Raw genomic sequence first — 144179 nt, 5'->3', positions numbered from 1 at the left:
ATCTTCAGGTTAATTGAAAATTTCATGATGGGAAAACAATGAAGTTTTAGACACTGTCATTTTATTTTCTACAACTTCCTTTATAAGTAGAGTTTAAGGCTTGAAATGAATGAAACATGTTTTCATAACTAATCTAGGTATGTGGAATAATTCTAGGTACTTAAATCATAGAAACTATAAATATACATAGATATTTTAAATATAACTACAGAAATTGTAGCTGATGAAAACTTTCTGACTATCATTATTGAAGACCTAAGTCATCCATCATGGAAACTGGATCCCTGCAGTGCAAGCCATGCTTCATAACCAGCTCTTCCTGCTGCCTGAGCTGCAGAGTGAGCAGGCTTTGTTGGCCAGGCCAGCCCCAGCCTGAGCTCTGAAAGCAAGGAGGGAGTTTTTCCTGCTAACACAGCCAGAAAACAGGGGGCACCTATGGGCAGCCCCTCCCCGGGCGGCCAGCCTGGTTTGCTTTGGCTGCGGTAGGAGAGCTGGGAGGGGAGTTTACCGTCTGTAACTTGTAGTGTGAGGGACCTGGCTGGGGCTCTGGAGTCTGGACTGGAAAACTGCTGCCTGCAGTATGACCCAGACTGGCACAGGCTTGAGGCAGCAGCAGGCAGTGCTGGTTCCCCACTGCCATCCCAGGGCATGCAGCCTGGGGCTTTGGCAGCTTCTGGTGCAGCAGATCCTTGGAGGGGCTGCCCACTGGCAGCATGCATTCTGGTGGCAGGCAGGGAAAACTCCTCAGCTGCAGCCACTTTTAGAGCTTAGGCTGGGGCCCATGGCACCAAGAAAGCCCCAGGGCTCTGCCACTCAGGCTGCAGGAGCTGGGGTGGGAGGGGTTAGGGGGTGGGTCTACAAGCCAGTTATAACATATTGTCAGGAACTTCTTGGCTTATAAAAATACAGTTCAATGAAATGTATGAACTTTAGAAAGACTTAAGTGAATGTCAATCTGTGTGCTAGAAGTTGAAAATCATAAGATTAAATTCTAGTTTTAAAGCACTCATACACTAAAGAAATAGACAAACATAATTTAAATGCATCTTTTAAGTGCCATTGTAGAGAGGCATGCTTAAAGAACTAGGAGAAGCAACAAGTGGACACCAGAATAGAACAGGGAGATGCTAGGAACCTAGTAACTAAGAGAAGTGATAGTCTATGAACTGTACCATAAAACCTGGATAAGAATTTTCCAAGATGGATGTTCCAGGCAGCAGGGTAAATATAGCACAGAAGAATGAAAGCTTGTCCCAAGCTTGTTTCCCCCAACACTCCATCTCTTGAACTAGACCTAAACACCCACACACCATTTTCCCATGTGGCTCAGAAATGCAAGTTTAAAGATAAACAGAGCTTCTTGACCTCATCTCTCCTCCCACACCAATCACTAATTCATCCCTGCCTTGCTTAGCCCTGGATTTTCATTTCACATACTGACTTTAATTATCTACATCTTCCCATAGGATATTTGTGAGCTGCTAGAAAATTAGTATGTTCTTAGACTCTGGATATCTACAAAAGTTTGGACTTCAGTGGTTCATTTTATACATAGATAATTACAACCAATATTTTAGAATTTTTTTCTTTCCTCTATCTTCTAAGTAAATAAAGGCATACAGTTATTGGTTTAGGTATGTGTGTACATATATGCTGAGGAGGGAAGAATTTGCTACTTGAAAATACAACTGACCAAGTTGGGCCAAACATCTTAAAATTAAGACCTTTTGTTCCACTCAGCACCTTTATATCTTTTCTAGCCAAACTATGAATTCCTTGGGAGGAGAAATCTGCATTACATAGCCTCTAATGTCTTACAGCTCCTAGTTCACTGTCATATACAAATGAGTCCTTAGCATATAAATATTAATATATATGATACTAATTTCTATTTGGTTTCTTTTATTACAGACTACAATACTGTTAAAAATATCCAAAGTGACAACAAATTCATTTCTTCATTTCATGTGAACTGAAATATCAATCCTAATTTATTTGTACACATTATATTCAAAATTTTCAACTCTAAATGAATAAAAATCACATAACAAACAACCGAGGCATATAAAAATAATCAAAAACTATTCTCTGAATCCCTTCCCAAGTATATAAATAACAATTACCAACCCTCCTGGGAAATATGCCAGTCAGAATGAGTAGCAGGTAGAGGAAAGCTACTTATTCCTGTAGCACATCACAAAAGGGAGAAAATTAGAGACCCAGATGAATGGAGAGACACAGAGAATGAACAAAAGAAGCTCTTTCTTAAGAGAGAAACAGTTTCTTTGGTGAATCCTCTCACCCCCCATATCTCTGGCCTGTACCCCAATTCTTGTATGTATAAATAAATAAATCTTTAAAAAGAGAGAGAGAGAAACAGAGATGAGAACTAGTATATCAAGAAAACAAAAGATACAAAATAGAAAGCATCTTACCTGTTTATTATAACAGTATGATCTCCAAAGATGCAGTTTTTTACTTAAATCTACTTATTTATATATATTTTATATCATTGTTCATTTTTGTGCAATGTATGCTTTCTCCTCGCAGGTGTAGTCCCTGTAAAATTCCCACTGGTTATGAGAATGGCACATATTAAAAAAACTAGCAACAACAAATGTTGGCGAGGGTGTGGAGAAAAAGGAACTCTTCTGCACTGTTGGTGGGAGTGCAAACTGGTCCAACCACTGTGGAAAGCTGTGTGGAGATTTCTGGACCTACTAAACATAGAGCTTCCATATGACCCAGCAATTCCACTCCTAGGTATTTACCCAAAGGACACAGAAACATCAATTCCAAAGAACACCTGCACCCCTATGTTTATAGCAGCACTGTTTACAATAGCTAAGCTTTGGAAACAACCCAAATGCCCAAAAATAGATGACTGGATCAAGAAGATGTGGTACATATATACCATGGAATATTACTCAGCATTCAAAAAAGATAAACACATGCAATTTGCTGCAACATGGATGGCGCTGGAAGGGATCATGCTCAGCGAAATAAGCCAAAAAGAAAAAGAAAAATACCGGATGGTCTCACTCATAGCAGGAATCTAGAAAACTTAAATAAGGGACCAGGAAAATGAATAACTATAAGAAAGTGAAAATCAAAATCAACAAAAAACTATGAACCAGAGACACTTTTAGGGGGGCGGGGGCGGGAGGGGAGGGATTGGGGTCAGAATGGGGGGCTGCAATTGTATGGGGAATATAACAATAAAATTTATAAAAAAAAAAAAAAATTAAAAAAAAAAAAAATTCCCACTGGTTCACCGGTGCATCATCACCATAGTCCCTTGTGCTCTTCCCTTCCCTGTTTTGATCCCTCTCCCTCCCGCTCCCATGCAGAATGTCTCTGATTTATAGCTGCCTTTTAATTTGTTTATTTTTTGTTCTGATCCCTTATTTAGTTCCCTTATATTTCTCCTATAAGTGATACCATCTGATATTTTTCTTTTTCCTTCTGACTTATCTCACTGAGCATAATCCCTTCTAGCTCCATACAAGTTGCTGCAAATGCCATGAGTTTATCTCTTTTGATTGCTGCATAACATTCCATTGTGCGTATGTACCATACCTTCTTGATCCAGTCATCTATTTTTGGGCATTTGGGCTGTTTCCATACAAAGATATAGAAATGGGGATCTTGAGGTGAGTTGTAACCATGAGTTATAGGAACAAGACATAAGATCCACTCAGTGAAATGCTACAGTATCAAATCCATGCCACAAATAATAGTCTTTCTGTTTAATGTAAACTGCACAAGAAATTTTCTTATTTAAAATATAATTTGGGATGAACTACACTGACATTGTGTGAGATGTGGATGTAAAAGTAAAAAATTAAGTTTATGACACGCAGAAAATAAAAGCTAACTTCAGAGATAAGCCAGATTTCAAACTCTGAAAAAGGTAATTCAGTACCAATAATCTACTTGTACTGTTAATCCATCAGAGAGGGTATTTGTGATTTTGTTTGCGGAGACATTGTGTACAGTCTTTTCTGTTTCACAGGCTGTCTGTTCTTGGCCATAGTAACTATACAAATAAGACAATGAAATGGATTTTTGAAAGTCATTTTGGCTCACTTAGATAGATCCACATAATCTCCATTCTACATTGATCAGAGCCTCCTAAGCAAACTATCTTAGGATAGTGGAAAGTAGAAAATGAAGATCTGTGACATCAATGCATAAACCAGAGGTTAAGTCTATTTTGGATCAAGTTATTATTTCATAAGCCTTAATATATTGTGAGTTTTAAATAATATTATGAAATAATTGATAACTATGCTGTTATAATTTTTAAAATCCATGCTTTCTATAAACAGCACACAAAGGATTTTTTTTATCGAGAATTGCCTAATTCTAAGGCAATTATAAAGTACAGAAGTTGATATAAATCAATTTTCACTTATATGTAGAATATAGGAAAACTAAACCAAGGGCCAGACAAAGACAAATTTTAAAACCAACCCCTGAAAGCTGATCATAGATCTGAAGCTTTCAGAGGGGGATCAGCAGGGGGATGGCTAAGCAGTGGGGGGAGAGAGCAAGGGACAAAGTGGAAGACCGTGGGTGCTGCAGTGGTGGGAGTGCTGAGGTTAGTCCACCTGAGGAGGGAAATCCTATACTGTCAAAACACCAGCGAGGATGTAAAACAACTGTACTTCAATAAGTTAAAAAAAATTAAAGTTAAAAATATAAAAAATAATTACAATAAAATAAATGTTCTTCCTCATCCTGCTCCTCCTCCTTATGTATCTTGCTTTTCTTTGGCAAACAGTAACAACTACTATTTCAGTGATTTTCAACCCCAATCTTGCATCAAAATTACCTGTAAAATATTTTTTAAATATTGGCACTGGTCCTTGCTCCAGATATTCTGTTTCTGTTGATCCCATAGGAATATTTGAATATATTCCATAGAACATTCTGAGGCACTGCTATGGATAAAAACCCTGTCTTGAGTCTGGCAAGATGGCAGCACAATGACAAAGCTGGACTTATCTCCAAATTACAATAATACAAAGTCAACAACCCCTGAAAGATAAATAAATGGATACACTGCTCACATACATCAGGAGCAGTGGTGTAGAGGGAAGGGGTAGGGAAAGACTAAACTGTGTTTGCAGCAAACCAGGATAGTGCAACCCACTACATTGCTATTTGTTAACTAAAGGGCACACACCAGTATCAGAGTCCTTGGGAACTGAACTGGAGAAGTGGGTGACCAGAGTTGGCATGCAGGACAGAGGAAACCTTGCTGGAAAATGATAGTAATGATGGAGCAAAGTGGCTCAACCTGAGACTTCCAGTGTTGAAGAATTGGAACCCAAACAGGAGGGAGAGCCAGGTCACCTGTGTCTCCTCAAAAAAAAAAAAAAGAAAAAGAAAAAAAAGAGACAACATAGCACCTAAGATGTGATATTTAAAACATCTGCCTTACCCCCAACCAGGGACAAAATTTGTAAGCCCAGAGATTGAGGTACAAGATTATATGAGACATAATATAGTTTACGATATTAACATTACACTAATACCAAAATTAGATAAAGATAGCATAAGAAAGAAAACTACAGACCATTATCGCTGACAAAAACTATGTCATCCTCCCAGATTCCTAGTAGGTTGCACAATAACCTGTTTTCCATGAGTTCATCTCAATTTATACAAATCACAGTTCAAAATCTCTGTTAGAATTTCGAATACTTCCTAAAAGAAGGAACACTTATACCTCTTTTAAAGTCCTGCTCTTGGAGATTTCCAAAACTAATGGTGAGATTCAGACTTTCAACACTGGTGAATGGAAACATTCATCCCTGATGGGAAGATGACTACTACATCCAATAAACCAAATTTTTTCAAGGACAATTCATGTTTATGGGAAAATCCACATGTAGTTCCAGAGACTGCCTTTTTGAGCCATCTGCTGTGCCTGTCAGCAGATCAGTTGCATAAACCAGCACCTGGCCATTCCAAAAATTGTCTGTTTTGCATCCATGAATCATATTGCTGACCTCATCAAATGGTTGGCAACACCAATCACACCATTAAAATTGGAGTTTTCTGACAAACCTCTGCTGAGTTTTGTTTAGAAATGGGCTGGGTAGGGAAAATGAAATGTTCATTTTCATGAATATACTAGCCCAACCTATAATATCAATCATAAATAATTTCATGCCTTCCTTTTTATTTACTGCAAAAGTAAATAAACTTGATTTATTGGCAAGTAAAACCCAGTATTACTATGTGTAAGATGGGCACATATTATAATTGAAACTCCTAATCTTAGATCTTCTTGGTATCTGGTACCAAGAAGACTGGCATTTGATATGTATTTTATGGCATGATTACCAAGTGAGCTTACCAGTTAACCAGTATTATATCATTATTCCTCAGTATATGCCAATCACGTCCCATGAGTACTTAGCCTTCCCTTATTGAAATTATTACCCCCTGCCCCCCCACACAAAAAACAACCCTTCAGAGCCATCTCTTTTTCTAGGCTGGAAAGTACCACACAACATCCAGAAATTATCCTTCCCTTTTCCAGAGATGAGGAGTATGTCCACGTAAGACACCTATAAGGACCCACAAGTTATTACAGACTGCAAGATTCGTCCTGTCCTTCACATTCTTGTTCCTTTAAGTCCTATTCCCTGTCTCTTGTCTGAATTGCACCACTTTCAGGCCTCTGCTCTAACTCTTCAGTGGCTTTCTCCACAACACCTTTAACTCTGATATCGCCATCCCTTGAGTCTGATGTCAGTTTCATCCTCTGAATTTATGTACTTGTTTTTCTCATATTTAGTGTTAATCCACCTTGCTTACTCTGGCTCGTAGCCTCATACCTCTCTTTCTGTACCTCATCCACCAAGCTCTCTGGGTACTTGTGCCATTTTATCCTGACTAGCTTTCCCCTGCAATCTACTGAATCAGTGCTAAACAGAGCTACAGCATCAAAAGGACAGTGGCCAGGTAGAGGACAGGTCACTGTCAGTAGGTTCTCACCTCCACACACAGTTGCAAGACTACTCAGGCTCAGGGAACAAAACAATGGCGTTTATTTCACAAATGGGAAGTAAAGAGTTCTTAGGCCACAAGGGGCCAGCCATCTCATGCCAGGTAGTGTCCACCATGTTCAGAAGTCCCACACAAAAAGCCACTCATGCAAGATGCCTGCAGTGGCAAGCAGTTGGCCAGGGTCCAACTCACTGCAGCTGGAGGTACTCACAGAGAGGGCTGCTGAAATGATGCCATAACAGCCCACAGCAATAGTCTGAAAGTCAGGATGGACAGCATTGGACACTGGACCAGACGGCAGTGGCACCTAGTGGGGGTGCCAAATGATCCAGAATAGTTAACAGCTCTCAGAGATGACCAGTCACACATCAACAGCGCTGGGTAGCACTGGCCGGTAGTGCCGGTCACCCAGTTACCAGAGGCAGTGTCAGAACACTATTGTTATAGCCCTTTGTGATTTGTTGGCCGTACCAACCACAAACAGCTCTTTGAGACACCAAACCCAGGATCTGGTGCCCCTTTCAGGTGATGTCAGAGGCAGGGCCAGAGAGCAGCAGCAGCTTTTTGCCTCAGCAGAGCTCTTTGGCTTCTCTTCTTTCTTCAGAGGTCACCTGCTGGATGCTGCTTCATTCTTTGGAGGCAAGGAACAGAGTCTCTGAGCCCGAGTTTGAGAGAGTCCCTTGCAGGAGTCTGCCGTGCCTTATATAGTCTTTCAGGGTTCTCCCCCACCTAACCCCACCCCTACCCCACCTACAAGTCTGATTGGACCATTTTCAGTCCTATGGCTTATTGGACCACTGACCAATCAGCTCATAGCTCTCACCTAATACATCCACCCTATGATCCAGACACAAAATCCACAGGCCTTTCTACGGCCTGCAGCTGGAGGATCCAGAGCACAGGAGCTGGCCCATTGTGGCCCCAAGCTCCTCCTTGGGGTATACCACACATGCTTTGGGGCACGTGGTAGGGAAACCACTGCCATCTGCCATCACTGCTGGCCTCTGCCTGCACCCTGAGCCATCTGCCATCACTGCTGCCGTTTGCACTGCCTGCAAGCAGCTTCAGGGGCCCAGCTCTGGAGCCACGAACAGAGTGTCCAGTTTCACTGCCACTGACAATCCCTGAAATCCAGGACTGACCACCACACACAAAAACATATCATGTACAAGCTGGAAACTGCATACTTAACAAGTGGGATACTTTGAATAATAATAAATGGTTTTCACATGCTAACATGAATTTCTCTGTAAATAATTAAATGAGTAGCTCACTGAGAAACAACTTTAAAAATAATAAATAGAGAGGAAAAACAACATGTCAAAAAAACAGATGGTCAAATAGCACAGTGTGTATAAAACATTTAGGTTAAAAACCAATTTGCTGAGCAAAGTGGGTAGAAAAGGTCAAACAAAATGCGTTAGAGATCTTTGTAAACAAAATGAGATGTGCATTTTTCAGAGAATTTTCATTTTGTGGGACATTCAGCCTATAATGATCTTAAATAGTTTTTGACACCTTCTGAGAATAACTTATAAAAACTGTATTCTTTTCCTATACCCAATCCTTTAATAAATAATCTAAACCCAAAGCATTATAATGGGTGTACTACTCAGTGTGATCTTCTATAATTAGTTTCACATGTGACTCTTGTGCAATTATTAAAGAAAATGAAGTGATCTTAAGGTTACCAATGATTTATCATGTTTATCTTTGCTCTTCCAATGTGCATGAACACTCACACATATGCAGATATAAACTCTAAAATCACCCTGGGAATAATAAGCAGGGCCATGTAAGTTTATATCCTTTATGGGGGCGAGGGCCAGAGTAGGTCTTGCAGTCATTGCGTAAGGAAACTTCAGATGTCCCTTTATTCTTCTATACCAGGGGTGTTCACAAAAAATTCACTTCTTCAGATCAAACTGGTGTTATAACCTTTGAAGGGAACATAGAACAAGGACAGTCAGTCTAATACTGAAAATATGCCTAAGGATGTGAGTCAGAATTAAATAAATGCCTAAGAGCAAGCTGGAAAAGAAGACTGGTTTTTAGAAGTCTTTGTTGGCACAATCCTCTGAGCAAAGCTGCTGAGATACTTCCTTTCTGACAGCAGTTAAATCCACTATTTCTCAAGCATAACCTAATAACAGGAGGTATCTTCCTTGTCATGACCATATGCTATAAATTTAGACAGCCTTTACCAATAAGGACTAACGCCCAATAAAGGGAAACAACTCCAGGTCATTAGGAATCTAGTCATTAGGGAATTCTCCGAAAGTTTAATGAACACTAAATGGCAGGATCTGCGTCCTCCCTAAGACTGTAATGACACACAAGGAATCCCTTCAGCGGAGTTATAGTCATGGCATCCACTCTTCTGAGAGTTCCAACATCATCCTGTAAATATTTGCATGTGGGACCAACATGCAACTTTAAATAAATTGTATTTATACCTAGTGTCTTGTTTCTGAATGTTTTGTAATTTTCGATGGCAAGGCAGTCTACTCGTTAATCACTTTTATAACTATTGCCTATAAAACACATTTTTGAGTCTTAATGACTGAATTCTCATATTTATTACCTAGAATGCATTTGTATTTTCCCCTTGGCTTCCACAGCATATCATCATGTATTCAAAGCACCTAAGAAGATGTGAAGAGCATCTGAAAACAGTTACGATTTTATCAGGGTCGGGAATAGAAAGGCATACTAAAAAAACTATTAAAAAAGAATGCCAAAAGCATAAAAGTAGGAAACATGAATATGCACACACATCTTTGGGTGCCTGGCTTAACACTCTACTGCTTTACAAACACAGGTAGTTAAAAAAAAAAATCTGCTTGAGTATTTCAACAGCTTATCAGTGAACATAAGATCTAATGCAACGAAAATGAGAATTTTTTGTTAAAGAAAGGTGGGCTTCCACCTGCAGTGCCTCATTTGGAAATGCCTGGAATCTTGGAAGCTTGACTACCCCATGTTCTTCCACAAATGGACCTTGAGAGCTTGATTGGAAGTTCTAGTAGGAGAACAAAGCTACTTGTATACCTTTGACAGCTCTGTCCCTGTTGGGAAGAGGCGCCCTCTTCCACCATGCAGGCAGCTTCAGGAGGGATACACATGAATGGCTGAGGGAGAAAGTGGACTTCTGCCTAGCCAGCCAGATCAGGAGCATGAACCCCGGCAATCAACGGGGTGACAGATGTAGCAGCCAAATCACCCTCCCATTCAAAAATGAAAAGCTTTTAAACCACATTCCCAGCTGCTTATTTTGTTAAATATTAATTTTCTCTAATTTCCCTTTAATTTGGTGGTTAGAAGGATTATCCTTGCCTTACTCCAGCTAATCACTTCTAAGCTTTTAATTTATCACCTGTGTTCCAGTTTTCTTCATTTGAATTTCAAACTTACTACTTTCTCCAAATAATTTCATCAGTTAAACTCAGAACTGCTTTGACCCTCTGGAATAAATTAACAATTCATGGGATTTTTTTGTTCTCAACCCTCAGAACCCTTGCCACTTATCCATGCATTTATTTACCCATTCAATTTACCCTATTTTGACTTCCCACCAACTAACCAGAGATAAGCTCACTAAGCAGTGGTTACCAGTTTTCACAGTGATCCCACCATTTTATATCTTAGGCAGCATATAAATTATTGCTTGCTAAGCTTGCTATGACAAAATATCACAGACTGAATGGTTTTTACAGCAGAAACTTATTGTCTCATAGTTCTAAATTCTAGAAGCAAGAAATCAAGGTGTCAGCAAGATTCATTCCTTCTGAGGATTATGAAAAAAAGATCAGTTCTAGGTCTCTCTCCTTGGCTTGTAGATAACCATCTTTTCATTAAGTCTCTTCATATCGTCTTCCTTCTTTGTGTGCCTGTGTCCACATTATGCTCTCCTTTCTGGCAGAGAAGTGGGAAGAACTCTTCCTGAATGTATTGAATTGTCAACTGTAGTCAGCGCAAAAGAATCCTCAGACCACAGTAGCATTTTGGGAACGTCATATTCTGATCTCCTTTAGTTTTTACATATTTTATTTTGGCACAAAAAAGTGACTTTATTCATTGCTTTGGTTTGCCCATACTTCCCACTCTGAAATAACAAGTGTAAAGTATCATTAAGTGAGATAGCCATCACATCATTACCACTGAAGAAGTTTGTAATTTTAGAATGGAAATTATAGTTAGAATATGCTTAATTAAGATAACCATTCAAAGCTCAAAGGCTTACTATTGTATACGTCACAATTTGTCAGATATATTTTTAAGGTTTTTAATCTGTTCAGTTAATTTTGCCTTGCAAGTAAAACCCTTTCCTATATTTTTAATTGAAAACTTATCTTCATGAATGTTTAAAATGACATTATTACAAAAGAGTACTGAGAATCTAGGAAACCCTAGAGAATAACAAACAACACATATTCATAGCCTTGATAAGAGGAAGCAAGAACAAAAAAAACTTGAAAGTGAGAAATGCTTCTGCAGATAATAAAAGAAAAATTCTGTTCATTAGTGGTATTCAGAAAATAGGCGTTTAATAACACATAAGAGCAAAGAAAGGGAAAAAGAAGTTGACATTTGTGAGCAGTTAAAATCGGTACAGGCACATGGCCAGCTACATAATTTGCAAGGCCCAGTGCAAACTGCAATGAACAGCAGGGAAAGTGCTGTTAAATTTATGAAAATATAAAATCTTTTCCTTTCTTTCACAGTCCTCCCTCTCATTACAAGTGTTGGTCTGAACTCTTTTTCTGGTAGTTTTATTAATTCTGTTGCATGTAGGATTTTTCACAGGGTTTTGTCTTGATCCATCATTTGGGGTGAATTCCTCTGCCTCCTCATTTGGTCTTGTGCTCTCTGATTATTTCTATAGATTTAATTAGACCGCTTTCCTTCCCAGTACTTCTGTGATGATCTTGCATTAGAATTGCAGGTTTCAGGGTACTGACCTAGGATGTTGGTTTTGAATGTGCTTTCTGTGCTGTATTTGTTGAAACTACATCACCAGTCACAAAGACTGGACCTCAAAAGCCACTACAGGGTAGTGACCTAAGAATCTGTGCTGCAAGGTCAGGGCTGGAGATGTGGGGGTGTGGACGTTGCTGTAATAGATAACGAAGGACATAAACTTCCCTTGGAGCTATAGCCACTTGAGCCAAGGGAGGTGGTCTGCCATCACTCTCTGGTAAAGGCCCTTGGGACAGACTCCACTGTGGTGTTCTCCCAGGAACCTCACACTGCAACTGACCTTTCAGTTGCAACCTAGTTCTGCTCTTAGCATGTTTTACTGGTTATGTCTTTCACCTGAGGCTCAGGCACAAACAGAATGTCCAGGGGGCTTCGGGATTGAGCCCAAGGCAGCTACTACAGAAAGTTACCAATTTCATGGTAGTTAGGCAGTCCAGATGCCAGGTGAAGGAGGGGCTGGTGCTTCTTGGAACTGCTGGAATAGCTGGCAATAGCCCCAGGTGCATTGTCTCTGTGCCCACCCTGCAGTCAGTGTTCTTCCAGGGAGGCAAAACTCACATGGTTATACTGGGCTAAAGCTAGGAGAAGCCCTTAGTCTGGTGGGGAGTGGAGGGACAGGCGCTTCCCCAGTGCCCTTCTGTCATTCCTGGAAGGACCACTTCCCGGGCTTTCCATAGCTGTCTCACTTTGTTGAGACACTGATTTCAAGTCTTCAGTTCTCAGCCAAATGCAGTTTCTCCCTGATGGATGCTGGTCCTCTGAGACCGTGCAGGAGGAGACAACTCGAGGTTGTTTCTAGTCCACCTTCTTAAATCTACTTAAGACTAACTTTTGTTTCACTTCTTGATATAGCACATTCTACCAACACCCTCTACCCTTCGCTTACTGAAAAATAAAGAAAAGGAAAGCAACTTTGAGTCATGCTAAATCTCACTGTCCCTCTATGGTATGATTTTCAATATGAATCCTTAACTAATATATGGAAGTAACAGGAGTGCAAAGGGATATTCTAGGACTGTTAAGTCATTGGTGTTTTTTACAAGCCACTGCCTGCTTTCCAAGCAAGTTCTAGTTTGAAAGGAAAGCGAGCCTCCTGGACCTGTCACAGCGGCACTTAGTCATTGATACGACATGTTTCACTTAGTCGTAGATGTGACATGCCTACTTGTTCTCCTTTAGAGTCTCACTCAATCTCCTTTCCCTAGAAAATTACTAAATATTTCTGTATCAGTCTCACCTCGATCAGGGGATGGAGAGAAATTACCTGCTTGTATTTTAGAAACTTTGCCTTTTAAAAAAGTCTTCCTGGACCAATCCAGTAAATGCTGGAGAGCCTCAGTCCTTGGAGGAAATGCAGGACTATGGCTACTCTGGACCAAAAGAGGGGGGTAGCTCAAGATACATATTGGGGGACTGACTTCTCCTCAACTGGGAAGTCTATAGGATGGCAGGCCCTGTAATTGCTGGAACCTGTGCCCACTTCATCAGCAGCATTTCAGGAGGGAAGAGAGGTTCTTATGCAGAAAGTAGAGAACTTCTTGGGTTCTGAGCCTAATATTCTTGACTTTAAAAGCAAATTTAGCACCTCCCTGGTGGCGCAGGCAGTTTAGCGCCACACTGTGAAGCTGTTCGCAGGTTCAATCCCAGCCCGCAGGGGAGAAACTCACATGGCGTGGCAGACCTCTCCTGTCTCACCTGCTGCTCCCCTCAGCAGTGTATTTCATCATTCTGCCTGTTCTGTTCCCCACTCTGTCTCTGGTGAATCCTCTCACCCTCCTGCGCATCTGACCGGTACCCCAGTTCTTGTATAAATGTATTTTTAAAAATCTTTAAAAAAAAATAAAATAAAAACAAGATCAACTGTCCATTGTGTTTTACCTTACAGAGGAGCTGACTTGTCAAAGCAGCATCACTGTCTTAAGCAATATGGATGCAAAGTTGCTAATATCAGCAATTACGTAGTTAAAAACAAAAAAACAACAATGGGAATTATAGTGACCACCATGGATTATATCTGATAATATAATAAATGGCATTTAACCACAGATCAATTTACCTTAGAGAACTACATACACAAGCTATATTAGAAAGTAACTCAAATTAGCTTTTGTAATAAACTAGTGCCCCACACAAGTTTCCAAAATCACAGTGTGGTCAAAAAATAATATTTTTCATTTACTAGTTAAAGACAAAACTACCAAATATCTGTACCTAAGAATTTCATTTTAATTTATTTTAGGTACTATAAATTTTTTTTTTTTTAATTTTCTAGAGGCATGCCTTATTTATTTATTTATTTATTATTTGTTTTTTTGGTTTATACATGCACTGGGTACAGTCAGAAGTGCGGGAGGGTGAGAGAATTCACCAGAGCCAGAGCGGGGAGCAGAGCAGGCAGAAGGACCGAAGTACACTGCTGAGGGGAGCAGCGGGCGGCAGGAGAGGTCTGCGCACCATGTGGGACCCTCCTCCGGTGGCCGGGGAGCAGCCGGGGATTGAACCGGTGCCGCAGAGGCCGCGGGCAGCTTCGCAACCCAGCGCTCAACCGCTGCGCCACCGGGGAGGCCCTAGGTACTATAAATTTTTATGTTTACTGGAACATTTTTAAAAATTAACAGCTTGTGACTTTCTGAAACCCAGCTCCCCTACTACACACTGGTGTGTACATAGAGAATTTCATGGTCTCAAGGATACCTTCATACAAGCTTACATTTCAGGACATTGGATTGTTTGTCCATTGTTTCTTTTAATAATCAAGTATTGTCTTCAGAACAACCCTGTTCAGAAACTTATTTTGAGAATGCCAAAGGCATTGATTTTCCCAGTCTTTCAAAATGATATAAATACTTTCAAAAGGATATAAACTACTGCTATGATGTGGTGACTTAAAAAAAACATTTGGACAAAATTAGCAATGATTTATAAATTGATAGAGTTAAAGAATAGTCAGTATTTATCCTAGAGAAAGGGAAAGGGTGGTGAATCCAATAATGGTCATCAGGGACATACAAGTAAATAAAGTTTGCTATCAACTGATAAATTTGACATAATGCACCTGGATTCATTGTCTCTACAACCCTACTGTTCCTAATTTTATAAAATATCCCTATCTTCTCAGATTCCTGTTTTCCAGGAAGTCACCATGTATTAGGTGCCAGAGAGAATGTCTAAGATGGCCCATCAACTGGTTAATAATAGTCTCAGAGACAAAAGCAACCCAGCCTGCTAGGTTCACCCAGTTAGCAGCCACTTCCAAGTCTCACCCTCCTCTAGCCTGCCCCTTTTTTTCTTTTTATTGGTCTTTAGTGCACAATAGTCTGCTAAGTTTTTAAGTGCCTTTTTTATTCCTGGCATTTACAATTTAAATTCTCATGATTCCACTTGACTTTATTCAGTCATTTACCCTTTGTGCCATGCTTCAAGCTATTTATACCACCTCGCCACCTTCCTTTGGTTCCAACATTTACACATGTTCCACAGGATTACACCCAGAAAGTTTCATACTCCCCTCTAGCAAATCTGGTAATATATTTGAAGCTTATAAATATATGAGTATTTGATATGTTTACAGATTGACAATTTGTGGAGAAAACCCAACTTCGTGTTGCAGAAGTTGAATAACAACCTATAAATATGATGGGAATGATGATCTGCCAAAAATCTGTCTACATAAATATTTTACACCCATATCCAATTATGTAGTGTGTTTGTTAGTCTCTGGAAAATACAATAGCTGAGAAATCCTCTGCTTCTGTTTCAAGACATGCTAGCATGATCCAGTTGTCAGGGACATCATTTATAAATCACTGGAACTCAAATTTGAACTCCAGTAATTCTAAAAGAAGATTAAAGGAGAAATAGGAGACACATTTTTATTTTCACAACTAGGATTTCTTATTCCAACACCTTCTTATATCAGTAGCACTGTCTAAAGAGTGTTTTCTCACTAAGAGGAAAGCAATATGACAAAATTGATCTGTATTCACATAGCAAAATCATAAACTTAATTACATAATTATATATTTTAATATTTATATTTATGATTATTGTGTAAATAGCAGTTACTTTCCATGAGTTACATTTCATAGCAGTTACCTTTCATAAATTCCATATACACCAACTCATAAAACTTGACAATATTCTCAACATAATTAGTTAATAATCTAATCTTCACTTACTCACTCCCCTGCCCTATTCTCATCTTACTTATATTCACTAAGTGTGAACATCTCCTAAGACATTTTCTGCTGTGGTACTATTTCCTTCTATACTTCCTGGCATAGAAAACTCTGGATTGAGGTATACTGTGTATCTGCCTGCCAGTCCTACCCATCCTCCATCTTCTGATAAGGTGTTCTATACAAGCTTCTAATCATCAAGATAAATAGATAATCTAATATCATATAATTATAAGATCGTAATTACAGACAATAAACTTAAGTCAAAACCAACCATATAACCTAAGATCAAACTGTACCAATAGTTCTTTAATTAGATTAAGAGTTGTTTCCTTGCTTTGGTTCATCGAACTGAACAAATAAGAACTAAAGGTAATCAGCAGCCATTGCGTCATCCACATAGAGAAACTATCTAAAATTAAAAAGCAGGTGGTGGGGGTGAGAGATAGATAGAGAGAGAAGGAGGAAGGATGAAGATACAGAAATAAAGACAGAGACTTGATGACCTAGGCTGAATAAGACTTCTATCACCTGCACCCTAAAAAAGTCTTGGCTGATACAAAAATGCAAAGTGAAGTGTTGTAAGAGAAGGTTAATTGAGGACATAGATCTGAGTTTATAAGGAGTGGAAATCAATGGTGATTTTTGTATCCTAGACTGGAAAGTTGGCATTTTAGTTATTAAGTAAAAAATGTGTCTGATTAAACTATTTCCTTTTGTGTCTTAAGAGTAGGACACAGTTTGTCACCTTCACCCTTCCCACTAGAGTTGTGGAAATGTGTGTCAAGATAGAATCTTATCTGTGTGGGTTGCTGAGTTATAACAATGTAGGAAATAAATTTTTATGAGGATGTTATGTTTTACTGCAGTACAACCTAGCATATACTAACTACTTCAGAAAATGTAAATGTGATGTGCTGTCATAACAGCAAAAATAGAGTATGTGGCCTTGGTTTAAAGTCAGATAGCAGGTAGGAAAGAAACTTTTATGGAGCTATAAGGATAGTTATCCGTATTAAGTAGTGACAAAGCATTACATAATTTTATTATTACCAGTGATAACCTGGCAAGCTAACAGTGTACTTAATGAAATTATAATTCTAAAACAAGAGATCATAGAAATTTAGTAGTGTGTGTTGGCTGCTATTGTCTATATTTCACAAGATTTTACAGAAAACAATTGAGCTCAGTAAAGACTTGGCCAGTTTGCAAAAAAGAAAGGAAGTAGAGACCAGAACTTCAGAACTTGAAGGATTAGAAGAAATGTGTGATTCTCAACCACAATCAGAAAAAGATAAAATTGAAAAATTCTCTTAGCAATCAAAATCAGCCTGTAATAAGGATCAAATTAAGATTGTGGTCATTGCATCCACTGTTAAAATCTCTGAAATTGCCAAAAATTCTAAGCATAAAGGCCCAATTAAAAAGGGTCATTCTGTAAATCTTTTCAATAGGACCTGGTGGCTCAGGGAAAAAAACAAAGGAAGGTCCTATCCCAACAAAATAAACTAGTTACCTGCAAGTAAGTCATTAAATGAAGAGAAACAGAGGGATGCATGAAGGCAAAAAAAGAAACCACAAGAGTGGTTACTGACATATGATACTAATTTGAATCAAGTAAGAATCCAGCAAAGTCCTTGAGAGAGTTGGACTACTACAAGGACTATCAACCTGAGCTTAAAAAAAAAAAAAAAAAAAAAAAGAGCCACAATTGCAATCATCCTATTTACCCATTTATTTAAAAAAACCTTTGGTGCCCAACCATTTGGAGGCAAGAAGGAGGCTTTGAATTATGTTCAACCTTAAACTCTGGACATTGGAGGGAATATTCAATGTAGATGTGAAAGATTCAGATCATGCAAATGAAGGAAGTTCCTAAGTGCAGACCAAAACCCACAGTGGATGATGGACTGGGCAGTCCCACCCAGGGAACAGATGAAACCAATTTAAGGAACATTTCTGAACATCCTCAGGGTAAGAAACTGTCTCATCTGCCCAACAATTCAGAATCTCTACACACAATTGCAGGACATTTAAATTCCTATCTAAGGAGAATGTTTATTGTAATTATCTTGTTGCTGTCCCATACTATATATTGAAGATATGGCCTTGCCTGCCGAGGAAGGGGAATACCCAGAAGGAATCAAAGAAATGAAGAAACCATGACTTTCCAACATTTCTCCAAGATGCCCCACAGAAAAACATTTGAGTTCCAGAAGTTAACAGTTCCTCCATCAATGTCAATCACTGGAATGTATCCTGGCTGGACAGCAGGATGGATGGATGTCTGGTCAAGATCACATGTCAACTACTATGCATCACCTAGAGACCCTCAACCTTAAGCTTGATACTGTGATTGGGTGTAGCTTCTAGAATGTGTCCCTTGGGAAAGAAATGAGTGCATTATGCCTGTTGGTGATCAAAAAGTCAGGTTAAAGTTTTTATTAGTGCTTCTCATCAGTATTTCTGTTCACCACCTTCCTTCCAGGCACAGGGTTGGACTGTCCTACTTTTACCACTTTGAAGTTAGGTATCCTGGTTGCCAGGATACCTTGTTAGCTCTGCCACAAGAACCCACCTAGAATTCTTCTTGCCTTGAAGCAAAAGCTGAGATAGCAGTCTATAAACTAAGGATTAGGGACTCCAGCACAAGTTCCTAATCTAAAACTTGGGTTTATAGTTAACTAAGTGCCCCAAAGTGGAAGCCACTAGCCAGTTACTGCAGTGTTAGAGGACTTTGTGTTACCAGAAGGACCCTGAGTCTGGGTTAGAGCAATGGTTTTCAAATCATTGTCCACAGATGGAATCTGGAGAAATTTTTACTCATCTGCAGTGAAATGAGAGAAATAAAGACAATGTCTTCATTTTAATAAAACTAGATGCATTCAGTTTCAAGGACCTTTGGGATATTACATCCTTCCTAAGTCTGTGATATTCTGTGACATATCATTGATATCATGTAATATCATTAAAATCAATGAAATGATAGTAAAAAAAAAATAGGTAAGGCTTTCATTGTTTTTTTTTTGTCAAGTAAAATACATACCGAATTGAATTTAACACGTACCAGACAATTTTTAAAGGAATAAAATATCTCAAAAATGTTTATATTGACTAAATATTGAAATGATAGTATTTTGAATATATTCAGGTAAATAAAATGTATTATTTAAACTAATTTCACCTGTTTCTTCTTGACGTTTTATGTTGCTAGCAGAAAATTTTAAATGGCATAGGTAGCCTACATTGTATTTCTATTGGACAATCATTCTAAAGTCGAAATGTGTTCATGATTAACCATGATTAAGACTGTGTTTTTTCTGGCAATGGTTTGTTTTGCATGCCTTTACAGTCACACCAAATCATAAAAGCTGACTTACATCTGTTACACAACAGCCTCCACTCCTTAACTAATGTCTCTGCTCTTTCTCGTCTTTTGCCTCACGTGGTCATGAAACTAGTCATCTTTAGTAGCCTCTTTCTGATTATATTAATTCATTGCTCAGAAATTAACAACTTTTTTATATCCTACTTTCTGTTACCTAAATTAACTAGCATAATGGCTGACACTCTCCAATAAATGATGATCCCATAGCTCTCCAATACCATTTCTGGTCATTTTTGAGCATACCCCTGTCTAGACCTGCAGTTCACATGTGCTTAGCACTCACTTGTTTTTGAAGTACAGTGAGTGTTGTTCCTCTTACTCTCTATCGATCTGTGAGTTCTCTGTCTTCCACAGTCACTACATAAATTTTTGTCCCTAAAATTTTTCCCATGATACAACCTAAATTCTCGAGGTCCTTTCACATCTCCTTACTACATTATGTTCATGGCATCCATTTGTACATATTGAGATGTCAATGAATATGCAGTTTAGACAACTCATATATGTACATTCTGTCACCACACTAATTTATACATTATCTTGAAGCAGAGTATCATATTTCATAAAATGACAGAGCTATGAGGTATTTATAAGATTAACTATTTGTTTTACAAATGAGGCAAGTGAGGACCAGAGCAGTTAAGTGACCTATCTGAGGGTGTATGTCTCATCAATGCCAAACTGGACTGTCCCATCTTCTGGTACATTGGAAGGAGTTAATCAGGTTGGGCATCTCAAGTGAGCCATTAAGGGCAATACAATGGACTAATAGGGCTGAATGGGAAGAACACTAGGATTATCAGGATAAGACTAAAAGCACTAATTCTCCTGTGGGGTTGACCCCATGGAGTGAAGAACATATTAAAACACAGGCCAGTTAGCTGAGTTAGAGCAAATCTCTTCCTTAACAGGGAAATTCAAGTGCACCTAGAAATCAGAGGCAACTGAACCCTAACTATAATGACTGCACACACACAATGGGTTTGTGAGAAAGACGGAAGGAAAATGGTTGCTCAGACAGCACACAGGCTACCAGACTTGGAACAGCAAGGTTAGTTTCCAGAGCCCATCCACTGATTCAATCAACAGATTATATTGCTGTATTTATACTGTCATTTTTTCACTAGGTAAGGTCAGTCTATATAGATAGAATGAGCCTGAAACTTGAATGTCTTCAATTACATAGTTTGAGAGAACTAAGTAAGTCAAATTTAATACTAACCTCTGCACATAGTTTGCACTAATAAATGCTATCAGTTGGTACTTACTACATAAGATGATAATGATGATAATGATGATGATGATGATGATTGTGGGAGAAAGAGACAGAGAGAAACAGATAGATGATAGAGTTGAACTTATTAACCCTGTCCTCATCTTCGCGCTATCAACTCTGAAGAGCATCGTCAGGTTCTATTTTGTTCATATTATAACTTTCAAAGTTGAAAGTTGTAACTTTCATGAATCCCATAGACTGTTAACCATTTGGCAGTTGATTTTCTGCTAAAATGGCACTACAATTTCTAATCATTTCCATCTAAGACAACATTATTTAGATTTTGTATAAAATATCTTCTGAAATTCCTGTACCTATTAGTTGTTCTGCCCCAGGTGCATATTTTGCTTGGTAGTATTCCTCCAGAAGTCATTTAATTTCAGAAATATTTAATTAATGCTAAATCTAGACAGCTAAAATTGGTTTTGGTGTGGCTTAGCGATGATGAGTATGTCAAAAGTGTTGCCTTACTGACATCTATCAATTAGAAGTGAATCCAGGGCCTCCCCGGTGGCACAGCGGTTGAGCGCTGGGTTGCAAAGCTGCCCGCAGCATCTGCAGCACCGGTTCGATCCCCGGTTGCTTCCTGGCCACCCGAGGAGGGTCCCACATGGCGCACATACCTCTCCTGCCGCCTGCTGTTCCCCTCAGCAGTGTACTTCGGTCCTTCTGCCTGCTCTGCTCCCCGCTCTGGCTCTGGTGAATTCTCTCACCCTCCCGCGCTTCTGACTGTACCCAGTGCTTGTATAAATAAATAAAAATAAATCTTTAAAAAAAAAAAAAGAAGTTAATCCATAGGATAAACAAATTGACAGTATGCATTTCAGGCCTTGAGTTAACCTTAATTCATGAGTTGGTTTATAATTACCTGAATATCTCTAATCTTGAGGCTCTGACTGAGACTTTACCAACCTCTTTCATGGAATTTTCCAAGGTCTGCAATCAAACAAACATTTCATAAAATGGCTCTTTCTTCTGCTGAAAATGTTGGTGGAAAATAGGTTTAGAAACATGGACAAAAGTGCTCAAGTCTCATTATCTCATTCTAAAATACGACATTAAAAATGTACTCATGGGGCTTCCCCAGTGGCGCAGCGGTTGAGCGCTGGGTTGCGAAGCTGCCCGCGACCTCTGCCGCGCCGGTTCGATCCCCGGCTGCTCCCCGGCCACCAGAGGAGGGTCCCGCATGGCGTGCAGACCTCTCCTGCCGCCCGCTGCTCCCCTCAGCAGTGTACTTCGGTCCTTCTGCCTGCTCTGCTCCCCGCTCTGGCTCTGGTGAATTCTCTCACCCTCCCGCGCTTCTGACTGTACCCAGTGCATGTATAAACAAACAAACAAACAAATAAATAAATAAATAAAAACATGCCTCTATTAAAAAAAAAAAGATTTAAAAAAAAAATGTACTCATGTACTTCAGTGGTGGTAGGATGAATAAACCACAAGTTTAGAAACTTGAATCTATATACTACAGCTGGTTAATACTGCTCATCTGGCTAGACTCATTACATTGTCCTGAGAAGTAGGACAAGTAGGATTGTCCTGTCTAATTTTCAATTAGAAGATTTTATTATTCAAAGACAAAGGAGCAAAGACTATGCATTGGAGCAAAGAAAGTTTGTTCAATAAATGGCGCTGGGAAAACTGGGTCGCTACATGCAAAAGAATGAAGCTTGACCACTACCTCACACCATACACAAAAATCAACTCAAAATGGATTAAAGAACTAGACATAAGACCTGAAACCATAAAATATATAGAAGGAAATATAGGCGAAACACTACGTGATTTGCACATCAAAGACATCTTTACAGACACATAGCCCAAAGCAGTGATAGTGAAGGCAAAGATAAACAGCTAGGACTACATCAAATTAAAGAGCTTCTGCACAGCAAAAGAGACAATAACAAAAACAAAGAGAAACCCCACCAACTGGGAGAACATTTTTGCACACAACACTAATGATAAAGGACTGATCACAAAAATCTGCAAAGAGCTGATGAGACTCAGCAACAACAAAGAAAATAATCCAGTCAAAAAATGGGCAGAAGAGCTAAAAAGAAATTTCTCTGAAGAGGAAATGCAAATGGCCAACAGACATATGAAAAAATGTTCAACATCACTTGTCATCAGGGAAATGCAAATCAAAACTACCATGAGATACCATCTTACACCAGTGAGAATGGCACATATTAAAAAAACTAGCAACAACAAGTGCTGGCGAGGGTGTGGAGAAAAAGGAACTCTTCTGCACTGTTGGTGGGAGTGCAAACTGGTCCAACCACTATGGAGAGCTGTGTGGAGATTTCTGGACCTACTAAACATAGAGCTTCCATATGATCCAGCAATTCCACTCCTAGGTATTTACCCAAAGGACACAGAAACATCAATTCCAAAGAACACCTGCACCCCTATGTTTATAGCAGCACTGTTTACAATAGCTAAGCTTTGGAAACAGCCCAAATGCCCAAAAATAGATGACTGGATTAAGAAGATGTGGTACATATATACCATGGAATATTACTCAGCATTCAAAAAAGATAAACACATGCAATTTGCAGCAACATGGATGGCGCTGGAAGGGATCATGCTCAGCGAAATAAGCCAAAAAGAAAAAGAAAAATACCGGATGGTCTCACTCATAGCAGGAATCTAGAAATCTTAAATAAGGGACCAGAAAAATGAATAACTATAAGAAAGCGAAAATCAAAATCAACAAAAAACTATGAACCAGAGACACTTTTTGGGGGGTGAGGGGCAGGAGGGGAGGGATTGGGGTCAGAATGGGGGGGGGGGTTGCAATTGTATGGGGAATATAAAAATAAAATTTATTATTTAATAAAAAAAAAGATTTTATTATTCAAAGAGCCTTAAAATATTTTAAGGACAGTTTCCAAGATAAGAACAGGTGTTACCTCCTGTCAGCATCAACTCTAGGGTACTCAGTCAGGTAAATGCAATGACATCAAGTTTTTTAGGCAATTTTATAATCAATGTGGGCAGAAAGAGAAAGCTAGGAACATACACCATCTGTTCCTTTTAAAATTCTTTAATGTATTAATATGTCTTCAAGCTGCAAAACAAAAAATAAGAAAACACTGTATTTCAAATTACAGGTGAGAAGAATTCCATTTTAATTATCTAGTAAAAATCGAGACTTAAATGTTGACGTCTTTTGCATCAATGCAGCTGTTCTCAAATGGGAGCAAGTCTGTCTCCCAAGGGACATTTGCCACTGTCTGGAGACATTTTTAATTGTCACAACTAGAGCGTGCTACTGACACCTAGTAGGTAGAGACCAGGGATGCTGCTAAACATCCTACAATGCAAAGGACATTAAGTCACAACAAAGGATTCTCTGGCCCCAAGACCAATAATTCCAGTTGCAGTATGTGGCAGGGTTATTTTATGTGCACTCCTGGGTTTTCCCATCAATATACCTACATAAAATTAATATTCTTGATTCAATGTCTTTGCCAAAAATAAGAAGTGATGTCCTGAAAAAAATGTTTAAAATTGTAAATATGTATTTTAGCAAAAACTGAGAGTGTCTTAGTAAAATGAGAAATTATTTTGAAGGTTTGACTATTAATTCAAGAATAAAAATATATAGCATACACACACACACACACACACACACACACACACACTGCTAAAGGGAACTTCCCAGTTACTGGTTCACTAATTGTATATGTCTGTGATATCAGCTCATGGTAAATATTCAAAGCTATTAAAATAATATATCAAAATAATATCAAGATCATTTTGAAAACCTCTGTGTCAATAGCTTGTTTGATGCAGGACAATTAACAAAGTAAGTTCCTCAGTTTTATGGTTGACAAGTTTCTCATGGGTCCCCCACAGGTGTTGTGCTTTGTGTGTCCCAGCAGCATCCTTCCAAGAAACACTTTCTAAAATAAATTTAGAAAACTATTAACCAATTAAAGCTTTTCAAGTATGATTATAAATAGTAACCATTTAAGGAACATTTATTAAGTATTAAATGAAAGCTTTAAGCTACCATTTAGAAATAGTCTTAAGTTGGGCCTCCCTGATGGTGCAAGGGGTAAAGCCGCAACCTATGAAGCTATTCGCAGCCACTGCAGCATGAGTTTGATACCCGGCCAGGGAGGGCTACCCTCATGGTGCAGCAGACCTCTACTGTCTCGCCCGCTGCTCCCCTCAGCAGTGTATTTCAGTCAGTCTGCCTGTTCTGTTCCCCACTCTGTCTCTGGTGAATCCTCTCACCCGCTATGTCTCTGGCCTGTACTCCAGTTCTTGTATGCATAAATAAATAAATCTTTAAAAAAAGAAATAGTCTTAAGTTGATGTCAATGATATAAAGATATGTAATTTAAATAGATTTTGTGTGTAGCATAATTAGGAAGAATTAACTTCGCAAGCAAATTCCTCATGTCAAGGTGCTGTCCATTTGTTCAAGCGGTAAATTAGTAATTGCAAAATAAGTATGATATAGCTTAGCTATAAGAAAATAGATTCCATGGAAATGCTGTTTGCACTTGCATGCTTTTTCCCCATTAATAAAAATAATCATCATATGAATAGCTGTCATTTAGTAATCATCTATTAAGCACCAGGACCTGTGCCAGTGACTCATTATGCACAGTGCTGAAAATCACTGCCACCTTGTAGGATAGATATTTTCCTCCAGAAAGCCAATGTTCAGTCAAGAGTACGCAACCAGACAATTCTAAAGTAACAGACTGATTCAAACCTAGGAAACCTTTACTACACAATCAGCAACGCCTCATGGTCTCCGCTGTTGTAAAACTCACATCCTCAAGAATATTTTAAATTTGTTTTTTATTTCTTGTATTTTTTCTTTGAATAATAGCTTATCATTCAAATGCCTGAATTCAGACAGATCATAAAAGATTGGTATAGTTACACTTTGATTCTTGCCTTATACTTCATTCCACAGACACATTTTGCCCTGTGTGGTTCCACTCTTTTCCTACCACCAAGTCACAGGGGAAAAATACTTTTTTGTTTGTAATCTACCTCCACCACAATTTCTTTCTAGTGGCGTGACTTTCATCAGTTCAGACATTTATCAGTGCTCATGTACACCCACATTTTCAGACTGTCGCAGGAACAGAAACAAGATGCTGAGAGTCAACAAGAAGACCCTGTAATAGTCTCTGTCTGAAACTTTTCCTCGCTACTCAGCTTTTTCTGTGTTAGAGTGTGTGTGTGTGTGTGTGTGTGTGTGTGTGTGTGTGTGTGTGTGTAAAGAAAGGTATTAAGACTTTCAGAGTAGGAGGATGGGGAGGAGAGATTCTGAGAGAAAGGAAGAAAAGGGAATGGAAATAGAGGGAGAGGAAATGAGAGAGAGAGGACTGCTTTAGAGCTAAGATTGCAGACAGAAATAGCACACAAGCACAGTGAAGCTGTATGCAACTCAGAAACCAAGATCAAATTGTGCTCACTTTTATTAATCAGTTGCTCACAAAGAAGGAAATGACATCTGGTCCTGTCTTCTTCTACATCTTAATTTTTGGAAAATATTGTAAGTATGCTCAGTATTTAATTTTGTTGTTCTTTCATGTTTTATGAAATAATCAGAAGAACACATGTTTATTACTTACATTTATGCTTTTTAAGATAAAAATGTATTTTCTGATAAACTTGTATTCTTACATCAGAATGATTCTTTTTAATACATTTCTAGTATTTGTAAGATAATTTGTAAAATTGGAATTATAGACAGAGTTGATAGTTAAGCAAAACATACCATAAAAACCTTGATGGTAATTGATGGTAACTGTTTTATAAGTTATTTTATAATTTCAAGAGATTGTAGTCAAGGAACTGCCCATGGAAGTATCCTGGGGAAGTCTTTGTATTTGTTCTGGTATCTGTGTAGTTGTAATTCTTCATTTTCCTAGTTCTTTGTGATTTGATATCATAGGTATGTCTCCTTACAGAGCAAGGCATTCATAAAACTCCTTTTTCATTTGCAAGGTTTTCATTATTCCTTGAAAGAAAAACAAGGGAAAGTGCAAAGCAGTGAAAAACGTAGACACACAGAGAGCCCAAATGGATATTTTACTTTTGCTATAAAGACAATTTTGGCTTTCTCTATGTGTGCCATAGTTTGAAATCCTTTCTTTAATAAAGAGAAGTCGTTCTGCATTAAATCCTATCTAACTTGTCATATGTACAAAGAAAATGTTTTTATTTTTTTAAGGAATTAGTGATGAGAAAATCATAGCAAAACAAGAGAGAAAACTGTTATCTTTAATAGCCTCCAATGCTGGGAATGATTATATGTTGAGAAATTTAGAATTTACAAGTATGTTTACTATTCCTCTATCTCTCAAAGTTTGCAAATACTTGGTTACACGAACACATTTTATTGAGGAATGTCTTAGAATAAATTTCAACTCTAAGTCTCTCAATTCTGGTGGCATGTACTGCACCAAAGTGATTTTTTTTCCTTTCTCTCCTTCTCTCCTGCTGGTGCCTAGAACACTTCACTAAAGTGGTCTGAGGTGGGGGACAACACCAAAACCGAGAAAACAATCAGAATCTTGGAGAAATATTCCAGTTCCTAGCTTTCTCCATCTCTAATCTTGGCTACTGACATTCCCATATTTTAACTAGAGAGAAAAGTCAAATTGTGAGCCACACCAAAAAGTGAATGTTTCTAATTATAATCCAACTGTTTAAGCTACTAAAGTTTTTGACAATTGCAGGTAGCAGTCTCATAAATCAATAACATATTTTGCAAACCCCTATTCCTTTTCAATAAAATGATTAAATAAGTCAAAGGAATACTTCCAAAATCAGCATTCTAGTATGAGTAACTCAAGGGTATGTGAAAGGTGTTCAGGGCAGGTTGAGAAGTAACTTTGTCTTATGTGTTGCCAGTGATTTCAAATTGGTAAAAAAGTTTCACTTTTACGTGTTGTTTTTTGTTAATAAAAAATATTTTCTTGAGTAGAAAAGAGATGATGATGGTGATGATGATGATGTCAAACCCCTCCATCTTTTAAAATTTATTACCTTTTGATTTTAAAAAATCATGACAATGCAGTGTGAGAACTTGAGAGCTCCAAGTTCTCATCCCTTCATGCCTTCCGTCGGGGACAGGGGCATAACATCTGAGGCAGAGTTTGGCAAGCAAAATTCCCGGCTATGTGGTATCAGTTGGGTGGATGGGGTGTAGGAGCAACTGACAGGAACTCCCTGGAATAGCAGCCTACACTGTAGACTTGACTTTTAGTTTAGCACAACACCCAGTCCCATCCAAGAGAAGATGTCTTATGCATATAACAAATGAAGTCAACAGCTACATAGGGACAAAGTTTACATCATGGTAACTACGACAGTGATTATTGTTGCTTGCTTGTTTTTAATCCACTCTGCTATTTTCTGGGAAAGGCAATGTGATACTGTAAGAGACAGCTGACCTACCAGGTATTGCTAACCCTGTGGTTTCCAGCAATGACTTACCTTCTCCTAGACTTACTTTGTAAAATGGCAATAAAATTATTTACCTTATCTATCTCCCAGAACCCCTATGTCTAGTTCCCTAGCATAAAGTACTTCTTTTGATCATCACAACTCCATTATGTATATACAATTAAGCACACAAGGAAGGCAAGACCCAAGGACATTCAGTACCTTGTCACGGGACTCCAGCTAATAAATACCAAGATTTGAATGCTAAGGAAGCCTATGTTCTTTGTCCTAAACCAGAACAATCTCAGCCAAGATAATCTCTATAAAAAAAAGTCTTAAGCAATTATTAGTCACCCTTTTAACCAAAAATGCTTATGGAATGTCAGTTACTTTTATAAGCAATGGGACTAAAGGGTGACAATGGCATGATTCCTGAGATGAAGGGACTAAGGGCAAAGGCTGAAAGTCAACCCAGCATTACCAAGCAGTGAGAAAAGGGCAAGTCCTAGGTGTGCATGGAAAGGGGTCATGTAAGATGGAGAAAATGTTTTCTCTTATCCTTGAGAAGTTTTCATTTTTTAAAAAGTTCCTGTCTGTGATCTAGCTGACTATATTGTTGCTATGTTAATTTCTTAGTTTCAATAATACACCATGGTTGTATAAGATTTAGCATTAGAGAAAGTTGGGTGAAGGGTACATGGGACCTCTCTGTACTATCTTTGCAACTTCTTGAGAGTTTTGAATTTTCAGAATTAAAAGTGAAAAAAAAAACAATCTGCAGGAGAAGTTATATCATAAGTTCTTATCAGCAAATGCTTTACTCATTACTTAATAGCATCAGCAAAAACAATCATTTTCCTTAATTCTCTGAAAATGCAGGGAACAAGTGAGGAAATAAGAAATAGAAGGGGCCTAAATATCAACTTGACCCACTGCAGAATTTCGCCAAGACTTGACCCAGCTGGTAAAGTCCTCACTTTTACATTTTAAGGACAACCCAATCTTTGCCTTTGGTTCTGGCACTTGTACCCTTTAGCACTTCTTTTCTCTAACCTGTTCTCTTCCCAGAACAGGCCATTAGTACATGAAAAGGAGAATATGAGCATATTTACCCTCCTCCAAAAGATGGCAAAAAAGATTTCTTCTTTACAGACTACAGACTAAGGTAGTATTCTACCTTATACTTTTGAAGGCTGCTAGCAATTTTGTATTGTACTTATATAAATTTGGAGTCATATTTTAAGTTTAAAATAGAAAAAAAATAATAAATCTGTGTAAACACATCATCAGCCATGTAAGGGAAGTAAATTGTTACATTTGTCAACAAAATAATTTTATGAACATGATTCAACATATTAGAGCAAACTTGTATAAACTGAAATGTGTAGAATTGGGTATTCTAGTTAAGTTCATCTTTTTCTGTCTGAAAAACTATTTCATTTTTATATCAAACCCTCTGATTGTGGTTATGGATGTGGCTGTTTTTGTATTTACCATTTCCTGAGAATTTTCTATGGACCACCAACTGTGCTTAGTGCTTTACAAACATCTGATTTTATCCCTGTACAACCCTAAGAGATATTCTCACTTTACAAAACAGAAAAGGAGAAATGTTAAGTAGCATGACTGGCATCATCTCCTAGTAAGTGTTGCAAAAGATCCAAGACTGTCTTCTTGAAAAGTCTATGCTAGTAAAACATGATTCAGTTCTAACACTTTCTAAAACTGTAATACCATTTATTCTAAAACTCAAATATCTTAGAATTAATAAGGGACTTTATTATATCCTCTCTTATAGGCAATTCTTTAGGCAAATTAGATATTTCTCCATTTTAAAGATCAAGTTAGATAATCAATAAAGAAATATTGACCATTTCAAGGTCACAAAACTGATTAATCCAAACAAAAACAAAGTTTCCACAGTCTAGAGTGAAGCCCTCGCACCCCAAGAAAGTTCAAGAAATCAATTAGCTGGTACCATCTGTTTTGCATACATTTCTCAGTGCACACCAACAGCTGGTGAACCCAGATACACAGGTTAAACTCTACTTATACTGACTTTTGTTTGTAACACATGCCCAGAGCTGTACACATAGGAAGTGCCAATAAATATTGGCTTGACTCCTCCATTAGCCTGCCTCTCCTGCTCCTGCATGGGTCCCCTCCTTGCCATCCCCACCAAAACAAGACCTCTGTTTCCTCCTCTGCGTGGTGGCCCACTCAAAACTCTTCTTCAGCTCTGCACCCTCACACACCACCCTGGTGAGAACAAGAGTCCCTCACTGACACCAAAATCTCTTTAGAAATAAGCAGGGGCAAATTGCAAATATTGCAAATTCATGTTTTATTGTCTGTCAGAACACAGGTAAAGGCTGGTTTGGGAAAAGGACAGTATAAAGTGAGGTCTTCTATTATATGTGTTAGGAATTGTCATTTTCCCATTAAGATAGTTGTATTTTATAGTAATTTGAATGTTTGGTTTTTCTGTTAAAATTTTATAATTATATCAGTACTGCCATCAATACATATTAATGTTCTACAGTCATTAATATGACCTTTTAAAATAATCAGTGCTCTCAAAAAATATTTGAGAGTTATATTCTTAGGGAGGAGGTCTCCTGGGTCTTTTTCACAGGCTGCTCTTAGGCACATAGAGCCCTTGCCTCTAGCCATGGGGTCTGTTCCTCTTTCTACCTTTCTCATCCCATCATTGTACCTCAACTTCCTTCCCATGTTGCCCCAGGAATGCAATTTCTCATTCTGTGGTGAAAACACATAGCTCTTTCTCCTGCACCTATTTCCGAATTCAATTCCACATCCACTTTTAATCAGGATGCTCAGTTGAATCAAATGTCACCCATGTGATGCACTAGACAAAGGGGCACACACAGCCTGATATACCCTCTAGTAGTAAGGTGCACCATTTTAAAAGGCAGGTGAGAGTCTAAGTAACTTTTTTTTTAGAGAGCTAAGTTTGTTCTTGAACTGAGAGTTCATCATTGATTACAACATCTAGTAAAGCTATTGTCCCTTAATAATCTTTTCTTTTAATTCTTAGCTTAGTCATTTAAAGAAAAATAATACAAAGTTTCTTTTCCTGCCTATGGCAGCCTGAGTCTCAAGTGAATTGTAATCTATTTAAACAGTTTCTTTTTATATCTCTAATTTTTTTAATTTAAGTTTGGTAAAATTACATAGTTCGTGTTTAAAGGAAGCTTGAGCTTGCAGAGTCCAGGGACCTCATTTTTCACAAGAAGTAGAAACCTGTATTGTGTTCCTTTTTGTTTTCAGCTCTATTATCCTTTAGTTTCTTGTGTGTGTATGTGACTCAGTTTATTGTGTTATTAGCTTTTTATTCTTTTTCCAGTTCTTTGAGCTTTATTTTATTTTACTATTGAAGTAACATTGGTTTATAATACTGTATATGATTATGAGTTCACACTAAAAGTAGGTCTCCAGTGCATATATTGAACAAAAAGGGAAGGAAGTATCATAAAAGAAAGACATCATAAAATAGAACCTAGACTGGGATTATTAAAATAAACTTATTATTCCACCAAAATCATAGCCTCAAATTTTAACATTTTGCTCATACACTAAGGTAGCATAACCATGTTTCACATCCCTTCCTGGTAGTTTCAAATCACTAGCATAAACAAAGAGAGAATGGGCAGGAAGAAAAGCGTTCTGATCCCACCTCCCCAAGTCCAGATCCAAAGGAACTTTAATGAAAGCACTTAATGAAAATAGATTAAGATCCAGTGGATATTTCCTGCCTTCTTCAGTCCATGCTCCTATGCTCCGGTAATAATCCCCAGACAACTAAATGGTCTTTAAGAAACAGCCTTTGCCATCAAATGTCATGCAGATAATAAATTTGGTCCTTGGGACCAACCCCTCTAAGGGAATCTCTGTGTGCTGCAGGTTGAAAATGAGACTGAGCTTTCACTATGCAAGGCCAGTGATGCTGCTGTTTGGTAATACCTGTGTGTTTAACCTCTCCATAACTCCTTCCTACCCCTCAGAAAAGAATACCCCATCTTCTGTCTTTCTGCTTGTGTTGGAGCTGCTTCTAAAGAGAGAAAGTAAAGTTGTAACTCTATTAAAGAGTCACCTAAACTTGCTCTTTTCCTCCCTCGCCTCATCTTAGCTCACATAAAGTTTCCTAAAGTGGAATATTATGGGGATTGAAAAAATACAGAAGCAATGCATGGACCACCACAGCTGTGTAAAGCTTCTCAAAGGTATTAACAATTCACAACTTAGTACCAAATAAATGCCACACTACTCCTGGTCCTTCCTTTTCATCCTTTTCTCCATTACTATTGCTCACCGCAGTCTTTTGCTATATTAAAACATTTTTCCAGAGTCGGCTAGAAATGTTTGATTCATCTTCAGTGGGCCAGAAGATTTGCCATTTTTAATTTCCTCGTTGTGGCTGATTTGCTGGGAATTGCAAAACTGCTTCATGGTTTATAAATGTTTCTACTTTCTAATACATTTCAAACTTAGACAAGAAGACGTCATCAGTCATGCTTCCTATTAGGTCCTCTCTATCTCCATTTAACCTTCCTCTTTATGTTTATTTAGATCAGGAGAGGTGGCTAGTGGGCTATGTTAAATTTAGATTTTTATTTTTGTTCTCCTGATTGCAGCCCTTACCCCTGATCCTGTGAGCTCACACAGCACAGCAATGTATGCTCCCTGGAGAGAGGGATTGTTTTTGTGTATTGAAATTCACTAAATTTTTTCAGCAATGGAACACTGATTTCAGCGTTAACCTAAAATAATGTGGCAAATAATTTGCCATTCAAATTCATTTTAATGAAAAAAAAAACTGCACAATCTTTTGTAGTATTGTTAACTTAGTCATCTTTTCTCAAAATTTCTTTGCTAAGAGCACATTCAATTTTATTCTCATGGTCCATTATCCCAGAGGAACAGCACTGAGAAATTAAATAGATGTATTCTTCCAATAAGGTGGGGAAAGCAGAGTAGGGAATGTCTACAGTAACTTTGTCAGCTTCTCATGAGGTTTAATTCATTCCAGTGGGTGATGGCATCAGCACCTACTGAAGATCTCCTTATTTTACTCCTTTTTTGTTTTAAGATTTATTTATTTATGCATATAAGAACTGGGGTACAGGCCAGAAGTGCAGGAGGGTGAGAGGATTCACCAGAGACAGAGTGGGGAACAGAACAGGCAGAATGACTGAAATACACTGCTGAGGGGAGCAGCGGGCAAGACAGGAGAGATCTGCTGCACCATGTGGGTTGCTCCCTGGCTGGCGGGGGTCAAACTTGTGGTGCAGAGACTGCGGATAGCTTCACAGTGCTGTGCTTAACCCCTTGCGCCACCAGGGAGGCCCTCTACTTCCCAAGCCACATAATCTACAGACTTCTCACCCAAATAACAATATACTTTACTTACTGATTTAAGAAAAGAATCACCTCTGATTTACCTTTCAGACTTTCCTGGCAATCTCCACTTCCTTTCTTCCCCTATGGAGTCTATGATTCCAGTGGTACAGGTTGGTTTATTCTCATAATTAGGTGTCACCAAGTTCAGGAAACCATCATACATGCCCAGCTCTCTCTACAGGTTGTAGAAGACTCTGTGTGCTTTGTTCTTCAGTATTTGCTCTTGATATTTGAAGTCAAGGTGGTAGCATCCAAAAAAGGCAAATAAAAATTTAAAAATATTCTCTTTCTCAAGCACCTGGTTTTTGCAGTTGACTATTTTTTGCAGTTGACTATTCTAGAAAGGCACTTTTGTGATCAGCCTTCCCTGAGCAAAAAATTACAGTCCAAATGCCTTGCTTTAGTGGTAGAAGAGTAAAAGAGAACCCAGAGAGAAGACTATTTAAATACATCACAAAATCACAGTGTACTTGGCAAGAATTATAAATATAAAGACTTGGTACTCTGAAATAATAATTATAATAACATATCTTAGTGAAATATGAACTCTTTTAAAATTTACAAAATATATATCAGATATTTAACTACATTTCCCAACACTTTTGAGTGGGACACAAGTGAAAATACATGGTTACTCTCGCTTTCACAAAACTACTAAAAGTGTGAATCATGTAATTATAGAGGTTTGAGCCTATAAAGCCTGAAACAAATAGAATGAGGTAAACCAACTCTACCTCAATAAATATAATTTTTTTAAAGAAAAAGAACAAAATTCTTTTTTTTAATATAGATGTCTAAGTTTATTATCTAATTGTCAAGAACACATTCCCAATTACATTTCTAATTAAACCAAGTATTGTAAATGAGGGAACAAAATAGTATTAGGGTCCAAATTTTATTGTCCAGGAGGGACACTTTTTTGTGATTGCCAAATGAAGATAATGTGTCCTTTTTTCTTATGTGATTTTTTTAATTTAAATTTTATTTTTATATTCCCCATACAATTACAATCCCCTTATTTTGACCCTAATCCCTCCTTTCCCCGCTCCCCACCCTCCATAGAGTGTCTCTGGTTCATAGTTGTTTGTTGATTTTGATATTTTCTTTCTTATAGTTATTCTGAAAAAGAACAAAATTCTAGAGGAAAATCAGTTTCCAAAATGCACATAATGTAGGATAAGTTATTAGTTTTATTAATGGTGTATCTTCATTTGATGTTTTTTTTTTTTTAAGTCACACTAAAGCATGCTCACCCTATTTGGATTCTAACTCCAATATCATGACTCAAAACCACATCCTTTTTTTTGGGTACTCTGCTTCCACTCCTTCACTCTGTTGGTCCACACTGGTTTCTCTTATTTCACTTACACCTACCTTTTATGTTATTATTTTTTAAATCTCTTTTCCCTACATTGTCCTATATTTTTCCCCTGTTCTAACAAATACTAACCACAATATTACAGGAAAAAAAAACACTAAAATACAAAAGTGTTATTCAGGATAGTTGTGGAGAAAATGTCACCCACACTTGCTAGAAAAATTGCAGGTGGGAGGTGAGAGGCAACAAGAAAGAGAATCCTTTATCCTTAAAAGATGAGAGAATGCAAAAATAATTTTAGGGATCAGACAACAAAAAGTACTCTTAGACTCTGAAAAATATGGTGGCTATCAGAGACAAGGAAGCGACAGAGAGGGTCATGTGATACAGTACCGGCACTGGAGATTTGGGATATCAGTGAAGCATGTGCAGATGTTGAGGTATGTAGTTGTGCTCCCAAAATTATAGAGTTGTGTAAATGAATGGCAAATCAATAAAAATAAAATTTAAGAATTTTTTAAGGGTCAGAGAGAAGCTAAAGGAATTTCCTGTTAAAGGAGAGGACAGTATGTGGACAAATAGTCAAATAACTTATAGATGAGCATGCAACCCATTTCCTGATCTGGTGTACAGATGGCCACCCAGTGACCTGAATCAGCAACCACCTCCCATCACAGACTTCACTCTTAATTTGAGATGGCAGCCTGGACAGAACTAGAAAGTCAGGCTGACAGCAGCACAACTAAGTACTCAGAGGAATCTGTGATCGTTAGAACTCAATCACAAAGGGTTTGAGGACAGGGAGGCTGTACAAAAGATTCAGATGCGTATTAGCTAGTTCCTGATAGACATTATGAGCAAGGCAGAAGCAGGAACTGCTTGGTGTCAGAGAAGGTCTTAGCATCAAAACAGACCACATGTGACTTGTCTTCTCTGCCAATGTCAGGCCCATAGTACTTACAATTGAATGAACTGATAACTGGTCAGGTGGTATAAGTTCTTCTAAATATATTTTACTATAATTGTAGTTACATTAGAGAAAAACCTGGAAATTAAGACCGATAGACTTAGAACCCAATTCCCTACTTAAGAAGGTGTACATTGGGTACATGTAATTTCTGTGAAAAGCAATTAGGGACTCTTGCATCCTTTGAGCTTCAGCTAATCATCCCAGAAAACCTGGCACTCACCTTTCAATAAGCCTCTTTGATTTGCTGAATAATAAGTAGTTTTATGGAGAAGCATTAAAATAAGCCCAGAGTTGATGCTATTAACAAAATAATAGCCAACATGGAAATACTAAAAAAGAAACCTGTGACCACTTAACCTATCGCCTTAGCCCTGCAGTTAGTCAGCAGCCACTGCCCGAGCTGCCCTTTCATGACCACCAGTGTCCTGCTTATTGTATCCCCACCTCTGCCCTGAAAGACAGTAGTCCCACTATGCATCACAAGACAGGTATTGCCCGGCCAGTAAACCCTGTCCTTCCCTCATGGTCTGTAGATGCCTCTGAAATAGTCGTTTGGGTTTAAGATGGAGGAACAAGCACAGACTCCAAATCATAAATCCGCAAATATACAGAGCAACATGTATTATAAATAATATTTCTGGCATTTCATATTCTTTGTGCTTCACACCCAGAAAAGCTCAAAGCACACACACACATCATATACACACACACATTGTCAGGCACTTCCTTATTTATGCAAAAACTGGATACATTCCCAAATACCAAGCCAAAGGGGAATTAAATATTCTTCAAATGATAAAAATTTTTAAACTTCAAACCTTTAAAAATCATTTCACCTAAAATAAAGATTAGCATATTTACCAACCTTATATTTTTGACATTCTTTTAAAATTTTCCATCCTCTACAAATATTGCAAAAGTAGTACAATGAACACCTCAATTACCCATTCTTAATATTTTCCCACATTTGCTTTCTATCTCTCACTAAACATACATAATATATACTTTTTCATGCTGAGTGATTTAAGAGTAAATTACAGACATCATAATCCTTCATCCTAAATATTTAAGCATGTATCTCCTAAGAATTCTATTTTTCTAGCATCCATACAATCACTCAATTCAGGAAATTTAACAGTGATAAGATAAGACTATCTAATAAGAGACCCATATTCATAGTCCATAAATTGTCCTAATTAGTGTTGTGTAGAAACAAATATTTTTTTAATCCAGCCTCCATCCAGGATCGCACCTCACCTACATCTACAGTCTCCTTTAATCTGAAGATACTGATGTGAGATAACATAATAACCAAAGCAAAAAAGATGGTGGAATGGGACAAAAGAGTGGCAGAAGTATGAATGATTTTTCTCAGACTCAGGAGAGGTTGCTATAGGTACTGGTAGAAGCACAGAAGAAGACACGTTTCTGGAATTAGACAGACCTGGGCCTGAATCTCTGTTCAGCCACTTACTAGTTTTGTGATCCCTAAACAACTTATTTCTATGCTTTATCTTCTAAACTCTTCATAAGATGAATAATAATTTAATGGAGTTGTTATGAAGATTAGAAAGATATGTAAAGCACTTAGCCTAGTGCCTAAAACATAGTAAGGGCTTTAAAAAAGTGACAAGAAAAAAACTACTAATGAGAGTGAAAAGTTAATTTAATGAATAGGTTTCAAAAAAAAATAAGCTGTGGCTGGTTGGGGACACGTTGACATGTAATCCAAAGGAAGTATAATCAAAAGGAATTCATTCAAATTTATTACCCAAACATGAGATAATACAGTCTGGAATCACAGTTGAGATAGTAAGAATGCAAATGAGGTGCTGAATGACAGAACTATTGAGAAGAAATACAACTGCCTTTGATTTAAGATCTTTTTTCTTGGCTACACTACTAGCACAATGAATAAAACAGACTGTTATCACACCAGTGAGTAGGAATAAAATGTGATGGCTCTGTAGTTAAGAAAATAGTTTTGTCATAGTTTGAAACATGCCAGAAATATATAAAAACTGAATTTTGGGCCTCCCCTGGTGGCACAGTGGTTGAGCGCTGGGCTGCAAAGCTGCCTGCGGCCTCTGCAGCACCAGTTCGATCCCCAGCCGCCGGCGAGGGTCCCATATGGCGTGACAAGCCTTTCCTGTCTTGCCTGCTGCTCCCCTCAGCAGTGTATTTCAGTCAGTCTGCCTGTTCTGCTCCCCGCTCTGGCTCTGGTGAATTCTCTCACCCTCCCGCTCTTCTGACTGTACCCAGTGCTTATATAAATCAATAAATAAATCTTTAAAAAAGAAAAACAAAAAACTGAATTTTGAAATCTCAACTACTTACTCTATGTTTGAGAAATATATGTGTTTGTTTAATAAAGGATTATTATTTCAGAATATAAGCCCTAAGCACTTTTCTAATAACCCTGCCAGGTAACTGAAAATCGCATATCCTGGAATCTCAAAAACATTGATTTTTGAACATCCAGGTTTAAAAACCAAAAGAATGAAAGAATGATAAAGGATAAAATTGAATATTTAGCAGAGAATTTAAGGTAGTATATCAGATGTTGCTTTTTAATGATGCCCGGATAAAACTTACATAATGTTATAATGCAAGGGACCTCAACAAAAATAAATAACCTTTTTTTTTTTATAAATTTTATTGTTATATTCCCCATACAATTGCAGCCCCCCCCCCATTCTGACCCCAATCCCTCCCCTCCCGCCCCCGCCCCCCTAAAAGTGTCTCTGGTTCATAGTTTTTTGTTGATTTTGATTTTCACTTTCTTATAGTTATTCATTTTCCTGGTCCCTTATTTAAGTTTTCTAGATTCCTGCTATGAGTGAGACCATCCGGTATTTTTCTTTTTCTTTTTGGCTTATTTCGCTGAGCATGATCCCTTCCAGCGCCATCCATGTTGCTGCAAATTGCATGTGTTTATCTTTTTTGAATGCTGAGTAATATTCCATGGTATATATGTACCACATCTTCTTGATCCAGTCATCTATTTTTGGGCATTTGGGTTGTTTCCAAAGCTTAGCTATTGTAAACAGTGCTGCTATAAACATAGGGGTGCAGGTGTTCTTTGGAATTGATGTTTCTGTGTCCTTTGGGTAAATACCTAGGAGTGGAATTGCTGGATCATATGGAAGCTCTATGTTTAGTAGGTCCAGAAATCTCCACACAGCTTTCCACAGTGGTTGGACCAGTTTGCACTCCCACCAACAGTGCAGAAGAGTTCCTTTTTCTCCACACCCTCGCCAACATTTGTTGTTGCTAGTTTTTTTAATATATGCCATTCTCACTGGTGTAAGATGGTATCTCATGGTAGTTTTGATTTGCATTTCCCTGATGACAAGTGATGTTGAACATTTTTTCATATGCCTGTTGGCCATTTGCATTTCCTCTTCAGAGAAGTTTCTTTTAAGCTCTTCTGCCCATTTTTTGACTGGATTATTTTCTTTGTTGTTGCTGAGTCTCATCAGCTCTTTGCAGATTTTTGTGATCAGTCCTTTATCATTAGTGTTGGGTGCAAAAATGTTCTCCCAGTTGGTGGGGTTTCTCTTTGTTTTTGTTATTGTCTCTTTTGCTGTGCAGAAGCTCTTTAATTTGATGTAGTCCCAGCTGTTTATCTTTGCCTTCACTATCACTGCTTTGGGTGATGTGTCTGTAAAGATGTCTTTGATGTGCAAATCACGTAGTGTTTCGCCTATATTTCCTTCTATATATTTTATGGTTTCAGGTCTTATGTCTAGATCTTTAATCCATTTTGAGTTGATTTTTGTGTATGGTGTGAGGTGGTGGTCAAGCTTCATTCTTTTGCATGTAGCGACCCAGTTTTCCCAGCACCATTTATTGAACAAACTTTCTTTTCTCCAATGCATATTCTTTGCTCCTTTGTCAAAGATTAGTTGACCATAAATCTGTGGGTTTATTTCTGGATTTTCTATTCGATTCCATTGGTCTGTATGTCTGTTCTTGTTCCAATACCATGCAGTTTTGATGATTATGGCTTTGTAGTATAGTTTGAAGTCTGGGAGTGTGATGCCTCCATTCCCTTCTTTTTTTTTCAGGAGAGCTTTGGCTATTTGGGGTTTTTTGTGATTCCATATGAATTTCATCAATAATTGTTCTATTTCTTTGAAGAATGACATTGAAATTTTGATTGGAATAGCATTGAATCTGTATATTGCTTTTGGAAGGATGGCCATTTTAATAATGTTTATTCTTCCAATCCATGAGCAGGGGATGTCTCTCCATTTCTTTGTGTCTTCTTCTATTTCTTTTAACAGTGTTTTATAGTTTTCTTTGTATAGGTCCTTTACCTCAACAAAAATAAATAACTTTTTAAGAAGAAAAGCTTTATTCTTTTTCAGGCCTTCATTCATAGCTGATTTGCCCCTTCTTTACACAAAAGCCTACCAATTCTGAGTACCTGTATTTTTACTACACCAGATTGAAGTAATTAATTAGATATGGTCATTAGTGTACTGAGACTACAAAGGCAGACAAATTAATAATCGTGAAATGACAGCTGGTGAAAAATTGTGGAGAAAAATAGAAAAAGTTGACAGGATTCCCAAAGCACAGGAGTCTGTGGTCAACTTCGTAGGACACAAAGGCCCTGCAAAGGCCCCGAAGGCATCACTGTATTATCAACAAGACAACCCAGATTCACAAAGGAAAGTTAATACCTGTTCAATAGGTTTCCAAAACTTTAAAGGTAAAGCTAAATTTGTATCAGAGACATCAGCATGGAAATTTTTTGACAAGTTTTGTTAAAAAGGAGAGATAAGAATGGGGATATAAAAGGTGGGGGAAATGGTTTTTTTTCTTTTGTTTTGTCTTGTTCTTAAGGACACATTACATTGTGTTTCAGACTGTTGAGAGTGATCCTTGAAGGAGTAACTAGTGATGATACTCATGAAAGGGAGACTTGCTGGAATGTGTCCTGAGGTGGAGGAATCTGGAGTAGGGGGAGGGGCGTGCAGACTGACTTTAGATGGGAACAGGAGGCTCCACCAGAGCAAACTGAGGAGGCAGTGTGGGGAAGGGTGCTCTCTGGGGATCTGTGATGCTTCTCTGATGACGTTAGTTTTATCACTGAAGTAGGAAGGTGGGAAAGGAGAAGAGGGAAGTTTGAAAAGAGAGAATAAAATAATGACTTAGGAGACCAGGAAAGAAAACGACTGCTACAAATCAACAATAGCCAGAATCAAGCACAGCAACTACCCTGTTAGAATTCTGCTTATTCACTCAAGATAAATCAAATGTTTCCCAGGTATAGACCATAACTGAGAATTATTGGGGGTAGAATCATGAAACTTGATTTGTTGCTCTATGATTAAAATTAACTTGAATGCCCACTTTTACATACAGCAGAAAACTAATCTACTTCAGTGCAATCTCATCATTTCTGGTTTCTTCCTACTTTTTCTCCTCCAATTTCTTTTAGGTTAATATTTTGCTAGTTCAGGGCTCTCCACCTCCTCCTACCCTCTACGCCTACTTCTTTTCTCTCCAGGAGTGATCTGAGTTCCCCCATGCTTTCATGTCGACTTTCTGGGGGCAGGACATGTGCTTTTGTTCTTTATTTCCATTGCTGGTCCTTCTCATCGAAAACCGTATCACCATCATTTAGTTCATGGTCGTCTGACCCAGTCATATCTGTCTAGAAAGCTCTGGATTTCTCCTTCAGTTCTGAATGACAAACTTGCCAAGTAAAGTGTTCTTTTCTGTCAACACTTTGAATATGTCCTAAAAGAAGTTTACTGCTTCTGTTTTACTTCATGTTTAATTTGTACATTTGTTTAGCATTTTTTAAATGGCATATTCTATAGTCAATATGTATATTGTATTTTTTAGAATAGTTCTAAATCAAGCATTGCGGAGTTCAAAATATATTTTAAGTATATTGATTTTGGAATTACAGATCACTGAGATGAATTCCAACCTTTATGTATTCTAAGGTTAATAAACTGCTACGATGCAGATCCTCTCTAGAAGGGTTATCTTATAAACATCGAATGCAGGATACTCTTATCCAGAATCCCTGGGAAAGAGCTGCATTGATTTCAGAGCAACCATGTTAAAGATTTTCCATGTTAAAACTGAGTGCTGTTAAAAAATGAAGCTTATAATTTCACTAAACTGGTGATTTTATCAGTTCCCTAGACACAACTGTAAGCACTTGTGCATTCCTGCCTAGGTTTATCAAAAGTTAAAACTAAGTTTCATTGCTTTCATGATAAATCAATAGGAACTTCACGTCTAAAAAATGTTTATTGAAATCCTTAAGAATTTAGTTCTGAGAAAGGGAATCATGATTTATATGTAACCCATGTCAAATCACATCTCCCCCCAAAATGATAGCCAACCATAGAGTAATACCTTGATGTATGGAAACAGTTTCCTTAAACCCACATTATATAGGCTACATTATGGCTCTCTGATTTTTGACTCTCTGATTACGTTGGGACCCAGTTATGTCAAATAAAAACCTATAATAGTTGCAAAAAGTCTGGACTGTTTTTTTCCTCCTCATGAAATACGTACAAGATACATAGATTTTTAGTCATATGGTTGTGCCAATAATTCATTCACTGACAGAAAATAGCAAGCCACTGATAGTCACTTAGTCCTTGTCTCTCACTTGGCAATCAACAAACATCACTATTCCTCTGTTTTTCCATCCACCTAATCTCAAAGGATTTCCAGGAGAAGAAAGAGATTTAAAAGTTTTATCAAATGCTTCTGCTGTTGCTATTAAAAGTAGTAAGCATTTTTCCAAGTTGCTTCACATTCTGACTGTAGTATTTATTTGAGTTCTAATGCTTCGAAATAGTTTTTCTGTAAGGGTGCTTTTTTAAATGATTGACAAATTTCTTAACTTATGAATATTTTTGTGTGAGATGAGAAAAACACTACAATCACAAAAACTACAATCACACAAATTTAATTTCAAGTACCACTAAGCAAGGTGCACTTATATAAGTAGTAAGTAGCAACTCATATCCTAGTTGCGTAAGTTAACAAATAAGCTGACAATTTGCACTGTGCTAAAATTTTCATATGTGATGTGTGCTTTTACTTTTATATTAAAATGTTGTTTCAATATAAAATTCTACTAAGATTCTACTTATAAAACCTTTGATGCAACTTCCCAAAACCCTAATTCTGTTAAGCCATGTTTAAAAACATTTAACTAATATAACCACTCATTTTCCAGATGAAGGAATCTAAGCACAGAAAATCTGCCTGAGGTCAGGTATCCAGGAAGGTGCCAATGAAGGCTAACCCCCTCCCCTCCCCAGTGTTGAGTTTTAGTTTCGGGCTACACTAAGAATAGACATGCTTTTAAAATAATCTCAGATAGCAATTATGTATTTAATATTAAAACAAGTAGCTTATGAATCTAGTCTCATGATTTGAGGGACTACTTTTTTTCTACTTTTATATGAAGTATAAGACTATATCTTACAAACTAACAAAGCAAGAATCTACTCATGGCAACATAGACAGTTGTCTTTCCAATGGCAAATTAATGATCTTGCAAAATTCTGTAATAATGTACTTCTGTTTGTTGCAATGATATGTAAATGGCAATAAACTTAACAAGTAATATTAAACCATTTACCATCAAGTCAGAGAAACCTCAGTACTATGAATGTACATTAATGCAAAGCCAAGTTACAAAATGAATACAAGTTATTTTAGCCATTAAGGACTTCTTTCCCCAAGTGTAAAGACAAGCTCTGCTCCCATTTTCAGGAAAGCTAAAGTAATGTCTGTGGGAAGTAGGTGGAGGTAAAGCTCTTCTCTGGTTTTCACTCCTTCAGTTGTGTGTATGTAGCTAATCCAGGTAATTTACATGTGCCAGAGACCATCCTTCTACAATGAGGATACCACACAAAGGATCTGTCTGCATTTATCAGTCCCAACAACCTCTCCACATCCTACACCGTGTTTTTACTTCCAACATATTTCCCTTAAGGCTTCCAGATAATGAGTGTTAGGGAAATATTTGATAGTTCTATGATGTTTGTATTCCCTCTTGATCTAAGCAACCCAACGGAGAACAATAACCCTATCGACTCTGAAGGTGTGTATAGGAAATTCATACCTGAGGCTAGGTAAGTATAAAAAGAACATCAGAGTTAGATTGAAGAACATCAGAGTTAGATTGAAGAAGTTCCCATTGATCAAATCTTAGACCATAGAAATATCAAAATAAATTGATAGCTAACAGACTATCAGTTTAACCCATTGAGAAAAGTTGGAAACTATGAGTCCATCTAATATAAACAAATGAAAAAATTAAAATTTTGATAAATGAAGGGATTTTTATACAATTTCAAAGCAACACTGAATAAGAACAAAATACTTATTAATTACAAAGTCTGTGTTATATTGGAGAGGTTTGGGGGAGAGCACTTAATCAAGTGACCAGAGTGGTCAGTTATGGGACAAAACAAACCCTGTACAATGTGAGAGGCAGAAATGAACATCATTTCTGTGAAATTCTTGTCAAAAGAGCATCACCTAAATCTGTTTATGATGAAATATCAGAACACCCAAACTCAATAATTACAGAATAATTAACCACAATTTTTAAAAGCCTCAAGGTCATTAAAGTCAAGAAAAGACAGAAAAATTGTTCCAGAACAAAGGAAATTAATGAAATGTGACAATTGAATGCAAGGATTGTGAACTAGATCCTTTTACTAGGAAGGACATTTGGGGGAAAGTAATAAGAGAAAGCTGAATGGATTCTGAATCTTAAATGGCAGTAAGGTATCAATGTTGTTTTCTGATTTTGTTGGTTCTAGTAAAATTATGTAGGAGAATGTCCTTATTTATATGAAAAACATCAACGTTTTTAGGGATGATGGACCATCAGGTAAGGAACTTACTCTCAAATGTTTCAGTGTGAGGCAAAGATTGTTTACAATGTATTTACAACTTTAAGATTGAGATTATCTCAAAAATTTAAAATATATCACTTTTTAAGATTTCAAATATATCTGTCAAATCATAATGCTATGAAAGTATAGGACAAATTTCATGAAACAATCATCAAAGATTTATATCAGCCTCTATAAATTAAAAAGCAGAACATGAAAGCATAATATTCATAAAAGTTACTCAGAGGACAATTTTCAAAACAGTAGTTATGTCTGGTTAAAATATCTTCAAACAGTAACTATAGCTGAAGGCTGACAACAGATCAAAGAATTTTTCTGAAACCTTTGTTTTTCAAGATTGTCCTTAAAAATTAATAAAGATATGAAAATCCAGACTCAACATAGATCAATTTATTTATATGTACATCTGAGGTCTCTGAATATGTGATATGCTGTATACAAGTCCTTTGTTTTGAGTTTGTTTTAATCACTTTGTTCAAAAAAGATTGATAAATAATTTTCAAATAATTCCACAAGTACAACACAGCTTCTTATTATATAGATTTTACATTAGAACAATAGTAACTAATTATGTCTTTCTTTCATCAAATTATGTGCTCTGAAACAACTAAGTACAGTCAAAATCTACACAGATGGATTAGTCACTTGTGTTCTTTTCATGTTTTGATTATAGACTACATTTTTACATAAGTCATTGACTATTCAAAATATTTGTTTTTATTTCTTGATAATTTACAATTATTCCAAAAAGTTCCCAAGATTTACAAATTTGGTAAGGATTACAAGCAACAGAATTATACTTAGAGTCTAAAATCACCTTGAAGTTACATAAATCGGAGGTTTTAAAAAAGCACCACTAACATATGCACAAAGAAACAGCACACAGTTGTTTATAGCAGCTTTTTTCATAATGCAAAACTTGCATACAACCAAGGTGTTCTTCAGTGGGTGCATGGATAGTAAGTTGTGGCACATCTACACTGTGAAATATCATTCACCTCTAAAGAGAAATAAGGAATTAAGTCATGGAAATACATGGAGAGAACTTACATGTATGTCACTACTAAGTCAGAGCAGCCAGTCTGAAAAGGACATGAATCTGTTTCAGTCAATGCTGTATGTATAAAATCTAGCAAGGGTTCTCACACTCAAGAGCTGTCTAATATGCAGTGAGCATGTGGCACCTGCTTTCCTGTATCCTGTATGTTTTTTTCCCTCCACTAGTACCAGACCAGTGATTCTGAGCCAAGATTAAGAATGCAACAAATTCAAGATTTTTTAAAGTATTGCCTAAAAATGTTTTCAAGGAGAAGAGAATTAAGCTAAACTGTGCCAAACAGGCAGATATTTCATAGAAAAAGAGGCGTGTGAAGGACCTTTCATGTGGGAAACAGCATGAACAGAAGCAAAGAGAATCCTGGCATCATCTGCAGACACAGGAAGAAAATTCTGCCAGGATGGGGGTTCTTGGAAAATAGTTGAGAGCAGGCTAGTAAGCAAGGTGAGGCTGCCATATGGAGGGCTGTACTAGCCAAGACGGGAAGACAAAATGTTCATAGTATACTGAGGAGAAAGCCACTTTTTTGTAATGCTTTGTATTCACCTTCTCTCCCCTTTCTTCATCACAGTTGCTTATGGGAGCGCACAGGATGTCAAGTGCTCGCTCGGCTATTTCCCGTGTGGGAATATCACCAAGTGCTTACCTCAGCTTCTTCACTGTAATGGTGTGGACGACTGTGGGAATCAGGCCGACGAGGATAACTGTGGTGAGTGAAGCACCCGTAGTAGTCGCGGCTGGAACCAGGGCCAAAGGGTAAAGTCCCTGGAACAAAAAGAGAAAGGGGCAAAGAGAAAACTAGGTTGAAATACAAAATACATTATCACAAGGAAATCTTACATTTATTTTTTTTAATTATTTTGCATTCTTTTTTTGTTGTTTGTTTTATTTTTTTAATTTATTTAAATTTTATTTTTATATTCCCCATACAATTACAGCCCCCTTATTTTGACCCCAACCCCTCATTTCCCCGACCCCCACCTCCCATAGAGTGTCTCTGGTTCATAGTTGTTTGTCGATTTTGATATTTTCTTTCTTATAGTTATTCTTTTTCCTGGTCCCTTATTTAAGTTTTCTAGATTCCTGCTATGAGTGAGACCATCCGGGATTTAACTTTTTCTTTCTGGCTTATTTCGCTGAGCATGATCCCTTCCAGCGCCATCCATGTTGCTCCAAATTGCATGTGTTTATCTTTTTTGAATGCTGAGTAATATTCCATGGTATATATGTACCACATCTTCTTGATCCAGTCATCTATTTTTGGGCATTTGGGTTGTTTCCAAAGCTTAGCTATTGTAAATAGTGCTGCTATGAACATAGGGGTGCAGGTGCTCTTTGGAATTGATGTTTCTGTGTCCTTTGGGTAAATACCTAGGAGTGGAATTGCTGGATCATATGGAAGCTCTATGTTTAGTAGGTCTAGAAATCTCCACACAGCTCTCCATAGTGGTTGGACCAGTTTGCACTCCCACCAACAGTGCAGGAGAGTTCCTTTTTCTCCACAACCTTGCCAACATTTGTTGTTGCTAGTTTTTTTAATATGTGCGGAAATCTCACGTTTATTTCACCAAAGTATCTATTCTTTTCAAAGTAATTGTATCACAGTAAGGTTTCAGGAGGGAAGTAGTGATGGTACAAACCACAATGCAAGTGCCCTGGAGGCAGCAGTGGACAGACACAGACTATGGGCATCTGCAGCCAGACTATCTGCTTGAACCTGGGTACAGTAACCACCAACAGTGTGAACTTGAGGATGTTTCTGACATCTCTGCCTCAGTTTCCTCATTTTGTAAGAGTTTAAAAGTTGTACTGGACCTCCCTGGTGCACAGGCGGTTGTGAAGCTGTGAAGCTGTCCGCAGCCTCTGAAGTGCCAGTTCAATCCCCGCCGGCCTCGGAGCAACCCACATGGTGAGCAGACCTCTCCTGTCTTGCCCACTGCTCCCCTCAGCAGTGTATTTTGTTGGTCTGCCTGCTCTGTTCCCTACTCTGTCTCTGGTGAATTCTCTCACCCTCCCACGCATCTGGCCTGTGCCCTGGTTCTTGTATAAATAAAAATAAATTTTTAAAATAAATAAATAAATGTTGTACCGATACCTAAAATAATTTGGGAAGATTAAACAAAAGATTAGAAAAAAGCAGACATACAACTCTTGCAATTTCTTATCTCTTGTTTTAAGGTTATGGAGGAAAAATGAGACCTAAAAAAACAAAAAGAAAATATGTAAGTCCAGCTTACCTATTATTTAATCAATAACCACAATTGATGACTTTATAAAGTCAACAAGTAGGACTTCTGATGAATTAAAACATCTGAGAAAACTTTGCTGTTAGGATTTTGTTCAAATTTCTGAAGCCTCAAAATCTCAAATTTATAAAGGAACTTGAATTACCTCGCTCTGGTTCACTAGAAAAATGAGCTTTGGCTAATAAAGCAAAATAATGAGCTTCTCACTCATGGGGAAATACGGTACTTTTTTTGGAGGATGAAGACCTGCATAACAATTCTAAGTGCCTCATAAATAACAGATACAATTTGACCATCAAAAGTAGCTTTCATGCTAAATGTAAAGAGATCAAAACAAAACAAACTCTTAGTTTTTGATAACAAATGGGGGTTACCAGAAAGGAATGGGGTGGGGAGGAGCAGGAAGTGAGGCAGAGGGCTCAGCTGTGCGGTGGCTGCTGTCGGAGGCGGTCATACCATAGCATACGCAAATGTCAAAACTTACGCAGTGTTATCAACCAATGTTACTTCAACAAAAACTAATTTTAAAAGTTAAATTAAGAGACCAAATAATAAAAGTACAATCCTTAAAGTAATGATCTTTAAAAGTATACAAATTTCTCAGGATTCACCCCAGATTATTAGCCAGTGTTCTTGTACCCTCTAGCTCACGCTTTAAGGATGGGATCTGGGATTCCTTCTGCTGTGGAGCCATATTGTTCCAACCAGCATTTATTCTTGCTTTAGGTCCCAGGGCAAATGCATCTGCTCACAAACCTAGTAAGGGCTGGTTGTTAGCCTGTGCTTTTTTTCCTTGGCTTTCTCTTCTCACTTCCCTCTGGCCCCTCAATGGAGGGGCGTCCACATCATGGCTCAGCAATGCTGGATCATGGGGTTGGGGTACTGTGTGTAAGATCCCCCTTCTGGAAGAGTGATATTTTCCCTGTTGTGCTTCCTTGTCCCCCACCCGCATGTGGTTTCTTCCTTGGCTAACAGTCTCCCCTGTCCCTCTGGATGCTGCCTTTTTATCCTTTGTTATGGAAGCTCTATTGTGTGGGTTTCAGGTCTGTTTCTATTTATTTGAGCCCAAATTTAGGCGAGCATTTGTTGATTGTAAAAGAAGGTAAGCACTAGTTCTCCCTATTCCACCATCTTGACCCTTATTGAAACTGTTTTTATTCACCATTGACAAAATTTGGAACCCCCAAATCCAGTTTTAGAAACATTGGGAAAAACATAATTCCTATGAAAACACATTCATGTAACAAACACTGTGTTAAACTCTTTTTGATCTTCTTATGTCAAAATCACATGCATTTCATCTACACCAGTGGATCTCCAAATCCAGTTTTAGGCCAAACTTATTAGCATCGTCCACAGTTGTTATAAATGCAGATTTTCAGGCCCCATCTCACACCTACTTAATCAAAAGCTCTTCCAGTGGCTTAGCAATATACCATAAGCTCTTCACATCATTCTGGTGCTCATTACATTTTGAGAACCACTGATCTAAACCAAGTGAACAGAAAATCAGAAATGCATGCAAGGTGGTTAGCAGAAATAAACTAGAATCAAGCTTTCAATATATGCTGTGCAAGCATTCCAACCTGCTAGCAAACCCCATTAGTATCAATTAACCTCAGATGTTTACTTTCTATAATTACATATAACTATAGGTTGTTGTCATCTAGAAATACAAAAAAAAAAAAATTGAGCTTGCTCAAAACCTCAAAGATGGTCAGCTGGCCTCTGCTATCTTTGCTTGAGTAAGTATGAACTCTCCAGAAAAGATGGCAGAATTTCAGCACCATCTTTAGGGTCCAGGTGATAAAAATTATGAGATGTAGTTATTTCTTATTTCTTATTGCTTTAATTTCTTTCACCAGCTGTGGAGTTTTTCCCTTTGTTTTATAGTAGCTGGATAATTTATGCTCCCCAGGCTGTTTATTTTTCAGAAATATATATTTAAATTCTGTTTAGTGCTAATTAAATTAAGTCAGAAAGTTGTTTCTTTCAGAATATGTAAACCTCGTGTGTATTTGAATAAGCAGCATTACTTATATTTGCAATCACATAAAATACAATACTTTAACATGTTCGTAAAGGAAAATCCCAGCTAAAATCACTTTTAGAGTGAGCACTTATAATTTCATAGTATATTAGTATATAAAAAATCTAAAAAGGGGAAGTTTTTCTTCAATTAGACCTTAAAGAGCAATCCTAAAACATAGCTCCCAAAACCTCCCCTTTATTCTCTTAAGTTATTTATACATTGACACCAGTAATAATTATTAGTGAAGATATAAGTCAAATGGACATAATGGTAATAAAATTTAGTACTCTTATTTAGATATTGGGTTCCATCTTTTCCTAGAAAACCATAATTTCTTTCTAACAGAACATTTTACAATATATTTTGTAAAAATTCAAACATAAAACATAAGACATTAAACCTCTAAATATTTTCATGGGCATAATGCAAAGAAAAGCAATAAGCAGAGTTTTTCAGTTGAAGTCATAAGAATCCCTTTCTTTATAAAATATTTGTGCAACATAGAAGTTACATACATGTCAACATATGTTAAATATGATTGCACTCTTACAATAACTTTGATCCTCATTAGAATATTATATTAAACTTGATGACTTGTCTTTTTTAAGACAAGTTAAAAACACAGGTAGAGAGGTGACATGGGTCATAAGTAAGTCTGTTTTACACAATCATATATTGTATGCTCAAAAATGACTGGTTTTCTATTTATTATTCTCAAAATAACATTGGCACACGTAAGTAGCTGAACCCTTGACATTTCTATTAATACAGACAAGTATGTTTGAGTCTTTAACCTCAAATAATTTTCTCTGTGTTTATCCAACAATGCTTAAGCAATGTTTGGTTAACTCCTCAAAGATTTTCCTCTCAGAACATTTCCCACTAGCTAGGACACAATTGGTAGTTTCTTGGTGTCTCAATTTCCTTCAAAATTAAGCTCAGGATAGTATAACCCTCTTAATTTCATCAAAGAATTGTTACCACAGGAACGAAGAGCTCTGAAAAAAGAGTGTAAGTTCTGTCTTGACAACTGCTATTAAAATTCATGGAGGACCCATTTTAACTATAAAGTGCCTTAGTAGTCAGTGAAGTATATTAAAAAATACATATATTAAGATTATTTCCTACCAGATTCTCATAAGGCAAAAAAAGACATACATGACTAAGCATAGCTTGAAGCAGATTACAAAAAATCTAGTAACACAGAAGCAAAGTGTCCTTTAATTAGCAATCATTTGCATTGTGTTTTCAACTGCCCAATTATTTCCAATTTGCAATTTTGCTAAAGAAAAGAGATATGCTTCCGCTGATAAACAGGATATTTCTGTTCTTAAATCTAACCATCCTCCATTTCAAGGTGAGAAGATCGCTAGTTGATTGGAGCAGATCTTCTACTGTGACTTTCCAGAACTTGCTCTAAGATTCATCTAGAGCACTTATATAGACCCCCAGATACCGTCAACAAATCAAAATAAAAAATCTCTAGTAGAGAGCTTGAAAACCTGTGCTGTTAATAAGTACTCCAGTTCCCCAATTTTATTTTTTTTAAAGATTTATTTATTTATGTATACAAGAGCTAGGGTACAGGCCAGAGATGCAGGGGGTGAGAGAATTCACCAGAGACAGAGTAGGGAGCAGAACAGGCAGATCTACTGAAATACACTGCTGAGGAGAGCAGCGGGCAAGACAGGAGAGGTCTGCTGAGCCATATAGGTCATCTCCCTGGCAGGGGATCGAACTCCTGCTGCAGTGGCTGCTGATAGCGTCATAGTGCTGCGTCTTAACCCCTTGAGCCACCAGGAAGGCCCCCCAAATTTTATTTTAGCTTAAGACAAACTGGATTTTCCCTGAAATATCTTTGAAACAGAGCTTCATTCATTCATTCACTCAACTAGCAAATATTTATTGATTTCATGCAGGATGGACCACATTTTTCATGATTTATGTCATTAATTTTTATTTGCAACATCATTACATCATTTTAGCTTGAAAAATCTCTCCTTTAGTAAATATATATCTTTTTTTCTTTTAATCACTGTTGCTCGTACAACCCTACCAACACATGCTGGCAACTCTACCCCTCACATAATAGTCTCTTAGTGCAGGGCTTTTTATTCTAAAATGCCTCAAGAAAAATCAGAGAATCAAATTTCAGTGAGAATGAGGTGTGAAGCTAATGCCTGAAACTAACATGATGTGGGGGGGATGATTTTTAAAAATTCAGTAGGATCATTGCTAAAATATGAAAAAACATTTTCTCACTGCCCTATACACACATCCCTAATATATGAAGAATGCAGAATTAAAATGTAGAAGCACATATACCAAAAGTTGTTTTCTTTAAAATACTAACTTTGCGATTTTGGCAACATTTCCTATGTTTTATATTCCTGCCTTCTGGTGGGAGGAAGTAATGGGTGGGAAGATGAAAATTCTTTGGAAAGGCAGTAAGGAAGGTAAAAGCTAATTACTAAAAAGAGTGTTTGTTTGAGGCTGTTGTTAAGATCTCTCCACAATGTGTGCTCTGACTTGGGGAAATGTAAATAGTTTGTCTGTTACTTTCAGCGCCTAACATTCCCCACTTCCATCCTGACATCCTCTCTTTTTCCTCTGTCTTTTTTTTCTGCTGTGTGTATTTGTGTCTGTGTGTTTGTGTCCATGTGTTTATGTCTATGTGTGTGTGTATGTGTGTGTATGTGTTGAAGTGTAATGGGGTAGAAAAGAACAGGAAGATTAAGAAAGAGACCAACAAGAGAAGTAGCATAAATAACTACATCATGTAGGTTTTTTGGACTAAAATGTTTCAACTAAAGCCAAATACAGCAAACCCCTTAAAATAGAAGAAGGTCAAGAGAGTTATGGGGAAGGGGAAGGATTTGCAAAGGACACAAAGCTCGTGATTTTAAATGCTAGAGTATCTATTAAGGGGGAAAACATCGCAAATTGAAATAGTCCACTTGTAAAAGCTCATTTAAATACAGGGCCTGCGTGAAAGAAAATCACCATCTTCTGGCAGTCACCCAGGCTCCTCCGTCACATGAATTTCACAGTAGCGGTGAAGCCCTATCCACAGCAGCAGTCCTGTGCTGGACGCTGGCACCTCATCTGATCCTGTCTCTGTGCTCTGAGGTCAAGGTGAATGTGTCAGGCACATGAGCATGAACTTGGAGCATGTGCACACTTCTTCTCACAGAGTGCTAATCTTCAAACACTTGCAGGTTCACTTTTCATCCATGTTCTGTAGAAGCACAAAAAACTTGTTCATAAGAAAAATCAGTGCCTCAGCACATCCTAAGCCAAATGGCTTATCTTACATGTTTTAGTTATAACATTTACAAATGCAGGAAAATTCATAATATTGATGTGAAAATTAATTTTTTAATTAATTTTAGTAATACTTTAATGATTTGCAATACCCTCATTGATTCTATGAATAACAGTAATGACAAACTTAAATTCCAGTTGATAACTATTTCTGGATGTTAATTGAGTGAATTTTTTAAGTCATATAATGTTGTTGTAAGAACCTCAACAGAAATGAAATAGACAATAGGAAAACAGACAATAAATAGCAAAAGCTACATATTTAAAGCTGATGTCACACAAAAGTTGGAACTCTGTGCATAATAAGCTGACGATATAATTTCCCACATATAAGTTTGGAAATTAATTTATTGTTTTGATTTTTTTGCAAATTTTAGTAATACTGTCTCTTAGTCAAACCAGTCAAATTTCTCAGAACAGTTTTTGTTTTTTTAATTTATACATGGAGATGAAGATAAAACAAAGTCCTTACTGTAGTATAGTAGGTATTCACTAAATATTAGTTATCCCAATGCTAAGTACTAATACTCAATTTCTGTTAAAATGGGGAAGTTAAAATAGTAAGTTAAAATCTTACCTTTTATCTAAAGGTAAGGACCAAGTCTTTAAGAGTAAAACCTTACCCAGAAATCAACAAACTCAGTTAAATCAGGTAAGGGAGACAATCTATTGCCATAAACGATCAAACCTGAAAGCCAAGGAAGCACAAGCAAGGTTCTGAAGTCCAGTAGAACAGAATATTACATAAAGCTCTTGTCTCTAAACCAGAACCCCCATGAGAGACGCAGGACAATGCTGAGGTGTCATCACATTACCATAGTCGGACACAAAACTACACCTGAACATACGGGTTCAGAAAAAATTGCACCGCTGTGCTCTCACTAATGATTAGCCTTGAACTTTGAAAATTAACTACATTTCTGATTATACTGAAACCGCATTTTGCCCCAAAAATTCAATCTATCAAATAGATATCTTCTATCAAATGACAGAATCCATTCTAGGCATGTTAAACAGAAATTCGACTCGTAAAATTCTCAGAAGGGCTGGAAGATTGGGAACCAGCAAGTGCCCCCACTGGCATCAGTGGATCCAAGAGCACATCACCCCAGCAATTCAGAAACTAGACAGCTGCCAACCCTGCTGCCCCGACCATCAACCCAGCTGCCCCGACACCCTCAATGATAGAAATATCCAAAATACCTGCCACTACCACAATTGTCTCATATTGAGAGGTCTCTGTTTTAGGAACAGCTGAAGGAAAATGTCCTCTATCTCTCCTCTACCAACCAAAATATCCATGAGTGTACCCCCAAAGTCTAGGTTTGCTAGAGATGTAAAATGTTGTAAACTTTTCAGTCTCTGCTCTACAAGAACACAATAATAAAGGGGAAGTTCAATGGAGGTTGAGGGAATCACTCACTGTATCCACAGTGGGACCATTGCAGCTTTTCAATACAATGACGCTGTCTCTCATAATCTGTCCCTTTTATGATTCAACATCCATATGCATTTGCCTTTCAGTTTGATTTATCATAAAGCAACACTGAGTCCAGATTTCAACCAAAAGTCTTGCAAACTACTGCATGAGTTCTGTATTCAAATGTCAAGGGTTAGTTTTTAAGTTTGTCTTTATCTGACAAGTTAATTACCCTATATTCCAGGTATGGCTTATATGCACTATGGAATATTACTCAGCAATAAAAGAGATAAAATCATGCCATTTGCGGCAATATGGAGGGTGCTGGAAGGGATAATGCTAAATGAAATTAGTCAGAAAGAGATCAGTACCAGACAGTGTCAGTGTCTCTTATCTTTAAAAATAAAGAGGAATTTGTGGGAAAAAATTGTTTTCTGTTTTCCCTCCAAATGATGACTATTACTATTTTTTTATTTTTAATGATATAGGAATTTAATATCAAAATCAGAAAATGTGTGGGCACCTAGCAAATAATTACTTAATACCACCCATGACATTATAATACCTGTAAAGAAAAAAAAAAGAATAGTTTTGCTGATTTCTTTTTGGACTTTTTTTTTAATTATTTATTTTGTTGAGGTAACATTGGTTTACAATGCTGTTTATGTGTTAGGGATATAGGTTCACATGTCTGCAAATGCATGTAACCAAACCACATCCACCAACAAAGCATAATTCTCCATAATAACTCATTGGGTCCCCTTCCCTCATTTCTCCCGAACCCCCACTTTCTCCCTCTGATAGTTTCAATTCTGCAAATTTCTAGGGCTTGTTTTGGTTTAATTTTTTTAAGATTTATTTTATTTATACAAGAACTGGGGTACAGGCCAGATGCACGGGAGGGTGAGAGGATTCACCAGATACAGAGCAGGGAACAGAACAGGCAGACTGACGAAATACACTGCTGAGGGGAGCAGTGGGTGAGACAGAAGAGGTCTGCTGCTCCATGTGGGTTTCTCCGAGGCCAGCAGGGATCGAACCAGCACTGCAGAGGCTGCAGACAGCCTTACAGTGGTGCGCCCAAGTGCCTGCACCACCAGGGAGGCCCTTGGTTTAATTTTGTCTGTTTTTTTTTTTTTACTCAGCTTTATGATTTCCCACATTTAAGTTTGGAAATCATCTGGTATTTGTCTTTCTCCTTGTGACTTATTTCACTTAGCATAACCTCCTCCAGTTCCACCCATGTTGTCACTAAATGTCAACAGTTCAGTTTTTTTATAGTTAAGCTTAAAAACTAACCCTTGACATTTGAATTCCGGTGTGTGCGTATACCACATCTTGGTTTCTTTCTGTCTCTATTTAACCATCATGACAATCTAGCCATCCTAATACATCTCTGGCATCCATTTGTTTTTTTTTTAATTTATTCTTTTTTATTTTGGTAATGCTGGTTTACAACACTGTATATGATTTAATGATATAGGTTCACACCTCTTCAGATGTTACCATACATCAATTTTAATAACTGAGGAAGATTGAAGGAGTCATAATTAATATGCTAAGAATGGTGGGTGATATTTCAACAAATCTAAAGAACTGTTTCATGAAATATGGCCCAAACACTCTTGCCAAAAAGCCACCCACAGTGCTTGTTAATCATGGAGGCTAGGGAATGCATCCATCCCAGACTTAGAAGTCAGAATTTCTAGCAGGGATCTAGAAATTTGTGTTTGTTAACAAGCTCCAAATGATGTTTATCTCGCTAGGTTTTAAAATCCTGTTTGTTTTAAAGAGAGGAAATGTTTTCCTCAACATATCAGAATATTTGTTTTTCTTGAACTTTTATGCACTCTGATTTTTATTTTAGGAGACAACAATGGATGGTCTTTGCAATTTGACAAATATTTTGCCAGTTACTACAAAATGACTTCCCTGTATCCCTTTCAGGCAGAAACATCTGAATGTTGTAAGTAATCAGAGGAATTGAGTCTCTGTCCATGAGTTCATAAACTTCATGCTTTTAAATGTTGAATCCAACACACAGGGGAAAAAAGTTTATCATTTTCTATCAGCAAACTATAGTAGACCTGCAACCTTATTTTGAGAATTTCATTTAAAAATGAACCAGGGATCTGAAGTTTATAGTAATAAATCATGCCAGGCATATTGTTGTAAGAAAAATTAGTGTCAATCAAAGTTGCTATGACAAGCATTTCCTTTTCATAATCACTATAAACCCTGTTATAAAGGAAACTGTAAACATAGAAGAGCAGAGTATCTATTTGAATTTTATGTTTGCAAGTAAAAAAGTTTCTGAGGTCTAAGCTATACTTCAGAGCTACAAAAACTTTAAAAATTATAACCTGCTATGATTAGTCATATACTGAAAACTTACAAAAACACTTGAAGGAGTGTGGAAGGTACTACCTTGAAGAATGACTCTGCAATATTTTTGATTAGGAAGATCTATGTAAATAATTCCTTTTAAATAATTTTGTCTAATAAAGTATACAAATGTAAATTTTGATCATAGCTTTTCAAAACCTTGGTTAAAAAGTAGAGATTGGGGGAAGAATCTCTCTTCTTTCCCTTATGATCTATCTTGAACTATAAGCTATAGCTTTTTTAATTTTTATTACTCTATTTGTCTTCCTCACTACCCAAATGAGATTAAATAAATAGAAAAAACTCCTAATGATCTCCAATTTCCAGAGGTATATATCTCTATAGGAAGTCTCACATGTTATTAAACAATTTATATCATGCCTGTCTCTCAAAAAAATGGAGAAAAATTACTTGATCATTAAATACTAAGAGTATTTGGGAAAGACAAAATTTAATTTATAATTTAACTGCTAATACAATGAAAAAATATAATGGATTAGATTATAAATCTCAAAATGTAGTCTTTGTTTTCTTTAAACCCTTCACATTTCTTAAATTCTAATTTAAATTTTTTATATTTCACTTATTCCAAAAAAAGTTTTTAATAGTTTGTAATAAACTAGCAGACTTAACGTACCAAGGAAGACAAAAATTCAATGATGAATGGAAAGGAAAAATTATATCAAGGAATCCTCACCGAGGAAAGTTCAGTAACCATCCAAAACATAGTTCTGAATTCTGTAGTCATTAAGTCAAGAGGGAAAATGATGGGTTTCATAACTGTCATAGTATGGTTTGTAAAAAAGAAAAAAACAAAAACAAAGAAATGGGATGGTGGGGGGAGAGGGGGGAACATACTAAATCAGCAAAAAAAAAAAAAAAAAAAAAAAAACCTCATCCAAAAAGTGCAGAGGTAAGTCTTTATTAGTACTTAGTGATAATGTCATTTTAATTAGAGTTAGTTAAACAAAATTCAGGGAGAGGTGGTACTGTCTTTTTCAAACATAAAAGCATTAAAAATGAAATCAAACGTATAGTGTAAATTTGGGGAATAATACTTAAATTAAGGTTCCTGTTGTGCAATGGCATTCATCAGATCATTATAAGAATTAATTGGAAATCAAACTGAGAATGGCTTATAATCACCTTTGACTAGATGAGAGAATATGAAGAATTCACATTTACAAAGTACCTCTCAAGAACAATATCATAGAAAATATTATACCTATCATTAGCCAGTAAATTCATAAAATTAAATTGGAGGGATTTGGGGACTACAGAGATCGGAAAGAATCCTTTAGTCAATCATAATTTATAGACACCAGCATTAATTTGCTGGTGCATCACTCATCCCTCTTTATGATAAGAAATTTCTGTACAAGCCATTTTTACCATATTTTCAATTATCATTTAGCACATTCAGATTTTTAAATATACCATAAGATATATTTTAAGTGACATTATTTGCTTAATCATTCTTTTGTTGGAAATTTAAGGGTTATTTTTTCATTGTTTCCTATTATAAATAGGAAATATAATAAATATATTATATTTATAACTATTATAAATATAAGTATAGCCAACATTTATGGATTATCTAAACTCAGCCTATATCAATAGAAAAAGACATGGTGGAATTAATGCTCATTTCACTGCCCTCATTGTTATCCTCCTTACTCTCCTCTCTCTATCAGAACCTTCAAATTCCTTTCCAACCCTACCATCCCTATTCCACAACAGAACACACACTTGCCTTAGATATGGCTTTAACTTAAAAAGAGAATCCGTTTTCAGAGATTCATAGCCAAAATGCTACCTGCAATATTAAGCTGTTTAAAAGTTCTTGGCAGAGATTGTTTACAAAAAACACAAAACACAAGTTATGATCTAGATCTCTTGTGATCCTATAAGAGAGTCTGCATTTTGAGTTGTTGGGAAGAGAATACATGTCACCAGTATCTGAGCAAAGAGCCACTTTATGATTTCAAGACTATAGCCAACTGTGCTCATTAGCAGTCATCCACCAGCTTAGTCAGGAATCTTTTATTTTGCCAGGAAGACACAACTCTACTCTCTGGAAGGTTTACTGTAAAAGTCAAAAACTGAAAGACAGCAAGTAGAAAATTCTCATTACAAGTTTTGTTTGCTATTTTAAAATACTAGCTATTATCAATTTTTTAAATAGGTAATAACATAGAAAACACTACATTTCTAACTTCTTTAAGGAAGTTGGTTGACTTGGTAACACATGTTCCTATTGTAATATGGGACCTGTTTGCAGAAACTGTTCCATGGGGTCATCTATCCAGTCATGGTCCACGCCTACTTTGCCTTGGAGTCTGTAACCTGCTGTACAGTTCAGGGTTTTAATATAAAAAGCACTTCTCACTCTTCTCAGTAATCATCCATTTCCCATCAAGGCAGAAATCCAACTACTGAAAAATAATTCCATTTTACTGGTTAGCTCTAGAAACAACATTTCAACTCTATAATAGAGACTAGAAATATTGGATCACAGCCCACAGATGACCAGTGGCTTTCATCTCATTCTCCCTCTCCAACACCATTCAGCAAAAATAGAATGACTCGGCATAAAAAATGTTCACAGGAGTTAGGCTCAGGCAGACTTCCATTCCTACATAAACCAAAAGAAGGCCATGAAAATTCCTTTGAAGAATTTTTACTTTTCCAGTTAAAAAAAATTCTGCCCACATTAGAGCTCAGTGTCTAACTCTCCTCTTACTTGCTAATTAGAAATGACTAGTCCTCCGCTAAAGATTTGATCATGCTATTAATAAATATTTTGTTTTTTTGTTATAGACATAGAATATAGACATTAAAGTCCATCACACCACACACCATTATGTCACCCTGGGATATAGTTACGCTCCCAGGGTAAGAGTAAGTGACTTCATTCATTTTGCACTAAATGGAGAAGAGTAGTCTTCTATAACCAAAAAAAAAAAAAGTGTGGGCTGATAAATGTGTATGTTTCCTTATATTAATGATCTAGCATCATTTAAATTAAAAACAAATTTTGGAACCTTAATTTAAAGCATTGCACAGATTGCTTAGGTGAGACATGATATGCTAAATAATTTTCTCATAGTTTTTTATTTCTTTTTGCTACCCTGCTCTTCCCTGCCCCTCATTGTCCATTCCTTACTCTGCCCTCTTTATTCAGTGGTCAGTTCTGTGCCAGTGCAATGTTTTTGCCAAGATTTAGAGCTTAACTGTGATGATACCAACTTACGAGCTGTTCCATCAGTTTCTTCAAATGTGACTATAATGTAAGTAGAAAAGATTGGTTTCATCTTGACAGCCAGAATAGCATCTGTGAAATTGTGTCATAATTAAGACTTTGTCATTATTAAAGGAGCCTTTTTATTTAAAGATAGTATTATTGTTCCTTAGTCAATTATGATGATTGCTTGTGTTTATTAAATGCTAGATTTTACTCTAAATTATTTCATGGATGAATTTATTTAGTTCCTCATAACAGTCCTATGAGTATTTAGTATCATCATATTTTATCTAAACAAAAGATAACCAACTATATGTGCTACTTATGAAAAAAGTTGTACTTAAGCTACTATGTAGAGATTTCTTATTTCATAGAAATTTTATTTAACATATTAATATACTCATATATAAATTTATAAAAAGAAAATGGTAAAACAAATTGGGTAAAATATTCGCAGAACTTCACATTTAAAATCTAACTCTTCACATTAAAATCATATTTGACTCAGAGATATTGGAGTTGATTTTTTCTTCCTGAATAATTCAAATTTATGTATGTAGATGACAATTATCCCCTTAAATGGGGATCCAATACTAGCTTGAATTCAACAAACATTAGCAAAATACATGGTTGAAACTTCAAAAGAAATCAGTGTGGGAGAGATATTTTAAACCAATATATATTTGATGAGATTTTTGTTTTCATTCAGATGTTTTAGTATGTTGTGGCTTTAATTTCTGGGGTATACAAGGGCAAAATGGAAGTAATTCTTCAGTTTACAAATGTTGGCAAGGCCTGCCCATTTTAACCCAAACCTCATACCACAGCAACACCTATGCTTGGCCTATGTAAAGGATGGGGAAGAGCTGCAGCTCAGAGTTCCATCAAATTAACAGAATCTGGGGACTTTCCCAATGCATGAGCTCAGAACATCATACAGTTTAAGCCACAAAGACTTGCTTTCCAAAGGAGGTAACATTCCTGTCTAAACAAGGAATAGCATTCTATCCTATCCTCAAACACCATAGCTCTTTTTCATTGTAATTAGTCCTACTGCAAATAATAATAATAATAATAATAATCCCCATAAGAATCTGAGGTTCTTTTGAAGAGTTTTCATGATTTAAATTCTGACTTGAACTTCTGGATATAAAATGTGTGATGAGGAGCAACATGGCGGCGAGGAGACGCTGCAAGTAAGATCTCCCATTAAAAAAAGTTAATAGGGAGGAAAAGCGGCAGGTCCCAGTGAGAACTGGGACACGGAAGATAAACGGACGACTCCGGCAAACTGCCCGAAGAAGAAAGTTGCCATAAAAGAGGACCAGAAGGGAGGAAAGCGCAAAACCCTGCTCCCCTCCCCCGCCCACAAAGTCGGCACTCTCCGACCGGCAGAGAGGAGGGAAACAACAAACCAAAACGGCCAACAAGAACAAAGGACGCAGCAAGCGGGACTATGAGTGGAAAGGAACTATTTCAGCCACCACACCCCGTGAACGGGAGCTGTGGAGAACCCTGTAGGATCCGCCGCAGAGGTGAGCTCCAGGCGCCATTAAAGAGAGCCCCGCCCCCCAGGAGGAGACCAGCACCAGCACACAGCCCCGGCCGCCCGGTAAGCTTGCGCGGAAAGCGGCGCGCTGGAAAAGCAGACGCGGATCGGATTGCTCGGAAAAGCGGCGGATCGCGCTGAAAAGCGTGCAGTTGAAAAGCAAACGCGGATCCGGATCGGATCGCAGCTGCCCAGGTCCCCGCGCCTGCGACCTAGGCTTGCGGGGAGACGCGCGGAGGCCCTCCCTGAGTGAGCAGGAACCAGGCGCCCAGGCAGGGGAGCGCCACTGATCTGGGCTACAGCCCGCGTCCTGGAACTGAGGGCTTTGGAACTGAGACCCGGGGCACGAAATTAGGGGCGTGGGTTCCCCACGACGGTGGGGCACAAGGCAGACACAGCACCCCAAAGCCGTTGAGGTGTACCCTACCATCCCCGCTCTGCTCCCTGTCCCACGGGGTGGAAAATCAGCTCCCCAAGGGCTCTAGGAGAGATCTCTGGCGCCACCTAGTGAATTGAAGCCAGCACAGGCTCCTGAAGGAGCTAGTGGCCAGCTGGGGAGTTAGCCCACACCCGGCCCCTTCCGAACAAGTAGTCTGAGCCCACAGGGAGAGCGAGTACCCACAGCCGGAGCAGACCAGGCACGCAGAAGACTGTGCCTGAGACCGGACGCGCAGGGAGTGTGTCCCACATCACCATTTTAGAACAGGGACATTTCTTCAGTAAAGACTACCTGCAGAAGGCTTCCTCAGGAGCCAGAGGTGAGCGGGGGAAGTTCGCCCACGCCAGACCCCCTCTGGCCTGCAGTCCAAGCCCAGAGGGGGAGCAGGAACCCACCGCTGGGGCAGACCAGGCGCACAGAGGAGTGTGTCCCCACATCGGCATTTTAGAACAGGGACCTTTCTCCAGTAAAGACTGCTTGAAACTGACAGATGACTCCTGGAGGAACCAGAGGGGAGCAGAGAAGCTCACCCAAGATGCTGGCCAGTCCCAACAACACAGTGTCCCAATGCATACGGCAAATTAGAAAACAGACAGTAGGGAGGAGAAGAACCACACGCAACCTAGCAACTCTCCAGAGAAAAAGCACACCACAAAAAGAAAACCAGCCCCCAGATTGCAACGACAGTAACTTGGAAGAACTTCTGAGCCTTCCAGAAAGAATTTAAAATTGCCGTGATTAAAAAACTGACAGAAGTCATAAAGGAAAACAATGATAAGGGAAAAATAATCAACGATCAGAAGAATGAAATTGAGTCCCTAAAGAGGGAAGTAAAAGAAATGCAGGAGATCAAAGAATTAATGGAAGAACTAAAGAATTCTGGGAAAAGCAACGAAAGCAGAATTGATGAAATGGAAGAACGAATAAGTACTCTTGAAGACACAGAAATAAAAAGAACCAAAACAGAAAAGGAAAGAGAAGTACGAAGGAAAAAGAATGAAGAAAGACTTCGGGAACTATCTGACTCCATGAGGAAAGGAAATATAAGAGTTATAGGAATACCAGAAGGAGAGGAGAGAGATGTAGGAACAGAGAAAATATTCAAAGAGATAATTGAAGAGAACTTCCCAAATGTGAAGAAGGAGCTGAAAATTGATATACAATAAGCAAGAAGAACACCAAACTTCCACGACGAAAGGAAAAATACAGCAAGACACATAATAGTAAAGCTCCCAAGAATCCAGGACAAGGAAAAAATAATGAAGCTGGCAAGAGGGAAGAAACAGATAACATTCAAAGGAAAGCCAATCAGGCTGACATCAGACTTCTCCGAAGAAACACTACGGGCAAGGAGAGAGTGGAGGGACATAGTCAACAGACTCCAAGAAAACAGATGCCAACCAAGAATACTCTATCCCGCAAAGCTCTCCTTCCTCTTTGAAGAAAGAATATGGACCTTCCCAGACAAACAGAAACTCCGGAATTTCATTGCAACTAAACCCCCACTCCAAAAAATACTACAAGGAGTCCTAAAGCCAGAACCTCAGAGGGACGAATAACAATGAAAGAAGGCCAAAAAAAAAAAGTTATTAAAAGAATAAATAAATAAAATCAAAGGAAAGACAAACACAATGGCAAATACAGATGTTAACATATCAATATAAACTCTAAATGTAAATGGACTAAACTCTTCAATAAAAAGACACAGAGTTGCAGCCTGGATTAAGAAACAAAACCCAACCTTTTGCTGCCTCCAGGAAACACATTTAGCTACAAAAGATAAAAATAGGCTCAAAGTTAAAGGATGGAAAACAATCCTACAAGCAAATGGACCAAGAAAGAAAGCAGGAACAGCTATACTTATATCAGATAAAACAGATTTCAAACTCAAAAAGATAAAAAGAGACCCCAATGGTCACTACATTATGATCAAGGGGACAATACCTCAAGAAGAAATAACACTCATTAACATATACTCACCAAACGAAGGAGCACCAAAATATATCAGACAACTGTTGTCCTCTCTGAAAACAGACATCAGAGAAAACACATACGTAGTGGGAGACTTCAACACACCACTATCAACAATGGATACATCAACAAGACAAAAAATAAGTAAAGAAACCAAAGCTCTAAATAAGGACCTAGAGCAATTGGGCTTAACAGACATCTATAGAACACTAAACCCCAAAAAAACAGAGTACACATTTTTCTCAAGCGCACACGGATCATTCTCCAGGATCGATCACATACTGGGGCACAAGACAAACATCAACAGATACACCAAGATTGAAATCATATCAACCATCTTTTCTGACCATGAAGGCATCAAACTAGAAATAAACCACAAAAAAGAAGGCAAGGAACTTTCCTACCTCATGGAGATTAAAAACCACACTACTGGAAGACCACTGGACTAATGAGGAGATCAAAGAAGAAATTAAAAAATTTTTTGAATTGAACGACAAGGAAGACACCAATATCCTAAATGTATGGGATGCAGCAAAAGCAGTAATAAGAGGAAAATATATAGCAATAGAAGCTCACATCAAGAAACAAGAAAGAACTCAAAGAAACAACCTAATCTCGAAGCTCAAAGATCTAGAAAAAGAACAACAAAAAAACCCCAAAACCAGTAGAAGAAAAGAAATAATAAAAACCAAAGCAGAAATAAATGAAATTGAAACTAAAAAAACAATCCAAAAGATCAATGAAACCAAGAGCTGGTTCTTTGAAAAAATCAATAAAATAGACAAACCCCTAGCCAGGCTCACAAAGGAAAAAAGGGAGAAAGCACAAATAAACAGGATCATCAATGAAAGAGGAGAAATCACAACGTACACAGCAGAAATCAAAAGAATAATCAGTAACTACTATGAACAGTTATATGGAAACAAGTTCAACAATCTAGAGGAGATGGACAATTTCCTACAACTCTACAATCACCCAAAGCTAGATAAAGAAGAAATAGAACACCTAAACAGACCAATTACAATTAGCGAAATTGAAATGGTAATCAAAAACCTCCCCAAAAACAAAAGCCCAGGACCTGATGGATTTACAAATGAATTCTACCAAACATTCAGAGACGAATTAGTGCCTATCCTTCACAAACTCTTCCAAAAAATTGAGAAGGAAGGGACAATACCAAACACGTTCTATGAAGCCAACATTACACTAATACCAAAACCGAACAAGGACAACACAAAAAAGGAAAACTACAGGCCAATCTCCCTAATGAACACTGATGCAAAAATCCTCAATAAAATTTTAGCCATCAGAATCCAACAATGTATCCATGAGATAATTCACCACGACCAAGTAGGATTCATTCCAGGGGCACAAGGATGGTTTAACATCCGAAAATCAATCAACGTTATCCAACACATCAACAAAAAGAAATATAAAAACCATATGATAATATCAATAGATGCTGAGAAAGCTTTCAACAAAGTGCAACACCCATTCATGATAAAAGCCCTTGAAATTCTTGGGATACAAGGAACATACCTCAACATCATAAAGGCCATCTATGACAAGCCAACAGCCAGTATCATTCTCAATGGTGAAAAGCTGAAAGCAATTCCATTAAGATCTGGAACAAGACAAGGATGTCCACTCTCACCACTGCTTTTCAATATAATACTGGAAGTCCTAGCCAGGGCAATAAGACAAGAGAAAGACATCCAAGGAATCCAAATAGGAAAAGAAGAAGTCAAACTATCACTATTTGCAGACGATATGATATTATACATAGAGAACCCCAAAAACTCCACAGAAAAGCTAATTCAACTCATCAATCAGTTCAGTAAAGTGGCAGGATACAAAATCAACACGCAAAAGTCAGTAGCCTTCCTATACACAAACAATAAATCTGAAGAAGAAGAAATCAAAAAAACCATGCCTTTTGTTATTGAAACAAAAAAAATCAAATATTTGGGAATAAATCTAACAAAAGAGGTAAAGGACCTATACAAAGAAAACTATAAAACACTGTTAAAAGAAATAGAAGAAGACACAAAGAAATGGAGAGACATCCCCTGCTCGTGGATTGGAAGAATAAACATTATTAAAATGGCCATCCTTCCAAAAGCAATATACAGATTCAATGCTATTCCAATCAAAATTTCAATGTCATTCTTCAAAGAAATAGAACAATTATTGATGAAATTCATATGGAATCACAAAAAACCCCGAATAGCCAAAGCTCTCCTGAAAAAAAAAGAAGGGAATGGAGGCATCAGACTCCCAGACTTCAAACTATACTACAAAGCCATAATCATCAAAACTGCATGGTATTGGAACAAGAACAGACATACAGACCAATGGAATCGAATAGAAAATCCAGAAATAAACCCACAGATTTATGGTCAACTAATCTTTGACAAAGGAGCAAAGACTATGCTTTGGAGCAAAGAAAGTTTGTTCAATAAATGGTGCTGGGAAAACTGGGTCGCTACATGCAAAAGAATGAAGCTTGACCACTACCTCACACCATACACAAAAATCAACTCAAAATGGATTAAAGAACTAGACATAAGACCTGAAACCATAAAATATATAGAAGGAAATATAGGCGTGATTTGCACATCAAAGACATCTTTACAGACACATCACCCAAAGCAGTGATAGTGAAGGCAAAGATAAACAGCTGGGACTACATCAAATTAAAGAGCTTCTGCACAGCAAAAGAGACAATAACAAAAACAAAGAGAAACCCCACCAACTGGGAGAACATTTTTGCACCCAACACTAATGATAAAGGACTGATCACAAAAATCTGCAAAGAGCTGATGAGACTCAACAACAGCAAAGAAAAGAATCCAGTCAAAAAATGGGCAGAAGAGCTAAAAAGAAACTTCTCTGAAGAGGAAATGCAAATGGCCAACAGGCATATGAAAAAATGTTCAACATCACTTGCCATCAGGGAAATGCAAATCAAAACTACCATGAGATACCATCTTACACCAGTGAGAATGGCACATATTAAAAAAACTAGCAACAACAAGTGCTGGCGAGGGTGTGGAGAAAAAGGAACTCTTCTGCACTGTTGGTGGGAGTGCAAACTGGTCCAACCACTGTGGAGAGCTGTGTGGAGATTTCTGGACCTACTAAACATAGAGCTTCCATATGATCCAGCAATTCCACTCCTAGGTATTTACCCAAAGGACACAGAAACATCAATTCCAAAGAACACCTGCACCCCTATGTTTATAGAAGCACTGTTTACAATAGCTAAGCTTTGGAAACAACCCAAATGCCCAAAAATAGATGACTGGATCAAGAAGATGTGGTACATATATACCATGGAATATTACTCAGCATTCAAAAAAGATAAACACATGCAATTTGCAGCAACATGGATGGCGCTGGAAGGGATCATGCTCAGCGAAATAAGCCAAAAAGAAAAAGAAAAATACCGGATGGTCTCACTCATAGCAGGAATCTAGAAAACTTAAATAAGGGACCAGGAAAATGAATAACTATAAGAAAGTGAAAATCAAAATCAACAAAAAACTATGAACCAGAGACACTTTTAGGGGGGCGGGGGCGGGAGGGGAGGGTTTGGGGTCAGAATGGGGGGGCTGCAATTGTATGGGGAATATAACAATAAAATTTATTAAAAAAAATAAAATAAATAAAATGTGTGATGATTTCATTCTGTTTTCAAGGGAAAATTACCACCCCCATTATTTGTTTCAAATTACTTCAAAGTCCAAATCAAAAACAACTCTCATGCTGCCAATCACTTTTCTTATTTTCCCACAAGTAAGATTTGAATCCATTCTTGAACAATTTAGCCAGCCCTTGCTGAAAGAGAGGGAGAGAGTCACAGAAATGGAAGAGGCTAAGACAGTGACTGACTAGAGATCGCATGCCCCACCTAAAGGTATTTACATTCAGTTTAAAGAAAACCTCTTCTGGCTCAAATATACATTTGTGCGCACATTCATTCATCAATATGTACATTCATAGAGAGATGTGTTCAGGCCTGTAGGCAACCAATTGGTATAAAGAAAACCTTGGTAAAAAGAAAAAAGTTGGGACTACATCCTTATGAATAATTTCACTGCAGGAAAGCAAGAGAGAAGGAGATGTGCAAGATGATTTCAGGGTTTCCATCCTGAGTAACAGAGATCCGGGAATGGGGAGATTTGGTAACAGTCATGGGGAAGGCTTGGAATCCAATTTTAGATTTCTTTTTTTCAATTTGAGGTTAACAGGTTACTCAGTGGAAATATCCAGCAGGCATTTGAGAGATGGAGGAATGAAACTTGGCATTTATGTTCATAGCAATTTTTATCTTCTGGTAAAGAATGCCATTTTCTGGTCTTTTAGGTCAAGCAGCTTGATTCAGGTTGTCCGTTTCTAGTTTTCTCTGCAAAACACCCAGTTAAGCATCATCTCTCATCCCAGTCTTTGCTCAGTTGTGTAGAGAAAACAAACTCTAGACTTTAGAGCAGATACATTAAAGGAGTAAATATCAAATTTTATTACTAAGCATGTTTTATTTTTTGAGTTGAAACTATTATAGGGAAATGTCAGAAATGGACTAAATCATATATAAGTAAAGTATCAAAGAAGCAATAACCCAAGTAATGTTTATTGGAGTGAAGTTTTCTTAAAAGATATTTCACATAAATACTAGTGAGCAACAGAGGTAACCACAGATAAATATGATTATTTAGGCATTGTTCTAACTTGTGAAAATTTAACTTTCATTATATCAGATCCTGGAATTTAATCACTAAAACTGCAGAATCTAATATAGAATATCAGTTTTCTTTCACACACACATATCTATATACACACTTTTTTTTAGTTTGTTTTACTAAGAATAGTAATACCTACCTTTTTGCATTTCAATAAAATATTATGAAAACATAGAGAATGCTATTTGTAAAAATATTGGCTCATTTATAAAGGACTGTTACTGAAAACTCAAATATCTAAGAAGCATATTTAGGAGTTCTTAACTGAACCTTCTTGCTCTCTGTAATTACCCTCAGTCTTCGAAGTCTTATCTACTTCCTCTTGAGTTCTCTCAGAGGCCCTAGTTTGTGTGTCTTTTAAGTATATTGAACATTCTTTCTTTCACTATAATGATTATGGACCTAATCTCTACAATGAAAAGGCAAATACCATAAACTCATTGGGGGACTATACCTTAGTCTTTCTATAAATCCTCCAAAGTTCCTAACAGAGTATAATGAGCTCTAAACAAATGTTTTTTAATTGAATTTACCAATAAATGAATACAATGAAAGCAAAACAAGCTAATTACCTTTTAGCTCTGAGCTATAAGACTGATGTTACTATCTAAAGAAAAGTTTACAGTTATAAGTAAATTACAGTTAATCCTCACTTAATAGGTTATTGAAAACTGTGACTTTAAGCAAAACAATAAATAAAACCAATTTTATCATTGATATAAACCAGTTACATTCCTAAGGCATATTTCTAGTGATAAAAATATCACCAAAATTCCAAATAAAGACAAAAACACCTCTAATGTTAACTAATAATTTACAGTCATTCATTCATGTATTTTCCAACTGGCTTATAACCGTTCAGGGTGTCTAGTGATTGAAGCCCAACCACCCAGGGCACAAGACAGAAGCCATTCTGAACAGGATGCCCTTCCATTGCAGGACACCGCTCTCTCTCTCTCTCTCTCTCTCTCTCTCTCTCTCTCTCTCTCTCTCTCTCTCTCTCTCTCTGTCTCTCTCTCTCTCTCTCTCTCTCTCACACACACACACACACACACACACACACACACTTACTCTGGATAACTGAGACTTGGCAATGAATCTTACATGCACATCTTTGGAAGGGGGTGGCAATTGGAGTACCCAAAGAAAACCCACACATACAGGAGAGCATGTGCAAACTCCACACAGGTAATGGCCCCTCTTTTTTTTTTTCAATCAGTGTTATAATGAAAAGATACATATTATTGAAAGTCCTGCTGTTGGTTTTTTGTCATCCAGGGACATTATCTTTTTCTCCAAAGTGCAACTGGAAGGCATTCAACACCTGTTTGTTGAAAGATGAATGAATGAATGAATGAATGAACACATTTTTGAGAACACAATAAATTCATTAATATCTTTAAATCAAACTCAAATATTTAATAATTTATCTTTACACAACACAAACATTTAAACGGCAGAATTGAGGACCTAAGCCAAGCAATAATTATTAGAAAAGGGATTGTCAACTAGCTAATAGAAGGAAAGAGAAAAGAAAAAACATTTGGTAATAGCCCACAGATAAGAGTGTTTTCACAAGATGGTCACTAGCTAACCTTTGGCATTCATTTATTAAATCCTTAAGGGAGTGATACTATAACCTAGAACAATGTTTCTTAATCTTTTTTCTTTCCATTATTGCCCCCCATTGAGACATTTTCTTAGACATAGGTTAGTGAGAGCCTTCAATTGTCTTAGTTTTGGCTCCAGGCAGGGATAAAGCAGGTTTTTCAAATATCACAGCCTCAGGCTGTAGATAGCAGCCCCTTTTATAGGGAGACATAGGTGATCCAAATTGGTTCTCCCAACAGTTGAGGCTCCAGTTGTTCCAGATTGAGAGTCTCGGCTCAAGCAAGCAGTCATCACCCTGTACCCTTACTGGACGAGTCCTCCAGTGGTGCACTCTCTTCCCTGGATGCCAAGTGTGCATCCCCTTCTCTAGTGCAGGGCTGCGTCTCCAGAGTCTCTGATGTGAGTGTGTGCCCTCAGTCAACAGCTGCAGAGGGGCTCCCGCCAGCAGTTATCCCTACCTCTTGTTAGTTGTACTACTCAATATCACTGCAAACACAGTTTAATTTGAGTTTTACTTCCCCTTTCCATGGCACTGATTCTCCTGGTGTGTGCGGTAGTTCCCTATTCATCTTTCAGGGGTTGTAGACTTGGTTTTGCTATGATTTGGTTGTGCATATATGGAGAAGGTACACCCGGCATCCACTGTGCTGTCATCTTGCCCCATTTGAAACTATTTTTATTTAAGGTTTCTTTACCAAGTTTAAGCAGCTGGTCCAAAGCAAACATAATAATGAAACAATGTTAGTGCCTAGTATAGGACAATGTCTTAATCTGAGCCCTTTATATCAATCATTTCTAAGTGTTTATCCCAAAGCAAGTCAACCTCCAGACATTTATCAATCTCATTTATCAGACAATAATGGTATTATTACAGGTTATCTGAGCCAATTCATTGTTTTACAGTTAAAGACACTGGTATAAAAATTATATGTAATTCATGCAAGAAATCCCATGTGCAATGGCTTGGGGTTTTGTTTTGTTTTTGTTTTTTGCTTGTTTTATTTTGTCTCTATTACATTACATTGCCTTTCTTTAAAAAAAAAATCAAAGGCTTAGTTTTTTTCCCAATGCAATCATAATTATGTCAAACTATGTCAGTGTGCTTCTCAAGTTGTGATAAAGGGGAACTCTTTCTGTGTATTTTATTTGTAATTAAATGGGATCACTTATTGAATAAAGACAGTTCAATTGTATATACAAATTGCTAGTTTCCTTTATAACTAATTTTAGAAGGAAGCAAGGGTATGAAATATGAGCTATGAAATATAGTGGGATATAAAGTTATTTAAGTCCTTGGCTCTGTTATAAACAGAAAGCAGTATTTTTATTGTCAAAAGCTGAAGTGCTTTCTAGTATGTCCTAAATAAAAATAAAAAAAGGAAATTTTATGTTTTCCCAGTTTTATTATTTGAATTTTTTGGTCAGAATTGCAAATTTGTGACCTAAATTTCAAAAAATGTATCTTCAATAATACAAAATTAATAGTTAGACCTACTTTAAAAGCTACCATGAATGAGTGATGTCATGATACAAAATGTTTCCTAAAAACTAGTGCTAAGGTAAGTAAAGTTTATAATTGTCCATAGTGTTGTGGTTAAATGTGAAGAAAAAAACTCTTCATAAGTACCAAACTTTATATTTATTTCAGGTCACTTCAGTGGAACTTGATAAGAAAGCTTCCTCCAGATGGCTTCAAGAAGTACCATGATCTTCAGAAACTGTAAGGAAACATTTGATTTCCAGTGTTAAAATTAGTTAAAACTTTTTGGCACATGTTTCTTCCCAGCTCTGCAGAGGCCAACACTGTACCACTGATTAAGTCTAACCCCTCTTTGTGGAATTATTTAGCTGTTAGCTAGAGACTACAAGGTAACAATTTTTTTTTTCTAAGTTGGGCTAGAAGTCATTCAAGAAAAATCTCAGATACCTATCCCCAAAGAGACTGGGGCACATGCATTATGAATCCTCTACTATGATCCCCCAAAATGAAAAGGCTCAGGAGGTTTTACTCTGTATTTTTTGCCATGGCTCATCTCAATGCTTACCTTAGAGAAAAATATAATGGTCTTTAACTAAATCAGCCATCAAGATTAGATAGTGAAGCATTTTCTTCCTTATGTCTCCAGATTCAATATCCACTGAAGATAGCAAGTCACTGAGATTTGAAGCCTTTAAAGATGGGGGGTTTCTTTCTATTACTATATCTGCATTGTAGGTTTAGTTTATTTTGATTTGAATCACATCTGATATGCAAACTTCTATGCAGTTTAGAGTGATGTATGTACTTTCAAAATCAATAATGACCCCGATGATATTTACCTGTTATTTAGGTCAATGTCATGACTAAGTCTTATTGTCATGTACTTAAACTATTGGGTTCAAATATTTTGTGCCTGAATCACACTCTAGAAAAATCTTAGAATTCCTAGTTTTATTTTCATAATTGTATTGTTTTCAGTTTTGGTATATACAATAAAACCTTATTTTTACATATATCTATATTCATGATTTAAGTTATAGAAATAGATGAGAATCTGAAGGAAAACCACAGGACTTCATTTGGTGAAATGCTCTCAGGCCCAGATTATTTGTATAAAAATGTTTCTTATTTGAAAATAAAAAAACTTTTCATAACTTCACTCTGAATATTTTTCAATTAACAGAAAAGAGCCTTTCAAAATTAGCCCTGATGCAAAAACTTGAAGAAATTACTTCCTTTTTATGTTCTGGGTGCTGGTGTATGAAGAATTTTTCTGACCTCTAGCACCACCTTATGTCCACATGTTTAAAAGTAGTTAAGATTTCAATACAAATATCAAAATTCAGGTTTATATAACAACAAAATTCAGATTCATATATGTTTAGCATTTTTTGTCCAATAAACATTGAATTCATTCTTAACAGCTGATTTGTTACAAGTAATTGATCAAAAAATCTAATGGTTATGAAGTGTAGCTCAATCTCCAGGCAATATAGTCCATTGCTTGCTCATTATAACAGTTAGAAGAAAATAAATACATGTTAAACTGTTTCTGTGTACTAGTGAGAAAGCTGCATTACTGTTATGCAGTTGGGCCCACAGTATTTTCTGTGAAAGTCTTAGATGCATTAATCATAATAACAATTTTTTACTATCAGGTTTTTTTTTTTTGCTTGCTGGAAAAATAAGCAATCTCTATTTGTCAAAATTTCTAATTAACTGAGGGTTCTGATTTCTCCCTCCTTGATCATAAAATTCACCAAAAAAAAAAAAACACTGTAAATTCAGGATACCCCAAAATACAATGGTGACTTCTGTCAGTCAGAGAACAAGAAATCATCTTGAAGGCCTTACTTTGTCATTTCCCACAACCAAGGCAAAAAATTTATATAGGAGTATATGGTGTGGTTGCTTATACTCCAGTATGCACTTTCTTTGACCTCCAGATAACTCAAAGTCAATCTTCCATTATGATTTTGTTAACTATGTAAGCCTGCATCCTTGTTTTGATGTTCCAATTTAATTTATAATCTATTTTTCTCCTTTGTCATATATGTTGACAACTTTAATGAGATTAAAGTTGACTTGTTTGAAAGATTTGTGATTAACATAGAATATGAATTGGAACCTTAAAGATGTCACATACCTCAGGTTTGCTAGTACCCTGTTGAACACTGACAAATGTGAAAACTATAATGGGAAATCTTATAAAGTCTGATTTCTGGGCAGGTTTAATTAGTGAGTGGTCTTATGATGATGCATTAAAGTTCCATTCATAGAAAACTCAAATGTTAAATTTTACCTAATACATGATCATATTTATAAAAAGAATTTCCAAGTAGAAACTGGCCGAGTCACTGGTGAATTTAAAAGCAAAATAAAATGGCATGATATCCAGTTTCACTAAATATTTTATGTTTAACATCTTCTTATAATTAAAAAAAATGCTGTTAATCGTGGCAAAGTACATACGACATAAAATATACCTTCTGAGCCATTTTTAAGTGCACACAGCGATAGTAAGTCCACTCACATTGTCGTGCTAGTGTCACCACCCCCATCCACAGGACTCTCATCACCTTGCAAAACTGAAACTGTTTTACTATGTTTTCCTTTTTAATAATGATTTTCACAGATGCCTGCAAAACAATAAGATTCGATCCATATCCATCTATGCTTTCAGAGGACTGTACAGTCTTACTAAACTGTGAGTACCATGGCCAATTTATTTGTTCATTCTGCAGTGATCTCGAGCCACCTGCTTCCATAGGCAATAGCCTCCTTCCCACAAGGCCTTGGGGCCCTGCAAGCCCTGAGGGAGCATCGTAGCACTGTCTCTATGAACACAGGGTTCTGAGTCAGTTAGACTTCACACTGAGTCCGGACTTCACCAATTTGTAAGTTGTGTGAAGGTGAGCGCTTTCTTTTTCTTTCTAAGTATCAATTCCTTCTACTGAAAAATACAAAGTATAATAGAACCTACCTCAGAGTTGTTATAAGGAGCAGGTAAAGAAATCCATGGGAAGACTTAGGCACAAGAGCCTGGCTCATGGTAAGAAGTCAATATGCATTAGTCACAGTAGTAAGAATTTTTTATTGTGGTAAGATATTTATAGCAAAATTTACTATTTTTAAGTGTATTGTTAAGTGGCATTATGTATGTTCACATTGTTGTGAACCATCCACTTCGAAAATTTTTTCATCTTCCCCAGTTAAAACTCCATACCAACGAATCACTAACTCCCTATCCCCCTCTCACACCCCCAGCACCCACCATTCTACTTTATACCTCTATGAATCTTCCTACTCTGGGTACTTCATGTGCATAGAGTAGGCAGATTCAAGGCAAGATTTGCCCCCCCCCCTTTTTTTTTAAAGATTTATTTTTATTTATACAAGCACTGGGTACAGTCAGAAGCGAGGGAGGGTGAGAGAATTCACCAGAGCCAGAGCAGGGAACAGAACAGGCAGACTGACTGAAATACACTGCTGAGGGGAGCAGCGGGCACAGCAGGAGAGGTCTGTCACACCATGTGGGACCCTCGCCAGCAGCTGGGGATCGAACCGGTGCTGCAGAGGCTGCGGGCAGCTTCGCAGCCCAGCACTCAACCGCTGTGCCACCAGGGGAGGCCCAAGGTTTGCTCTTTTGTATCAGGAAATTTTCACTTAGCATCATGTCTCAAGTTTCATTCATTTTGTAGCATCTGTGAATTTTCTTCCTTTTTAAGGTTGAATAATATTCCATTGTATGTATATACCATATTTGCTTCATCCATTTATCCATCAATGGACATTTTGGTTATTTCCATCTTTTGATTATTGTAAATGATGCTGCTGTGAACTTGGGTATATAAATTTTTTTTGAGTCCTTATTTCCAATTATTTGGGGGTTATAAAATCCAGAAGTAGAATTGTTGGGTCATGTGGTCATGTTTGATTTTTTTTCTTTAGAAACTACCATATTGTTTCCACAGCACTTGTACCATTTTACAGCCTACCAGCAATAGACAGGGGTTCCAGTTTCTCTACATTCTCATTAACAAATTTATTGTCATTTCTCCTTTTTCAGATATCTCAGTCATAACAGAATAACCTTCTTAAAGCCGGGTGTTTTTGAAGATCTCCACAGACTAGAATGGCTGTATGTTTAATTTATGTGGCATCTTATAGTTTTAGTTTTTATGTTCTAAAAATAAATAAATGAACCAATTTTTTTCTTCTGGCTGGCAGGATAATTGAAGATAACCACCTCAATCGAATTTCCCCACTAACATTTTATGGACTAAATTCTCTTATTCTCTTGTAAGTACTAAAAATTAAAGCAAATATTTCAGTTGAAGGAAAAGACAAAAATAATTATTTTAACAGCATTAAATTTGAAATTGTGAAAACCCAAAAAAATGCCTTTTCCATGAAAAACCTCTCAATTGTATTTTATGAGGTGATTTTGCAGTTCTAATAATTCTATAAGTTCTCTGTCTTCTAGAATGCCAGCCCAACAAAACTAAATATACCCTCAGTCTCATATTTTATAAAATATTCTTAAGCATACCCTATATTAATCTCGAGAAAGAAAAATAACATTAATTTTAAACCACCTTCTTTTCACTACCCACTATGGAAGGACCTGGGTATTTTTTGTTACTAACATTCCTGCTTCCTCTATATGATAGTTATCATTTGTCAAATTTTATTACTAATAAGCACTTAAATATAACAAGACTTCTTTAAAATATTAAAAATGACTAACAATAGATTTTCATGGTTTTGTAAGAAGAGTAATACCATCTTTGACTTAAATCGAGGAAAGGTTCACCTATATGTGACTCTGTTGTCTCTTTTCTTTTCAGAGTGCTGATGAACAATGTCCTCACCCATCTGCCTGATAAACCTCTTTGTCAGCACATGCCGAGGTTACATTGGCTGTAAGTTGTATCTTTTTTAAAGACATTAACTACCTTTTCTGGTTTTGTCTGTTTGGGATTTTAGGGGCTTTTTTAATGATCGGTTGTTAATATATCGTATTTCCTCATGTTACTGTAGCATGATTTTATTATTAAACATCCCATTATATATAAACCATCCTCTAAACTCTCACCAAAATAAAATACCTCAAAAAGAAATTAATTTGGTGGCAGAAAGAGAGAAGACAGATCCCCCTGCCCAGCTACTCACCTACAAACTTGGTACAGAAAGATCACTTTAGCTTCTTCCCTAAATTCTGAATAAGAATATAAAGCTAGGAATTTTTTTAAGCTTAATTACAAAAGATTATGTTCCATGGAATTTTTTACACAGTAGCTTTGCCTATGGTAGAGAGTACTACTCTATCTATTCAGAAATCATTTACTCAGTAAAGTCACTATTTAAAATACAGGTAAAAATGAAGAAATAAATAACAAAAAAACAACTAAAAGTTCAATTAAGAAACTGTATATACAGTCTCATATGAAAACTCCCTGTTTCTTATTTTGTAGGCACTTGTAGAAAGTGTGGTTGCTTGATATGTAAGCTCACAACAGGTAAGAAGTGTCAGATTAAAATGGGAGGAAAGGTAAGAGTTAGAAATATTGACTCTAGTGAGAAGTGAAAACTGTCAACCTGGTAAGAAGACAGGAATGAAAAATTCTATTAATAGCAGACACAATAATCAAAAAAAAAATGCTAGTTTGGAACCACTTAGGGGAAGACATCCCAAAAATCATTAACAAGCCCAGAAGGCATCTTGGTGTAACAGTTCAGTACCCTCATCCAGGACAAGCTCAAGTCATCAAGGAAGGGAAAATTAAATTCAGTCTTCTTTGTGTTAAATAAATTTTGACTCAAATAAATACATGAACGGTTATTACATATTCAGTAATCCAAACTTAGTAATGAAGCAAAACTGATCAATAGTTACATAATTAGCAATTAAAAATTCATGCATTGAGACCAGTAGTGAATATAGGTGATATTGTGCATATGCAATAATAAACCTTTCCTTTTTCTTTAAAAGGTAGATAAATATATATTTCAGATAAAAATAAAAATGATTTAAATTTATTGCTGAAGAGATGGAGTTTTTAAATTTTCATTACTAAAATTATCTATAAATTTTAACTATCCAAAATAACTCATTCCATATGTGTTCTAATAATGAACATTACCCCAATTTTAATGCTGGTAATAACAATTTTTGCCTTATAAGCATTCATTTCTTCCAAAACCAATGATAATATCTCTATTGTGCACATGAACTTTCATTTAATGAAATATAAACTGGACAAATCACATTCAAACCACTGAAACAAAGATAAAGAAAAAAAACTTTAAATGAGAGAAAATATATTACATACTGTAAAACTAAGATAAGAAATGCAACACTAAGTTAAAAAAAAAAAAAACAACTGAAGGGGCTACAGAAAAAAATAGACTTAGAACAAAGACTATCACTAGGGATAAGGAGGGTTGTCATTTAATAATAGTGGCCAGTTCAGCAAGGAGACATGGTAATCTTAAATGAATAAGTGGTTTCAAAATGATTGTAGTGAAAAATGTAGACTTATAAACAGAAATATTCTGGGGTCCAGATGTATAATTCAAAACCAACTAATTTGCCAATATGTAAATATTTTATATCCCTAAGGTAGACATTAATAAAAAGTATATTATTAGTCAAAATCATATGGCGGGGAAAAGGTAGAAGAGTAGAAGGGAAGACAATCTATACTAATTTTATCATTCTTTATAATAGAAATTTTAAAAGTATTGTTATTACCTAAGAAAGATAAGTAGAGTTACAATTATAAAGGTAACCAATAGGATATATAAACCTCTCTAAATATTAAAATAAATAAATTTGAAAGTTTTTAACTTATAAAAACATATAAAAATACTTACAGTCTAAGCTCAGATATTAGTCATGTCAATAAACAGAAGTGAACTTAACCTATTAAAAGGAAAAAAGATTTTCATATTGATTCACAAAGTAAAACCTAGCTCAGTACAATTTCCTAGAAAAATAAAACTATAGTTATAAGTGATTAAGGAAGATGAAAATTAAAGGCTGGTCAAAAAGTAATTGTAAAACCCAAAAATATGGACATCGTATTTTTTATCTAAGTATATGGAATCATGGCCAATACCCATTAAACTCAAAGAAGGACGCTTAAATGCTCTAGGATATGATTTCCAGTATACATTATTACATTATGAGTATAATTGCACCAAATAAATTCATAAAGCAACCAAACCGAAAGAAAAATAGACATACTTAAGCAGTAAGGGACAATAATGCACCTCTTTCAGTCCATGAAAGATCAAATAAAACCAAAAAAAGATATAGAGAACTAAATAACATAATGAGGTAACTCTAATTGATGTATATTTCAAATTGCAATGTCCATTCTCACTAACAGAGTTGATTTATCTGGGACAGCAATAGTTCTCAGATAAACTTTTGCTAATGAAATGGAAGAGTATAGTGTGGAACTTCTAGAAAATCTCCTTAAAGAGATTTTATCCTGAAAAAAAAATTGGATATGATTGCTCGAGCTTTAGCATCATCTTGGGCCATGAAGACAAGGACAGTTAGACAGTGAATATAAAAAAAAGCTTGGGTTTCTAACAACTTTGTACAACTACCATTCTTGCTCTGGACGCCTAAGTCTAGATTTCTTGAAGGAAAACAAAAAGCTCCTGTGTAGTTATGCTGAATAGTTGGGTCTCTGTTATGTGTACCTACACTTAAGCCTAATATAACCTAAAAGCAAAGAATGCCCAAGAACATTCACCAAAATTAAGCATATATTATAGGACATACACATACACAAACCACACTCAAGAAAACAGATGGAGGGATTGGCCTAAAGCAAGAAAAGGGTTATCTCTTCCTCTGAGACCTGAAGGATACCAGCTACATTTACAGGTAAGTTTATAGATGTCAGGCTGAAAGTCAAGGTTTTTTTCCCTCCTTTATCACCTCCATTTGCCTGGTGAAATAGAAGTTAGAAATGTACAAAAGGTAAGGATGGAAATAAAAGTTAAGGAAGGTTGTATATTTGAATACCACTACAGGATAAGACATGAAGTTGGGAAGGACCAGGGAAGATAATTTGGGGCTTGTAGGGTTTGTTATTGTTGTTCTTCAGATTAAAAGACCACGTTTTCATTACAATCAGTTCTGCTATGCATTAGGGGAAAAAGTAAAATGGTTGGGTTCAGAGACTCATAAAATTGAAAAAATGGTCTATACCTGAAAGTAAGAAACCTTTGTTAGCTCGTTAGAGCATGCTTTTAAGGAACAAGGGGGAGACTGGTATGTCTCCACTAATGTATGCTGCAAACCAAGTCTCTGTATCAAGGGCTAAAAACCTCTATCGTTAGGGAGAAAGTTAAAGAAAATTCACAAATAAAGGTTAAAATAAAATAAAAAATTCAACTCACCATTTAATAAAGATCCTCTTACTTATACCTTAATGTTTGCCTCTTCCTGATTTTTGCAAATAGGAAAGTTAGTACTAACAAATATTTTTGCTAACTTAATAAGGGGGAAAAGAGAGTATAACGAGAACATCAACTCATGGAAAGACTTTTTGTGAGGTTTAAGCTCTTAAGAGAGCATCCCCACCTGGGGATAGATTCACAGCAATGACAATAGAATAAGGAAATGGACTGTGTCACCTACAACTTACATTCTGAAAGTAAAGGTCTTGGTTAAACCTAATAATCAAAAAAAGTAGTCCTACAATTGCTAAGTCTCCAATTTGGTAGACTAACAAATTTTTATTTAGAAGGATGATCTAGAATCAAGACTTAAGATTTTAATACAGTGTTTCATATAGTGCAGAAATCCCATTTACAAATTCTTGAGTTATATTGCTTCTGCTAAATACTTATAATATTCAGAAGTTTCTTCTCTGGACACGAAATTGAAGACTGTGAGCGTAAATCTGAGAGCTTTTTTAATAATATTTATTTATTTATGCATACAAGAACTGGGGTACAGGCCAGAGGTGCGGGGAGTTAGAGGATTCACCAGAGACAGAGTGGGGAGCAGAACGAGCAGATTGACTGAAATATACTGCTGAGGGGAACAGCGGTGAAACAAGAGAGGTCTGCTGCGCCATGTGCGTTAGTTCCCTGGCTGGGGATCGAACTCAGTGCTTCAGTGGCTGCAGATAGCTTCATAGTGCTGAGACTTAACCCCTTGCACCACCAGGGAGGCCCAATCTGAGTGTTTTGTGCCCTTAAACTAGTAAATCTCATTTTGCAAGTTGATGCAGCATAGAAAAACTCCTTATCATCTACAGCCTGAATTCTAGTATCTCTCTTATTTTGCTCTTCTCTTATAAATATAGCCTTTCTTCAACCGCATTGATTTCTAGACTGCTAGTCTACCTGATCTTCCAGATACTTTGATTTGCCAGTGTCTATTTTTATTTCAAAATAACATGACTAGTCCAGTTGTTGCCTAGCCAGTGGGACATAAGCACTTGTACTGTTTTCCTGTGGATTTTAGTAGCTGTATCACTCTTCAGTGAGTATATTTTAGTTTCTCTTATTCCTGAATAGCTCTGTTATACAGTAGCCAATAAACTGAGTATTGGGGTGGACTGAATAGATTTAAGGACCAACATATGCTTTTGAAAGAATATCCCTAAACTTAGCTATACTTTGGCTGACTTCTGCTAACTGTTCTGCAAACTTTCGCCATAAACCGACTGATAAAGTGAAGGGGAGGTGCATTAAAAGAATATCTTCATGATTACCATGAAGAAGAGGATATGAAACAAAATTTTTGACAAATTTTACTGCTGAGACAAGACTATTATTGGTCACCTACCATTACAGAGCAGGGGATCTCAGGCAGGGACTATGTGGAGCTTTCTGAAATGGCAGTGAAGAGCCAAGGACAACTGTGACTCTCCCTCTGCAGTGGCCTGTGTGGCAATATAATAAAGCAAACAAGGATATTCTCATTAATAAAGGCTACTGGCAGTCGCAGATTCTGAAGCAGTGATAGAATATTCTTCAGGCTTCAGCGAGAGAAAGTCTCATCACTTAGAGAAATGCCACTGGTAATTCTGAGCAGCTGTTTCATACAGTTTAGCACTAAATGTAGTAACTACTATGAACTGCTCTGTTCATGAAATTGGTATTTATCATAACAAAGGCTTTGAACTTGACTTCTCATTCTCTTCATACTTCTTCAGGAGAGATGTGTGACTCTAAAAACATGAGACAGATGTGACTCAAAACATTTTGCTATTGACACAGAAAAAGACATGTTTTATATATATATAAGTGGTTACCTGTCCTATCTCTGTGAAATAACACTAAGTGAAAAAAGATACATTATTAGAAATCAAGTAATTTATTTCTGTCTATGGTTAAAATTCAGCTTTATTATCTTTTATTTTTATGTTTCAGGGACTTTGAAGGCAACCATATCCGTAATTTAAGAAATTTGACTTTTATTTCCTGCAATAATTTAACTGTTTTGTAAGTAATATTTTCTTTTTGAAGTAATGTTACATCTCTTTTTAAACAATAAATGAATCACATCATTATATTATAAAATGAATCATCCATGTGAACAGATGCTAGAATAAACATACCGAATAACTATATTTATTTACAACTTGAAATTTTGAAACTGAACTAGGCCTCTCAGGTTTTTTCTAAATATACATTGCCTCTTCCATGAAAGTGAAGGATGCTGAAGCTTCCTTCAGTCTAGAAATACAACTGCCTCATTCACCATTTATTTTTGAGAACAGTTTATTTTCCAAACTGTGGGTTGCAATGTAACACTGGGCAATGAAAGCAATGTAGCATGTCCTCACCAGCATTTTGGAACAGAACAGAATTGACCTGAATTGAATAAAAAAAAAAATCAGACTGTAATTCTGATGATAAATGTATCATGAATGGTTTGTGTGGGTGTATTTTACATCCAAATGTCAAACACATTTCTTTTTCTAACTGTGGGTTACCCTGGGAAAGTTGGAAAACCATCATACTAGAATACAAAACCCCTGCACAGGAATGCAATTGCTATCAGTGCCAGGACAATAAATTTTCTCTAACCGTGTCCACCGTTCAGTGGATCTAAAGCCACTGAAATGTTTGAACTCTTCTGCAGTCAGCTCAGCAATCATCTGGTACTGGATGGTCTCTTCAGTCATGCAAAACAGCCCATACTATTGCACCTAAAGTTGCAAAGGAAGGCAGATTGCACCTAAAAGATACAGACCAAACAGATAGTTGAAGATCTTATCATTTCTTTTCTGCGCAACTTGTATTTGTTTTTAAAGAAACATCTGGGTGAAAAAATCATTTGTGAGTTTCCTCTGGGTAGGTGCTTGTGTTTTTCTGGTACAGGGATATGGCGAGAAAGTGGAGACAGTTCAGAGTGCTGGGAGAACATTAGGGCTGGGACAAAACCCCTTTTCAACTCCCCTACGAATTTGTCATTTGTGCTCACTCATGACGCATGATATCAGGGCAGAAATGAACTATCAGATGCTTTGATCTCATGCAACATCATAAACTGAAGATCTGAGTTGCTCCAGCTTAGAATAGACTTTCTTAGGCAACTCCACCCTTCATCACACCAATATGGGTTCTGTGTGGTGAGGCAGGCAGGCTACACAAACTCAAGAGGAGAGTGCTCACTACGCTCTAGATTGTATAACATTCAGTTTTCCCAAGGGTTGAGTTTTTCACTTTTTCCCTTGCAGAGTTCTTCCCTATTTCACTTAAAAATTAGACTAATATTTTGTTATTTTCATCATGAAGAGGTTTGGGAAATTTAAGATTAAAATTAAATTGGGAAATATATCAGTCTACTTCAAAATATCTTGTTGTGAAAATGCACTATATATAGTTATCTTTGTTTTTGCAAATTGTTGATCTCTCTAGTAACCCATGTGTTGGGAACCTCAAGAAGTTACCATTTATTTTTCTTTTTACTCTCAGGGTAATGAGGAAAAACAAAATTAATCACCTAAATGAAAATACTTTTGCACCTCTCCAGAAACTGGATGAATTGTAAGTTTGATTAAACATATATTGATAAGAATTTTCTTTTTACTGTTGTATTTTATACTTGTTATATATTTAAGAACTGTTTTTACATACATCTTGAACCATAGGGAATTCATGTAGTTTATAAAAATATACATTAAAAAATATGAATAAGTACTTGAGAAAAGTGGGCAAAGGAAACATAGTTGTGGAGAAAATATTAGTAGGGTAAAATAATAAAATATATGCTATAGGACCAGTCCTTTTAGGCAGCCCAATATGAGGTAATACCAAAATATCCTGCCACCGCAGTACAGGAATTCCAGTGTTTAGCAGGTGAAAGAAATCTGCACCCAAAATAATCCACTTCCATTTGGTAATCATAGTAAACCCAAGAAAAAGAAAAAATTAAAACTCCAAGTAATATTACTGGATGAACAGGAAAGGGAGGGAAGACTGGAGGGGAACATAGGACACAGCACATATACTAATTTACTTAGAAAACTAGATCTACTGGAACCAGATCAAACACCATCAAGTGTTTGTCTCAGAGGGACTGATGAAATGGGATAAAAAAATTTTATCTTTTCCCATTACACTCTCTTGTTTTAAGCTTTTAGACTTCTGGTAATTAATGTAGATCCCTAAAAGCATTGTTTAAAAATTACATGATGTTTCCTAATGAAATACAAATTTGCAATTATATCCTTAGGGACTTAGGAAGTAATAAGATTGAAAATCTCCCACCCCATGTATTTAAGGATCTACAGGAGCTCTCGCACTTGTAAGTCTGCTATTGACTTTGTCATTTCATTGCTTGATTTTTTTTTCCAGATTGTGATAAAATAGATAAACTCAAAATTTACCATTTTAAACATTTTTAAAATATATAGTTCAATGGAATTAAGGACATTTTCATTATTGTACAACCAACACCATCATCCATCACCAGAATTTTTTCATCTTTCCAACCTAAAACTACGTAGCAAGTACTACTACTGTAGATCTTTTCAGTAAATATTTAAAAGTAGCCCATACTCAAGCTGTCCAGAGCCACTGCAGCACAAGTTCAGTCCCCGGCCAGGGAGCAACCCACATGGCGCAGCAGACCTCTCCTGTCTCGCCCGCTGCTCCCCTCAGCAGTGTACTTCCTCTTCTGTTCCCCACTCTGTCGCTGGTGAATCCTTTCTCCCACCACATTTCTGGCCTCTACCCCAGTTCTTGTATGCATACATAAATAAATCTTTAAAAAAAAAAACTCCACAAGCTACTAAAAAAACTACTTGAGTAGTTTTTAAAAATAATCTTTTCCTCCCTTTTCTTACAAACAGAAATCTTTCCTATAACCCGATCCTAAACATTCGAGTTGACCAATTTGATGATCTTGTCAAACTCAAGTCTCTGTAAGTACACACCACTGGAGATAGTTTATGATGAAATTGTTATTTATATGCTAATAGCTAATAGAGTCTATAAATTAAGTTTTTTAGAGTCTTTCTTTCAAATCAGAAACTTTGTTCCCAGGATATTAGTTAAGCTCCACAAAAAAATATGAGTGCTTGCTGGACTATAGATAAATGGCTATTAATTTCATCTTACATATTTATAAACTAAAAGTTAAGTAATGAATAATTTTACATGGGTCTATAATCACCAGAAACTTAGGATTGGATTGTTTTTCTTTGATCCACTGAAAGCATATATGCAGATTCATTCCTTCATTATTTTGTGGGGGTGAAGGGAAGAGTAAGCCAATTGAGAAAAAGGGGACAATGGTATGGCGAAGGTCAGAGTTGGACTTTTAGTGTTGATTTTAATGTAGTGTATGTGTGTGTGTGTGTGTGTATGTGTGTATGACTGTTATCTCTCACGATGAACACCAAAACATGTATTATAATGTGATGTTACTCCAATAAAAAAGTAAAAAAGAAGCCAACACATTTTATTAAATTGTCCTTCATGAAAACTCATTTTATTATATGCCCTGTATAACATGTTATTTTAATAATTTTTAATTTTAGCAGCCTAGCTGGAATTGAAATTTCAAATATCCAACAAAGGATGTTTCAGCCTCTTGTGAATCTCTCTCACATGTAAGTAGATGTTCTTGCTCTTCACCTTGATTTCTATCTTCCGTTTCTACATGTATTGGCCTATTACATCCATACCTACTGCATTCAGTCCATTAACACTTCCTTCTGACTACTTTTACCTAAATAACAATCAACTCAAAGTGTGATACTGGGTGGGAAGATTTTTAGTTTTCCATAGTTTGGTAGAATGTCAGAGAATGAGAGTGTTGCGAGAACCCACTCATTATTATGCATTCTCCTTGGCTCTGATATCATTCATGGATATTGATGCAAACCAAATGAGCTAGCAGTTTGTACACAGGTATAACTATTAGCAGATGAAGTAGGAATTTATATAAACAACATAAATAATTGCTATAATGGAGGAACGTAGGGAGACATATTCCTCAGTGAAAGTTATCCCTGGTATCAAGACATGCTTTGTGCAAGTACGCAGGGACGCAATAGCAAGGTGTCTCATTGCACCGTTGATTGTGTGATTTAGAAACATTTTCTTAAATTTAATGCAGTCTTATTGCAGGTATTAGAATGATCCCCCTGCCATTATAATTAATTCTCAGTAATTTAGAAAATGGCATGCTATATTTGTACTTACCTTCTTATCTTTTAAGTTTGATACAGGACTCTCTGCTTTTGTTGTCCATAATTCTTAAAAGAGAACACTGAGTAAATTAAGCAAAGCAGAATTTATCAGGGGAGATGAAGTAGTTCACAAATCCAGTAAACAACTAGAGGAGCAAAATTAAGTTGGTCAGAAACCTTGACAGATCCAGGACGTAAGAGCTAAACAATAACATATTGGAATAACATATTGGAATCGTCAAACTTATATCTTATATCATTATCACTGCAGCTTTTCATGCCATAAATATCACTTACATGTTTTACCAGAGCACTTTAGAGGCAAATGTTGAATCCCAATTTTTACATTTATCAGAACATTTTTTCTAGCAAATAATTTGTCTTCATTAAATATTCCTCTCTTCCTATGGTGATCCTAAAACATACCTCATGGAGTTGATTAGAGAATTTGTTCTGCATACCTAAATGTTCAATAAATGGTCTGGGTGTTGGTGGCAAAATAGCAGTTACTGTGGCATCTTTATCAACAAGTGGCATCTTTATCAACAAGAAAGGTCTATGGATGAAATAAATCACGCCCCAGATATTTACTTTAGAATCTTATTATATGCTTAAATCCAGCATGAGAGAGAGGCATGCTAGCAAGTAATTACAGATCAGATCGTCATTACTTCTATCATAGAAAAGCCATGGAAGCCCAGAGGAGAGAGCCTTCACCTCTCTTCTCTGAAGGTAAAAGCAGAATGAGTTACAGTAGTGGCTGTGTAACTGCATTTACAACTGTGCATTTACAGTGCTAAATACTGGGAGCCCAGTATCTCTTTGAGTGGACTCTCTTGATCATATGCTAACAGCTTATTTCTATTATAACACATATGTACCAACTGTGTAATCACTATGCATATTTGCTGTTCTCACTCACACATTTTTTTTACAGGGAAATCAAGTTAATGAGAATTAAAGCCAAGTTTAAAGTTTCAGTATCCCTAAGGTTTTGCATCCCTGGCTCTTATATTAAGAATTTTCTTCTGGGCCTCCCCGGTGGCGCAGCGGTTGAGCGCTGGGTTGTGAAGCTGCCCGCAGCCTCTGCTGCGCTGGTTTGATCCCCGGCTGCTCCCTGGCCACCAGAGGAGGGTCCCGCATGGCGCGCAGACCTCTCCTGCCGCCCGCTGCTCCCCTCAGCAGTGTACTTAGGTCCTTCTGCCTGCTCTGCTCCCCACTCTGGCTCCGGTGAATTCTCTCTCTCCTGTGCTTCTGACTGTACCCAGTGTTTGTATAAATAAATAAACAAATAAATCTTTTTTTTTTTTAAAAAAAAAAAGCATTTTCTTCCTTTGAGCAAAATGTAGAAAATAAATAATAATGTATAATTACTCTGAATTAAATTTTAAATCTTCTTTTTTCCTTCTCTTTGTGTATCAGATATTTTAAGAAATTCCAGTACTGTGGCTATGCCCCGCATGTTCGCAGCTGTAAGCCAAATACTGATGGAATCTCGTCTCTAGAGAATCTCTTGGCAAACATTCTTCAGAGAGTATTTGTCTGGGTTGTATCTGCAGTTACATGCTTTGGAAACATCTTTGTCATTTGTACTCGACCATATATCAGGTCTGAGAATAAGCTGCATGCTTTGTCAATTATTTCTCTCTGCTGTAAGTATTTCCAGGTTGAAATTCTGATATGTATAAAAGCATTGCTATCGGAAAATAGAGTAGTAAAATTATGAGATTTTTAAATTCTCTTCTCTTTGCTTATGTATTGGAACTGATTCTAATCCTTAAACAAAGTTTGAATAATTTTATCATTAAATAAATATTGCTCTTAACAAAGAAAAAGAATTACTTTAGCAATTAAATTAATTTTTAAAACAAGAAAATTCAATCCCCATATCCAGATTACTAAAGCTCTTACTCATTTTTTTCTCTGATGGGATGATATTTTATTAAATGCCTTTTACTATGAATAAAAAATGCAATCTTTCATGGTACCATTTTTTAGTCATATACGTATTTGCTTTCATGGCCAGTTTATAGATATTGGCTTAAGAGATTGTTTTTCCTGGTTTCTGAGCTACTGGAATCTTTTCCATCCACAATATGAAACATTTAAATAGGAAAATGTTTTCAGGTAGTATTTCAATTTTTTTTAAGTTTTTGAAATGTGGTTGGAAGGTAGTATGTTAAATGAAAACTACAAAGGAAAGAAAGCAGGAAACCAGTCTTCAGAGTATTTATAGTTTGGGTCAAATGACCTATAACTTCTCCACACTCCCTCAAGCCAGCATCAGTCTTCGCGATGTTCTACATGTTGTGTGTGCGATCCCAGGCCTTACCCCAACCTCATTCACTCTAACGTCTAATTTGTTTTTCATTGCAAGACAGCTGAGAAACAGAGCTCAAAAATTGTTCTTTGTATTAACTACAAATTTTGAGTACCTTCAGTTTCCCTGGTGAAGATTAGAATGTAACTTAAATGTTTAAGGATTAGATCAGTCTTATAATTTATATAGTAATATGACTTTAGGAACCTTATGTAGAATGCTTGCATAGGCAAAATCTGTGATACCTGACATGTAATGCTTGCTTAAAATGCAAATACAGAAGCAGTGTATCTCATTGACAACTGATTTTGAGACTGGGAGAAACTGAAAGAGAAGGAGAAGATGTAGAAATGGAAAAAAGATAAGGGAGCACAGTTGTCCTTAGGCTGTTCTGGGCAAATAATTTAAGTCCCCAAAATGCAGTCCCTAGTACTGACTGCAAAGCACTTCATAAATATTCCTATCTTCTCATATACAGACCTCAAAGTTCACAGTCATTACTCTCCCACAGGAACTTCTGGATTACTTTCTCTGGGATTTTGGATGTCCATCAGTTGCTAAGCTGGGGAAGTTTCTGTGAAAGAGTTCATGAAAAATAATATCCCATCTTGGTCCCTAGTTGAATTCTCAACGTAATTGTATTTTATGCATGTATGCAACAATTCTAGGTGGTAAGACCAAAATGGAAAACAAAACAAACAAGATCCTATACTCATCAACTTGCATATTTGAGGGAAAAAGGGAATAATTACATAATTAGCCATGAAGGGTACTGTGAATTGTCATCAAGGAGAGTTGATGAAGAGGTCCTTACCCATAGGAGAAAAAAAAAAGTTACCTTCTCTGAGATAGAAGAAACTGGTTATTTTTGTATTTTCAAAATATTACTGGTTGTTAAGTAAATCCATCATACCTACTTATTTCTCTAAATTTGCAAAATTTACTGATCCCTGCAGGTGCCGACTGCCTAATGGGAGTATATTTGTTTGTGATTGGAGCCTTTGACCTAAAGTTTCGTGGAGAGTACAACCAGCATGCACAGCTGTGGATAGAGAGTGTTCATTGTCAGCTTATGGGATCTTTGGCCATTCTGTCCACTGAAGTATCAGTATTACTTTTAACATTTCTGACACTGGAAAAATATATCTGCATTGTGTATCCTTTTAGATGTTTGAGACCTGGGAAATGTAGAACAGTTACAGCTCTGGTTCTCATTTGGATTATTGGATTTGTTGTGGCTTTTATTCCACTAAGCAATAAGGAATTTTTCAAAAACTACTATGGCACCAACGGTGTATGTTTCCCTCTTCATTCAGAAGATGCAGAAAGCATTGGAGCTCAGATTTATTCGGTGGCAATTTTTCTTGGTAAGACTTTCTGTATTATAGGCCCTTTCATTCAAATGTTCAAATAAATCACAATATGAGTATCATTATGCCTCCTGCTGTTTACAAATTCTAATTTCAAATCCTCTAACCAGTTTTTCTTCATTGATGTTGGAGATGAATTCTATCAGAGTTCCCTAAAGGAATCTGTTTTTCAAAATTACTCTTTTATCATATACATTCCAGCCTGATAAAACTTTAATAAAAGACCAGACACTAAGCACTTGCATTTCATACAGTCACTATTATATGCTAAGAAAAATGTATTTCAACATTTCTCTTCACAAAAAAAGCAAATTCAAAGTAGCCATGCAAGTCTTTGGTTTGCAAATAGACTACAAGTGTTTTCTTTTACAAAAAAATATTGTCAGAATATAAATCAAAGTAACTGATTTATGAAAAGATACTAGAAAAATTAATTTCATAGAGACCTATAATATTCACTGAATAACTGTCATTTGATTTTTAACTTGCATTTTCAAATTAAACATTTCATCATTCACTATTTTATTTTTATTTATTTATACATACAAGAACTGGGGTGTAGCTCAAAAGTGGGGGTGTGGGGGACGTAGGGAGGAGGTGAGAGGTTTCACCAGAGATAGAGTGGAGAGCAGAACAGGTAGATTTACTGAAATACACTGCTGAGGGGAGCAGCAGGCAAGACAGGTAAAGTCAGCTGTGCCATGTGGGTCAACTCCCTGGCCTGGGGATAGAACTCATTCCACAGTGGCTGGCAATAGTTTGATAGTGCTGAGACTTTAACCCCTGGGCCACCTCAAATTTTTTAAAATAATGATTTATACAAATTCTTATGAAGAACAAAAAACACATTTTGGTCTTTGTATTCTCTCAATAATAGTAGCCATGGGTATATTTTGTTTATTTGTTGGTTTGTCCATTTGTTTTGAAAGAATGTTCATATTCATTAATAATAATCTCTGTCCTAAATAGGTATTAACTTGACGGCATTTATCATCATAGTATTTTCCTATGGAAGCATGTTTTACAGTGTTCATCAAAGTGCCATCACAGCAACTGAAATACAGCATCAAGTTAAAAAAGAAATGATCCTTGCCAAACGTTTTTTCTTTATCGTATTTACTGACGCATTGTGCTGGATACCCATTTTTGTGCTGAAATTTCTTTCATTGCTTCAGGTAGAAATACCAGGTACAATTTTTTTTTTCTTTTTGCTTTCTGTATGGAAATAATCTGTTTCTGCAATGTTCCTCTAAGAAAGAAAATTAAGATCCTTAATACAATTTGTCTCAAGAATGTTAAGTTCGATTTATATGTACTTCAAATTCTGTTCATCAATAAAATATTTACTAAGAGGAGGGAGCTACTCAGTTTTCCATTAATGACTATCAGCACAATTACTATCATAACAAAGGAGCAATAACTCAAATAAATTACACTCAATGTATTGAAATTCTGATAATCTCATGCTTAAGATGACCAGAAATGAAAACAGGTCAAAACAATTATCCAATAGCTACTTCCTTTTTTTCAGAATGTAAGAAATTTTTCTTCCCCTCCGGAATACCAAACAATTTAGATGACATTATCCCAGACTATGAGAGCTAATAGAAGAAAATACTCTTGATTCTTAAAAAGTTAGGCTATAATCACAAACTCAGAAAATCACATGTGGTGATGAGGATGAAGAGAAATTGACCCTGTGCATAGCTAGTTAGAATGAAATGTGCACAGATACTATAAAAAAAACAACAGGGTAGTTCCTTAAAAATAGAGTTACCATATATATGATCCAGCAATTCTAATTCTAGGACAAAAACCAACATAATTGAAAGCAGGGACTAAAACAGATACTTGCACACCTAAGTTCATACTAGCATTAATCACAGTAGCCTAAATGTGGAAAGAACCCAGGTATCTGTGGATGGATGAATGAACAAACAATGTGGTCCATACACAATGGATTATTATTCAGCCTCAGAAAGGGAGGAGATTCTGATATGTGCTACACCGCGAATGGCCTTAAAGACGCTATGCTAAGTGAAGTAAGCCAGTCACAAAAGACAAGTATTATGTGATCCACTCATCCGCGTCAACTGCAGTAATTCGATTCATAGGGAAAGAAAGTTTGTGGATGGTGTCGTTGGAGCTTGGGGGAGGAGGGGATGGAGGAACATTGCTTACTAAGTATGGCTTTTCAGTCTGAAACGATGAGAAGTGGAAGTTGGTGATGGTTGCACGACCATGTGAATTTACTTCATGAACTTAATGCTACTGAGTTGTACACTTAAAAATGATTTACGTGAAAAAAGTTCAAATGGTCAATTTTATGTTATGCGTCTTACCCCAATTTTAACAACGTGCAAAATTCTGTATACTGTAAATATAAGGCAGACTATATACACATTTTTTTAAATTTATAAATGCACAATTTTAATTTTGTTTTATGCCATGGTTAGTGGTGATAGTAGCTTATATTTTATAAGCACAAAAAGAGAAAGATACTATCAATTGAACTATAATGAAAACCTGAGTATTTGGTAGTTGCATATATACTAGAGATTTTTAAGATGTGATTAGTCAGAGACGCTTTCACTGAAATAAATATCTAATCAAAAGCATAAAAATGTACTTAAGTTTAGTATATGTGCTGCCAAAGTGTGTACTTTTTTTAATGTGTCACAAATTTACATACCTATTTTTAAAAACAACTAGCAGAAAAATAATCGATAAAAGATAAATCTACATATTCTGAGAAATACTATATGTACTACCTCGTAATTAAAATATTTGAAAGGCACGACTTAATTACTAAGTGATATTGTTTTTCCTAACATGGAATCATAATAATATGTAACCAGTTGGTAGAAAATATTTCTACCTAATGGAATTATGTTGATATATTGGAGAAAAGCTACTTAGCAAAGAACCCTGTTTTTTTGCAGCACCAGCACTCCCCTCAAACACTGGCACTCTGGAAAGACATCTGGAAACACATGTAGACTTGGTATTTAATTATGTAACATCAAAGGGGGGAAATTAAGACGCAAAAGGGGGCTGGAGGGAAACAAGGAAAAGGGGTTTCTGTACTTTATAAACATCCATAAACATGAAAACTCTTTCACTTTTCTCTTCCAGGTACCATAACATCTTGGGTAGTGATTTTTATTCTACCTATCAACAGTGCTTTGAATCCTATTATCTATACTCTGACCACAAGACCATTCAAAGAAATGATCCATCAATTTTGGTATAACTACAGACACAGAAGATCTATTGACAGCAAAGGAAGTCAGAAAACATATGCTCCCTCCTTCATCTGGGTAGAAATGTGGCCACTACAGGAGATGCCACCCAAGTTAATGAAGCCGGCCCTTTTCAGAGACCCCTGTGAACTGTCACTGATTTCTCAATCAACTAGACTCAATTCCTATTCAAACTAACTTGGAGACCCATTTCTTTACATATAATACTGTGGGTGCTTCAAAATGGATTTGTTGGTATAAAATTAATATCACAAAATTAATAACTTATATTAATGGCTAAAATAAATTAGCTTATGATAACAAAGTTATTTGGGAAAAATAAGTGATAAGCATATAATGTAAAATAAATTATATATTGACAATGTATATATTAGTAGATATTTTGCACAGGAAATTAAGAGAAATCTACTTCAAAATCATTCTTTTACCATGTATTTATTGAGTACCCATTATGTGCATGGCACTGGGGTAAATTCCTAGAAGTAGACATTATAGAATCCTTTCAATTTGTAAAGTTAAATTGTGTATAACTATAACTGAACACTGTCTGCAGCTCCTAGTGTAAGGTAATGCTTTTTCTGTCATGCATATCAACAAACATAAGAATTATGTGCACTTTAATAAAGGTTTAAGGTTTTACTTACTCATTAATGTAAAGAAATGGCTGTTTGCAAAATGCAGATATTCTGTTTTAAGAATTCATCTTACCTCTGCACTTTAAAGCCAATACAACATATTACTATGAATAAATGATACCCTGGTATAAACTCAAAATGCCACTTCCCTGACGCTTCCTGCCCAGTTTTCATTTTGCTTAAATGAGCACCACCATATGGAGCTGGAAAAGGAAAGTAGAAGTATTGCAAAGGATTGAATCAGAAAAGCTAGACTAAGGATAGACATTTAGATAAAACAGAATTGAGAGTCCAAAAATAAATACATCCACAGTCAACTGAATTTCAGCAAAGATGCCAAGAAAATCAAATGGCCAACAAATATCTTTTCAACAAATGATGCTGGGACAACTAGATAGTCATTTGCAAAAGAATGAAGTGGGACCCTTACCTTAAACCATAAATTTTATCATATGTAAAAATTAACTCAACAATTAATAAAGTAAATGTAAAAGATAATACTCAGAAGAAAATTACTGGGTAGATCTTCAAAGACCTTGAATTTGGCAAAATAGACTCTTAGATATGACAACAAAAACATGAACAACAAAAAGGAAAGAATGTAAGTTGGACTTCGTCTAAATTTAAAAGTGTGCATATCAAAGGGCAAAATATTTGCAAATTATATATCTAAGAAGGGTTGAATAACCAGAATTTACAAAGACCATCGGCAACTCAACAAAAAAGACAAGCAGCCCAATTTAAAACTGGGTAAAGAACTTGAATAGACATTTTTTCCAAGGAAGATATGAAAGGGCTAAGAAGTACATGAAGAGATGCTAAACATGACCAATGTTAAGAAAAGGCAAGTTAAACCACAATGAGTTAACACCTATTAGGAGCACTGCAATTTTAAAAGGACAGAAAATAACAAGTTTTGACAAGGACCAGAAGATTAAAACTTCTCTACATTGATTTCTGTTTCACGAACATCTCTTGAATCTATGTCTTTTTATCCTATATTCAAGTAACTCGGTTTGGGTCAGCAACATGTCTCACCCTATTTGCAATTATTCAACAAGTTTCTGTACCTCCAGTTTTAATTTGCTCAGTGGCTTAACAGGTACTTAAGCATCTCAACAAAAAAATTAGCCTCAGGGGGAAAACTAAATATTATAAAGTTATAAATATTATAAAGTTTTTCTATGATGGGTGACTAAAAGAAAAAGCAAATAGGTATTTTCAAGTGGAATATTAGGGTTTGCCAGAGAAACAGAATAGAGAGAAAAAAAAAAAAAAACCTTAGAATTGGCTCATGTGATCATCTCCATGGTCCAAAATCACGGATGGATCTAAAATCTGTTCAGTTGAGCTAATATCCTGATTTGAGTCTGGAGGCTGGAAACTGATGTCATAAAAGGCAATGTTCCAGTTCAAAGGTCATTAGGTAAAAAGAGCCAGTGTTCCAAGGTCATGAGGGAGAATTCCCTTACTCAGGGATGGTCAGCCTTTTGTGTTATTCAAGCCTTCATCTGACTGAATGAGGCCCCCGCATTATGGAGTGCAGTTAGCTTTACTCAGTCTACCAATTTATTGATTTCTTTCAAAAACAAACTTGCAGAAACACGCAGATATCTGGGTACCCTATGACCCAGTCAACACATAAAGTAAACCATCACAGATGGGGAGAATAAATTATAAACGTGAATATTAAGAAGTCTAATCAAAAGCTAAGTGTGGTATACACAAGCACACTAATTTATGTGTCAGAGACCCATGGGCAAATTATTTCCTAGTTTCATATTCTATAAATAGACATATTATCACTTTCCTCAGAGAGCTAATGTTAGATAAAATGATTAGGGCCTCCCCTGGTGGTGCAGTGGTTGAGCCTCTGAAGTGCCAGTTCGTTCCCCAGCCACCTGCAAGGGTCCCACATGGAGCGCAGACCTCTCCTGCCACGCCTGCTGCTCCCCTCAGCAGTTTACTTCATCAGTCTGCCTGTTCTGTTCCCTGCTTTGTCTCTGGTGAATCCTCTCACCCTCCCGCGCTTCTGACTGTACCCAGTGCTTGTATAAATAAATCTTAAAAAAAAAAAATAAATGATTATAAAATTCCTGGCACAGTGCCTGACACTCATAATCACAACCTTCCAAAAAATACTTTTAATGCTAAAAATTTCATCTTATTGGCTTCAGTCTCTTGAGGCTTTCAAAATTTTCTATCAGGAAGAATATCAAGTTTTCCTCTGAGGCTTGTGTAAAGCTGGCAATGAATTACTAAGTTTATTTCCTTTTTTTCTTAAGTCTTTAAGAAAATGTTTATGCTTTTGAGTTCTTTCCCAACCTCTCCCATGAAGCAAAAGGAAATATAAAATGGTTTTTTTAAGTCACTCTTAAAAGTAAAATGTACTTTTCTGTGGACCACACTTGGCAATAGAAACTACAAGCAGAGCTGTATAAATTTTGTCCTGGGGAAAAAACTAAGTGTCCACAGAAGGCTCATTGCCTAAAATCAGGGGTTTGACTTAAGCTGACTAAATTCAAACTATTAAGTCAACAACATGTTGTTGTTGTTTTCTAATTGAAGACAGCAAATAGGGAGAAGGGTAAGTCACACAAAATCAAAGCAGTTCATGATAGTTTATGATGTTGCCTTCTCAAACAAGAATATGTCTTTCAATAAGAATTTAGAGTTGTCTACAAATAGACCTTGTGCTTTTCATGCTAAATTTATTCTAAGTACCATATATCTTTTGTCACCTCAGTATTGAATTCTTTTTCCTACTTCTGTAGTAGATGTTTACTGCTAAAATAAGGAAAAGCTATTTTGATATATATCATGTATTAAGACACCTTCCAAATGATCCTATTCATTCCAGTTGGGTTTTTTCCTTTAAGTCTTTGGAATTTCTGGGTGACCTATATAACAACCAAAAAACCCCAGTATTTTAATTCTCTTTTTCCAATGTTTATAGAAATTACTTAATATTCTTCTATTATTGCATATTTTTGAACCCCCAAAGTAATGTTGACTAACAATGGTGATAGCAAGCCCATTGATCCTGGCATGTCCCAATTTTTAATTAAAATTATCTCAGTGTTGCACTACTTAAATTACCATTTCCTGTTTGATTTTAGTGAATAATATGTTTAAATGTTTAAGCAGACTTACTGAATTTCATGTTTACTATGAGATGTTTTTTTCAGGATAGCTCTTGCATTTTACCAGGTCTGTTCAGTGTCTATAATGATTACATATTGTTTCACCTTTAACATGCTGATGCAATACATTATATTGAATGGAGTTCCTGATAAAATTCTACTTAGTTAAAAAATATTATTCCTTTGATATTTTGCTGCATGGATTTGCTACTTAATATATCTATTAGTAACCCATATTTGACAAACAAATGATCATCATTTTGTAGGCATTATCTATCCACAACAATGACCAAGGAGCAAAATCCCTGATGTCATGATGCTTACCTTCTTGCAAGCTATTAAAAAAATTCAGTGACTTTTAATAAAAACTAATTATTTCTTGCTCAAAAAAAAAAAAATCAAAGCAGTTCAGGTACAGCAAGTTACAGGGAGTCTTAGCATGGGCTAAGCAAGTAAACAAAAATAACACTCTAAAGAGCAGGATAGAGCTCAGAACACGGCACTTATAGAGTAGCTGAATGACAGATGGAGCATTTGAAACATTGGTACTTGGAGGAATAGAGGAACATACACAAAAATAAACATGATCCCAAATCACACCATAAAGCAAAAATAAAGTCAGGTAAATTACACCTCCTAAACACTTTTTAATTTTTTTTAATTTTTGCAGAAATATGTAGAACATCTTTATGCCGTGTCCTATATAAGGGTCTACAAGACCCAGAAGACACTATTATGAATGTTTGGTGATACTACATTAAAATCTAAACTCATTCAACTCCATAATCAAAGACAAACCACAGATAGAAAAGATAGTTGAAATGTAACAAATCATTAGTTTTCAAAATATATACAAATCTTAAGGAAAAGACAAAACATAATTTAAAAAATTGGCAAGAGGTATGACCTGGGAAATCACACACTGCATTTCTTCAACACTATGGTAGTTACATTAAGTGAGCACTCTCCCTGCTGTACAAAACTGTACAACGGCGTAAATACGAGGACACAGGTTGTCACTGGAGCCATCTGGAGGCTAGTTGCCTATAAACAAAACAGTGTTTTGTAGTGCTCTGAAAACATACTGTTACTAAAAAACATAAAAAGACAAACTAGAATATACACCATCTCTAGGGCAGTAGTTACCTCTGGGAAGGAAAGAAGGGAATGGAATCAAAAAAGGTAACAAAATGTAGCTAATATTTATATTTTTAAAATATGCATATCTGAAGAAAGAGAGCCAAATTCTAACATTTATTAAATCTGCATGGTGAGACTACAAGGATTTCTAAATCATCCCCTTTTCCTGTTATTTCAATAAAAAATTTTAAAATAATAAACCCAAAAAAGTGGAAATAAAATTTGCTTTAAGATTTTATTTCTGTACATTTGAAAACTGCAATTTCATACATATAAGAAAAATAATTTTCTAATAACAAAATAAGCATCTCTTTGGTAATGGAACACAGCATATGTGTAATTATCAACGTAAAAAGTGAATCAAGAACTATGACCTAATATGCTAAACAAAACTATTCTTTGTCCATCCATTTGTCCCCTTGCATGGCCCCCTTGTGGGTGTTAGAATATAGCTCTGTACACATCTCCGGATCTACAAAGAATTAAGATGCCATATCAAAGACATCCAGAAGCTATGTAGTAGAGAACTAGGTACCTAATTGCTGACACATGACATACACAACCAGAAAAAGAGAAAGAGGATAACATAAGATTCAGAACAAATAAAACAGAAAACAATTGCATCACTCAGATTAGATGCATTCAAAACAAAGTAACATCTTTAAAATTACAGACAGCTTGCAAAGCTCCAAAAGCAATCATACAGAACCATAATTTTAATAAGGCACTTAAGGAGAACAAACATAATATCAAATATAAGAAATATCATCTGTAAAAGCAGTTAAGCTTAGAAATAAATAGGATAAAACAGGCTTTCATATTCTGAAAAGCTTTTTTAAAAAGCAGCACAGAAGGGCAAAAAAAATCTTAACATGTATTTAAAAGCTGTAATCAGTTAAGGGAAGCATTTCACTTCAAGTCAACGAAGTTCTGATTGAAATCTGTTTTTTGACAATTACAACATTCATGCTAAAAACAGGAAGAAAAAATAACTTTTAACTGTTGTCAACTCTTATTTAATGAGGGTTGTGTGACATTGTTCTAAGTACTAAGGACACAGAAGAAGCCATCACTGGTTCTAGGGAACTTGAGCTAACATTGGTAACCTTGGAGTTAATACCCACACTGCATAAATTGAAGCTCAACTTCAAATTCTGCCATTCTTGGCGTCTTTTTGCAAAATGAGCAACAGTCTACCTCATTTGCTACTGGTAACACCATGGCATTGTTAAGATTACCTACCCATAAAGTAATTTTCATTAAGTTTATAGAACAAAAAGCATTTAAGAATAAACAAATATTAGCCAGCAGCAAAAAGTAACATCAGTATATGGCTTTCACAAAAGCAAGAAAAACTTCACTGTGAGTATACAGAACTGCTAGAAAGAGAATATCTTATAGATAAGGTAATGTGCAAATATCTTATATGACAAAGTGTGAATTATTACACAGTCAAATCAGTTATCTGGTTTCAAAGAATCATAGCCTTCTTTCAAGAGGTCCCGCCATGTTTTAAGGAAGCGTGCATTTTCTGTACATTTTAAGGTAAGTTCTTCCACTTGAGCTGACACTGCAGATGTGGCTTCAAGAAGTTTGGTTAATGAAAATGCTGCCTGAAATTAAAAAAAAAAAAATCAAATAAAAAGCTTATTTTTTAAATTGTCAACTTGTTTTATAAATAGCCATAAAGGAACTTAGAACCTTGAATCCAATACCCAAGTAAATTTATTTTAAAATTTTAAAAAGCCTCAAAATAAAACACCACTCTTTCAGGGAACCTAGAAATTCTTTAATATGAAGTATGCTTTGAAGAAATAGGTCTACTTGAAAGATATCCCTATGTATGAGACCTGACAACTGAGTACTTTTTTTAACTGAAACTACAAAGGAATATCATTTAGCTTAACAAAGTGATTTGGATCCCTTGACATTAAGTACAAGGTATCTGAAGTCACCATAAACAACTCACTTATATTTAGGGAACTTGGGAATTGTTTCATTTTAGTTTTCAAGCTGTGAACACTTCAGATCATGAAAATGTACAGCCCAAAGAACTGATCCCACAAATATATCAACAAAATCAAAACACATACAAATGTTGAAAATATCCAGGTCTTGGTGAAAACTCACTTTTTTTTTTTCCTTTGAAAGTTTTTTTTTTTTTAATTTTTATATTCCCCATACAATTGCACCCCCCTTATTTTGACCCCTTTCCTCGCCCCCCCCCCCATAGTGTGTCTCTGGTTTATAGTAGTTTGTTGATTTTGATTTTTTCTTTCTTATAGTTATTCTTTTTCCTGGTCCCTTATTTAGGTTTTCTAGATTGCTGCTATGAGTGAGACCATCTGGTATTTTTCGTTTTCTTTCTGGCTTATTCCGCTGAGCATGATCCCTTCCAGCTCCATCCATGTTGCTGCAAATTGCATGAGAAAACTCACTTCTTAATCAAATTATTTCTTCACCTAATCTATAAAATAACACTGCTCCTAGGCAACACATCAGCAATCCACTCTACATATGCACTTCAAACCAGGCTTGTTCAGCAAAAAACAGCCGGATCAGCACTTCAGACATCTTTTAAGGAAACAAATACTTGTTGAGCAATGAGATAATCGAGTTTACTCCCTAGTACCAATCTGCACGGAGGACCAAAATTTCCAAAAAGATTACGCCCTACATTTCTCATTCCATCACACCCACTCAAGAGGCCTGAAATACTGAAACCTTGACCTCTGCACCTGAGTGTGTGTGTGCTCGGTTGGGGTAAGGAGGTGCGGGCGCGCCAGTCTCTGGGAATTCCAGATTCCGCAGAAACCACCCGGTTCTCGCAATTACACTCCGGGTCTTAAACGAAGCCAACGAGACCCGAGGGGCCGTAACTAACCGCTCCAGGCAGCGTCCAGTGCAAAGTGCACAGCACGCCTGGGACAAACAATAGCATTTCCAGCCGGCTCTGGGCAGGGGGCCAGGTGGAACAGAGGGCTCGCAAACCCCGCGGCAGCAACCACCGCCCGACCTCCCTGCACCGCAGCCAGCAGCGGGGAGGGGAGGCCAGAAAGGGCAGCACAATCCGCGCGGGAGAGCCGCGAGGTTTCGGGTTACAGCGGATAATGGAAACCAGAAGGCGAGGCAAAAAATGAAGAAAAGTGGGGGTGGGAGGTAACCCCTGACTCCCCAGGGGTGGGGGCAACTGGACCAGGCCGCGGGCGCGCCGGACGTCCCAGCGCACACCCTCGGGGGCGGCAGGAGGGCGGGACCCCAGGGTCGCGCTGGACTCCCCGGCCCGGCCTGGCCCCCCCGGTTCGGGCTTCGGCCCCGCGCGCGCCCCCGACACTCACGTCCCCGATCTGCAGCGCCACCTCCTCCAGGGGGTCCACCGCGCGGCCGCTGCTCCGGCTCGGAACCGGCCAGTCCAAACGCGCCGGGAGGCCGGGAGAAGATGCCGAGGAGTCGTCTGAGCGCGGGGGAGAGGACGGCAGCGCTGGCGGCGACAGAGAAACCCGCACCTCCTCGGGGGCAGCCATGGAGACGAACCGGGGACCGCGGAGTGGATCTGCAGCCGCCCAACCGATACCAGCCGCCTTTCAACCGCTCGCGCCCTAAGCCCACAGGCCCCGCCTTCCCCCGCCCAGAGTCTCTCCGGGTCTCCTCTTGGGTCTCGGCCCAAAACCGCGAAGACTTTTCATTTTTCCCCGAGACCCAATCAGAAGTTAGTGCCTTCTTCTTGCAGCGCCTCGCCTCTACCGGAACCACCAATCGGACTCAGCGGGCGCTTGCGCAGAAGACTACAGCTCCCAAGATGCCACTCGCGTCGCCCCGCCTCCTCTACCGGCGACTGCGCGCGTCGCACTATGGGAAGTGTAGTTCCCTGACCTATGCTTCCCCCCCACTCCCCCTACCCCATGCCCGACGCCTGCGCACTTGCCACGCCTGGTAGAGAAGGAAATGCGGATCCAAACGCAACCAGGAGCCATGGGCAGCGCCGGGCCTTGGAGGCCCTCACGCTTCCTTCGAGACGTGACCCGGAAGTCTCTGCTGACCATGCGTCATGCGCGGCGCCGGCGCAGAGTGAGGAAAAGGAGGCGACGCGGCGACGCCAGAGCGGGCGTCCGAGAGGAGAGGCGGACTTGGGCGGAGGGTCGGCGCTCGCCCAGGTGATGGCGCCCCCCACGGCCTAGAGGTCCGGCGCCCGCAGCGAGCCTCGCCGTCTCCGTGTGTCCGACAGAGTCCTGGTTACAGTGAAGATGTCGGTCCCGCTGACCAGGCTGTCCTGCCCGGGTGAGAGGGGACACGGGGCGGGCGTGAGTGGAGGAAGGTCGAGGAGTGAGGGCGAAACGGGCAGGACCGAGCCCGGGGCTTGCGGGCATCTCTCCCCTCCGTTTCCTTTGTCAGCTTTCTCAGGCTGAACTCGGGCGAAGGTCACGGCGTCTGCACCTGGGGGGTGACCCCAGTTCCTTCCCCTGAGGTTGTCCCAGTTGGAAGAGTTGACAATTAGGCGAAAGGTCACGGGCGAAGGAAACTTGGCAACATGGTCCCCGAGTGGACTTCTGAACTGGGGCTTTCCAAATCCTTATCCCAAAGCTCAGGGGTTACCTAGTGCCTGTTTGGAAATGGGGGGAAAAATTGTATCTCAACAGTGTTTCTCCTTGGCCCACCTGACTTGTGAATTTGCAGCAGTCATTTTCTTAAGAATTGGAAGAGTGATCTGTCACATCGTGATTAACGTTCATTTGCTGCTCAAGTCACCAGGTTATATCAAGAGCCAAATAGTTTTCTACATTGTCTAAAATTAACTCGATGGGATTATCGTATTGTGGGTCCACCTAGAACTCAGGATGACTCCTGAAAATACCTCATTACCGCCCCCTTTCCGTTAAAAAATAATGTTAGAAAGCTGTGTGGAGATTTCTGGACCTACTAAACATAGAGCTTCCATATGATCCAGCAATTCCACTCCTAGGTATTTACCCAAAGGACACAGAAACATCAATTCCAAAGAACACCTGCACCCCTATGTTTATAGCAGCACTGTTTACAATAGCTAAGCTTTGGAAACAACCCAAATGCCCAAAAATAGATGACTGGATCAAGAAGATGTGGTACATATATACCATGGAATATTACTCAGCATTCAAAAAAGATAAACACATGCAATTTGCAGCAACATGGATGGCGCTGGAAGGGATCATGCTCAGCGAAATAAGCCAAAAAGAAAAAGAAAAATACCGGATGGTCTCACTCATAGCAGGAATCTAGAAAACTTAAATAAGGGACCAGGAAAATGAATAACTATAAGATAGTGAAAATCAAAATCAACAAAAAACTATGAACCAGAGACACTTTTAGGGGGGCGGGAGGGGAGGGATTGGGGTCAGAATGGGGGGGCTGCAATTGTATGGGGAATATAACAATAAAATTTATTTAAAAAAAAAAAATAATGTTAGAATAAAGCAATTACATTAAACTTTTCCAAAAGTTCACTACAGGAGCTTGAGGTCTATCACAATTGGCTTTTTAAAATAAACGTTATAGAATTTTTTGTTATAGAATGAAACAAAGTGCACATTTCAAATTCAAGGATATTCTTGTATAAATTTCATAAGGGTAGAATTTTGTCAAATTTGGTTCCATTCATTGAATGATTAGAATTTGGTTTAAAGCTCTTGTAATTGTGCATGTATTACTACACCTAACGTGTAGATATGTTTGTCTTTCGACCATCAGAGTGTATCAGCCCTTCTATCTGATTTAGTTGAAATCATTATTGGACCAAGTGCTAAGCAAATTTCACCAAAATTATCTTTTTCCTTTTCCTTGGATACTTAGATTATTGGAGATGGTCCCAAATGCCCTGTCATTGTGACTTTAATAAGGTGTTGTTACGAGTTCTGTAACTTTTTGGCCTCACTTCTCTACCAAAATTTAGCCAAATCTTAAGTGTTCATGTCACTGAAGTGAAATACCTGATTGGTTTTCAGAAAGGGGTAAAGGTTGTGACTTTATTTTAACCCCCTTGAGAAAGTCAGATTACTCTGTTCCAAAAATCACTAGCAGTACAAGTAATAGATTTACAGTTTTGTCTGATACCAGAACAGCAGTTCTCAGATGCAAAATGATAACTTCCGTTACTTAATTACAATGTATCATAAAACAAGTAATCTTTAATAAATAGTACAAATATTATTATGCAGAATACTATAGTTGAACTCAGGAACTGATACATAGTATTTTATGTATCTTTTTTTTGCTGTGTTTGTGCTGCTTATTTTGTTTATTATTTTATTACATCAGTTAGCATTTGTCAAAGGTTTAATTTAATCATTTGTTTTTTTATTGTGAATCATTGCTTTGCAACACTGTATATAGTTTATCAGTATAGGATCACACCCTGCAGGTATATTACTGCACCACACCCACTGTTAAAGGACCCACATTCCTCTACCATAGTCCATTGAGCCCCCTCCCCATTTTTTTCTCCCAAACCTCCTATGATTGTCTCAATTCTACAGTCATATTTCTGGGCCTTGTTATTGGCTTGGTTTTATGTGATATTTTGTTTTGTTTCTCCATATTTTACATATGAGTGAAACCATCGGTATTTATTTTTCTCCTTTTAACTTATTTTGCTTAGCATTATCCACTCCAGTTCTATCCATGTTGCAAATGGTGGCAGAAGTTTGTCTTTTTTTAATAACTGAGTAGTATTCCATTGTGTATGTATACTAATCCACTCATCTGTCTTTGGACACAGCGGTTATTTCCTTAACTTGGCTATTGCAAAAAGTTCTACCATGAACATAAGAATGCATATACCCCTTCGAAGTAGTGTTTTTGTATTCTCTGGGTGAATAATTAGCATTAGAATTGCAGCAAAGTGAGCTTCCAACTACATGACATCTGGCGTGTGTACATACACATTTTGTATAGACATGTGCCATCATATCTTAGGTATATTACCTAAAATTATTTTCTGCCTATTTTTGCTCCATTTAGTATGTATCTCTTCTTTGCAATTTGAAATGGCATCATTAATATATACCAAGTCCTTACATGGATCCTATTTCTGAACTCTTTATTCTGTTCCTTTGGTTATTCTTTCTCTTCTCCCATCACAGACTTAATTCGTACAGCTCCAAAAAATTTTTTTATCTGTCAGGCCAGGTTTCAAGGGAGGACTCTCTCTCTCTCTCCCTCTTTTTTTTTTTTTTTTTCAGTAAGTTACCCTTTTTTTTCTTTTTCTTTTTTTTTTTTAAGATTTATTTATTTATTTATACAAGAACCAGGGTAAAGGCCAGATGTGCGGGAGGGTGAGAGGATTCACCAGAGACAGAATGGGGAACAGAACAGGCAGACTGGCGAAATACACTGCTGAGGGGAGCAGCAGGTGCGACAGGAGAGGTCTGCTGCACCAGGTGGGACCCTCGCTGGCTGACCGGGATTGAACCGGCGCCGTAGAAGCTGCGGACAGCTTCACAGCGCTGCACTCAACTGCCTGCGCCACCAGGGGAGGCCCAAGGACTCTCGATCCCTTTTTTGTGATGGGAAGAATACCATAGAAGGGAGTTAGAAATTGAAAATACAAGAGGAAGAAAGGGGATCTAATGAAGCAATGTCTCTAAAACGAAGTGGGGGTTTTAGGAAGACAAGCTTTATTCAGGTGGAAGGATTAATCTTCTTTTACAACCTGAGAAAATAATTAAAGGTTGAACACAAATACAGATTGCAGTAAGAAAGAGAACAATCTATTTTGGTTCATATCACAACTGAAAGCTTGAAAGCTCTACAGTAGAGGCCTAATCATTTACTGAATTGTCTGCAGTACTGATATGGTCAGAACATGATGAGCAGGTTTCCACATAAAATTCACCATGAATTATATTTGGAAATATAAATGAAATAAAATGATATCAGATCAAGAAGGTGCGTGACAGCTAACCTAGTGAGTCTTTTTCCTTTTTGGATGAGAAAACTGCACTCTAGGGAGGGTAAGTGATTTGAGGTCATAGGGCTGATTAACAAAAAACTCACCATAAGTCAAATCTTATTCCTCTTTCTAGAGTTTTTTCCTTTGGAAAAGGGTTTAGTCTACTGCTAAGGAAAACTAATTGAAAAATAATGTTAATGTTCATAATTTTCATGCAGTATATCAATGCTTCCATGCCTTAAAAATTAAGAAAAATTACCTACCTCCGTATGCCATAAGATGGTCTTCAACTTCCGTTGTACCTCGAATTACTACCCACTATACAATATATCCCCGGGATAAGGACAAGAGATGGGAAGGTAAGACTTTATATAAAATTGTTGAGACTTTTTGATACTTTATATCATTTTGTAGAGAAAAATATATTTTTTATGATAGTGTACAATCTCATTTTATAGCTTTATCAGATCTATTGTGCAATAATATTTGAAAACAAATCTTTGCTAAATTTATAATAAATCTAAAAATTGATTTAATGACTAAAATAAAACTTGCCATACAACAGACCTTAAGAGACCTCTAACTACTTAACATACTTACTATATATAAAGCAGAGGGACTATTTCTATAAATAATTCTCTAGAATAGCTTGTCATTTTACCAGGTCATTTTTATCACAGAATTTTTATGTATACATTTTTTAAACATTTTTCCTCCCAGGAGTGAGCATGGAGAGGTTTGCAGAAGAAGCAGATGTAGTAATAGTTGGTGCAGGCCCGGCAGGGCTGTCTGCAGCTATTCGTCTAAAGCAGTTGGCTGCTCAGCATGAAAAGGATGTCCGAGTGTGTCTAGTGGAGAAAGCTGCTCAAATAGGAGCTCATACTCTCTCAGGGGCTTGCCTTGATCCGTGTGCTTTTGAAGAACTGTTCCCAGACTGGAAGGAGAAGGGAGTATGAAAAAATTGTTTTTTATACATTACTACATATCTGTTTCCAGTGGAATATGGAAAACCTTTTTCATATAATTCTCTCTGTAGTTGAATCATATCAAATGAGTTTAAAGATATTAATTCATGTATTTATGTAATGCCTTCTATATGTATTTATGCACTGCATTCATGAGGAGTTTTCTTGGTGAGACCTTTGAATATTTGTCCTGAGTAAAAGACAGCATTTTCATTTTGAGGATATTTTCTAACTTCTTCCATAGGTATTTCTCTCTTTGTTCTCAGTTAGATGTAACATATTGTTTGGGGGTCACTGTAATATATAAAGTCAGAGAGGATAATCTAATTTTTTAAAGAATAAATTAATATGGCCTCCCATGTCCGAAGCAGAAAAGATATTGATATGCTAAACAGAAAAACAAATGCCAGTTTTACTGCTCTCATAATTTGTGTGATCTTACTTGAAATCTTAGACTGTGTATACCTCAAGTTCTTTCTTGTGTACAATAGATTATGCTATACCTGCCCTGCCTTCAAGGTTAGAATATTCAGTATCTGTGAATATATTTTGTAAAGCTCAAAACATTTTATAAGTGTTTCTGTATTCTTTCCCTGTGGAATAAATTGAATACCAGAAATTTCAGCTATGCTCTTTTTTCCTAAAATATCAAGCTCTTTAAATAGAAATGTGTTCATTTTGCCTAGTTAAAGATCTCTTTTAAATATATGAAATAGATATCTTTGGGTTATCCCTGATACACTCTCAGTTCTAAGAGAAGGAAAAAGGTTTTCACATCAAAGTCCTATATAACTAGGCAGATACAATCCATTTGCATACAAGTTGATGTCTTTATCCAAAGGAAAAACACAACTTCTCTTATGTTTTCATTAAGCAGGAATTTACTACTTGGAGCAGGCACCTAGGCTAAACTCCCACAGAGAGAGAGAGGCAGGACACCATCCTGCTTGACTTCACATTTCAAAGATGTCTCCAAGGCCCCCAAGAAAAACATTCCTGGGATTCAGACCTGACTTAATTAGTTTTTAAAAAGATTATCATACATCTCCAAGAGCAAAGGATTTACAGTTCAAGTTTTCTAAAGGAAACTGCTGAAAGAAAAGTGAGGAGGGTAGTTCCATTTCCCTTTTGGCACAGTTTTTTAAACTATTTTTATTACTTATGTTTACCTTACAAATTTGAACTAAAAACTTTATTTTCCTTGTTGTTTCTAGGCTCCACTTAAAACTCTTGTAACAGAAGACAGATTTGGGATTTTAACAGAGAAAGGTAGAATTCCTGTGCCAATTCTTCCAGGTAAGGTATAGTAAATACTCATAGAATCACCGTATTGCGTAGCGGAAAGGAACTACATTTCATCTGGTGAAGTCCCTTCCTTTTACAATGAGAAAACTGAGCCTGATTTCGAAGGGTTTGCCCAAATTTATATAGCTCACTTGTGGAAAAGCTGGACTAGAACTCAGTTCTTTTGTCTTCCAGCTTAGAAGAACTGGCCTTGTAAGCCAACTAGAAATTTTTAATTTCGTAATTAGAACGCTAGATCCAAATGTAGAAAATAATTTGAAATTACAACCATAAGATAATGTGCATTAAAAAAAAGATAATGTATATATATATGTAGAAATTATATGTTGGTTAGAATGTTTAAATCATGTTTTTGTGATGTATTATGAATACAAAGTCAGATTTATAAATTAAGTATGTATTTATAGGTCTTCCAATGAATAACCATGGCAATTACATTGTACGCTTGGGACATTTGGTAAGCTGGATGGGAGAGCAGGCAGAAGCCCTGGGTGTGGAAGTATACCCTGGTTATGCTGCTGCTGAGGTTTGCATACTTTTGGTTTTTTTTTGAATGTTTATAGGAAGTAATCTTTTTTCTTTTGAAGATAAACCAAGAATATTAAAGAAATACATATTTTAGAAAAGCTGTAGGATTTTAAAATGACAAGATTGAAGGAATCTTAAAAAGATCGAATCCAAAAAGTACTTGTTTATATTTTTCCTACATCAAGTGATTGCCCAACTTATGATTGAACATCGGGGATTTAAAAAAAAAAGGGGGGTTATTTGGATTTTGGTAATATTCTCTTCTTTATATTGCATATCTGCTATTTTATACTATGCAGAACAAACCTATGCCCTCTTCCAAAGACAGCTTTCCAATTATAATTATGCTCTGCCTGTTCTTCCCCACCTTCATGCTGAAGGTTTTGGTTTTTGGGGGTTTTTTGTAGGTTTAATTTTCTCAATTTTTCATCCCTCATGTTACTAGTTGGAGTTCCTTCAGTATTCTCATTGCCCTCATCTGAATGCATCCCTTTTAATCCTCTTTGTAAAGTGACAACCAGAATGACTAAACTACTTCAAACTTAGTGGAGAGCAAACCTGTACCCACTGTTTTTCCATTAATTTCTTCAAAATAGTTTTTAACATTAATATACTGTTGATTCTCACTACATGTTACGGGGAAATTATTAAAACTGAAATCTCTCGCCCATCAAGAAAAATCGCCTCTGCATATTATAAAAAACAATAAAACATTTGTATTGAACAAGCATTAATCCAGGACTGGACTGTGCATCACAGGCCTTCTGTTAGGAAGATTGCAATACAGAAAGAAATCACTCCCTATTATATATCCAAACAGATATGATGCATTACATACATGTTAGTTGTCATTATCCAAAGGAAAAATAAAACTTAATGTATCTTTTTTACAAGCGGGAAGTTACTTGGAACCAAGCATCTAGTCTAGATTCCCAGAGGGGCAGACACCATCCTCCTTGAAAATCACATTTGAAAGGTGTCTCTGAGGCCTCAAGAAAGACTTTCTTGAGATGCAGACCCTGGCAAGAGTCTTATTTTGCTTTTTAAAAGTTAAAATGTTCTTGACTGGGGTCAGTGTCAAAACCACAAGTTTTGTACTTACTGAATAAACACAGACACTCATTCTGTCTCTTCAACCTCTCCTGTCTTTATTTTCGTAAAGATCATCAGTAGATTAAAGATCTGTGAACCAGTTTTTTTGGTACTCTGAGCCAGATTCAGTTCTAGTTTATAGCCACATTTTACTCTTGACTGGTTCTAAGATATCAAATAAAGTGTTTATCTTTTTTTCATATTCCTTGCTGCTAGTCCTTGTTTACCTTTCCACTCCCATGTTTTCTTACGCTGGTTGGTTTTTCTAGTACTGCCTGTGTACTGCCTTACCCTAAGAGCATTTTCTTAAAGAGATGAAATAGAAACCAAGTAAGGGTTATGGAGTATTGCTATTTCTCATCCTTAGACTTACACTTTTGATCAGTGTCCCCCCCCTTTGTTGCTCTAGAAATTAATCAGTTTGAGGCTTGCTTTAGCCTCTCTGTCTTTTGTTCATTCTTTTGTTTTCTCTGTTTTGGAGGGGTTCTTAATTCATTTGGGACATAGGCTTTCCCAACACTATCCTCTTTCCATCTACCCTGATGCTCTTCATTTGCTATAAGCCCTTTTTTCAAGATTTCTGAACTCTTACTAATGGTTTCTTTAATAATCTCCATAGTAGCTTCCCCCTTCTCTTGCTCATCAGGGTTGTAGCATTTCCGCCATTATCAACTGTTTGAGCTGTGTACTTTTTTATACACAAATCAGTGTCTTTAAAAACAATTTTTCTTTATTGCCTGAACATTTTAAAAGTCTGCATTTCTATAATCTAAACACTATTTAAAAACCTAATGTTTATTGTTTCTTTTCACAGTAGTTATGAATCCTTAGGTGATAACAAGTATGTTTTCATTTTAGGTACTTTTTCATGAAGATGGTAGTGTAAAAGGAATTGCCACTAATGATGTAGGGATACAAAAGGATGGTGCACCAAAGGTAAGCATTTTAAATGTTATGTGCTTAACTAACAAAAAAAGAATCAATGTAAACACCATAATTGTCTTGTTACAAACTTGTCAAGCTACAAACTTGTTGCACATTAATATGGAATTTTCCATTGTTAAAAGGCACAGAAAACAGCTTTGAACAAAATGATTTAGGCAAGTAGATATGACATGTTAAAGAATAATTTTTTAAGATAAAAACGTAAGTCATATAAACATAAAACACACACTTATCAAAGATTTTATTTCACTTATTAGTGAGGGAATCAGTAGGATGTTCAAGGAGAATTCAAAAAACACATATGTAGGTTATCAATCAGTTGCATTGCCACCTGCACTGATTTTCATTTCTTTGGATAAGCATCATTTGTATTACTAATCTTTGACTTGATTTCAACATCTTTTAGTAGATGTAAATCTGATTGTCTTCTTCACATTCAAATATAAGCCTAAGGTGGTAGTCTGGTTTTCACAACTTGGAAAGGAAAATCTTAGTATATGGATCTCACACTATAAGTTTCCTTAGAAAGGACAGGAAAAAAATACTTTTCTTTCCTATAAGTAAAAACAAGAACAAAACACAAATTATCTCAGTGAATTAATTTGGCTTTTCATGTTTGTTTATTGCCTTAATTTCTCAAATACATTATAAACTCCACGGGGGCAGAAGTCACGGGAAGTTACCTAGCACAGTGCCAAGTACATGTTAGGTCATGTTTCCTCAATAAACGTGTTTACTCATAGTTTATTCTCCTCTGTCATTCTTGAACAAGATTGTAAGCATTTGTAAATGAAAATGTGTGTTTGATGACATGGTTTATAGTCGCAAATAAACTGGAAATGCAGTAAATGGCTATTATCCAGTAGCAGAATGACTGGGTAACCTCTGGTATTTCCAAGAGGACTGTAACCCAGCCATTAAAAAGAAAGATTTGTACTATATGGTGACTTGAAAAGATTTGCATGAAGTATTACTAAGAAAAGTTTGTTATCATATAATCCCATATTTATAAAGTCAAACAAGATCCAAGAGAGTTTAAGTGTACATGTGTCTCATTATGTGTGTGTGCATATACATTTGGGTATAACGGTACATTCTAGGTTGTTACTTGGTTTATGGATGGGTGTGGTATAAAAAGGAGACAAGAACAATTCAGAAAGTAACTGAGTAAACTTCTATAGAATGTGCGTGCATGTATATGTGCGTATATATGACATGGATGAGCATATCACAGGGCAAAATAGAAGTTACCAATACAATGTGAAAGATGTTCAAACACTCTAGTAACTTATGATGATAAGTTAATTCTTATCATTCAGACTGAAAATATTTGGCACCAAGGATATTCATTCATGCTGTGCTTTTAATAGTGATACACACTAGAACAACCTAAATGTCTACCTGTTGAGAATTGGTTGAAAAATTAAAGGAATCTTTTCAAACAGTAAATATGGATGCTCTAGCTGGTATATATTGCCTTAGGAAAATCACCTTATAATATGTGAAAAGAGCTTTTTAAAAGATTGTTAGTGTAAACCTATTTTCTGTATGAGTGTGTCTGCTTATACACATGCATGCACATGTATGAATAGAGAAATATCAAAAAATTTCCTATGAGAAGTACCTAATTATTCTATATTCCTTTATTCAGTGATTTCAGTGAGTACCTACCATGTGCCAAACATAAGCTCAAAATGCAGACAGCAAAAGATTGAGAAAAACTTTAATTGTAACTTTTTTCCTCTTGGAAAAAAATTTTCATTTTTTTGGTATATATTTAACAATAGAGAACAGGTAAAATTAAAGTGAAAAAGCAAGTAGCTCAAGAGTGTATTTCATATGACCCTATTTGTGTTAGAAGGACATAAACGTAGGCTCTATAGAGTTATTATTCCTGGAAGTTTTCTGGTATGATGCACAAGAAAGCTATTAATAGTATTTTTGCTTCAAATAGGACTGGAAAATCAGGAGTGTGGAGAAATGGCTTTATACTTTTCACTTTCTTTTTGTGAGAAATTTTTTTGCATGAGCATGCTTTGGTTTATTTCTTACAAACTTAAGTACTTTTGAAATAAAAAAAAATATAACAAAAGACAGAAGAGACATTATATAATTTAGATTAGATTCCACATACAACAGTACTCTTAGTTTTATTTCTAGTATTATAGTTATACTGTCTTTTTTTATACCTGAATCATAATTCAAAATCAGATTGTAAATATTTTATATCTTGTCAAATGTAATAATTTAACGTTTTGTTTTTTAGGCAACATTTGAACGAGGACTAGAACTACATGCTAAAGTCACGATTTTTGCTGAGGGTTGCCATGGACATCTATCTAAGCAACTATATAAGAAGTTTGATTTGAGGGCCAATTGTGACCCCCAAACCTATGGAATTGGACTGAAGGAGGTATCCTAGTTTGTTTTTGCCGTTTCAACTTTGAAATACAGAGCTTAAATTCATTTGTTTTATCTGTAGTCTATAATATTGATTTAATTTTTATAGTTGCTGTTTTTTTTTTTTTCATTGACTTGTAATGCTCATATTGACAAAAAATATTTGGAATAATTTTCAAGTCCATTTAAATATTACTAACCAAATCCCATTGTTTTCTACATTGTATCAACACATTTTAATTGTTTTATCAAATGTTTTAAGGCTTGAGCTTGAAAATATCTACATTTTTTTTTTTTCATTGTAATGCCATTCTGGGCTAATAGGATTTAACCTGTTATGGTATGCTGCTTGCAAGATGACTACATCATACAGGAATTTTTTATTCAAAATTGTAATATAGTTCATGAAATAACACACTCAGCCATAGTCTGTTGATCTGTAGCCTAAACCTTAATGAGGTTAAATGTTGTGTTTTCTCAGTTTATCCAGTCTCTAATGTTTTTTCCTAAACCTTAGGCATACTAGTATGTAAAAGTTTTATTGTAACCTGTTTACATTTTTTTTTAGGTTAAAGCTCAGAACGTTTCAAATTTTATATATAACTAGATTCATCGTATTATGAGTAAGAGATTAATTATTGTAGCAGGATGCCATAATGTCTGCATTTTAGACAATATTTCAAGGTAGAAATTGTTGAAAATTTAAACCTTAATAGTCTGAAAATAGGTTGAACAATTTACTTCAGATGGGGATTGGGATATGCGGAGGGGAGGTGGGGTGAGTAGACTTTTATTGAAGAATAACATATGTACCATAAAGTAACAAATTATAAGGGTACAGCTCAGTTTTTATAAGTGAATACACCCATATAAGCACCACCCCAAAGACAGCAAACATTAACAACACCCCAGAAGTGTCCCTCCTCTCTTCAGTGGTGTTTCCTATAATCTCATCCAAGTCTTAAGGAAGTCTTACATATCTGAGAATCTACTGTCATAAGTTCCTTACTCTTCTAACCTGTTTTCTGTACTGCATGTCTCAGTTTGATAGATTTTTCTTTGATACTTAAGCTACTTTTTTGGTGCGTTTCTCTTTCTGGTTTTTCATTTCTAATTTCATAAATAAATGAATTTAGTACATTGTGGTGACAAAAATTAAATAATACCCCAAGACTGTTTCTTTTAGTTATGGATTATTGACGAAAAGAAGTGGAAACCGGGGAGAGTAGATCACACGGTTGGCTGGCCCCTGGACAGACACACCTACGGAGGCTCCTTCCTCTACCACTTAAATGAAGGGGAACCACTCGTAGCTCTTGGTTTTGTGGTATGTCCCTTCTATGTAGTTATACTGTTAGAATCATAAGATCATCAGTATTATAAAATGAGGGCTTTGAAAATGGAGAATATAAAATGCTTTTTATAATTTTCAACATGTAAAGTGCTTATGACTATTACAGCTGCTAGTCTGCCTAAGCATAGACAGCTTTAGTAACAGTAGCTACCACGCATCAGGCATTGTGCTTGGTACTTTACTGAGATGCTAAATTTCATTCAAGTCCTGTGAGGTAGATGCAACCTTATTTTGTTGATTGGAAAACTGAAGTCCAAACAGATTAAACTGCTTTTCCAAGTACACACAGTGAATGACAGCAGCAGAATTCACACCTGAAGCTGCCTGACTTCAAAACCCATTTCACTTTGACATGTGCCCACCAAATTGACCTGTAACTTTTTAAAAACATAAGCAATTTCTCCATTTTTTGAAAGGCCACTTTCATCTTTGCAGTAAATAATTTTGAACATTACAATTAAAAATAATCCAAGTTTCTGCAATTAGTGGCAGCTTTATGGTGTAATGTCATGGTTAAACTTTGTAAATGACACATTGTTATGTTTATGTATTATTGGTGTGCTTGGACACCCAGATTAAGTGTCAGTGCATCACCTTTTTGTCGTTGATTGCAATGACTTAATCTTTTCAACGCAAAAGAAGTAGTTATTTCTGCACTTGGGTAATGTTTTATGAAGTGTCACCTCCTATATTACTTGTCCTCTTTATTCCTGAGTGTGATTACATCGGGTGTCTTTATTTTTGCCTCAGTGGTACTACGTACAGATTATTCATTTATTTCTAGATTTGGTATTGATAAATGAATAATAAATAATTAAAACTCCTTTTGTAGAAACATAGTTTGAGATAGCTACCGATATTTTTCTAATTCGGAATTTGATAGTCAGAAAACAGTAATTTTTTTAATGTCTAAATTCTTACAATTTAGACATTGAACAAATGGTATCCTTCTGTTTACCCTGTCTTTTTCAAACATATTTTGTTCAGCTATTTATTTTAATTTGGCCTACTGCAAATATTACTCTTAAGAATTTAATGTACATGTTTTCTGTACATGTTTCTCACGTTTTTGCTTGATTTAATTTGAAACAAAAATGCATAGTTGTATAAATATGTCACATTCAAATATGAAAATTTTAAGGTTGGCCTGGACTATCAAAATCCCTACCTGAGTCCATTTAGAGAGTTCCAAAGGTGGAAACACCATCCCAGCATTCAGCCAACATTGGAAGGTGGAAAAAGGATCGCATATGGAGCCAGAGCTCTGAATGAAGGTGGCTTTCAGGTAACTCTTGCAATGTTCTTATTCCCTATTTCTGTAGTATAAGTTCAACATTGAAAGTACAATATAATGTTTTAGATAAAGAACAGAAAATTATAGGAAAATTTATTAAGCAAAAGCAACTGGTGTTTATAAAATGGTGTCACAACATAGTTAAATAAATAATATAATTTAAAGAGCATATTGATTTCTGTAAATAAATTAATGGTATTTTGTTGTTTATTGGTTTATTTTCAAACAGAAAATTAAAATTATGTGACCTAGATATTTCCCTTTATTCCTTAGCTGCCGGGAAATCCAAAGGCAAATTAGTTTTCCACAAAGGTAATTAATTCCTCTCAACAATGTGATAACATCATTGCCTTCTAGGTGACTTCTCTTAGGTTTTTCCCCTTAATTGTCCTATTTTTATATATGTTCAAAGTAAATCTTGTCAAATGCAGTTAGTGTATTAAAAGTACACTAACTGAACATCAAAAACAGACCTAGGTAGCTAACAATAAAGTTAGTACCATTGTAGAAATAGTGTTAGATAAGATAATCTAAAAATCAGCTCTAAAACATATACCAAATGACTTGGAGCATATTCAACTTCTCTTGCCTTAAGGGGTAAATTGTAAAGTAAAATGATTCCTTCTATCTCTAATATTCTAGAAATCTAGAACTCTTTAAGAAATAAGATTTTTTTTAATTCTATAGTAATAATAACATAACAAAAAATCATGGGGGAGAAGTTCATTTAAACTTTAAAGTGAAGTTTTGAATGCTTTATTACTATAATAGTAATTCATAAAGTCAAGTAAAATCATCGCTAAATTATAAATGTGATTATTAGAATCTTAACATTTTCCCTAAGTTCTGTTGTTAGGAATTACTTCTTTCGAGGTAAATTTTGTTTCTAGAGTAGTAATTATTTTGCAACAAATATTCACTGAATTGCATAATCATGTTCAGAAGCCCATTAAAAATCTTTTGAATTAATGGTTGTAATACTTATTGTCAGTCTAATTCTACTTTAATTTGCAGTGTAAAGATTTTTGTATATTACATATAGATTTGTATTTAAAAACATCTGCCTTGTGTGCTTCAGCATCTCAGATGATTTGGAGTTGGCAGGAATCGATGACCACACACACACATTTTCATTTATATTTTATGATTTAATTAGCCAAATGTTCAGATATTTCCAATATGTTTTTGTAAACTCTTCAGAGGCACTAATGTGGAACATTGAGTTTGTTTGAATTTATTTTGAACTACAAATGTCACATGTCTTTATTTCTGTCTTAACATTTGTCTTAAAATTTATTTTGGAATTTTATCTAAAAAATACACTATTTAGTGTAGTACCTAATTGTAGTGTTACCATAATTAGAACCTAAGGTTCTATTCCTAGAAATCAAAGTAAAATAAAAATATAGGGCCTCCCTGGTGGCGCAGTGGTTGAGCGCTGGGTTGCGAAGCTGCCCGCAGCCTCTGCGGCGCCGGTTCGATCCCCGGCTGCTCCCCGGCCACCGGAGGAGGGTCCCACATGGCACGCAGACCTCTCCTGCCGCCCGCTGCTCCCCTCAGCAGTGTGCTTCGGTCCTTCCGCCTGTTCTGCTCTCCGCTCTGGCTCAGGTGCATTCTCTCACCCTCCCACGCTTCTGACTGTACCCAGTGCTTGTATAAATAAATAAATAAATCTTTTTTTTTAAAAAGTATATATATAAAGATAATATCCTTTGTAAATCATATTACCCAGAATTCACATAAAGGCAGATCACAAAATTGTCTTATTTTTCAGTTTTCCCCTTTAACTTGAGAAGACTTGAAGAAGCTATATTTTAACTTTTTAGTTTAATTTTGTTATTTAACTTGAATTAACAAATGCACTTTGAATGTTTCTTTTCTCAGTCTATACCAAAACTCACCTTTCCTGGTGGTTTACTAATTGGTTGTAGCCCTGGTTTTATGAATGTTCCCAAGATCAAAGGTACCCATACAGCCATGAAAAGCGGAATGTTGGCAGCAGAGTCTATTTTTAATCAACTAACCAATGAAAATCTCCAATCAAAGACAATAGGTAAGAACTTCCTATTTAAAGTACAGATAATTGGGGGACTACCTGGTGGCACAGGGGTTAAAGACACAGTGCCATCAAGCTATCAGCAGAGCTCTCCTACCTTGACCGCTACTCCCCTCAGCAGTGTATGTCAGTAGATCTGCCTGTTCTACTCACCACTTTGTCTCTGGTGAAACCTCTCACACCCCCCCCACACACACACACCTCTGACTTAAACCTCAGTTCTTGTATGTACATATAAATAAATCTCAAAAAAAATAAAGTACAGATAATTGTCAGGTTCTTCATTGAGACATTAAAAACAAGAAGCTATTTAAACCAATGGTGTAGAGGATGAAAATACATACAAATAAAAATCTTGATGTCTTTTTTACGTATATTTTAGTTGACATTAAAAGATATAGATGGCATTTGTCCCTTTAAACAAAGCATTAAGGTTGTGTGCTGTGCAAAGAAAATGATATGACCTACTGTCAGTAATCAGATGTGTTTACAGCAGTGTTCCGTTTTAGTCACATCAGAAGTAGCATTAGTACCACTGGTGTTCCAGCTATTTAGAAATGACAAGTTTAACAGTACTTCATATACATGCATGTAATACACAGACTGATACTACACTCCCATCGGTCTGAAAACAGAACAGTTTTGCAGGCTTTACAAGCTTAGACATGTATATGTTTGACTTCTACTGTGGCGGAGATGAACAGTAGCACTTGTACCTCAATAATCCTTAATCCAAAAGACCTAGTGATTTTCTCAAAAGCCAGAAAATAAGCCTTCTGATTATCTTTTTACTCTCCATCCCAGCAAACTAGCTCCTTCATTGTCCTCGGAACATGCAAAAGTATGCTTCCGTCTCGTGTTCTTTGTTCATGGCTGATGCCCTTATTCCCTTAACCTTTACTCAAAGGTTTAGGCTCTACCTTGACGACCATACCAATTAACCTGCAACACAAAGCACTCCCAACCCCCTTTGCACTTCTTTTCTGTAGTATTTTCCACCTCTTGGTGTACTTTATTTATCAACTTTATCTCCTGTCTCTTGAACGGGAAATTCTAAAAGAACAGGGACTTTGATCACCCTGAATCCCAAACACCTGGCACATAGTAGGACCTTAGTAGATACTTGATAAACCCTATTCCTTAGACTCCCAGGCCACAAATCTTCCTCTAGTTAGAAGTGTGCAACCTGACTATGCCCTCAGATATCTTTGTAGGAATGGAGGCCTGGGGTGGGGGAGATGAAAAGAATAGAATAGAAAAAAAAAAGAATAGAAAAGGCAGGAGGGTACTTCAAGAACAGAATAGGCTGGTAGAATGTAATGGTTAAATAATGGCACTCTTCCTGAATTTCTTGCGAAGTATCTTTCTTTAGACCCCCTCGTCACGTGCACAGTCCACACGTAAGCAGGAGTACGGTAGGGGCAGAAAGGGAATGGGGACAGAAAGGGAAACGGCGACCAGTCATTGCGGCTTCTCAAAGCTTGTAAGAGCCAGTAGCCACATGAAAAGTACATCAGGTATCAGGTGTTAGTTTCCTGGGGCTGTCACAACAGAGGACCACAAACTGGTGGCTTATAACAGAAATATATTCTGAATTCTAGGGGCTAGTGTTTAAAATCGGTGTTGGCAGGACCACACTTTGTGAAATGTGTAGGAATCTTTCCTGCCTTCTTCCAGCTTCTGGTAGCCACCAGCGTTCCCTGGCTTACAGAGTAACTCCAGTCTCTCCTGCCTGCCTTTTTTTTTTTGTAATTCAATAATTTATTATGACTCATATACCATGACCAAATAAGATTTGGAATGCAAGGATGACTTAACATACACAAATCAATTATGTAAACAAATGCAAGGATAAAAGGCATACACAGTAGCAATATCTGCATAGAAATATTTGATGATTCGTCCTGCCTGTCTTGACCTGCCTGCCCTCGCTCAGAATGTCTGCCTCTCCTCTTACTAGGATGAGATAGTCATTAGATTAAGGACCCACTCTACTGCAGTCTGGCTTCATCTTAAGTATATCTGTAACAACCCCATTATGACCAAGTCTAATATACTGGGGATTAGGTCTTCAGAATCATTTTGGAGGGATGTGATTCAACCCATAAAATGTAGAAGTGTTTCAAAGGTAAGTTATACAATCTCTCACTTTTATAGGTGGCACAATCATCTTAAGCTTACTTTTCAGTTTTCTGAGTTTTGAAACTAACTTCTCATGGAATGAGTCAAATGTCTTACTGTTAACAGACATCTACAAAGTAGTTGTCTTTTTGGAAGATGTGGGCATAGTGAAAGAATCTTCAGTGAGACTTTATATGATTGTTTAAAATTGAGTGTCATAGGGCCTCCCCGGTGGCGTAGTGGGTTGAGCACAATGCTGTGAAGCTGTCCGCAGCCTCTGCAGCACGGGTTCGATTCCCAGCCAGCCAAGGAGAAACCCACATGGCACAGCAGACCTCTCCTGTCTTGCCTGCTGCTCCCCTCAGTGGTGTTTTGGGTGGTTCTGCCTGTTCTGTTCCCTGCTCTGTCTCTGGTGAATTCTCACACCCTCCCACGCCTCTGGCCTGTACCCTAGTTCTTGTATAAATAAATCTTAAAAAAAAAAAAGTCAGATTCACTTATCATATATTTCTCTTGCAAAATACTCTGACAATATAGAACTTTGCTTCTGAGGTAATCTCACATTTTTGACATTTCATGTTTTTGATAAAAGGTCTTCATGTACCTGAGTACGAGGACAATTTGAAGAAATCATGGGTGTGGAAAGAGCTATATTCTGTTAGAAATATAAGACCATCCTGCCATGGAATACTGGGTGTATATGGAGGGATGATTTATACTGGAATTTTTTACTGGATATTTAGAGGAATGGAGCCATGGACTCTAAAACATAAAGGTAATTGAAAACATTTGAGAGTACGAATGTTATAATTATTAAAAATTCATGAATGGTATCCATTAATTAGTGGAGGAAGTTAATTGTTTTAAATGATAAATTCAGAATCTTAAAAGAAAGCATCGTTAAAGAACTAAAGTATTATTCTTTGGTATAGCAGTTTGAAGTTTCTACATAAATGTTTAAGTTGAATTTTTATTAAAAAATCTCCCTCAAAACTTGTGAAGGTTCCGACTCTGCTCAGCTCAAGCCAGCCAAGGACTGCACACCAATTGAGTATCCAAAACCTGATGGACAGATCAGTTTTGACCTTCTGTCATCAGTGGCTCTGAGTGGTACTAATCATGAACATGACCAGCCAGCACATTTAACCTTAAAGGATGACAGTGTACCTGTAAATAGAAATCTGTCAATATATGATGGGCCCGAACAGCGATTCTGCCCTGCAGGTTAGTAATGTCATCTCCATTCATTCCTAAAATACAAATATTTGCCTTGACTATGTTAGTAATATGCTGCCATTTTAAGAAATTTCTGTATCTCCTCCCATTGCTTGTAAATTGTAAATGACTCCTACATCTATCCTTTTGGAAACTTACTATTTTTATTGTTTTCACCATTGTTATAGGGAATAATTTATTAAAGTAATGAAATCTTTAAGCCTAGTTCAGATGACATGCCTTAAAAAAAAAAAAGAATTTTCTTCATACCCTCAAACCAATATAAGAATTGTGGCACACCAATGAATACTTTTATTAAATGTTTGTGTGACTTTTTTTTTTAATTTCTTCATATGTATGTGTATGGCATGTATAAATACTAAAATAGTATGGCTACATTCAGCTCAAGGAATGGTTCCTCCCAAACTTTAAATTCATCATTTATACTGTTTAGTGGTAAACTTTCAGCTAGAATTACAGTCGGAAACAAGTTTCAAGTGCTATTTTAAAATAATATTTGGATATTTGAAAATGAGTATATTCTAGAGAGGGACTAGCATATATTCTCTTTGAGGACAGGGCCCTCAGCTGTCTTTTGGCATTTCTGTCATTGCAGTAGGTTGTAAACTCCCTGAAGGTAAGGACTAGATCTAATTTGTCTTTTCAACTATAATGTGCACACACACATATAATTGAAACTGAAGGCTCCTGAATATTGAATTCCCTCATTGGGAAGACAGCCAAATACTGCTATACCTTCTGCTTTTATCTATAGTTAACATATTAACAGCAGTAGCACAAATAAAGATCTTAATATTCCCCATGGGAAAACATTCCAATAACAAAATTTTCATGTTTTCTATACCAATTGTTTCCAGGACTTAAATTTCTACTTTTGAATTTAAAAAGCTAAAGTTAATTACTTCACAGTATTGTTTTTCCTTACAGGAGTTTATGAATTTGTACCTTTGGAACAAGGTGATGGATTTCGATTACAGATAAATGCACAGAACTGTGTGCATTGTAAAACATGTGATATTAAAGATCCAAGTCAGAATATTAACTGGGTGGTACCTGAAGGTGGTGGAGGACCTGCTTACAATGGAATGTAAACTACAACTGATTTTATTTGCAGTCACAATTGAAAGCCAATTTACCCCAAATTATGGAAGCTAACTTCAAAATGTTTAGAGGCTAACAAGTATATATCTTATAGCAGAGTGCTCATTTTCAGTGAAATAAAAATTTTGTACTGTGCCTACAGTTGTCCCATAACAAAATACTTCTCTTAAATAAAATTTAAGTGATGTAGTAGCAATTTACCTCTTTAATTCTTCAAAGATTCAGTATCAGCAAAATCACTATGGACATTAATTTGTCCAATTGAAGACTTCAAGTATAGAAATAAAAGTATAAACCAAAGAATGGCATCTAGCCGACCAGCTTATTCTTATGAAGTTTTTATTGGTACATAACCATGCCCATTAGTTTACATGTGGCTACTTTTGAGCTACAATTACAGAATTGAGTAGTTATTAAATGATCCACAAAGCATTTATTATTTGGCCCTCCTAAGAGAGAGTTTGCGGATCCCTGAACACACATACCTCTATCACAAAACCCCTGCACAAACCAACCACAGAGATACAGCAAAGAATTGAGGGAAACAATACATGACTTAAGCTTTCATCTGTTTATTCAATAAGACATTTCTTTCAGAGTTTAGAAATAGGTTGGATACCATTAGTCTTTGTGAATAATGCAGGCAACCATTTTTTAAAAATCAACTTCACTGTGTTTTATAGCACTGTTTTGTTAAGAGTGAACCCTTACCAGTATTCTTGAAGTGTATATGATGGAGAACTGAGGTGTCAATACATTAGGGATCATATATAATAGATAAAATTCCTTAAGTTTTCTTACTGACTTTATACAATCAATGTATGTATTTAGGCAAACTGAATTCCTTATTAAGCAAACATTTTTGCATATGCTGCTTTCTCTTTATCTTTCTGTGCCTTTATCTTTTGTTTGACTTTCAGCAATTCCACTTGGATAGCTGCAAAATAAATGTGATTTGAGTTATTTCTTAAAACATCAAAGAAATTAGGCTAACCGACAAACTGTTTTAATATGATGGTAAACACCACCTTGATGAATCTTTTCGTCTCTACAAAGTATTATCAGAAAATTTTACTCTAGAAAGCATTCACACAAACAGAAGTGTCATGGAGCTTAAGAACCCTAACTGAATTGTACAGAGATTTGTCTTAGCCCTCTCCATTAGAGGGCAATTAAGTGCCTCCCCTACTTTACCTCAGCAATAAGAAATCAAAGATATATTTAATATCTACACCAGGTATCATTCATAGTTGATTTACTAGAAAAACAAACTTCTGGCAAAGCTTTCCTAAAATATATATACAGAGCTAGAATAAAAATTAAAACCACATTCAGCTTAAGGAATGGTCAGACCCAAACATTAATTCACCATAGTCTATCTTTTAGTGCTACACTTTCACAGGAACAGCCTTTCAAGTAATGCAACAGAACAACTAGTAATCAGATATGTGAAAATTAGTTTCACATACTATTCAGAAGGACTAAGAATGTAAGCTCTTGGAGGGCAGGGACCTTGACAATCATGTATGACTGATGTCTGGCCCAATAATGGACATTCTGTAATACCTGTTGAACAGATATCTAAGTGATAAAGAGTACAATGATTCATGAGGATAAATCCTTGACAAAGTGACCTTTCATTACAAAACTGACAACTTACCCTTATCTTCTGGTGCTATCTCCTGAGCTTTCTTAAGGTCAGCCTTTAATCAGAAAAACATTAAAGAAATATTAGGTATATGATTTATGAAGGTGGCTCTCTTTTTAAAAATTAAAATTAAGGGCAAAATGTTACCAGTGCTTGATCATATTCTTTTAATCCTTGCCATCCTTGAGCTTTACGGTACAGTGCTTTGGTATTTGATGGGTCTACTTTAAGAGCCTACAAAAAATTATAAAACACTTTATGTAAATATTAAATAGTAAATACAAATGCTAACTCTCAATGTATTGCCTACTAGCCCCAGTAAACCCTTCTTGGATCCTGTAAATCTTTCTCCTCTATCAACTGGCACAGAATTGTTTTGTCAGTAGGGGGTGCCAAATGGACATGTATAAGAAAGATGTTCCATCGTGCTACTCTCATTAGACTGCTACAGCAAATCATAGCTTCTTCCCTTAGACAACTTCCCCAGGCCCTCCAGTGTGTCCCACAAGTATGGTGAGTACCCGATGACCCTCTCTGCTACCCAGGGAGTCAAAGCCATGCCCTCTCCTATGGGGTCTGGATCTCAGCCTGTGGGCATCAAGAGTGCCTATTCCTTGGGGGGGTCTATCTCAGCTTCAGGGAAGTGGCTGTGCCTATATTTTTCATATATATATATGCATATATATATGCTATCCTCGTGGTTTTTTTTTTCCAATTTATTATTTATACAATAGCTGGGGTACAGGCCAGAGGCACGGAAGGGTGAGAGGATTCACCACAGACAGTGGGGAGCAGAACAGGCAGGCTGACTGAAATACACTGCTGAGGGGAGCAGTGGGCGAGACAGGAGAGGTCAGCCGCGCCATGTGGGAATCTCCCTGGCTGGCCGGGAATCAAACCCGCACTGCGGAGGCTGTGGACAGCTTCACAGCACTGTGCTCAACCTGCTGCACCACCAGGGAGGCCCTATCCTCATGTTCTTTAGAATTGTATTTACTAGCCAATCCCTCGTTATTCCAATTTCCTCTTATACATATTCTTGTATATTGGACATATTCTTGAAGTTTCTCTGTTCAATGTACTGTGTAGTTTGTCTCCTAATTGAGTCCTAACTGATGACATTTCAAATGAAAATCTGTATACACTTGAAATCTAGGAGGATTTTTAGGAACATGAGTTAATAGATCTCTCCTCAGAGACAAACTTTAAAACAGTATGTTTTTCATACACATCATTGTAAATCATTACCTCAATAAACAACTTTAAAAAAAAAAAAAACTATTTCCCTCTTTACTACTTACTTACATCTTTAAGGTCAATATTCAGATTTTAGAAATTGGGTGTGTTAGCTACCTCAGAAAGGTCAAAAAGAGATGCAGAATGTAAACCAATCTTGGCCAAGTTTTTTCCTCTGCAGTATACATATTCATCCCTTCTGTCACATACACTACCAACTTGCAATGTCATTTTATTTCTGCTTGCTCTGGGAACAGTGTAATGTGCAATGGGCATAAAAATTATCCAGGGGTGGTCTTTCTAAAGTACATGCTTTAGTTTGGAAATTTTTTCAAACTATGCAATAGAATCATAATTGCTCTAATCAAGGAAGGCAACGCCCACCACCTTCTAGCTTTACCAGTTAGTCCTCTTGGTGGTCCCCATTAAGACATGTGAACTTTATGTGTGTTCTAATAGTATGCTTATACATGTCCCAATGACCCTAAAGTTAAATATCTCCCTCTGCCAAATTAAAGTTCCCTAATAGAGTCTCCTTTCAATTAAAATACCTGGTGTTTCTATTAGGTGCTTAACATGTGCTACATGCTTTATTTACCATATATAAAAGAACACCAGGCGAGAATGATTTCTATTTAAAGCATACAAATTTAATCTCTGAAATTAGGAATTTGCCCCAAATTACAATGCTAATGGCAGATAACTGATTTTAAAAGCCATGTCTGACTGACTCCACAACCCAGAGTCTTCAGTCACTCGTGACTTTGTCTTCCAAAGCCTAGTACATAAGTAAGTGCTCAATATGTGAAATGAATAAGTGAACTGATGCGTGCTTTGAGGAAAAAAGGGGAAAATATCGTCATAAATATTAAGTGATACACTGTTATAAAGTAAATGGACCAAGAGTAAGAAATGAAGGCCAAAAATATATTTACAGATGACTAAGGTCCTATGTAGTAAGATACACTAATGTATATAAAAATTGCTTTTGTTCACGTTAAGTCATAATCTAACCCTTTAAAAAGATCAACATCAGACTTACCTCCAAACAACTGTCTATTGCTCCCTGCCAATTTGACATCTTCAGTTTACAAGCACTAATATTCAGCACACAGCTTAAAGCTACAGGTTGCAGCTTTGGTCTATCTGCTTTCTCAATAACAGCCTTTGAACCTTCCACATACCTGGAGAACATATTGACAGAAGTCAGTTAGACTTAGTTTGCTTCTTCAACTATGTGAAAAAGTGTTGTTTCTGACATAAGGTGCTCAAATGTTTAAATTCTAATGATCACAATTTTTTATTTAATACTTTAGAAAAATTTTATTCCAAGTTCTTTCTCAAAGTATTCAAAAGTGGTCAATGTAAGAACAATGCCCAAATCTAAAGATAGTAATGCACTAGTGATACTTCCATTTTTTTAAATTAGGTCCCCATTATGTACTCTGCAATGTAATTATGTTTGGAACTCGCTGTGGGAGCGGGAATGGAAAAGTTGATTTTGAACTGTATTTTAATATATTTCCTACTTCTGTCACTGAAAAGGGTGAGAAGCAATGAGCACACTTGGCTACCAGAATATGGTTTCTAAAGTATATTTGCTCCTTGCAAAAACTGCTAATATCAGATCTGGAAATAAGGTTAAGTATAAGATGTGCATGGACTGTCTTGGGCCAGAAAGGAAGCAAGTACTAACAGACTAATAGGAACATGTCAGCATATACAGGAAAGGGGACTTCCACTAGATAAACTGGGAACTCTTAAACATCTGGAAGAATGATGTTTTAAATTGAATTAGAAAAAACACCAGTTCTCCAGTGATACTAAAAAAAGGTGGGGGGAGGCTCTTTCAGACAGATGAATGTTAGCTAATAGCTACAATGAATATAACAGTTCTCAACCATCAGTGCAGTAACTGATTCAGCCATGGTTTTCAGTGATACAAAAACCACTGGGTGAAAGGTTAGGAAAAGGATATTCACACAGTACTTAGTAATTACTTCTGAGGAAAACAGGTACTTTTATAACAGCAACAACTGACTGCCACCATTTTAACCAAATGTAAAAACTCAGAAACAGTTCAAACTGACAAGTGCTTTCAGGATGAGATATAGAAAACATGTGGCACCTATCTAAATCTTGCCTGATGAATGTGTAAAGGAACATGAGTATTAACATACTATTCTTTCAACTTTCATATTTTGACAATCTAGCACAAAAGTGCTAGAGGCAACAGAAAATGCAACTATTTCAACATATCTGGTTACAGATAATTTGCCAAATTTCAGTTTATAATTCAATTACAAGTTGTTAAAATTCATTAAAAATACCGTACTAGGGTCTGGGAAGAAAAGGGGGGAGGAGAGAATATTTTATTACCTTAAAACTTTTGTATATTTTTTAATGGCCATCTCCCAGTTCTGAGATTTGAAAAATGTATTTCCAATGTTTTTCAAGTCTTCTGCTATTAATAAGATTTTATCTACCTGTATGAAAGAATACAAATATATTGGATTTTAGTAAGTAATGTGGCTTAATGTTAGAATCTATCATTAGGACAAATTGATATAAAGAGCTCAAATTTTCAGTAGTAAATATTTTTAGAAATTTAGGTAATTAAAATTTGACTAATTGGAAAGTACTTACATCTTTTAGATCTATATCTGCATCCTCAGGGAAATCTGGATAATTGTCACCAGAACCATCTTTGGGGAATATTCCCCAATCATCCCCTTCCTTCAGTTCTCCGCATTCTGCAATAACGCACAACTGTAAAAAGAATCCTATATTGTAGAAGTGTACTAACTGATTAATGAGATATTTTTAAGTCCATTCATGAAGCTATGTATCTGCAAGACACGTGCAGCTCTGCCCAACTCTTTTGAGACAACAGACTAACATCAAGAGGCTTGTCCTCTGTTCTAACCGCAGTAATGCCCACTATATACATTCCAGGTATGCAAATGCATCACTGTTTTTTACAAAAGCATTTTATTGCTATTCATCAGCTCAGAGTACAGAGTTAAACTGAAACTTTCTCCATTCTCTGTGATTTCCTTTAGGTGGGGCATATGCTTTCAATTAACAATTTCCCTCAGACCTTGAAGGACAGCCTACCTACTGCAGGTATTTGAGTTTCCAATTAGGATGGGTAGTATTATGACTATTCTGATTCACAATTAGTACACAAGGATCTTTAAGTTACGTTAATTCAGTCTGATCTTAAGTAATTGTGTAGGATAAGATAACAGGGCAAGAAAAGCTAGCCATCAAGAGCAGACCAAACCACCAATTAAATGACAGAGTCTAAACAGGGTTCTGGTTTCCTGTCCTTTCTGTTATGTACATATACACATACTGACTGAAAGCTTTGCAGGGATAGGAAGATGTGAGTAACCTACCAAAAATCACCAAGATTGAAGCTGATATAGTAAAAATCTCCTTTTAAACTTATTTCCATTCCTTTTTAGAAATAGTTTCAAAGAAAAGGTGACAGATCCAGGCTTTCTATACCAACAGTTGTCCTAACATTTTTCCTCTGATCCTTTTACTTACATTTCATTAAGGCGGCAACTAATGAAGTGTATTTCACTGTAACTTTTTACTTACTTTGGCAGGCTTTTCACCATTCACGTCTACATTTTCCAGTATTCTTGCCACACCCATTCCTTTAATTACTTGACCAAATACCACATGTTTCCCATCCAGATGAGGAGTTGGAACTGTTGTGATAAAGAACTGAGAACCATTCGTATTAGGGCCGGCATTTGCCATGCTCAACAAACCCTCCTGATCATGCTGTAGAAAAAGAAATCATTACAAGGCAAAGGTTAGAGATACTGTCCTGAATTGTTCTTTTATTGACTATTCACATAAAACTAGGGTGGATTATAATACCATTTAGATCAAACGAAATAGTGTAATTTACTGTGTATAAAATTACAACCTTTAATTCACAAAACATGGAATACTTATTTTTTAAAGCTGAAGAAAAACTTATGAAGGCGCTATACACATGTTGAATTATAATGCTGCGTGCCTGAAAGTTATATTATAAACCTGTTACCTCAGTAAATGTTCATTAAGAACAAAAAAAAAGTTTACGGCACCAAATAACAGACAATAGGGGGCAGGCAGTTAATTTCTAAAGCAGCCATATTGAGAAAAGGCTTATACTTCCTTTATGATGCTTCTGCATTAAGGGGTCTAATAGTTACACCTTTTTTTATGATAAATGCACTTTTTCCTGAGAAGACATGAACAGTCTTCCTACTTGTATTGGTCTGCATTATGAGGCTCCCTTTATCCATCAATAAACTAAAACAGGGAGAGGATATTTAGTGTCATCACTCAGGTACCCTGCTAATCTCAAAAGAATCCAAGTATGGTGGCTTTCTTCCCAAGTGAGTTACTTCCTCAGAAAATGCCCAGAAGACGCTGCTGGACACATCTCGAAATCAAATGTCTACTTTGACATGAACCTGTTCAAAGGGTCTGTGAAGCCCAATTTTTTATCCTTACACTTTATCCTTACACTTTTCTAAATTTAATCCTCGCTGGTCCATGCACTGTGACTCAGATGACTCTTCCCACCAAAATGCCTCTGACTACTTCAGTCAACTCAAATTCAGCTTTTAAGACCACCAAGTTAGAAGGCGAGAACGATGTGTCCTTTCAATACGGCCCCTTTCAAATGATCAAATGATCATCATGTCATCTTAGTTTTCATCCTTCTGGTAGCTTCCCTTTTCCCGCTCCAAAAGTTTGCTGCTTTTCTAACAACATTAAATAGAACATTAGAACTTTATTTCCTGGGCCTTGTTTAGTCTTCATCTACCTTCACTTGTTTCCCTCCTTCAATCTGGCACCTCAGCCACCGTGCAAGGTCCAGTTTACCCAGCTTAAATGCCCATTCTTCAATATCTTCCCTAATAATTTGGCCCGTATAAGTCATACAAGCCATATATTTCTAATATAATCTATACAGAAAGTCTCAAATTAGCATTTCTTTTCATACTATTACAATATTCTTCAGTTGTCCTGTGCGTTACTTCCTGGTAAGTTTACAAATTCTTTGTCCTCAAGGCTTTTCATTTTTTGGTGCCAATGACAGTACTGAACATATAGTATCAGCCAATAAGTACTGTTTAGGAGACCCATGACATTTACTTTTCAAATCATCCAAATTACCATGCTCGTATTCCGTATTTCCAAAGACATCGCTTTATTTCTGTACTTACATGTCTATTCTTACAACTTGCATGATACAATAGACCCCAGTTACATCCTGGAACAATGAAAGTAAGGAGGTATAGGCACCGCTAACACCCTTTAGAAGCTTGAACATTAACCATATCCACTAATTTGCAAAACCCCTGACATCTTAGGTCATAGTGATATTTTTGCTGCTCTTCATCTTCAAGCATAAACATGCATAAGTCACCATCTTTCTGATAATGACAATATTTTTCCTGGAAACAATTTTGCCATACGTGTGACCACACTTAGCGCTCACTGGCTTTACTGCAGCATGTAATGCTTTTGCCAATTAAAATCATAACTGGGGCCTACCTGGTGGCACAAGGGGTTAAGACGCAACCTCTGAAGCTATCCACAGCCACCGCAGCACGAGTTCCATCTCTGGCCAGGGGGCTACCCACATGGTGCAGCAGACCTCTCCTATCTTGCCCTCTGCTCCCCTCAGCAGTGTATTTCAGTAGATCTGCCTGTTCTGTTCCTCATTCTGTCTCTGGTGAATCCTCTCACCCCACCTTTACCCCACCTCTTGTATGGATAAATATTTTTTAAAAATTAAATAAAATCATAACTGGATGAACTTTTTCCATATTAAAGATGCATATTTATAAGTATGATACTTTTTACAAGAAAAGAATCTAAGTACACATAAGAGACTTAATGGTATCTAATCCAACAAGTAATCCAGACACACAACAGCCTTTACTATCAGCAATAAACATGCATTTTTGTCTACTTTACCTTATAATGGAAATTTTCATCTTCAAATTTTTCACCATAAATACTTTCTCCACCTGTCCCATTCTGATTTGAAAAGTCACCACCCTGAATCATAAATTTCTTAATAACTATAAAAAGGGAAAATATCTATTAGAAACTAAGATATGGATGACTTCAGCAATGTTAATTAATATGCAATAATAAAGGCAACTTACTAACACATGACTTTAGTCACTCTCCTGTTTCTCCTCATTCATTCCCACAACTCCAAGCTCTTAAAAGGCTTTTCAGTCTGATTCCAAACTAACTTTAATAAAGATACACAGCTACATTATAAAGGAAAAAGATATAGGCTGAGTCTGGAGAAATCCATGCACAAGCTTCCTCCTTCCTTATACCTTCTCCCTGGTATGAAAGGTCACAGGGCACATCTTTCCCCCCAGGGGGAAAAAAAAAAAAGGCAACCATGTCTATATAATGTTTCCAGGAAAATCCATTAGAGACTCAGCAGCCAAGGTTTTTATTAGGGTTCATCATGCAGGTTCTCTCTGCCTAACATGTACCAAAATTACAACTCCTAAGAGGAAAGCTGGTGTTCAACATAAATCAAATTGTTGAGAACCAAATCAAAATTGACTGTACAGTCTAGAAATAGACCCTTATGACTTAGGCAATGGTTCACGCGCCAAGTTCCCAGACTCCGGGCAGTGGCGAACCCTGCATGGAGACCTTTTCAAGGAGAGGCGGCTCAGGTTGGCTATGTTAACTCTTTTCTGCATACACTTTATCAACATATTGGGGTACTTTATTAAAATAAAAGTAAACCAATAATTTAATATTTTTAAAAATTAGTCATCTTTCTTAATAAATGATATGATTATAGTTTACTTACATCCATTAAACAAATATTTATTGCATGCCCACTCAATGACTAAATGTTAACAAAATGGTGAAAATATATAGTTCCTAATGTCATCTACTAAAAGAACCATCAAACAATTGCTGAACAAACCTGTTTACACAAAGTGTGAGACGTAAGAAAAGTTACCTTTTAATCACATATCACACCAATGTCCAAGACACTGAATTAATTAGCTGGCACAATTTTTTGGTCACTAAACAACAATCAAGCTAAGGTTCTGCTTATTTATCACAGTCATTCCCTTTCTCAATCTAATTATATAGGAGTGAAGAAGTGGTGAAACTATAGTAGTCCATTTCTCTTCAAATAGATCTTAGTACCCTCCCATGATGCCACCTTTCACAGCCTAACCTTTATGAAACTGAGCTATTGCCTCAGATGTCAAAGTGTTCCCTCGGAAATGAATAGTTATTTTTAACTCTCACTCCTTACTCAGGTGTTTTCTTCCCTAACTCCTACAGGACAGGATTTGATCATGTATGTGAATAATCACATTCAGAAAATTAACACATACTTCGATGGAAAGGGCATCCCTTGAAATGGAGAGGTTTCCCAGTGGTGGATCCAGTGCCTTTTTCTCCAGTACATAATGCACGGAAATTTTCTGCAGTTTTGGGTACAATATCTGCAAACAATTCTAAGACAATTCGGCCAACTGAAAGAAAATAAAATCATGTCAGTATACAAAACACAGCCAAATAAACAAACGATAAAAGAGGACAGTTGATAAAACATGGTGATTGAGATACAAAGTTCTCTTTATTGGTTATCTTTCTAATATTCACATTAATCCACCTGATGTGAAGTATCATGTGTCTAAAATGAATTTTTTTCTTACATTTGAAGAATAGGCTTATTAGGAACAGGAGAAAAAGAGAGGCACCTTCTTAGTCACAGGCAGGCAAGACTGCTGTCTCCTATTTTAAACAACTGTTTTTCTAGATCTTACAAGGGAAATAAGCGATGTGGCCAGAAATTTAACACTATCTAAGGGACATCATGAAGGGCAAATGGTTTTAAATTCTGTTTAATTTCTTCTATATGCATTCAGATTGAATACTGGGAGACCAATAAGAAACAATTAAGTATCTCTTGAGTGGTCAGGTTGGCCGAGTGTCCCAAAGAGCTGTATGTAGGATTTGTGCTTTGTGAAATCTGCCTTGTAGTGTTATAGGTCAGGGAGAGGGGCAGCCCAAACCCCGCTAACCTGCCTATTCTAAATGGGTTCTGCCATCCGCCGCATCAACAGAAAACATAGGAGACTTTAAGGGGAAGGAACTTTAATAAAACTAGGAAACAATACAGGTAAGGCAGAGTCTAGTTTCTAAATGAAGCACCCAAAGTTACCCGTCCCCTCGTGGGTAAAAGTCCATCCAAATGGGATTGGCCCAGAGCAAGGCCCCAAAGCCTGCCACAAATCTAAAGCATCTTCCAGTGGGGACCCACAGCAAAGGGTCAGAAACAACCAGACAAGCCCGGATGGAAAAGAGCAAAATCAACATCAAGATAAAAACTGCCATTGTCACCTCCCCACGGGTCTCACCCACATCTGTGTCACCCAGTCCACGACCAAAAGACAAGCACAGTTTCTTCTCTAGGCTCCATGCGCCTCCTCCAGGTCTCCTGGCTCCATCCTGCTTCCTTCTTCAGTCTCTTCTGCAGCTTCTTCTCTCCCTGCTCAGCTCCACCCTCCCTTGGGTGGGGCAGGGAACCTCCCCCTTTCCTGGGGACCACCCTGTTACAATCCCCCCTTTTAATTTTTATTCCACCATATCTATGGTGGCACAAATTTCTGGTTGTAGTCTTAGGAGACAGTCTTTTTTACAGTAGCACAGCTTCAGAAGCAAGTGGGGGGGGGGATTCCCCATTCTAGAGAACTCCAAAGGCAGGTAAAAGTAAGTCTAGCACTAATTTCAAACCAAACCGAATACACATACATGTGTGTCTGTCTTTCCAAAGGATGCTTGAATCCTGATGAGTTTATCTGTGTATGCGCTCAAACACGCTCCTTGGCCAGCAATTTTAACATGTTTCAGAACAAGAGCAATTCAGTTACAAGGCAACACGCTAATTCAGAGGCGCTTAGGCGCCTCCAAACTGCTACCGTAGCCTAGGCAACCAATCGCCACATTAAACTCATTTTGCCCAACACCAAAAAAGAAAATGTCCATCAGTCTGGACCTCTAGACTAAGAATCAGAAAATCAGGAAAAAGCAGTATACCAAATCGCTTTAATTTACAAAGAGCACGACTGGACCCCAAAACACGCATATCCCAGAGACTTTCTGAACGCCCCACTGCAAGCAAAAAAAATCACAATTTACGCCAATTTGGTGGCGCAAGTGGCGGGGAGAGGCAACCAAAGCACGAGTGGCGACCCGAAAGGCCGCCTGCACCAGAAATTTCCAGAAACTTCCGCACCACTGTGGCATTGGTACAAGGGCGCTGGCTCGACCCCGCCCTGGATGCCTGGGTTTCTGCCGGCGCCCCGGGTCGGTCCGAAGCGCGCCCCGCAGCAGCCCGGGGTCCGCATCGCACCCCACCCTCGGGGTCCCCGCGGCCGGCCCCCGGGCATTCGCGCGCCTCACTCCGCGCTCACCTCGCTCCCCTCCGACGTCTACGTCAAAGAAGACTCTGGGATTACTAGGGCTGGACGGCTTGGCCCGGGGGGACGGTTGCGACATTGTGCCGTGCACCCGCGTTTGCAGCGAGCTCGGGAGACCGCGTGGCCGCAGCGCAGCTCCCACCGCGAGCGCCGCTCCCCGCGCAGGGCAGACGGCGGCGCTCGCGAGCCACTTCCGGGGCGGTCCGACGGCCCAAGTCCGACTTCCGGCGTGTGTCCCGCCGTCTCTCGTCCGGCCACCCGGGCCCGGCTTTTCTCTCTCGCAGAAGTTACGCCCCCCGTTCTCGGGATCCCCGACGCGGCGTTTCTTCGCCTTCCACCGCCGCGTGGTAGCGCCCTGGAGACGGGCGTCCCCGCCCCGGACTCAGGTTGGCCGCTCACTCGCGGGTGACTTTCTCTGCAGCTCACTTTTCTTTTCTTTTTTTTTGCTGATTATGACTTCTTTTTTTTTTTTCTATCAGGACTGTGATTTTATTTTATTTTTTGCTATTTTTTATACTATTTGCTTTTCTTGTCTGGAAAACGGGAATAAAAGGCCCACCTGGGGAGGGAGGAGCCCAGGGGACTGAGGTGAGGGTGCACGGGTGCCTTGGGGAAGGAAACTCAGACACCTGAGGGGGTGGGGGGAAGCACATATAGTCTGAAAAAATGTAAAAAATGATAAATGTTAAAATAAAAAAAATAAAAGGCTTACCTGGGGGCCGGGGCGGGAGGCGGAGCCATCCTTTTGTGAATAAAAAAGACGCCCATCACTTAACGCAGTTCCTGGCAAAGCCTGGTGATGGCGCCTCAACAGCCGCGTTGTTGCTATTTTGTTATAATTTGACCTTCCCCTTAAACCTAATTGATAGAGATTAGGCTGAAGCCTCCAAGCAGCTGAAGTCCAAAAGAGAGCAGTTTGACTGCCTATGAAACGGCATTATTACCATCGTCAGCTTTTCCCGGATGAGAATTCGTGTAAACATTTTACTCATTTTTGTGAGAACATAACCTCACCTCTTGTAAAGCCTGATTTTGGTGAAAAGTGATCTGTCCTTGTGTGGAGCTATTGACCCAGCAGCTTGGATTCAGCCTGATACTTATCTGACCAGTAAGGCAAATCCTTAGGTTTCCTTTTCTTATCAGCAAGTAAAAACATCTGTATTTGAATGCAGCGTCCATATGTTACAGGGCAGGGAGGGGACACCCCAGACTCTGCAAACCTGCCTGCTCTAAATGGGTTCTGGCGTCCACTGCATCAACACAAAAGATATGAGACTTTAATGGGAAGGAACTTTAATATAATTAGGAAAAAATACAGGAAAGGCAAAGAATATAGTTTCTAAATCAAGCACCCAAAGTGACCCGGCCCCTCGTGGGTAAAAGTCCACCCAAGCAGGATTGGCCCACAGCAAGGCCCGAAAGCTGCACCAAGTCTAAAGCACCTTTCAGTGGGGACCCACAAAAAAAGGACAACAACCAGACAAGTCTGGGAGGAAAAGAGCAAAATCAACATAAAACCTGCCATTGTCACCTCCCCACGGGTCTGTCACCCAGTCCACGACCAAAAGGCAAGCACATTTTCTTCAGGTGTCTCCCTGCTCCATGTGCCTCCTCCAGGTCTCCTTCTAGCTTCCTATCCTGCTTCTTTCCTTCTTCCTTCCCTCTGCAGTGTCTTCTCTCCCTGCTCAGCTCCACCCTCCCTTGGGTAGGGCAGGGAACCTGGAACCTCCCCTTTCCTAGGGACCCCTGTTACATATAGAGGATGTTGGAAAAATCAGGAGCTTTATGACCATAGCTGCAGCAACAGTGGTTTCGTGAAAGAAATGAGCAGTACAAATATTTCCTTGTCTGAACTGCGGTCCTGGAGTGGAATGAAAACTCGCGTCCTCCTTACTGCACAGTCTTAGAGATGGTTAAAAGGCAAACAGGTTTCCTCTCTCAACTGGGCTAAGCACTAAAGGTGATGTTTAAAAGTAATTAAATTCAAGTTCTGTGATATACACTACAGTATAACCAAAGAAAAATCATTTCATTTTCTGAACCTGCTTCCTTTTCAGTAAAATGGGAAAGAACAGGGTATGACAGTGAAAGGAGATAATATATCTGTATCTGCACTATAAGGACTAATGCACTGTTGTACAATGACTCGTAAAATCTTTGTGACAATGAAATACTATGGAGTCTGAATGTATTTTCAAATAACCTAGGGTCTGCTGAGTGAACGGGGTCGCAGATGAAACAAAATTGGCCTGGGTTGGAATTGTTGGAATTGGGTTGAAATTATTGATGGCAAATGATTGCTGCATGAGGGTTTATTGTACTGGTCTCTTTATTTTTGTGTGTTTAAAATTTTCCATAATAAAAAAGTCTTTTAAAAGTTGTGCAGTTTTGGGCCTCCCCAGTGGCGCAGCAGTTGAGTGCTGGGTTGTGAAGCTGCCCGCAGCCTCTGCAGTGCCGGTTCGATCCCTGGCCACCGGGCGAGGGTCCCACATGGCGCACAGACCTTTCCTGCCGCCTGCTGCTCCCCTCAGCAGTGTACTTCAGTCCTTCTGCCTGTTCTGTTCCCCGCTCTGGCTCTGGTGAATTCTCTCACCCTCCCGCGCCTCTGACTGTACCCAGTGCTTGTATAATAAATAAATAAATCTTTAAAAAAAAAAAAAAAACTTGTCCAGTTTTTATGTGTATAACTCACTTGATGCTCATTATAAAACTAACCTGTAAAGTAGTTAACAACTAGAATAGGAACATATCCTTTGCAAAGAAATAGGTTGGTGAGAATTTGGGACAAATTAATAACATTTATACTGGCTAAATTTTCTGTGTAATCAAAGTGCTGTTGTTAACCAAAATGCATACTTAGCAAAAGTGGATTTATTTATATATAACCTTCTAACCATTATCATGATGAATATCATGACTAATAAGGCAACAGAGTTAAGCAGTTCAACTCTGCCATCAGATTGCTGGAGCTCAAATTCAATAACTAGATAATAATTTGTGACTTTGAACAAGTTACTTAGCTGCTCTGTGCCTCAGCTTCCTGATCTGTAAATTAGGATAATACTATGTATCTCTTAAGGTTTTTATGAAGATTAAATGAAGAATTACTTAGGTGTTTTAATATCTGATACGTAGGTAGTTAATAAGTAAGAAAATTTTATTAATCAGCACTAATACTATTATTTAGTATTATGTATTTCAAATGAAAGTTAAAACTGAAAAGGCTTTGAGGATGCCTCTGCATTCTCAGAAAAAAATAACATGATTCTTCCTATTATGCAAGTTTCAGGGTGTAAAAGACTAATCCAAATGTTACTCTCACTGTGTCTAGATTTTTCACAGTAAAGTAACAGCTTTATATAAACTGTCATTCCTAGAACCAACCTGAATAACAGAATCATACCTTTCAAAATCACTGCAGAACTGATCTGTAGTGAAAAGATAAATCCTTTTAGAAGACAACCTGTCACCTTATCTGTCTGCTTATTTAAGACAGGGCTTCTCAGTTCTAAAGTCTTCTAGCCCATGCTTAGAACAGCGGCAGGATCCTCATCTGGATGACAGAAGGCATATTTGCTCTTAGCAACAGTGGCAACATCGTCATCATCATCATCATCATCTCTTCAGTCTGTTCCTCAATCAGTGTGGTAGGATAATACTAACAGATTGCCTCACCCACCCAATCAATAGTGTCTTCTCTCAGTCTCTTTGGCCATCACTCCACCCCCAAAACATCTAGGCATTCTGTGCTCACTGAATACCTAGAGAAATGCTCAAGAGAAAGATGTGGCAGCAAAGAAAGCAGAGGGGAAAGAAAAGGGAGTTTCTTCTTGGCTTTTGGCGTTTCGAAAGATTTGGCTTTACACAGACAAGAAGAAACCTCTGGCACAGCAGGGATATAAGACCATGACTTTCCTCTTGCAGAAAAGCCTCAAACAAGTTAGCCTGTCTCCTCCGCTGGAGAATGAGGGGAGTTATAGGTAGTAGAGTTCCAAGAGAAAAGGAGGGGAAGCAATGGCAGGGTATTGTGCCAGGAGTTCGCAGAATGTACCATGTTCATCATCACATCCCTGGAGAGTGAGAAAGCCTCCGTAGATGAACTTGTGACATCAGAGTGCAGGGAATGCGTGTCATGATTCCTGAAGACAGCTCAGGAAAGCAGCAGTACTCAGAGAAGATGAATTTGCGGGAGTTTGATGGGAACTACACAAACTCCCAATATTTTCCTATGTCCTAACTTGAAATGGGCACAAAATATCCTGTACACCGCTCTGTGTATGTTGTGGAAGAGGAAAGACAGCCTCCACACTTACAAGAGCATGGAAGAGGGGACTCTGAACTCCCCAAAGGCTTGTACTGATTACTATTAGAATGTTACATTTCTGATGAGGTGCCTATATGAACAGGTGACACTGAGAACCAGACTCGCAACTTCAAAATTTGCCATCATACTAGACAGTCTCAAATGTAGATCCAATCCCAAGGGAAAAAAGATGGGCTACCAAAAAGTGGGAAAGATTGTGGTATTATCATGCCTGTGAATTGGCATTCAAAGGGGAATTGAACATAAGCTATAGAAAAATAAATTTGTGATTCATTGACCACCATCTGGGTTTATATCTCTACCTGTGTGTAAGTTGTGGATCACTGAGATCTTCACTAGGATCTGGACAAGCTTAAAATAAAACCCATCTCCTTTGTTAAAGGTAAATTAGCAAGGACATCAGAGTTTGGGGAGAAACTTTTAGGATCTTGGTGTAGAGTCAGACTCTCACAGCAAAATTGGGCCTCCAAGGAAAGGATAGCAAGTAACTAAGGAGGCAAAATGATTCTGCTCCTAAAGGAAGCACTGGTGTTGATTTCAGTGATGTGGGGAAAGTATCCTAAGGATCCTTACTCTGAACCTAATAAAGTGTTACTTCCACTGCAAAAGCAAGAATTACTGATTAGAATGGAAATGCAGCTCTCAAGCCCTGCCTACTAAATGTATGACTAAGAATAACTACAGATTGTTTGATCTAGACCATTCAACTGAGGGTAGCAGATGCCCCTAGGAGACAGTAGAGTCTGACACGAGCCAAATCATCCCACAGACAGAAGTGGTACAGAAGACTTTGTGCCTGAAGTCTCCCAATATGACAAGTTTCTTCTAGGAGCTGGAATTGACATTACCCCTCCAAAAAAAGAGAGAGAGAGAGATACTGATTATCAATTTACAGTAACACAAAAAATGAGAGGACTCAGGGCCTCCCTGGTGGCCTGTGTATCAGCGCTATCAAACTATCACCAGTAATGTTCGTGGTCACAATTTGTCAATTTTCTCTCTATAATGTCTTCCAAATCCACCTCAGTCCTTCAGGTGTTTTTGCACCTAAATGAAGTTTTCATCAGTAGGACTACCATATTTTCATTCTCCCCTTATTTTTAAGAACAATAAATGACACAGTTAATAGCATTCCTGATATTTACCAAAACCGAAGTCTACTACTCACAGGGCCTTTTCTCGTTTTGACCCTCAAAAACAAATGAATGTATTGTTAAACTATTTTTTATAAGTGGCCAAACATACCCATTGGAACAATGGGTATGTTTAGTGAAACCACAGGCATTAATGGTTATCATGTTCCCTAAATAATTCCTGCTGACTTTATTAGCTGAGCTTTCAATGGTTTCTAGGTAGCTACAATATAGAAATCCCTGGTGATAATATGAAATGAAGGATTTCTTTGCCGTTGGTTGAATATAACTTAAGCGCCCTGGATACCAGGCCAGTGGGCAGCAAAGAAATGAGTTTGCATTTTTGCCTACAGAAAGGAGTATTGCCTCTCACTAAGAAAAGTTTTTTTTTTTTTTAAGATTTATTTATTTACATACAAAAACTGGGGTACAGGCCAGAGGCATAGGGGATGAGAGAATTCACCAGAGACAAAGCAGGGAACAGAACAGGAAGAGGGACCCAAAACACTGCTGAGGGGAGCAGTGGGCGAGACAGGAGAGGTCTGCTGCACCACGTGGGTAGCTCCCTGGCCGGCTGGGGATCGAACTCATGCTGCAGGTCTGCAGATTGCTTCATAGGTTGTGTCTTAACCCCTTGTGCCACCAGAGAGACCCTAGGAAAAGTTTCAGTCAAGGTTATGACACTTCTCAAATTGCAGCAATGGATTTATTTAAATCCTGGAACTATGTCAGAAGTCCCAGAAATCTGTACTTACAAAGCAGTCAAAAAAAATCCCAGAAATCTGTACTTACAAAGCAGTCAAAAAATATAAGTCAACCTTGGCTATAAAAACTGTGAGGGTGGTATCATGATCCCACTTCACAGAGGAGGAAACTTATTTAGAGCCTAAAGAACCTGTCCTATGACCAATGGTTGGTTATTCTTGCTACCAGTGCAGGCCATAAAACATGCCCCCTAGGTCAGAAAACATATCACCCTACTAAATCTTTTTGAATTTTTGGGAGCATCTGCCAGTAATAACTATTTTGTTTTTATCATCAGTGATGTAAATTGTTGATTTGAGAAAAATTAGCCAACAGATTCAGTTACATTTTGAACATTCCCTTAAAAGTGGAACATGTTGTAGTAGGCGGTCGTGTGTTCAGGTCATAAAAAGTGATGAATTTTTTAAAGTTTAAAATGGGGAATTTAGATCATCGTCATTACACAAATTGGAATTTGATCTAGGAAAACAAGTCCTCTGTACTCAGATTCTTATGACATGATGGATAAGAACTCTCTAAACTGTTAAATGGATTTACTTTTATATCTAATAGAGCACTCAAATATTATAACAAAAAGATCATATCTGCCAAAGTACTTCCATTAGGACTATAGCAGCTGCTGTGAAAAACTGGTTTTTATTCGGCAGGTTTCACTGAGTACCTAATACATGCCAGGCCTGGCATATACATATGTGATAAAAAATAAATACAGTTGCTTTTTTAAGAGTTCAATGTTTGCTGTGATTTGGAGGTATACTCAAGATACTGTAGGAGAAGATTGGGGTGATCAGCTTCAGAGTTTTCTAACAGTTTTCTAGGGAAGATGCCACTCAATTCGTCTTCTTATTTTCCAGAAAATACTTCACCAGACGAAGAGATGAGAGTCTAGAGGGATGTGTGCTAATATATAATTATCATGGCCTAAATACTGCTTATGTCTATGAATTTAAAAACCAGCAAAAGAAGAATAACTGTTAATGCCAAAGTATGGGGGAGAACAAGAAGAATGTTAATAGAATATCAGGTAAGTGTGAAAAATCCAGAGGCACAGTTTATTGAAACAAAAGCTAGTGTGACCTTAAAGTCTAAATGCAGATGAGCCAAATAGAAAAAGAGTTCTCCTTTTATTCACAGTTCATCCAAATTTGCTCAGAACTATAGGCAAAACTTTAAATAAATCTAAAGTACATTTAGTATTTTTACTCCGTCAAAATCAACTGTTTGAGAGAAGCTTAAGTGACACATATTATCTGATAAAATCTCCAATTTTTCCAGGACTAGCTCATTAGAGTTTTGCTTGCATAGGCAAACACCTCTCGTAGTCAAGTTCTTTGCTAAGCAGATTTTTTAAATTACCAGGTACTTTCATACCCTTGTAAGAAATGTAAATGATAATGGGTCAGATTGTAGGACTTGATGACTTTTTTTTAAAAAATGCCTTTATAGTTTAGATGATCTATTTCATTGTTTAAAATCAGTTACATATTATAAAATTTGGGTATTAAATTTTTTTAGTATATTTTTAAAAGTCTCTAGATATCTTTATTTTAGTGGAAGATGATCAGTTACCATTAAGTTGAACTTTAAAATATATTTTGCTTGCCACCTTGAGTCGTAACTATTCTACATACTTTATATTGATTTGTTTTTTAAAAATAAGTTGTATGCTTACAGAGTACCATCCAAAGATAAAAAGGATATAGTATAAAAAGTTTCCTGGTCAACTCAGAAAATTCTTAGAAAACTTCCACCAGGAAATCCCAGCTGTAGAGGAAATCAGTACTACCATTTTCTTGAGTGCTTTTCTTGAGCATTTCTGTATTATGTAAGCAAATATGTATGTGCTATCTAATCTCCAGGCACTCTTTTTGCATACTCTGCTACACCTTTCTTCTCGATTAACATTGTATCTTAACATAAAATCCCATTTGATAACATAAATGTTTCCTTATACTTTCTTACAACCTGGCATTTGATTGCATGGGTCCATCAAAACAATCCCTAATATATAAAAGGAATGTTTAGCTTGTTTCCATCCTTCTTATTACAATAGTACTGCAATAAATATCTGCATTCAGTTATGAGTTTGGTCATTTACAAGTACATCTGCTTGATAAATTTTAGGAAAAGGAACTGTGGGTCAAGGTATGTGTGTCTATTTGTAATTTTAATAGATTTTGTCAAACTGTCTTATGTGATGCTTGTACCAATTAACACTCTTCCAAACAATGTATGAGTGTACATACTCCACCGTATTCCCACTGCCAAATGTATTACTGAACATTTTGTTC

General features: G+C 37.0%; 4 protein-coding genes across 4 annotated transcripts; 2 read left to right on the top strand and 2 right to left on the bottom strand.

Moving 5' to 3' along the window:
* Positions 1–26326: 26326 nt before the first annotated feature.
* RXFP1 (relaxin family peptide receptor 1) lies at positions 26327–94217 on the top strand (the record flags this gene model as incomplete). Its single annotated transcript, XM_084245584.1, has 18 exons — positions 26327–26375; positions 46532–46669; positions 56850–56948; positions 60552–60657; positions 72572–72643; positions 75039–75110; positions 76473–76544; positions 76634–76705; positions 77254–77328; positions 82814–82885; positions 84365–84436; positions 85125–85196; positions 85744–85815; positions 86434–86505; positions 88510–88739; positions 90364–90774; positions 91747–91965; positions 93913–94217. 18 exons carry the CDS (start codon positions 26327–26329, stop codon positions 94215–94217), a joined length of 2280 nt encoding a protein of 759 aa, XP_084101710.1.
* Positions 94218–100415: 6198 nt separating this feature from the next.
* On the bottom strand, positions 100416–102482 carry LOC311178276 (uncharacterized protein C4orf46 homolog; the record flags this gene model as incomplete). The annotated part of the gene is made up of 2 exons (XM_084244746.1): positions 100416–100571; positions 102297–102482. 2 exons carry the CDS (start codon positions 102480–102482, stop codon positions 100416–100418), a joined length of 342 nt encoding a protein of 113 aa, XP_084100872.1.
* Positions 102483–103202: 720 nt separating this feature from the next.
* Positions 103203–123269, top strand: ETFDH (electron transfer flavoprotein dehydrogenase; the record flags this gene model as incomplete). Its single annotated transcript, XM_084246361.1, has 13 exons — positions 103203–103236; positions 107101–107241; positions 107603–107832; positions 109062–109143; positions 109560–109678; positions 111631–111708; positions 113984–114130; positions 115304–115444; positions 116613–116756; positions 118650–118818; positions 121535–121717; positions 121945–122166; positions 123106–123269. The coding sequence occupies 13 exons, from the start codon at positions 103203–103205 to the stop codon at positions 123267–123269; spliced, it is 1854 nt and encodes a 617-aa protein (XP_084102487.1).
* Positions 123270–124127: 858 nt separating this feature from the next.
* On the bottom strand, positions 124128–135745 carry PPID (peptidylprolyl isomerase D; the record flags this gene model as incomplete). The annotated part of the gene is made up of 10 exons (XM_084245057.1): positions 124128–124216; positions 124940–124982; positions 125075–125161; positions 127206–127347; positions 128543–128649; positions 128810–128932; positions 129773–129961; positions 132161–132267; positions 133576–133716; positions 135661–135745. The coding sequence occupies 10 exons, from the start codon at positions 135743–135745 to the stop codon at positions 124128–124130; spliced, it is 1113 nt and encodes a 370-aa protein (XP_084101183.1).
* Positions 135746–144179: the final 8434 nt, after the last annotated feature.

Source organism: Talpa europaea (genome assembly GCF_964194135.1).
Source record: "Talpa europaea genome assembly, chromosome: 10".
NCBI lineage: Eukaryota > Metazoa > Chordata > Mammalia > Eulipotyphla > Talpidae > Talpa > Talpa europaea.
This window is presented reverse-complemented; position numbering and strand designations above follow the sequence as displayed.